This window comes from Dendropsophus ebraccatus, chromosome 5 (genome assembly GCF_027789765.1).
Source record: "Dendropsophus ebraccatus isolate aDenEbr1 chromosome 5, aDenEbr1.pat, whole genome shotgun sequence".
Lineage (NCBI taxonomy): Eukaryota > Metazoa > Chordata > Amphibia > Anura > Hylidae > Dendropsophus > Dendropsophus ebraccatus.
The window spans coordinates 148956966-149077773 of NC_091458.1; the positions used below are offsets into that span (position 1 = coordinate 148956966).

Genomic DNA, 120808 nt, shown 5'->3' on the forward strand with positions numbered 1-120808 from the left:
CCTTTACATATGTAGCATTGTATTGCACACAGCACAACGGTAGGCCAGCAGCAGAAGCTATTTTGCCATACCTTATGAATAGTGTATCCGTAAAAGTGCCCCACTTTTATTTCTACTACAGGAACCTGCCCCTCCTGATCCCTAGGAACAACCAACACTAAATTATTATTACAACATATGCGTTTGATTGGATACCCACATCATGGTAAAAGAAATTGTGCCAAAATGTTGTCTGGTAACCAAAGCTTTGGGCTTGCCACCACAGGCTGTTACCGCCTGCAATCTCAAGAATATGACTCTTAAAGAGACTCTGTCAGTAGCTTTATGGTGTCCTATCTAAGGGCCAGTTTACACAGAGTAAAACTGGCGGAATTCCGTGGCAGAACTCTCCACTAGCCTCCATTTCATACAGGCAGGCTATGCGAGGGCTGGCGCGCCCCCTATAGGCTGCCTGTATGACGACATGGAGGCTGGCAGGATTCCACGGTGAAGAGTTCTGCCGCGGAATTCAGCCAGTTTTGTTCCGCCGATTTGTGAACTGGCCCCAAAGGTAGCATGAAATAGTGACAGAGAAACCTAACATAATTATGTATTACTTACACTAAGAATCCTATTCTCTGCATATAAGGAGAATAGCTGAACAGAATGATGGAAGTAATACACCAATCTGTTCTGCATTTCGATCACTAGTTTATACTGCCCTCATTTAAGGCAGCATAAACCTAGTGACAGATTCCCTTTAAATTCCCTGACTAGAGCAGTAGTGTGTACTCTTAACTGCTGCTCCATTCATGGTGTATAAAAGTGACAAAGTCAAGTATAGCGCTCCAAATGTTTGGTTCTAGAGATGAGCAAATTTTACAGCACAAAGAAAGCAAGTTGCTTCATTAGCTCGGCAATCTGCTTATCAATCAGCTGCCTCTAAAATCCTTGCCGCTCCCCCCCAGGTGCTTGGAAAAGCTAAGTCCAGTCCTAGGAGGAGTTTCCAAGGACTGGATACAGCTTTTCCAGGCACCCGGGGTGGAGCAGCATGGACTTCAAAAGCAGCAGGCTGATAAGCAGATTGCCGAGCTAACTAATTATACAGCCTGTTTTAATCAGTTTCAAATGTAACATAGGAGTCGTCACGTCAGGTGGTTTACTAAAAGGCTCAATTTTATGGAAGCATCCAGAAAGTTATATGATACAGTTGCTGCTTACTTCTTTTGTTTAAGCGAATGTAGCAAAAAATGCATTCATTACCTTGTTGGTGCCACGGTCCATTTTTTTAAACCACTGACGGGTTTCTGCCGTCTGCACTAGTTTCCAATATAGAAATGGTGCCACTATGCACTGGAGGTGGGCCCGGCCCCCCCCCCAGTGTACCGATATACCCTTCCCTCTGTGACACAGAGACTTGATTCTGATAGAGGTGCATCACCGAGGGGAGGGGATAATGGTACACCAGCTCCGCCTCCAGTACATAGAGCGGCCTGTTTTGCATCAGCACCGACAAGGACATTTTTTTAATAATCTAAGTGGTATCTAAGTGCCTTAAAAAATGCTGAAAAAGTTTTTACTGTGTATGCATCTATGGATAATGTATATATTCTTACTTCAATATAAGCATATTTTTTTTATTAAGGTTTACAGATTACAGTATTAATATATTTTTATGTATTATTAAAAGCTATTTTGTGGAATTATAATTGTGCCATGGATGGCAACCGAAGTGTCTAAGCTGCCTGAAGCCTTAGTGCTTTATCATATTTCTATACTTTTTCTTTCAAATTAAACTAAAATAGTAATTGCTTGTTGGTTGTTTATATACAGTAACTTCCATATTATATACAGTAACTTCCATATGATCTAACAGTCAGCCCCATACTTAACATGCCGCCACTAAATTAGACTAGGTTCACACCAGCGTTTCACCCTCCACCACAATTCCGTTTTGGTAACAGAGAAACAGAACCTAAGAAATCTGTCAAACTGCCCATTAATTTCAATAGGTTTATATTGTGCTCAAAGTGTTCCATTTTTGGACCGATATAAAATTTGTTCATGCACAAATTTTTGTCAGTCCAAAAAAATAGAAAATAAAAATGGATGAGCGCTGTGTTAAGTGTGTCGATATTTTTTACATTGTAGTCAAAAAGATGATGGATCTAAATGGAAGGTATTTGTGAGTTAGGGTATGTTCACGCTGTGTTTTACTGTGCTTAAAGGATCTGTTTTTAAATGGCTTAAAACGTACAAAAAAACCTCAAATTTTTTCGCGCTAAAAAAATAAAAAAACATCCATTTCAAACCATTTTTTTTTTTTTAAATAGGTAGGTCAATGAAACAACTGATCCTCACATTAGCATCAAGATAGAGATATATATATATATATATATATATATATATATATATATATATATATATATATACATATACATATACACACACACACACACAAACTTTTTTTTTTTTTTACGAAAAGAAAAAATAAGCGTGGTTGACCACGCTTTTCTGTATGTTGAAAGTAACCATTGAAAATGAATGTGTTAAATAGACTTTAAAAAACGAAGCCTGAACCTGGCCTCATCCATCATAATCAGTTTTGTTTTCACAGAGCTTGCACAAAACTGAGAAACCAGGAAGGAAAATAAACTGATATGCAAACGGATGCCAACTAAAGCAAAAGCATGTACAAAAAGTTTTGAAGGGGTTATTCACCCCATTTCAACTAGTGCCAGTGATTTAAAATTTTCTTCTATTAAAAAATCTCAAGTCTTCCAGTACTTATCAGCTGGCGTATTCTTTCCAAACTGACACAGTGCTCTCTGCTGCCACCTTTGTCCATATCAGGAACTGTCCAGAGCAGTAGCAAATCCCTATAAAAAAACATTTCCTGCCCTCCAGACTGGAAAGAATACACCACTTCCTGCAGAGCATACAGCAGCTAATAAGTACTGGAAGATTTGAGAATTTTTGATAGAAGTAAAATACAAATCTCTGGCACTTTTTAGCACCAGTTGATTTGAAAGAAAATAATTTTTGGTGAACTACCCCTTTAAAGCCAAAATGCAAGCAGACCATTATTAAAAACAAAACCAAAAACATTATTTTGCAATCAGTTTGTGATTATTCGTTCATTTAATATGGACTGAGCCATTTATGAATTAATAAAATACACAGGTGTGACCCCCACTATACCTGTAAGACACTGTAGCAGAGATGAGCATGTCACAATGAGGACTGATACCCTCATGCCTCTCTTAGCACAACAATTACAGATACAACGGTTCATATTTTCCACAATAAACCAGAAATAAAAACATTAAATCCACACACTGGTCTCTTATAGTTTAATACCAAGTACGAAATTTTTATTCCTGCACTTGATAAAAAGAAAATCTATACTTTTGACCGCAATTGCAACATCAAATAATGTTAGTCTCTTTCCACTCCAAAGAGGTTTCGTGTTCTTTGTTGGCCATAAAATATGAGATGTAAAAACAAGACAGGAGAAAAATACGGAGAGAAGAGAAAAACGTTTTAATAAGTTACCAACTTCCAAGATATAATAACGGGAGTCTTTTCCATCTCCCTCATCGAGGTATTTTTATAAACTTTTTCCAGAATGGTTATCGAGAAGGCAGCAATAAAGACCAGTCATTATGACTTGTGCTGCTGCTAAAAATCCCAGATCATTGTACATTGCCCCTGGTCTTCAGATTAGGGACACTGACAAATTTAGTCTGATGCAGACAGTATCCATCCCATAGTGTTAAAGGTTTGGGATTTCATTTGACATCAGGATGAAATACAGAGTAAGTCAGGATTCACTGCTACATTTCACGGCTCATCAGATATTAACCAAAAGTCTGCTCCCTGTGTACTCAAATCTTACTTTTTTGAAGGCAGACGTGTATTATTTTACAAGAGAATGCCCTTACTGTGGTGACAACACCGAAACTAAGCTTGAAGAGGTAGGTGGCATTTAACTATTAGGAAACTGAAGAAATAGTCTGTCACTCAAGAGGTAGGCGACGCGAGAGACAGCTGGACGTTCCGAATACTGAAGGACAGCTGTGAATGGTTCCATGGAGGCCAAAACGTAAGGGCTTCTTACTCTTGCAGGAGGATGGGAGGTGAACTGGTGTTTCATAGGTTAAATGTAGTTCTGTTTCATTCCAGCAGACTTGATAGCTTTTATAACAGTCCATGCTTTTTTTCAATACCTCACAAAAAGTCCAGCTCCAGAGCCTGATGTAGAGAGATGAGGTCATTGTGGTTTGTGATCCTCCAGAAGGGCATGTTGTGCTTTTCAAAGAGGGGAAACAAAAAAGAAAGCTGCTTTAGTACAACCTAACATCAATGCAAGAAAATGGACTCATTTCATATACAAAGTGAAAGGGAAACTAAGAGCAGATTAGAAGACTCTAACCTGCTGTTATGTTCACACATAGGGCACAGAATGTGGAGGATAAAGGGCATTTTCTTATCGTCAGCATATTTATTTAGTAACTCTTCAAAAATGGGCAGTTTGGTTCACTGGTGGCAGGAATACTGCCCTCAGAACACTGATCTGCCCTGCCCCTTGTATATTTATCCCCCGCTCTGCAGTGATGTCAGAGCACTGCCTTATTTATGAGGAGGGGTTGCCAGTCAGGGCCAGCAGGCGGAAGTGCCGGGGCTAACAGCACCTCTAGGGGCCCACCAGTGGCAGATTATAATTTGGACGGTTCATGTCGGCGATTAGAGCTTGAGGCACCTGGGGTACCTGCCGCAGTCCAAACCACCCACACCTGATCTTACAACAGCTGCACATCACTTGAGTGTCCACTGGACAATTCATGGTCCCCAAGTGATGTGCAGCTGCAATAATACTGAGCACAGTAAACAGTTCACCTTCCATACACACTCCTTCCCCAGCTGCCATTCTCCCGATGCTTCTTATCTGTTCTCTTGTTCAGCACAGGCAGTGTGATACAGACGCTGCCTGCGCTGGAAGTCCCAGCCACCTGTCAGGAGCAGCCAGGACTTCTGGGGCTGGTAGAGTCTCTAACAAACACCGCCTCTGCCGGAAGAGAGAACGGGATAGAAACGACAGGGGAGCGCATTTTGGTATCGGCATACATTGGTTTCAACAGGCAATGATTGATTGTCCTGGAACCAATCAATCTCTTATGTTGAGGGATCACTGGATATGAATGCACTGAGAGGGCCTAACTACTATATGGGGGCACAGAGGATGCCTATACTGTATGAGAGAAGCCTAAAAGCTTGTCTGGATGATTCTACGAGTTGTGGCCAGGAGATGTCCAGAGCAGTAGCAAATTCCCATAGAAAACCACTATTGCTCTGGACAGTTCCTGACATGGACAGAAGTGGCAGCAGAGAGCACTGTGTCACACTGGAAAAAATACACCACTTCGAGCTGGACATAGCAGCTGAGAAGTACAGGAAGACTGGAGATTTTTAAATTGAGGTAATTTAGAAATCTGTATAATTTTTGAAGGTTTTCCCATTTAAAAATCAAGAGAGGCCCTATGACAGGCTTATGAGGCATTATAGGAGGCTGAGCAACATATTAATTAACAAATAGGAACACTAAGTGATGAGGCAAAGGGGTGCAGCTTCAAATGGAGCAGGTAAGAAACCCAAACCCCCTTAGTTCTGCTTTCCTGAAGACCTGACACAGAGGGGGAAAACACATGCCTAACCATTACAAAGCTTCCAGCATGGACTAAGGATATTTAGAAATAAAGAATTGCAGAAACTTAACCCCTTCCCCCAATATGACGTCCAGGGACGTCATGAAAAGCAGTGGCAGAATGCATCATGACGTCCCTGGACGTCATGCTTTCCCTGCCTCCCCCCTCTGTCCCTAGGTGAGATCGGGCAGCAGGAGGAGGCTGTGTCACACAGCATCCTCCTGCTGCCACTGCCCGGAAGGGAGCCGCGCTCCCCCCCGGGCAGTTAACCCCATAAACGCCGCGGTCAATGCGACCGCAGCGTCTATGGGGAGATTCAGTGTCCCCCGCCGATCGGGCGGCGGGGGGAGGCTGCAGAACGCTGCCTCCCCCCACCGCCACTCAGTCTGTGTCCCCCGGCCCCCTCCCCTCGTCCTCCGATACCGGCGGATCGCCGCTACTACCGTTTTAGCGGCGATCCGCCGGTACCGGGCATTACCGGCGCCGCCGATAGTTTTCATCTCCCCCCACCGTGAATCCACGGTGGGGGGGAGATGAAAAATGTCCCCTCAGACCCCAGATCAGCCCCCCGATCACCCTACCCGGGCGGCCATCAGATCCAAGATGGCCACCCCCATCCCTGCGAACAAACGATGTTTGTTCGCAGGGATGGAAATGAATTAGTGATCAAAGCCCCATGCTCTCCGCCACCGGAGGTAGCGGAGAGCATGGGGCAGTGATCGGGGACCCCCCCGTGTGGTCCCGGAGCAGGCGATCAGCGGTATATACTATATACCGCCGATCGCCTGTTCCCAGTGATCAGCACTTTTTATCCCCTGTCACCATAAATCATTGGTGACAGGGGATAAAAAGTGTCACCGTGCCCCCCCCCCCCCCCAAGTCGCCCCCCACCCCCCCAGTCACCCCCGTCCCCCAGTTACCCCCCCTTCCCCACATACGTTACCTGATCCACGGAGCTCCGTCCTCCTCGACGTCCAGGCTGATTCTGAAGTGCGCATGCGCTCCAGAATCAGTTATCTCAGAAAATTTAAAGTGACAGAGACCAATTTGGTCTCTGTCACTGAACTATGATTACTGTGATAGAAAATATCACAGTAATCATAGTAATACAGTGATAATTAATGTATAAAGTACAAAAAGTGAAAAACATACAAAAAAATAAAACACACACTTTTTATTATAGTAATAATTGCACTTTACTCCCAGATTACCCCTAGCCCCCCCAAAGTACCCGTAACCACCGCAGGTTGCCCATATCCGCCCCAGATTGCCCGTATCCGCCCCAGATTGCACGTAACCACCGCACGTTGCCACTAACCACCGCACGTTGCCACTAACCACCGCACGTTGCCACTAACCACCGCACGTTGCCACTAACCACCGCACGTTGCCACTAACCACCGCACGTTGCCACTAACCACCGCACGTTGCCCATAACCACCGCACGCTGCCCATAACCACCGCACGCTGCCCATAACCACCGCACGCTGCCCATAACCACCGCACGCTGCCCATAACCACCGCACGCTGCCCATAACCACCGCACGCTGCCCATAACCACCGCACGCTGCCCATAACCACCGCACGTTGCCCATAACCACCGCACGTTGCCCATAACCACCGCACGTTGCCCATAACCACCGCACGTTGCCCATAACCACCGCACGTTGCCCATAACCACCCCAAATTGCCAGTGAGCCCCTCCAGATGGTCCGTAATCAGCCCCGATTGCCCGTAACCCCCCCATATTGCACGTAACCACTGCACGTTGCCTCTAACTCACACACGTTGCCAGTGACCCCCTCCAGATTGCCCGTAACCACACCAGATTGCCGTAACCACCCAAAATTACATGTACCCACCCCTGATTACCTATCAGCACTTCAGTTTATCCGTAACCACCCCAGATTGTCTGTAACCACCCCATGTTGCCCGTAACCATCGCAGATTGTCTGTAACCACCCCATGTTGCCCCTAATCACATGTAATTCCCCCCAGATTGCCCCCGACCACCGCACGTTGCCGACCACCGCACGTTGCCCCCGACCACCGCACGTTACAGGTTCCCATCCCAGATTACCTATAAGCACTTCAGTTTATCCGTATTCACAAAAAACACACAAAGTAATGACCAAATTTTGCCACTAATATAAAGTGCCATATGTGACGAAAAAACAATCTCAGAATCGCTAGCATACTTTAAAGCATCACTGAGCTATAAGCGCATAAAGTGAGACAGGTCAGATTTTGAAAAATGAGCCTGGTCATTAAGGCCAAAACAGGCTGCGGAGGCAAGGGGTTAATATAAAAAAAAAAAAAAAAAAAAAAAAAAAAAAAAACACAACAATAATATTATTATTATTATTAATTATATATATATATATATATATATATATATATATATATATATATATATATATATATATATATATATATATATAACTTTTTAAAAGCAGTGGATTTAAAATTAGTACTTATCCCCAGAATAACCTTAAAGGGGTTATCCAGCAAAAATCTTTTTCTTGCAAATAAACTGATATCAGAAAGTTATATAGATTTGTAATTTACTTCTATTAAAAAAATCTCAAGTCTTCCCATACTTATTAGCTGCAGTTTGTCATGCAGGAAAGGTTGTTTGATTTTCAGTCTGACACAGTGCTCTCTGCTGCCACCTCTGGCGGAGACCGGAACTCTGTCTCTGTTTTATATGAATCCCCATAGAAACCCTCTCCTGCTCTACACAGTTCCTGTATCGGCCAGAGATGTCAGCAGAGAGCACTGTGTCAGACTGAAAATAAAACATTTCCTGCGTGAAATTGGTAGCTTATAAGTATGGGAAGACTGGAGAATTTTTTAGTAGAAGTAAATTACAAATCTGACATGAGTTGATTTGAAAGAAAAAGATTTTCCCTGGATAATTCCTTTAAATTTCCAACAATGATTTGAGAATCCATTACTTCCTTATTTATAATGGATCTCTGCCAGATTCGTGACAGAATGTGATGTAAAGCTCAGAACAAAAAGGCAAAATCTGCACTGTAACACCTTATGTAATAGTGATTAGATAATAAGTACTGAGTAATCTTAAATAAATAGTACATTAGCAGTGTTCAAACACCTTCAATAGTTGGTAGCTGAAAAATAGAAACAGCATGGCCGAACAATTACGTGTTCTAAATATTTTAAACATGTCCCCTACGTTTCTTTAAAAGTATTTTTTACGGGCAAAATGTACTGATGAACTGTCCAAAGGACGGCTCATCAATCACTTCTGCAGGGTACAGACACCCGGCACCAGCACAGATAAGTTGTTCAGCTCTGCACTACATGGTAAACATATTTTGTCTATTGTGTAGCGGTGGCGAACTGTAACTGCAGCTCAGCTCCTATTTACTTGAATGGAACCTGATCTGCAGTAGAACATCCCACCGCTACACAAACAGAGACACACCTTTCCTCAGGCTGTCTGTGGTACTGCACTTCAGCTTCATTCACTTTAATGGAACTGATCTGCAAAACCCAATCTGTGGATAAGAGTATCTATGTTTTTGTAAGCCTGGATATGTAAGCCTGGATAACCCTTTTAAATGCATACTGAAAACAGAAAAATCTCTACCTGAAACAGTAGAAGAAAATTATTTATCTGTGGTACCTGTTTGGCAGCCATTTCTTCATCCCGGCCGTCTCCAATAACCACATAAGTAACCTTCTTACCAAATCTTGTCACTATTCTTTCAAAGCAACTCTCCTTCCCTGAAAGAAAGGGCAAACATTTATATAGCTATAGTCATAGATGTGAAGAGCAAAATAATGATGGGTCATTTGATTAGCGGTGGCTGCTGAAGTTGGATAAAGCCCTAAGGCTATGTGGAAATCATGGATATAGTCATTGGCTGTATCCATGTTTTCCAGACAACCTTAGAGCTTTATCCAAGTTCAGCAGCCCCCGCTAATCAAATGCCGAACGTTTGGGTTCGGATGGACTCGAACCCGAACCTGGTTCGCTCATCTCTAGTCATATGTCAAATGTTAAAGGCAAACTGTCAGCTATAAAAGACACATAAGTCACAAACTGTTAACATGTATACATAGCTATGTAAGTGACGAGACTATCCATAACTTTAAGGATAGCATATGCTGATCGTTCAGCATTTGAATAACGGTGGCTGACAAAGTTGGATGCAGCCCTAGGGAGTCTGGGAAAACATGGAAACAGCCATTGGCTAATGGCTATATGCATGTTTTCCTGGACTCCCTAGGGCTGCATCAAACTTGTTCAGCCACCAGTATGCAAATGCCCAATGATCGGACTTGAGCATGCTTTGGTTGCACTCTACTTCACATACCCCTTTCTGCCAAAATTATTTGGTATATACATGTATGGTACTATGTGAATCTCCCTCTGTATGAGGTTATCGAGAGAAGCCCACTTATTGCTTATTCTTATTATATTAAAAACAAAACCTTTAAAAAAATAAAAATAAAAAAAACTTTCAATCGGTGTACTTTTGGCTTGGGAGTCATAGTTTACAATCCACTAGGTATTGTATACTACAAATTGAAAAAAAAAAACAAAAAAAAAAAAAACCATCAGAAGCCAATGAAAATCTATGACCTCTCATACAGGAGACATATTGAGATCATATAATGGTAACCACAGTTTTGTATATGAATATAATGTTACTACATCAGTTCAAAGCTAACCAGAATGAATAGCTAGAAAAGCCAATGTTGCCCCCGATTGATCAGCGTTACAAATAGGACATGCTGAGTAAGGATGCAGACACCATATCAATGTTACCTATTTTTGTAGCGCTGTATATATTTTCAATTGGAAATATTTCCCCCAAGCCGTAGAGTAGAACTTTAGCGAGAGCTGGTACTAGTTGTGTGGTCGTGATCAACACATTAACACAGTTCTTTCTGAAAAGACAAAACAATGTTACCACAGCTCTTGGTAAGTGACCAGAAAAAACCATAATAAGACTGACACATAGTAATATATATTATTATAGGGGGAAAGCAGAGTTACTAAAATGCTCACATGGTAATCACATTTGATTTTCGGTATTCTGGTACAATGACATAACTCATATGTCGGCTCCCGCTTGCTGTGCCTTTACACGGCACAATTAATCAGTGATAGGAACAAACTGGAAAGCTGATCAGAAGAGCCAGCTGTGTCCTTGGAAGCCCCCTGAAACCAGTGCAGGTGGTGGGGGAGAGAAGGATTTTGTCAGCGGTCAGCTCCATGCTGGAGAAGGACTCCCATCCCATGCACGAGATCGTGATAGCACAGTCAGTGACCGACTAAGTCACCCAAAGTGCCAGAAGGAGCGCTATAGAAAGTCATTCCTTCCTGCTGCGGTTAGCCTAAACACCGACCTAAGTAGAGATCACTCCATACAGAGAAGTGAAATATTCTAATGTTTTTATTGTATCTTTTTACCTTTTCTTTTCTGTATCTACTATAACTGTATTGCCTTTACTTTACCTTCAGTCTTTTTGTATGTGTAATATCTATGCTGCTGTAACACACTGAATTTCCCCATGGTGGGACTATAAAAGGATTATCTTATCTTAATCGAGTGCCCTGGCCGCACAAACTATCCCTGTATAGCTTGAGCAGCCATTTGATAAGTTAAACTGACAGCAAGGTGATCTAAAGATATGGTGGCTGCCAGAGAGCAGGACAGAAGCTCTCAGTGTCACAGACCCGCCTCTGTGACACTGTCAGCCCAGGATAGAGAAGGAGGAAGTGGAGATGCTGGATCACACAGCAGCTGCTGATGAGAAGAATGCACTCCTTGTGTGTTTGGCATCTAAAAACTGTCAGCAGAGATATGCTTAGCTCTTATGCTACAGAACGCACATCACCTGTTCACGCAGACATGTGCTGCCGACAGCAATATATTGCCAAAAGTTGTCATATAAGTGGTGATATGTGTCCAAAAGTTGTGATCAGCTGAGGGTCAGGTGTTTTCCTGCTCTTCAGCTGATTGCTGTCACTGTTACAAGGGTCTATATGAGAGATGCAGAGATACCCATTCCTGTCTACTCCTGCACCTCGAAATAAATCTGATGGTCTGAATTGCAACAGATGGTGAGTGCCCTGCGTTTTCTTCTTTAGCTAGTTACTGTTACAAGGGTCGCTTGTCAGCCAAAGGAGTGTTTCTGGCAACTCTCCTGGACAAAAATCGGCCCGTGTAAAAAGGCCTTAAGGAGACCTCCATCAATTGAGGCCGGTGGGGTGAGCAGAAGACTTAAAGCCTCATTCCTAATCGCTATAAAACTAGGATTCCTCCAAAACACCACATTGTTTCAAAGTGTATAAAAACACGATTCTATAGAGAACCTGTCAAAGTTTTATGCTACGCATGGCTTGCATGACACTGGCAACAGGTTTCTTTAAAATACATTCTCTACATCAGCAACATTTATCAGTACTTACCTTGACTGAATAAGTAGTAAACACTTTAATGCCGTTCCTAACCAGCCATCTGTTAAAGTCTCTATATCCGATCTCAGCCGCTGAAGGGAATCGCGGCGCTGTGGACCGAGTAGCGCTGTAAGTGACCAAAAGAAAGAAATAATTTCATGCCAGGCTTCTGAAGTGAATTGTACAGCTATTCTGCCCGAGCGGCCAACTTGTTATATACCAAGACCAAAAAACACCCTTGAGAAAATTCCAGTCTCTGCATATTGGATTATTTTGTTTAAGGGTAGCTTCACATGTACCGCATTCGCAGTGGATTTCACGCTGCGAGTTTGAAGTGAAATCCGCTGCGAATCCAAGTAGTCTGAAGCTCAATGGGGTTACATACCCGCAGTGGAATTTTCATTCCACTGCGAGTATGTAACCCGGCCCTTTTAACCCCCTGCAGCCCGCAGCATACATTACCTGCTTGGTGACACGTCTGCATGTGAGGCTCCCGTCAGTCCCCATCAGCCAATCAGTGCAGGGACTGATGGGGACAGACGGAGCACAATATGGATTTTGTGGATTGCGGAGAAAATGCTGATCACAAATTGAAAGTATCCTGACATGTGGATGTAGACTAAGAAATCAAGTCATAAGGTCTTAGTCATATTACTCACCACTAACATTGTTCTTGTATTTCTCATACACCTCAACAACCTTACGATAGCGAAATGCCAGCTTTCTCATCCAGTCCATCCCACCTTGTACCCCAGTGGTGGCGGGATGATTCCTGTTTACTGCAGAACCATTAAATCCATCTGTGGTAAAGCTGTAGTTACTGGAATTCAAGGAAAGCCATTTTATTCATTTTATATCTGCAGTCATTTTTCACTGCACCCATCCCTAGATCCATCCTTTTAATCAATGGTTAAAGGGGCTGTCCAGCTAAAATCTTTTTCAAATTAACTGGTTTTAGAAAGTTATACAGATTTGTAATGGTGCGTTTACACAGACAGATTTATCTGACAGATTTTTGAAGCCAAAGCCAGGAATGGATTTTAGAAGAGGAGAAATCCCAGTCTTTCCTTTATGACCTGTTCTGTTTATAGTCTGTTCCTGGCTTTGGCTTAAAAAATCTGTCAGATAAATCTCTGTGTGTAAACACACCATAATTGACTTCAATTTAAAATCCCAAGTCTTCCCATACTTATCAGCTGCTGTATGTCTTGCAGAAAGTGATGAATTCTTTCCAGTCTGACATAATGCTCTCTGCTGCCACTTCTGTCCATGTGAGGAACTTTCCAAAGCAGAAGAGGTTTTCTGTGGGGATTTGCTACTGCTCTGGACAGTTCCTGACATGGACAGAGGTGGCAGCAGAGAGCACTGTGTCAGACTGGAAAAAATACACCATTTCCTGCAGTACATACAGCAGCCGACTTGAGATTTTTGAATAGAAATAAATTACAAATCTATATAAAACTTTCTGAAACCAGCTGATATGGAAAAAAATATTTTTGCTGGATAACCCCTTTAAGGCTCATATTTTGTGTTAAAACAGTCATCGCGCTTCCATTTTTCACCTACAGACCCACAAGCCCTTATTGTGCTTTGCAATGACAGACTTAATCTTTTCATAAATTATTCCGGCGAAAATCGAGAAAAAAAATGTGCGCTGCAAAACTGGAAAAAAGAAAATTCAGCAGTTTGTGTCCTGTTGCTTCCTGTTCTAACGGTAAAATTGCTTCCCCTCGAAATAAGGCAAGAGCTGGACTACTTTATTTACCTGTATTTACCAAAGCTTATATTTTCTACACAATAAGTAAATCTAATATTTTTCCAAAGTATGGATGGAAAACATAGCGAAATGGACGATTAAAAAAAAAAAATGCCCACCTTAAATCTTGACCATTATCATCGGATGCCACATCTTCCACATGAACCTGATCACACTCCTAGTGATACACAATTATTCAATGAGGTTATAAAGTGCAATTCCTTAGTAATATCTCACATGAACAGTGACAAAATGTAGAGGATTACAGAACCACCTTGACAGCTTTCAGACTTGAAGAGGATGCTGTACCCCCATGTGGGCAGATAGATCGGGTATTCCTGTTTTCGGCATTTATGTACAATCCATGGAACCCACATTCTCCCATTAGATGAGGGTCCTAGAAGGACTTCAACCTAGCCACAATTTATAGTGTATTCTGTCAATATAAAAGCTGAATAACTTACCTCCAAATCATTGAAAAATAAGTGTGTGTCTGCCACTTCAAAGATCATTTCTTCCATGGCCAAGCCTGAGCCTACCACCAGTGTGGGGTCCTAAAGAAGAAGAAAACGGAACATGGATATTTAATACTATAGCTCCACATCATGTGCATGTATAAATACATACTTTACAACAAGCAGCCCCAACATATTTCTTTAAAAGGAACGACCTATTGAGTATCGTAAACGACTTAAGAGTATCACTTATAATAAACACACCGTAAGAATTTTGGGTGATAACATTAGCTACTAATGAGGCCACAGAACATGCTTACAAATGTGTCCTATACAAAAAGAATAGGGTCTAGAGATGTTCATTGTGTCTATGTCCAGGAGACTTGCCATAAATCATATCATATACCCACAAGCATATCTATGTGCCAAACGCATGAAAACGAGCAGGACAAGTAAAAACCATAAACAAAAAAGTACAGTATATGATATAAATGCTTTATTACTTGAAGTGACACTGTCACCCGCTATTTGCATTTTGACTGCTCACCACAGGTGTAAAGGGTAAATGTTACAGCTTTCATTACTTATTTTATATCACACCTCATGGTGCTTGTTCTGGTAAAAAGTAGTATTTATCACCTGTGGATTGGTATATGTGGGCGGCGCCTCGCGGCCTATGCGCCACATCGCTCCGTCCCAAGCGCCACTTAGCCCTGCCCCATTCGTGATGGCATCTCCGCATAGGCCCCACCCCCTCAGCGGCCATTGGTGTAGGACAATCTAGGGGGGGTGGGGCCTAGAGCTTTAGGCTGGCCCTTCCAATTTCAGGGCCTATGCGGTGATGACGTCATGGATGGGGGTGGGGCTAAGTGGCGCTAGGGACGGAGCGATGTGGCACATAGGCCGCGAGGCCCCGTCCACATATACCAATCCACAGGTGATAAAATCGTATTTTTACCAGAACAAGCACCATGAGGTGTGATATAAAATAAGTAATGAAAGCTGTAACATTTACCCTTTACACCTGTGGAGAGCAGTCAAAATGCAAATAGGGGGTGACCGTGTCACTTTAATAATACAAACCATTGACACATTAAAAAGGGGTCAAAGCACCAAAAGAAAGGATTTAGGCCCCGTTCCCACTGAGCAAAAGTAGCGGAATTCCGCGACGGACAATTCAGTCGTGGAATTCCGCTACTTTTGCTCAGTGGGAACAGGGCCTAAGATGGAAGTTCTAATAAATTGTAACAGAATTACAAAAAAAAAAATAAATGACACAGTGGATCGTGTCAAAAGTAACTTCAAAAACCAAAACAAAGCTGCACATAAAACAAAAAGAGCTGAAAAAAATAAATAAAGAGAAGTGCGGCCAAACTGTAACCATTAATCAAGAACTATGTTTGAATAATCCCATATTTTCTTTTAGATCCTCAAAGCAATACCATTCTGTATAAGGGTATGTTCACACTAAGCAAACAGGTGGAATCCCGTCCGTCACACAGTGTCTCTATGGGATGGCTGTCGCGCCTCCGCTCAAATAATTGACATGTCAATTCTTAGAGCGGTGAGGGATGGAAGTGGAGAGCCATACCATAGAGCTCCGCCGTGAAATTCCACCTGTTTTGCTTAGTATGAACGGGCCCAAACTGAAGTGTGACATGAGAACTTGTCTCTTAGATACCTGCACACCCCTTTTAATAAAAGCTCTCAAATTTATAAATAAATGGCTTGGTTTGAGTCTCCAAGCTTTGTCAGGGTGTATTGTATCCACTTCCAACAAATGGCTATATGATCTCCAGTATCTCAGGCACCATCAGTTTCATCCATTGACAGGATAAAGTATTTCAATGTTATTAGTAAAGCTAGATGTACACCCTTACATGTGGGTGAAGTGGGGTTGTTCAGAAACTTTTGCATACAATGAAAATGTCCTTCTTATGAAAGATTAAGATGAGAGAACCGGTGACTGCTGAAGTTCAATGCAGCCCAAAGGGCCCTATTACACCAACAGATATGTGACAGCCAAAGCCAAGAACGGACTATAAACAGAGAACAGGTCATAAAGAAAAGACTGAGATTTCTCCTCTTTTTCAAAACCATTCCTGGGTTTGGCTGTAAAAAAATGTCAGATATCTATTGTTATAATAGGGCCCTTAGGAGTCCTGGAAAACATGGATGCAGCCTATGGCCATAAGAGAGTGAGTAAACGCTAAAGCAGCTTTGTGAAATATTGTGAAGTGCACTTCCCTCAGTTTTTCATTTGGCATAGCATGTTGTAAACATTGTAAAACAAATCTTTTTCCCAACTTCATCTAATACAGTGGTCCAGAAATTAAACAGATCTTTCCTGATGAAAATCAAGAAAAAAAAAAAAACCACAACCTCTCCTAATGCTTTGTTGCACACTTGGCAACAATGATCGCCTCCATACCTCCTCTGTGAGCTTCACGAACCTGTCAGAGAGAACTGTAGTGGAAGAAACTACCAGCAATCTCGAGTGATTGCAGGGTTCCTATTCCCAGTAGATTTCAGCTCTAAAGAATTTCAACTGGATGGAGATCATGGCTCACTTCTGCCTAGTTTAGAACAGTCGACTTTTTTTTTTTAAATGGACACCAACATCCCACATAACTTTTGGTCATTTAAAGAGGTCCAGTGAAAATATTTAAGTATTGTATTGCCCCCCAAAAGTTATACACTTATTACTGGAAATGCACATAAAATGCTTTTTCCCTGCACTTACTACTGCATCAAGGCTTCACTTCCTGGATAACATGGTGATGTCACTTCCTGGATAACATGGTGATGTCACTTCCTGGATAACATGGTGATGTCACTTCCTGGATAACATGGTGATATCAATGACCAGACTCCCAGAGCTGTGCAGACTGTGGCTGCTGGAGAGGATGATGGCAGGGGGACACTGAGGGACACAGGGCACTGGGGGGACACTGAGCATCCCTCTGCCATCATCCTCTCCAGCAGCCACAGCCCGCACAGCTCTAGGAGTCGGGTCGTGACATCACCATATCCAGAAGGGACATCACTATGTTATCCAGGAAGTGACATCACCATTTCATCCAGGAAGTGAAGCCTTGATGCAGTAGTAAGTGCAGGGAAAAAAAAACACTTTATAAGCATTTCCTCTAATAAGTGTATATTTGTAATTTGTATAACTTTTGGGGGACAATACAATACTTTAATAAAAAAATTTGCCTACATGTAGGCACAGAGAAGATCTCCTATACTATATGGAGGCACAGAGCGGGAGCTGCCGGGTATGGAGCAGGCCTAGCTCCTGAGCCAGAAGGATTGTAGTTCATAACTTAAAGCAGAACAAAGGAAGGGGTCTGACAATCTCGGAGTCCCTGCAATTCCAAAACCTTTGTTCTTCTGACAATTTGAAATACAGAACTTTCCCTTGGCCATACAGCTGTAAAAACGTTTTGTTTCTATACAAATTTATAGCATCTTTTGTTATAAGGTTTTTCCCCCCTAGATAAAAATGCCCTTTTAACAAACGTGAATTCTTAATGACAGACAGGGTTACATAAGCGATTACATTGAATAATGGATCCTGAAGTCTGTACCTTTCCATACTTTTGTGCATATGAACCGGTAAGCAGGGAGTGAAAGATGATAATGGTCTCATCCAAGTCCCACAAAAACACACGCTGAGGAAACAAAGAGAAATATATGCAACACAAGCTTTGTAGTGTCTGAGAACAGTCATACTGGTAAAAATAAAACCATGGGAAGAAAAGCAGCAGAGGCAAATAGATGACCAGCGACAGGCGGCGTAGTGTGCAAAATGACCTCAGCGTGAGCGCAAACTCAAAGTTAAAAAAATAAATAAAAAAACAATGCTTAAAACCATCTAAAATTACAATATTCGGCCATAACCTTAAACCACTTGTCTAACAACGTCCCTTGTCAAGGTGGCTCAGGCATTACCAACATCAATTTTAAGAAATTACTTCACTTTCTGCATAATATATCTCACCTCCTGACAGGTGCCATTGGTTTTTATGGCTAACTGGTGTATACACACACACACACACACACACACACACACACAATATAGTAATACAACTGACAGACATTAACATGATGAAAGTAACACAACAATAAAATAAACTAGCCCAACCTGCTAACACAGCTCCGAACACACTTTGCAAACATTTAGGCATTGCTGAGTCCCTGCCTGCAAAGCACGGTCTGCAAATTCTGTTTATCTAGACATCGGGGCAGTTTCTGGGGCTGTAATCACACCTCTCTGGTGCTGTACCCGCCCAGGCCCACCTATGTGTGATGGAAGGAGGATACAGGGCTGTGACTAACTTTGGCTCCAGGACACGCCCCGATGTCTAGTGGAACAGAGTTTGCATACAGCGTGGAAGAAAATCATATTACTTTTGTCAGGCTTAGCAGGCAGGGACTCACAGGCCACACACATATTTTTGTTAAGGGTGTTAGGAGTGGTGTTAGCATGGTTCATTTGGTTTATAGTGAATGTTATGCTGATTGGTCCCCTTTAAGATGAAACAATGAGTAGTGTATGGATATAATATTAAATTATGTCAACTGGTGTTGCCTGTAAGCTCGGATGACAACCGTAGCTCATCACAGAAATATACGGCAATCTAGTGTTCCATAATACCATGGGCACCTAAAATTGCATGTCTTCGTGAGTGGATAATAAGAATTTTGGCATAGTTGTCGAACTTTTTGAACCATTGTGAGATCAAACGTTGCTTCAATGGCTTGGCCTAAAACAGTTAAAGCGATATCCACCAACCCATCCCCCCCAAAATGCTGGTACAGTCCTTGTGTCGAGAGTAAATCCTTACCGGTCAAGTCTTTTAAAATGCAACTGATGTTTTGGTTAGAGCAAAGAATAATCTTTTAGGCCATGTTCACACAACGTATAACACCGGCCGTTCTTTGACCCGGCCAGGGCCCAGAACGGCCAGTGTTACTGAAGATTATCCTAGCCAGTACTGCAGTACCGGCCGGATTATCTTCACTTTCGCTGAATTCTCTGCTGCACACAATGGAGAGTGCAGCCGCACGCTCCATTGTGTGCACCAACAGGTTCTCTGCAGCCGCTGTTAAATCAATAGTGGCTGGAGAAAACTGATATGTCAGTTTTTTGCGGGGCCACTAGCGATCCTTGCCGGAGCGTATACTATGTGTATACACTCCGGTCGGGATTCCCTCTAGCTGCAGACCAATGTAGGTCAAGTATTAAAAGGACAACTCCTGCGCTAAGGAAAAAAAACAAAAACCAATCAGAAACATAGCTTTTATACTTATCATCCCTCCTGAGCTGTCACTGTTTGAATTTCCCACTGTCTGTGTACCTTCTGATTTCTAGTCTTGTTCTTCATTTCTTCCTTGCTTCCTGGTTTCAGCTTCCCATGATGCACTTTTGCTGCTGTGACACTGCAAGTGTCTGCCCCTCCATTCACTACAACTCCCATCATACACTAAACATGACCCCCTCTCTCGCTCTCTTCAGTCAGGCTGCTATATACACACACTGAAGCTGCACACACATACTTTCACTTCACTGTAGTGTTCATTCTGCAGGATCGCTGTCCCTAATTAGGTCAGGGCAGCAGGGGAGAGATAAGATGTCTGTGTAGCTGACATGCCGGGAGTCAGGAGAAAGATAAGCAAGTGACATGACTCACTCACGCAGCAGGAGGGAGTATGGGGGAGGGGGTCCTGTAGCTGGTTATGTGTCGGGAGTCAGTCATGAGTCATTATTGAGTTGCAGAATGTCAGATGGCTTACAGTTGCTCAGCCAATGGGAGCTGAGCAAGCTGAGTCACCTGACCAGGCAGGGGAGGGGGAGGCTGGTGTAACAGGAGCTAGAGCAGCCCTCCTGCTGATGACACATCGTTACTAGAAGGAGCTGATAGAGGAGCCTGGTGACGACAGTAATTAGATATGAAGGAGTTTCTTACACTTCCTGGTGGGGGGTTGAGGGGGGAAAAGATAGGGAAGGAGGACAGACAGGTGATTGAAGCACATTACAAAGTTGTATAACACTGTAATATACTTCAATTACTGGGAAAAAGTTTTTCATGGGAGTTGTCCTTTAATCACAGCCGTGTGGCAAATCGGCAACAACGGCCATGATTAATACTTTACTTATGTTGTGTGAACATGGCCTTAATCTGCCAAGTCAATGAAGCGTGGCCTACCTAGGCGAGAGATGCCTCTCCTTTCCCAAGGCAGGATTTTTCCTATTCATCGCTTGTCCAAACAGGGTAAAGGTGCCTTAGCGATCCAAAGGGGCACAGGTGCACTTTTTAGACAAGCAATGAATAGAAATCCTTCTTGGGGTTGTTCCTAATAAGGTCACAGTAGGGCGGGGGGGCCTAAGGGACAGACACTCTAGGCCACATCTCATTTACTTGGCTGCTACTGATTAAAAGATCATTTTTTTTTGCTCTAACCAAGTCACTGCATACATTTTAAAAGACAAGACCAGTAAGGATTTACTCTCTAACAGACGGCATCAGCAGTTTGAAGTACTTTGGAGAAGTACCAATTTGGGACCAATTTGTATATGTATATATTCTGAGGGTCTTTTACATGGGCCAATTATTGGGCAGAAGTGTTGCTAGAAATGCTCCTGCACTCGATAAACTGACCTGTGTAAGAGGAGCAGCAATCAGCCGAAGCCTGATTATTGGCTGATCACATCTTTTGCGCCTGCTCAAAAATGTATCTTTAGATAAAGAGAAATTGAGAGCACAGATATGTAAATATTGGGGTCTGGGATAGGTATATATCCATGCTGTCAGTTTTCAGATCACAAGCAGCAGTGTATACTTACCAGCCAACCTGCTTATGATCCGGCATCTGGTTCTCTGGTTGTATCTCCAGGCGACTGCCTTCTCTGCAATGATTGCTAGTAGGTAAAGATGGGGCCTGAAGATACAGCAGACGCGAGGACTGAAGAACCAGATGCCCGATCACAAGCAGCGTGGCTGGTAAGTATACACTGTTTGTAATCTGGAAACTGACAGCATGGATATATACATATCCCAGACCCCAATGTTTACATATATGTTCTGTCAGTTTCCAGGGCTGCATGAGGAATACAAGGATTGTTCATGCAGCCAGGTAGCTCGATTTCTTGTGCCGTGTAGAGGAACCGCAAACGAGCAGTCGAGAAATCTCTTGGTCCAAAAGGACCCCAAGTCTTAAGTATATTTTAAGAAGACCCATCATTACATGAATGGAAGGAAACCAGGAGGCTCGCCTATCTGCCGCTGCCTTCTGGTTTTCAGCAATGCTTGTCACCCCCATTCCCAAGATCAGGTGCCTGCACCTGATATGCAAATAGATGCTGAGCTATGCGATCAGGAAACCAGCCTGTGATGCAGATTGGTGTTAACCCGGTCTACAGCGAATCAGTGGCGTTCACAACCCTAGCCAGCAGTTTGTTTGCATATCGGTGCGGGCACCCAGAGACAGAGCGACAGGGGGGCTACGACTGTAGGACAAACATTTAATATAGCTAATTTCCTTAAATATGTAAAATGAGTTGTTCAGTCAGGAAAGCCCCTAACCATATACCCAATTGCTACGTGTGACCTATAGAAGGGGTCTTCACTTGAGGCCTCCCCTCTATTAGCCATTTGCAGACCGTATTTACTTGAACTTTGTAGACAACAGTAACATTTACTAACCTCAAGATCGCTGTGCTGTGGTGATGAGGCATCGGCTTTCTTACCCTTCCCTCTACTCTTTACTGTAACATTCTTCTTTGTCTGTTCTTCTGTTTCTTTGCTGCTCATTGCTCTCATCATTGCCTGGCCTGATGTGGGATCTCCTATAAAGCAGCATACCAAACATTTCTAAAAGATGCATTTAAAGGGGTATTCTGCCCAATCACTGACTGAGACGGAAAAGCAACCTATTAAAAGTTTATTTTTGATATGTGGCTGTCCAATCTCAGTCAGCGATTGGGACCCGAAGATGCTATAAGACGACACTGGGGAAGTGCGTAACGATATGTTCTCCCCATGGGCAGCAAATTATTAAAAGTTTGCTTTGGGCAGAATACCCCTTTAAATAGTAAATAGTATCTCTACCAGTGATAAAAGTATTTGAGCGGAGTGCGTTGTTAAAAAAAAAAAATAATAATATTAGATAACAGAACATAAACCATGAGGAGAACAAGATCAGACAAGCATACATCCAATACATTAGATCCTAGTTTCAGATGCAATGCTCCCAAACACACATTACACTGTAGGCACAAATGGCTGACAAAGGGGCTTACTGACAACCAAACCAATTTTCGAATGTCTAAGGCTTGGACCACACTGTGTTTTTGCAACCGTTTAACTGTTTATTTCAATACGTTTAATAAAAAAAACAAAAAAACAAAAAACACCTTTTTAATCTTTTTTAACCCTTTCACTTCAGCCATACAAATTTGTTTTTATCTCCATATTAAAATGAAAAAAAAAAAGTGATTACAAACCCGAAACTGATCTCTGAGTAGTCTGCGTTGGCGACGTGGAACCGGTTTTATTCTCTTGAAAATCTGGTGTCACCATGTTGTTCTCTGCAGTGCCAGCAGGTGTCGCTGATGGAAAGTTCTGATTTGGATAACATTGTTGAAACTGATTCTGTCCAAGGATTGTATAAGTGGGATATTCCTTGAAGAAACAAACAGCTAAGGGTCATTCAGACTGCAGAAACCGAAGGATTTATTTATTAAATTTGTGACTTTAAAGGAATGCAAAGTAATGTCTGGTAAAAAAATTTAAATGACAGTGAAACTTTAACTTTGCACTACTTTCTACGACTTATGCTTCCTATATAAGCCCATAGAGGTTTATCTTCCTATTTCCCACTTCTGCTCAGTAAATACATAGGAGGAAGAATCATCAAGCAGTCTTAGGTTCACACTATGTAAAAAAAAAAAACGTATTTCACAATAGCCATTGTTATGAAATATGACCGTTGTTTTTACATAGTGTGAACCTAGCCCTCCAGTAAGAATGTACTTTGTTGGCCAAAGCGACCAATCACAGCTAAAAATACTTAATAAATCTCCCCAATAGTTTCTTGCCAGCGCCTATAAACCTTCTGCTCTTCATGCTACAATATCATGGGTTTGTTTGTTTACTTCACTGACGACACAAATTCTAAACTTTCAGACCTATATTTTACCTACATGGCATATGTCCTAGATATTAGGCCCTCCAGAATCTCATTTTGAGAGTTTCTCGAGAACTATGCAGCATGCCTTAAAGGAAGCATCTAACCTTCTGATATTTCCCTATAACACACGCGGTGCTGAAGATGAAGGTAATTTTCTTCCCTTGATCCTCTGCGCTGGAACTTTGAAGTTTACAGTATGTGTATATGCGGCAGTTTGGCGCACTGGGGGCACCAGCCAAGGAGAGTGTACAGGCAAGCTTGCGCTGGAACCACATATCTACTAAACACACACACATACTGTATATTATATATTACACATTTTACCAATTTTACACAGTAATCAGTATGGTTGATTGATTCGATAGTTTGGCATATCAATGGGTTTTCCTATTTGAGGAAATTACGGAAAACTTATAATCAGAGAGACAGAAAAGGGTAGTTTTGTACTAAATGAGCTTACCTGGTTTGAGAGGGTGGCAACTGCTGGCACCATAATATTTGCTACAGGAGATGTGCTGGAAATTACATTTGCATTTGTAGAGGTGGCTGAAAACACAGAACACAAAGTGTAAGTATTTGCTAAATTATTATGTCCATTACAGACAACAGGTATAATTAGTCCATAAAGAAAAAAAAATGTTGGCCTCCATTTCTTAAAGGGGTATTCTGATTTACTCAATACCAAACATTGGTGCCCTGTGCTCTTCACGGATGGGAGCAGGTTCACAGTGAGTAAATGTGACTGAAGATGCCATAGAGAACATTCTGCCGCCTGCAACAGCCTCCACCATGACCAGTTTTGGCAGTGGGTCAGTAATGATGTGGGGAGGCCCTCCATGTTGTACCCTGGTGCCCTGATTGCCAATAGACATTAGGCAGTGGGCCCTGGGATCCATTCCCCAGACCTGAATCCAATCCAGCGCATCTGGAACATCATGTCTTGTTCCACCCAACACCACCATATTTCACAACAGACTGTCCAGGAGTTGACTGATCCTTCACTCCAGGTCAGGAGAACATCCGCCGCCTCATCAGGAGCATGCCTGGGTATTGTACAGAGGTCAGATGTACCTGGAGGCCAGACACAATACTGAGCCTCATTTCCTTGTCTTGGGGCATTTCTATAGTAACATAGTAACATAGTTAATAAGGTTGAGGGGAAAAAAAAAAAAGGAGACCAGAGTTCATCAAGTTACAGAAACCCTACGCTGTGTTGATCCAGAGGAAGGCAAAAACCCTTATGAGGCAGATAAGACCATTGTGCTTGCATTATTTCACCCACAGACCCACATGATCCCTTATTTTTCGGGGCACCAATTGTACTTTGCAATGACAGACCCGATTTAAAAAAAAAATATGCTGCAAAACTGGCAAAAAAATTTGCACAGTGAAATTGAAAGAAAAAAAAAAAAAAAAGCAAATTTTTCTATTTCAGAGGGTTTTGTGTTTATGCTGTGTCAGTATGAATACAATGATACGTAACTTGTATAACTTATATTAGAATACTTTTTTTATATATATATATTTTTTTTTTTAAAAAAGGTTTTCATCCTTATAATGCCTTTATTGTTTGGTCTTTCAGGCTGTGTGAGGTGATCTGTACTTCCTATTGGTAGCTTGCGTATATATAACTTTTTGGTCACTTAATTTTTCCGGATTTGATGACCAGAAATCGTCAATTATGCACTCTTGGCGCTTACGCCGTTTATCATACAAAATCAGGAATGCAACAATTTAATAGTTTGGGTGATTCCGCATACAGCGATATAAAATATGTTTATTTAAAACCAGACACTGTACGTGTCTAATTGGACTCATGGAACCTTGCGGTTCCCCTTCATCCTTAGGGCTCAGAATTTCTTTCACACTTTGCTTGCATTACATTGTGAGTAAGATTAGTACTGTACTTGTTCATGTATGTAATTTGTAAAACTTTTTAAAAACTCTAATAAAAATAAGTTTATATTGGGGCAGTTAACAAAAGTAGTCGCTGGTGTGTATACTAACCACAGGTGATCGGTGTCCTGCGGTGCGGCTTCGGCCCGGTCAAATCCGGCGCACACTCACGTCATCTTCTCCTGTGATTGAAGGCTGGAAGTCACACTTTTTAAAGCATTTTCTATGGGAGAGTGTGACTTCTGGCCTTCAATCACAGGAGACAGGAGAGAGTCACAGGAGCAGACAACATACGCGCCCGCTGGATTTGAACAGCATCACCGGACCAGAACGAACCCGCATCGGGGGACAGCCATCACCTGTGGTGAGTATACGCACCAACACCTAGCAGGCGGAGGGGTGGGGCCGGTGCCCCAACGGGACAGCTCCCTGCGCCGTACATGGAGCCCACTATGCATATATGAATATGCACAGTGGGCGAGTGGGAAGGGGCGGGCTCGGTGGTGCCCTAAATACTCTTAAGCAAGTAATTTGCAATAAGCGATTTAATAAACAGTGCGGGGTAGCTGAGAAACGTAATTATCAGCAATCTGCTACTGACCTCCTCTGCTACTGCGGCAGAAGAACCTGCTGGTCGTGCCGCTTTAAGCACAATAATTCCTACCATATAAAGTGCGTTTTCCAAGGACAAACATTTTACAAACACACATGTACATATGGTATACATACACTACTACTATTGTTTTTTTTTTACATGGTGTTCCTATGTAGGACTATATTTTACCTTGGGCAGGATAGGAATATAATACAGGGCTGGTCTGGCTACTTGTCACTGCTGATGAACAGGTTAGGACTGTAGTAGGATTTGGACTCTGGACTAAACCACTTTCTGACTTGATACCTGGCCATAGAGCACCTGAAAATGTAAGTTAGAAAGATTAACACACTAAAACTAGATACAGCAATTTTAAAAGTGTGTGTGTGTGTAAAATATATCTATCTAATATATATATCTATATCTATTATATATAGTTAGTTTCACACCAAGCTAGTGATTATTGAGCAGTCTAATAGGCAGATGGGTGTTGTTCTGCTAGAATCTAATAGTTCTTTAACAAAAATGTATGACTGATTAACAAACTGGGTGTTACTAATCCACAGTGTATCCCTACACTGGGACAGTATTCAGTCAGGGCTGACAGTGCCAGACTGTGTAGGGACATTATTCGATTTGGTAACATCTAGTTGGTTATTGAGTCATATGCATATTACTATTGGAGGAAAGGTAACTTTGATCTTAAGCTTTAAAGGAGAAGTCCGGCCAAAATTTTTTATCAAAGTATTGTAGGAAGTGACCTCACCATGTTATCCGGGAAGTGAAGCCTTGATGCAGTAGTAAGTGCAGGGAAAGAAGCACTTTATAAGCATTTCCCATTATAAGTGTATACTGGTAATGTGTACAACTTTTGTGGGACAATACAATACTTTAATAAAAATTTTCGCCAGACTTCTCCTTTGATGTCATCTTTAAATGACATCTATAAGCCCTAGGACGGAATACAGAAAGGAGGCGCTGCCATGAGACAGCCCCTTTAACAGAGGAAAATAAAAAAAATCTGCCAGGTGGAAAGAGTGTTCCTCAAACTGGAAGATAAAGGAGAAAGATACCAAAATTTTTAGTTGACATACGAAAGAGTACTTGGAAACTTACCAAAGGGAGGTAGACCATACGTTTGAGATGCTTGAGGGTACGCAGTGTATGGTTGAGATGGCTGCAATGACTGATATTGAGTCTGCCTACTGTAAGTTGACAATGATTCTGCTACAGGTACAGACAGAATGTGTGCATATGGTCTAGAGGAAATTGAAAAGTTCAATGTAGAATAAAATCATGTCTTTTCGGTTTTCTCATACAACATTAGGAATCCATGAATCACTCATATTAGATGTAAAGTTAACAAAATGTAGGAGGAAGGTAAATGACCTTTTCCCATAGACAAAGCAAACAGACAGATTTATTAAAGTAGTTTATGCCAGTATAGATTGCAATTAAGTTCTATCGTTCACATTACATAACATCTTGGGGAGCACTGGTGTTAGGGGGCTGACCGTACATTTCTGCAAACTCACGTTTTACGACAGATGGCCAGTTACTGGATAGAATAGAAGCGCTCGTGAACTAAGACCATCTAGCTGCTTTAAAGGTGCTAGATGATGGTATGTCCCTGGTGGCTGCTTTAGTGAATGCAGCATTTTTTACAGGATGACCTTTCAGGGAATGAGTAATCAGAAAATGACTTTTTGTATAAATAATGTTTTTATGTTAAACATATTAAACAATTTTTGGCAACTTTTCTAATTTTCCATTTATCTCTCTCTATATTATATGATAATCCTGAGTTCTTGCAGTTTTCATTCTCACTACAGGGGCTAAACTAAGCTGAGACTTGCTGTTGTGTCTGTAGTGATAAGAGGAGGCTGCTGTAAAGTGATCTGTACAGCATTTCAGCATTTTTTCCAGTCTTAAATTTCCTCAGACAAAAAAAAAAAAAAAAAAAAGAATCTCACAGTTACATCTTATAAATCTCGGACAAAACTAACGTACACATTTATCTATCTTTACAATATCATGTCCTCATGACCCAAAAGATTTTAACCCTCCCACCAGCTGGTGTACACAGTTCAAGGTTATGTTCACATTGAGTAATATAGGTGGATTTCCTCTGCTCCTGAGCACGCTTTATAGTGGGATATGCACTCTAGACGTACTTGTACGCCCAGGGTCGGCTGGTGACAGGGAGCCAGGGTGTACAGGTACGCCCAGGGTTGTCTAGGGGTTAAAATAACGTCCATTATTTGTCATTAAACATACAATTCAATTAAAAACAGCTGTGATTCTGACATAGCCTATCATCCGACAGAAGTCTTGCAGCACTGCAGTATTTGTGATTCAAGCTGTGTTTATTAAATAGTTATGGCATACGTGCGACATTTCGATGTTTCAATGACGCCTTTTTCAAGCATGTCAGTATTACAGTGTATAGACAAGGACATCATTAATATATCACTTGCACTATATTCATTATCAGTAGGTGAGTAAGGGGTCTTTCATTAACCCATTCTGTGGCATGTTGAAATTGCGTAATTGTACATAATGTACAAGGACATAACGTGTTGCTGTGTACAGAACACTTGATACACCAGTGTAAACAGTGACGGTCCATCTATAAAGTATCAAATACGGGGTAAATACCATGCCTATTAGCTATAGTCTAGATGGGGCGCATGTATCAGCTGCACAATTTTTGCACTTGTCCACTTTTTACACGATTTGCAAAAATCTCAGGTCCTTGTGCAAAATGTATCATTAGGAGCACAGGCATTGATAAATCTTACCCAATTTGTTCACTTTTTTTTTTTACTAACAGCCTGTCACAAAAAACTATGCAAGTTCTGACTAACTTACTGCTGCATGGTGGTGGTGGTGGGGGGGGGGGGGGGTCTGACCTGCAGATCAGCCTCTAGCAAATTTGTTATGAATACAGGAGAACACATAGATCCGCGTGTCACATGCAGTACCCGCAGCTGTATTCAAAACAAAGGATGCGGGCGCCAATCTGGAGATCGCCAGGGAGTACGGACATTTTTAGAAAGTGCCCCCCCCCCCCATTTTAATGAGATTGTTAAGTGGTTTAGAGGCGTTTGCATTTTATTTGCTAAAGTAAAAACACTGTTTGCTGTAATCTGTGACCTGCGCTGTAAACTAAGCGCTGTAAAATATGACAGAAGCAGTTCCCATTACAGAGACATGACGCAAAAGTCACACTTGCTGCTTACTTTGAGGGATACAACTGGCTTGTATAGTCACCAGGGTTACGGGATATGTAGTCCGAACAGGGGAGGACTGCTGGAAGGGGAAAAAGTTGAAAATGCATTTGAAGACATGATACATAGGCTGCAGGATCAATATAAACGATAAACACAATAGGTGACTTGAAGTCAAAGTTTGATACATAAAGTGTCAAAAAAACAAAAACAAAACTAAACTGTCATTTTTAAACACTATATAGGCCATGTTCACACAGTATTTTTTAAGACACTAACTGCCGCTGTTGGCAATTAAAACAACTTGTCTTAAAATAAACTGTATTGAACTTTTTGGGGACAACAGTCGCTGTTCACACGCAATGGCCGTTGTTCAGTGTGGCAGCAGAAATAAATTGACGACAATTATTTCCGGCCGCTAGAGTGTGGACAACAGCCGTTCTGCTCTGTTCACACAATGTATGGCTGTTTTGAGCTGCTATGAGTTCAACAGTGATTTGGATTGCAGGCACACACAAATTTGCCAGCAATCCAAATAAAATAAAAATGTTCCTGTGGTTGATATGGTAGTATTGGCCAAAATAACATGTCAAACAGCGGCCTTTTTTTTTGTTGTTTTATTTTATTTTTTTCTAAAAATGGAGCTCCCACTTCTAAATTGTGTTTGAAGACATCGTACAATTTAGAAAATAAAACCAAATATTAACTAAAATACAACGACTTTTACAATGACAATTAGGGTAAGTTCACACGTGCAAATCTGCTGCCAAACATTGTGCAGCGTTTACTAAAACAAATCAGCGTATTTAAAACCAATTGCTGACCTGCTGCTTAAATTGTGCACAACTGAACATACCTCTTGGGCCCATTCACAAGTACCGCATCACAGTGGATTTCATGCCACGAGTCTCCCGTACTGAAATCTGCTGCAATACTGATTACTATCAAAGTCTCTGGCACTCTATTCTCACAGTGGATTTTCATTCCAGCGCGAGTATATAGTACCAGAGCCTTGTAAAGCTTTATTACAGGAGCTAAATAGTTGAAGTGTCACTGTCATTTAAATTTTTTTTGCAGAAATAAATAAAACAGACGATTTTAAGAAACTTTGTAATTGGGTTTATTAGTTGAAAAATGCATTTTTATCATGAAAAAGTAGTATGAAGCTCTCCCCCCTCACTTCATGGTTCTCTTATGGAGAGGGGAGGGGTGGAGGGAGATGAGGCACTAAAACAAAACAACAAAAAGTTAATTTTACAGCTACATCACCAGGCTCTCTCCTCTGAAGTCAGCAATGACCTCTGAATACAGTCTTTCACATAGGTCCCACTGTGTAATCCTTTGTTCTCTGCTGGTGACTAATCTCACTCCTCCCCCCCTCCATAGGTTAGACAGGGCTCGACTGATGTAAGAGTCGAGATTTCCTGATAATGAGCAGTGGATGAGAGAGGGGGGGGACCTGGGTAAAGTCTTTCTGAATGCAGATAATGGCATATTTGCCTAATAAACCCAATTACAAAGTTTCTAGAAAAGTCGCCTGGAACGCTTAATGCACAAAACAAACAAAAAAAACAAACTGTGACACTAAGTGCTTAGGCACTATATGCCGTATTTTCCGGCGTATAAGACAACTTTTTAACCCCCGAAAAATCTTCTTAGAAGTTGGGGGTTGTCTTATACGCAGGTTATGGTCGCTCCATACCCTGTGCGAGCTCAATTGGGTGGATCCCCTCCGTATCAACTTACCTTTGACCCGTTCCGAGCATCCACGCATCTCCAGTCCCATTCCCGGCGCAGGTAGTGTGACGCATACTGCCTGCGCCGGAGGTCCCCAAAGCTCTTCCAGGCAGCCGAGTGGAGAGCTTCTGTGACTTTAAGCGCAGGCAGTGTGTTTCACACTGCCTGCGCCAGGAGCGGGACAGGAGATGCATGGCTGCTGGGAACGGGTCACAGGTGAGTTGACTTTTTTTTTTTTTTTTATCTTTAGCTGCAGTTAACCCCAGTTAAGCCTAACCGCAGCAGGGCTCCAGCTAATAAACCCTGCTGCGGTCAGGCAGGGTTTAACATTTTCTGGCACATAATGTGGTTCGTTGAAAATCTTCTTAAACGTCAGGGGTCGTTTTATACGCTAGAAAATACAGTACTCTGAGTGGAATGAAAATCCACTAATCAGTATCCACTGTGATACAGCACATGTGAACCGGTAAAATCACATTCAGAAGTGTGCTTATACTATACCCTCTGCTATGAGGGTTTTGCTACAGAATGTAATCTCTTCATGCACTAGTTTAAAGCGAGCCTTTTCCTATCCGCTTCATTGTAAAAAATACAAAAACACAAAAATAAACTTAGATTTCATTTCTTTCCTACAATAATAAAATTCTATACTCACTTTCATTGGACATTGGAAGATTAGAAGACAGTTCAGCTTTCTGAGTGCCGCTATCACTATTAGATACTTGCCTTATAAATAAAGAAGGGAAAGAGATCAAAAAGAGAAGTAATTGAAAAATTTAGTTAAACTGTAAAGTGTTTAAAACTATGACATAAAAACATAAGCCAAAAAAAAAAAGCCGATCTTTTCACCGAAGAACAGCACCGACAGTCATGAAAAAGGAAAACTTAATTAAAAATAAAAACTTTATATATTTTTTTTTTACCATATTTACTAACCTTCCTGTCTCCTCTGCGGCATCCTGCATCTTGGCTTTTTTAGCCTGGAATTAAAAATATTAGTTTAGACTATTAAACCCCAGGCTAAAATAAAGATTATATACAACATTTTCACACAAATCTAATGGTCCCATTTTAGCACGGCAATAAGATTTGCCTTTTCAAAGAACCTACAATGAAGTACCAAAGAGTCGTCCTTTTCCACAGAAGGCAATGTGTGTCTCTAGCTGAAAACCGATGGTTGGGGCTTAAGTAGTGTAGATGGAGAGAAATTTGAGAACGATTATCAGTTAATCCACACAAATCTCAGTGGAAAAGATGGACAGTATTTTTTTATATAATTTCAGTCTGGCTTTTACTTTTACCTGAGGTTATCTATAATAACATCTTAAATCGATATCCGTTACATAGGTACATTGGTTGTCTCAAAGCAAAGGTTCTTCAATTGACACTCAACTGGCTAGATCAACTTTATTGAAAATAAAAAACTGGTCGAAACTTCACAAATTTGAGGGGGTTGTTTGGTGGCAAAAAAAATGGTGTTTTTGTTATGTTCTACCATGTTTAAAAAAAGAAATGAACAAAAAACTTTACCAAAAAATTGCATTGAACCACCATATTTTGAGCCCTATGACCTATGTTACATTTACAGAGCTGTTTAGGGGCTTATTCTGAGGAGTATTCGTTATCAATTGTACAGTTTCTGATCACTTTTCTTATGTAAAAAAAAAAAAAAAAAAAAAAAAAAGTTAGTTTTTTTTAACATTCACTGTGCAGGATCAATAACATTTTAAAAAGTTAGACAATTCTGTATGCAGATTATATATATATATATATATATTTTTTTTTTTTAATTTTTTTTTGTTAATGTTTACATTTTTTATATGAAAAACAGAAAATTGCGGTAGTTTGAACTATCAGTTTTCAAATATATTTTTTAAAATCATTTTTCAATGTTTTTGCATACAATTTTTCAAGTCCCCCAAGGTACCTTTCTAAACCAATTATTAGATTGCTAATACTGCTCCATGCAATGCTGTGATGTATAGATCAGCTGAGCCAGATTCCACTAGCACAGACACTTCAGCAGCTACAGAGGGAAGTAAATCTCGAAAACCAATTGGCCCCGCCGATGGATTGACCAAACAGCCAGTTGGTGACTGCAGCACTGTCTCACCCCCAGTCACTGATTTGCTGAGCAGGCAGTCCCTGAGCCGGGTATGTAACTTTGCAGGAGATTGGTAAGGCAGTACTATGGGGGCACGGGAATGGGCAAGTAAACTTTTTTTTATATTTTCGCACCTCCTGCCTGCAAGAGATTTTCTTCTTTAGGGTGCACCCTCTAATCTCAGTGTGCATATGGGATCCACAACTCAAACCCATGACATCTGGACCTAAGACTGTGCTCACTCATAACATTTTTTTATTTGTACAGCGCCAACAGATAGATTTTTATTTTTTTATTTAGGCAGTAAGTGCTCGATTTTCTGATGGTCCAGCCATTGTGCATAGAATCAGAAAGTGCCTTATTCTTTTATCCTTATTTTAAGCAATTTATATAACATCAATTAATAAGGAACTGAATAAAAGCAATAACTGAGAAGACGCTAAGCACATGTAATGACTTCATTGTCAGACACCCAATATACCTTTCTTTTGGAACTGCATTATGCCAAGTCTACCTGACTGGCTTTACTCTTCCGTAACCAACTATCTATAACATCACTTACAGATTTTTCATTAAAATGTACACGTTTTTGTGCAAGCGATACACTTGAAGATTTATGGTATAATGCCACAGGTGCGGAGCGGATCAAGGCTGTATAATTAATTGACTGCATGCCTTGTGTATACAAAAAACAGGCAGCAAATACACAACACACATTGACTACATTTAACCACTTTATAACTTTATAAAGTTAGAATAAGATGCAAAAAGAAAAGAAAAAAAGTGCCCTCATACTAGTGGAACTGTATAACCAGAGGGCTTATGGGAGATATCACTACACCAGTAATGCCTGCAGCATCAGAAAGGGGATCAGCACTGAGGAATAACATATGTATACGTTACCTAGTGTTATTAAGCTGCTATTCCAGGAGGATTAAAACAGAGGACCCAATAGGTATTTAATAAAAATAAAAATAATATAAATATATTATATTATATATATATATACATACATACATACACACACACATATACATATATACACACACACTTTTACAAAACATGTTTATGATCGACAATTTTCTAAAAATGTGTAAACCTGCAGTCACCATGTAGGTTAAATTATGTGATAAAAATTTATTGTGTCATTTATATTGAGTCATTACGTATATATTATTTTTTATTTCTTTAAACAATTACACTCTATTTTACAGTCTCACCATGGAGACTTCACTGCCTGATAGCCTGCTGACAGGCATAATACATTGCAGGGCTGATCTGCACTGCATCATATTGTGCCTGTCATAGTCACTGCTGATCCGGGCAGCCTTAGAGTAGACTCTGATCAGCTTGCTATGACACTGGAGGCCTCACGGGTACCATCTAAGTTATACCACTGCTTTGCAGAGCCCCAATGGTGAACAGAGAAAGAACTCTCTCTCTGTTCTCACTATATATCTAGCAGGTCCAAGTTTGGGGACTGGGGGGTGTAATGGTCCTGCTGGTTAAGTTTATCTGCAGGAAGGGGTTTAAAGGGGTATTTCCCCCAAGAGCTAAAAAAATAAAATGCTCCCAAAACCTAGCTGGCCTTACTCACCAATGCATCTAGATAACAGCAAAACTACGCAGAATCCATAACAACTTTGTATTGGAAAGATGGAAAGCTACAAAAAATATTTTTATTTATTTTTTGGTTGGGGGGGGGGGGGGGGGGGAATACCCTTTAAATATAGAAACAGAAAAAAATTATAATAATTTTGCTCCCCAAACATTGCACCTAGCTATGGTTCCCCGAGTATTTAAAAAGCTAGCATTCTGGATGAATAATTACAGAACCAATCTGTCAAAATATCATTAACTCTTAAAGTGACTGTACCACCAGGCCCAGGCTGAAGCACAGGAGGTGGGCCGACCCACCCCCAGTGGAAAGAAACCCCAGGCCCTCCATGACATGACTCCATTAGAATCAATGGAACCCTATCATAGAGGTGCTAGGGTTTCCTCCCACTAAGAATGGGTCGGCCTGCCTCCAGTGCTTCAGCCTGGGCCTGGTGGTACAGTCACTTTAAGAGAATGCTGAAGCCAGATTGCATAAAGGTTTATCTGAGTAGGACTGCACATGACTGGTCATATACAGATGTTATGACAGCTATTTGAGCGTATAAATGCTAATGCAGACAAGAGCAAGTAAAAGTAGTAGGTGCGTGTAATGCAATAGCGTGTGCAAGGGTTAAATAGAATTTTTAAAAAATTATTTATGATTTATGTTCTTTGTTGCATGTCTGATGGAGCAATAATTGTCCAAGAATGCTTTATACTTTTATGCTGTCACGTTTAAAAACCTTAACTTTTACTAAACTCATATTTATAAAAAGATTAAAATTAAAATTGCTCTATTCCCACCTTATAACACTTATTTTTGGTCTATGAGACTATTTGACGTGTCCTTTTTTGCGCCATAATCTGTACCTTCTTTCAATACCTTGCTTGCATATATGCGACTTTTTGATCACTTTTTATTACAATTTTTCTGGATTTGATGCGACCAAAACCCAGCAATCTCTCAATTTGGTGGTTTTCCACACTTATGCAGTTTACCATGTGAGATCAGGAATGCAATGATTTAATATTTTAAGTGACTCTGCATGTGGCGGTAGGATTTTTTTTTTACTATTTTAAAATAGAGGGGGGAGGGGATTTAAACTTTTATTTATATATTCATTTTTATTATAAATTTATAAAAACATTTTTTTTTTTTTTTTTACAAACAATTAGCCGAAGGAACATCCGATTGTCTTCTATGCGTACAGATAGTATAGCTGTAGAGGGGGGGTGATTTAAATAATTATAGAATTTTTTTTTTTTACTGTAACTTGAATAACTCTTTGATGACTGCACTGATCTCTCAGATCAATGCAGTACACATATATACTGCATTGATCTCTGAGATCAGTGCTCAATTATTATGAGCCCATAGTAAATGATATTATATTAACAATAAAGTAGAAAATTAGTTACCGGTTGTTCTGGCAATTCCTGCCCATTCTCCATGGCTGTAGTCTTCCTTAAGTCAATGATGTCCTCTATGATAAAACAAAATAAAAACTTTTAGAAGCTTTCTATAGGGTAGGAGGGACACTAGCTTTACCATATATTTAAAAAATGTTTTGATGTATATAATATAGATAACCAGAAGGCTATACAGCAGGGATCCATATCCCACAACCCTAATAATGCGGTGTCCTCACATGCTCCTCCATGCTCAGCCATCTCATGGACAGAAATCACTACATATCAGGGCAGCACAGCCTGCATGAGGAAGTCTGGTTTAGCTCTATGCCTCATAGGGAGCTGCTGTCATTAAGTGCACAGAACAATTTTCCCATAAAATGGCAAACCCTTTAAAGCATGCCTAAAACTATATTCTACGGTAAAAATTAAGAAGCAATTAAAGGGGTAATTCCCATGACCTATTTTTTTCCTGTATATTTGTTAGCTCGTTGCCTAGGTTGCCAACCATCACTCTTCACTCTGTGAACGGTGGTCAGGAGTGGTAAGTATAGTTTTCTCTCCTTCTCCCAGTGAGCTTACATATTTCCAGTGCTTGGATAGTCCCTGAAGACATGTGTAACCTCAGTGAGACATAGTAGTGCCAGTACTGCTGTATCCTCAACTCCTTAGGCACCATTTGTAGGTTAAGAGGAACTCATTCGAAAATGTTTTTCTTTCAAATCAACTGGCATCATAAACTTCGAGATTTGTAATTTACTACAATTTTAAAATCTCCTGTCTTCCAGTACTTATCAGCTGCTGTATGTCCTGCAGGAAATCGTGCCAGACTGGAAAGAATACACCGTGTTCTCTGCTGCCACCTCTGTCCATGTCAGGAACTGTCCAGAGCAGTAGAGGTTTTCTATGTGGATTTGCTACTGCTTTGGCACTGTGTAAGGGTGGGTTCACACTACGGAATCCGCACTGATATGTTTTCTGGCGGATTCTGTCGCTCATACCCGCTCACAACGGTAGACATATTTGCCCTTGCCATAGACACCATTCTATGGCTGGGCTGTCATGTCATACTACGGAATCCACCGGAATTTATTCATGCGGATTTCGTAGTGTGAACCCACCCTTAGACTGGAAAGAATACTCCACTTCCTGCAAGACATACAGCAACTGATAAGTATTAGGAGACTGGAGATTTTTAAATTGAAAATAATATAGATGTGTAATTAAGTTCTGACACCAGTTGATTTGAAAGAATACATTTTCACTGTGGTTCCCCTCTAAACACACACAAAAGGTAGCGATTGGTTCCTTTTAAGCTGCTCCATTCTCTGTACGGCAGCTGGAAGGTTAACATGAGCAAACAGTGTTTACATGCATCTTTTCCGACAGACGTCGGCCCTGGAAAGTACAAGGCAAACATTGAGTTTACTGTGTCTGGTGGCTGTAGTGGTTGAAGAACATGTGCCCCATCCTGAGTAGAGGCTATATGGCTGTCCCAATTCTGTGTGGATACACTTTGGTTGCCTCATTCTTTCCAAACACAAACATCTCTTTATTCATCAATTGCCACTGTCACTTTAAAAAAAACTTTTGAAATGTTATAAAGACATCAAAATGCAAAAGGATCCAACAGCATCCAATATCAGTAGTAGTCTTCAAGAGAACTTTATTTCATATTCCAGACAAGTAGCAGCTGCAGTAAAGTTCTCTTGAAGACTACTACTCCTGTTGGATCCTTTGCATTTTGATGTTACTTTGCTGAAAAAATTGGGAGTAGAGATGAGCGAACCTGGAGCATGCTCGAGTCGATCCGAACTCGAACGTTCGGTATTTGATTAGCGGTGGCTGCTGAACTTGGATAAAGCCCTAAGGCTATGTGGAAATCATGGATATAGTCATTGGCTGTATCCATGTTTTCCAGACAACCTTAGAGCTTTATCCAAGTTCAGCAGCCCCGGCTAATCTAATAGCGAACGTTCGGGTTTGGATCGACTCGAACCCGGTTCGCTCATCTCTAATTGGGAGTATCAGCTTTTCAGTGTGCATTCTCCCCTCTCTTTACTGGCAAACAGACCTGATTCTTGGGTGCTGTTGCACCTTTCACTTTTGTTATGTCAGAGATATGTCAAAAAATTTGATTGGTCCGGGTCTGTGTGTTCAGACCCGTAACAATCAGGAGAACAAGCGGAGAGAAGATGAGCTCCAGATGAGCTGCGTTTGTTCTACCGATCAGTACGGGTCCCAGACCCGGAACAATCAAAACTTTTAATTAGAGAAAATGAGACCCTAGGACAAAAACAAAACTGAAAATATCTAAAAATTAAGCTTAAAATGACACTGTCCCCACACCTTTTTGCATTCTGACATCTCTACACAAGTGTAATGGGTAAATTTAGCAGTTTTCATACCTTATTTTATGTCATACGTCATGGTGCTTGTGTGAAAAAGTGATGTTTTATCATCTGCAGATTGTGCTAAGTGGGCAGGGCTTCATGGCAACTGGGCCACTTAGTCCCGCCCACAGCCCCATGTTAGGCCCCCGACTCTGCGTAACGTCACTCGCACATAGGCCCCGCCCCCTTGCTGACCATTGGAACAGGATGTGCTAAAGGTCTAGGCCCCACCCCCTCTAGGTCAGCCCATACCAATGGGCATCAAGGGGTTGGGGCCTATGTGCCGACGACATCACGGAGGGGCGGGATCTACTGTGACGCTGTAGGCGGGGCTAAGTGGTGCAGATGCTGAAAAGCCCCGCCCACTTAGTACAATCTGCAGATGATAAAAAGATCACTTTTTACTTGAACAAGCACCATGACATATGATGTAAAATAAGGTATGAAAACTGGAAAATTTACCTTTTATACCTGTGTAGAGAAGTCAGAATGCAAAGAGGGGGTGACAGTGTCACTTTAAGGATGCCTTCACACATACGGGATTGCAGCAGATTTCACGCTTAGGAGTTCTCCTGCGACTCCTGGTTCAGTCATTTTCTATGTGTTTACATGCTTGCAGCAGATATTTCATTCCCCTGCAAGTATATTAAGCCCTGTTCCCGCTCAGGCCTGCAGCAGGTAGCACTCATAGGCTGAGCGGGACGTCGGAGCATTGAGAGCCACAGAAGCAGACCGGGGCATGGATGGGTAATGAATTAACTGGGCAGCAGTGGGTTAAGGGGGACGGGGCTTTACATACGCACAGTGGAATGAAAACGGCAGCAGCGGGACCACAGCTTTTCGCTGTGGAACTGCCGTTGTGAAATCCCCTGTGATACGGTATGAATGAAGGTACCCCAACAGTGAATATACAGTAAAAACTGTATATGTAGCAATAAGACTTGGTCAATATAGGAAACTGAACGTGGCTCTAACAAGAACTGCTTTGCTATATCAAGGCTGCTAGATAATCTGACCCAGCTTAAAAAAAAAAAAAAAACTTGCCCTTATATAACCACCATAAAAAAGGCATAATCTCTAGTGTAATGTAGGCCATTTACTTCTGTAGTCACCTAGAAAGTAGTTTTTGGGTAACGTGATAGCATAATATAAGATAACAGATTGGCCGAGGTTCTTCAATTTCCTGGAACAGTCTAGTCAAACCCTCTCCTCAAGGCAGCCATCCCTGGTAATGTTCACTGACTGACCTAAATAGAGGGATAAGCGAAAATGGATTGTAAGAGTGATATAGAGAAGGCATCTTATGACACTTATAACCCTAGTCACCCTGAGGTCAGAAATTTACTTAATGATTAGCTACCGAGAGGGCCACAAATATTGATTATAGAGGTATCAAAAGGGTTCTCAGATTTTTTTTTTTCTTTCAAATCAACTGGTGTCAGAAAGTTATATAGATTTGTAACTTATTTCTATTTAACCATAGCGGCTATGGGCATACTGGTGCCCCTGCCTGCCTGTCACCAGGCGACACAGGACGTACCCGTACGCCCTGAGTTGCTAATGTGCTACAAAGTGTGCTTAGGAACAGAGCACGATTCGGAGCATTGTAGATGCATGACAGGCTCTGCACAGATAATGCTGCAGCCTGTCATTAACCCCTTAAATTAGCAACTCACTTTCCGTTCTGACATCACCTCCCAGCCCCAAAGCCCCATAGATCCCATCTTCTCTTCACTCTCTGCTTTTGATCCAGTGACAGAGGAAGAAGTCGCCAAGCTCCTCTCCTCCCGCTACCTGCCCTATTGACCCTATTCCCTCTCACCTCCTACAGTCCCTATCTCTCGCTGTCACTACTCACCTCAATAAACTATTCAACCTCTCCCTCTCCTCTGGTTTCTTTCCCTCCACATTCGAACACTCTATAATAACCCCATTACTGAAAAAAACATCTCTAGACCCATCCTGTGCAGCCAGCTATCGAGCAGTCTCCAATCTCCCCTTTATCTTTAAACTCCTAGAACGTCTTGTCTACTCTCGCCTAACCCGCTATCTCTCCGATAACTCTTCACGACCCTCTACAGTCCGGCTTCCGTTTCCTTCACTCAACTGAAACTGCTCTCACCAAGGTATCAAATGACCTCCTGAAGGCCAAGTCACAAGGAAACTACTCCTTGCTGATTCTCCTGGATCTCTCAGCAGCGTTTGACACCGTGGACCACCAGCTCCTCCTCTCCATGCTCCACTCCCTTGGTCTTAAGGACTCTGTTCTCTCTTGGTTCTCTTCCTACCTCTTTGACCGTTCCTTCAGTGTATCCTTCTCGGGCTCTACTTCTTCTCCCTTACCTCTCTTTGTTGGGGTTCCCAAGGGATCAGTTCTGTGTTCCCTCCTCTTCTCCCTCTATACAGCCCCCATCCGACAGACCATCAGCAGGTTTGGTCTTAAATACCATCTCTTCTCCGATGACACCCAGTTATACACTTCTTCCTGTGACATCAGCCCTGCATTCCTGCAAAATACTAGCGACTGTCTATCTGCTCTCTCGAACACTATGGCCTCTCTGTTTCTCAAACCCAATCTCTCTAAAACTGAACTTCATGTTTTCCCTCCCTCTAACCAACCCAAACCCGACATCTCACTCTCAAGTCTGTGGTACTAGCATCACTCCTGTGTATCAAGCTCGATGTCTGGGGGTTTTGCTAGACTCTGATCTATCCTTCACTCCCTATATTGAAGCTCTTGAACGCTCCTGTCATCTTCATCTCAAAAACATCTCTAGAATCCATCCATTTGTCACCACTGACACCGCTCAGACTCTGACTTTCACCCTGATCCACTCCCGTCTTAACTATTGTAAATCCCTACTAATCGGTGTTCCTTCCTCTAAGTTCTCCCCTCTTCAGTCTATCCTGAACGTAGCAGCTAGGCTCATCTTTCTCTCCAGCAGTTATACTGATGTCTCCCACCTGTGCCAGTCACTGCACTAGTTACCCATTAAATACAGAATACAGTTCAAACTCCTCTCCCATAAAGCTCTCCACAACTCTGCCCCTCCATACATCTCCTCCACCAATGTCCTTCATGTGCTCTGCGTTCCGCTAACGACCTTACACTAACCTCTTCTATAATCAGAACCTCTCACTCCCGCCTCCAAGACTTATCTCGTGCTGCACCAGTTCTCTGGAATGCCCTACTGAAAGAGCTCAGACTCATACCTAATACTCAGTTTCAAGCGTGCCCTGAAGACTCATCCTCTCTATAACCTCTTAGGTGCCATCTACATTGTACTTGTTACCCGAGCTCAGAAAATGGGGTGTGACTGGCTCGCTCAATCAGCTATAGGCACTTTGAGACTTTATTTACAATGACTGGAACAAATAAAGCATGACCCTTATAGCATCTCCCTTAGGAGATTGCAGGAAAGGAAAAAAGAAAAAATTGCCAGACTCCTTGGAAACACCAGCGCTGTCTTCACAAAGTCATGGGACCAAAGTTTTAGGTAAAAGAAACAAAAAGGGTTTATTTCAGATTGCACAAATATAACGCGTTTCCAGAGCCTAAGCTCTCTTCATCAGATACAGTGCATGGAGATGCTTTAGGGCTTTAGTTATAAGGGTATAACAGTGACAGACCAAGGGGTAGATCAGGGTAGGGGTCGCCTTCTTAGGGCGAGTGCTCCATAGACCCTGAGCGAGTAGGGGTAGTTTACACACAACTATATAGGGTTTGACTATGGTTTTTCACTGTGCCCTGTTTGATTTCTTTTTCAGTGGTGATTTCACTACCCTACATATGCCAGAAGACAGCCGCATCAGAGGGGTAAGACCTTTTGATATCATTACTATATGCGGTAAACCTTGTGTATAAATAGAAGGATACCTGTTTGTGCATGTTGGCTCCTGTAGGTTATGTTTTGATGTTTGTGGGGACTTTTTTAAGCTTATACATTAAAAGTGATGTTTTAAAGTGTTTATATACCCCTCTTATGATGGTTAGCGGCAACGTGGTGTGGTGCTGTAGGCAGGAATCTGTATGCAGCTAAATGTGTGATGTAGGGTGCTCAGAGTATGAGAAATACATTTGGGTTGTCAGCTGCTGTATGTCCTGTAGGAAATGTCACACTGGAAGGAATACAACACTTCCTACAGGACGTACAAAAGCTGATAAGGACTGGAAGACATGAGATTTAAAAAAAAGACTAACTACCTAAAAAAAAATCTAGCTAAACTTAGATGCTTCAAGCTTATAATTTATTAAAAGGAACCAGTTTCCTTACCAGAAAGAGGGTTGAGTAGAACCCTTTTCCCCGACCTGGAATTGGGACCCTTTTTTTTTCCCCTCTTCAGGACCTGGTGCTTTTCTGGATCTGCACAAAAATCTGTACCAACAAATCTTTGACCTGGGGAGACAACATTTTTATTTTAACCCATGCTTTATTAATTAAATAACCCAATCACTTGCAAAGGAAAAAAAAAAAAAAAGTCCTGTGTAGGAAACTATAAATAACCAGCACCAATAATAAACACAAAAAATCTGCTCAAAAACTTTAATTTTAATTTGGTAAAGAAATGCTACCACAAAGACTGTCACGGGTGATAGTAAAAACGAACCCGGCGGCTTGCGTTTCACATCGGCGGCGCGCTGACATCATCCGCGCACAGCGCAGACGTCTTCTGTGGTCCGCGCATGCGCAGTACGGCGGGACAAGACGCCGATGTACTGCGCATGCGCGGACTCCGGAAGATGACGGCACTGCGTGCGGACGATGTCAGCGCGCCGCCGACGTGAAACGCAAGCCTCTGGGTAACGTGGATGGAAGGCAGACCTCTCAATCACACCCCTCTGGGCGTGATTAGGCTAGGTTCACACTGCGTTTTCAGCATCCGTTTAACGCATCCGTTTTTTGAAAAAAACGCATAAAAAACGGATTGCAAAAAACGGATTAATTTGTGTGCATCCGTTTTTCCATTGACTTTCATTATAAAAAAAAACGGATCCGTTTTTTTTGACGGACCAAAACGGACAAAAAAACGTTGCTGACCCTATTTTTCTGGACGTTAAAAAAAACGGATCCGTTAAACGGATGCTGAAAACGCAGTGTGAACCTAGCCTTACAGCCATTACATACGCCCAGGACCTGTGACTGATTCTGCCCACCTTGACTAAATCCGCCCACCGTGACTACTTGCCAGAAATGTACATACAGCGCGGGACTTCTTCAAAGTAAGATTACTGACTGATGGAGGGGGGGCACGGAGGTTACAGGGGGATGTTTAGAAAACGTGCTGGGTGATGTGCCACCACGTTTCCTTATCTTAAGATTGATTTTTGGCGTGATTGGTTCCCTTTAAAAAGTACTAAAGCGTATATGACACACCTTTTAGCCTGTAGTTATGCACAGTGATGGTTTTATAGGACAGATAAGAATGTTACCCTGAGATATATGTTAACATGATGATGATGATGATAATACTACATAATCTGTCATATCGTATTTGTTCAAGATTTGTAGGTCCACTGTTTTAGGGTGCACACTGAGGAAAAGGTGAGGAATTGAAGAGGAATCCACTCTCATTTCAGCTTGAAATTCCTCCCAGCAGCATCAAATCTGCACCATCCCAACAGCATCAAATCTGCACCATCCCAACAGCATCAAATCTGCTGCAGATCCGGTTTGTGTGAAGGCACCGGAGAATTTCAGGCAGGACACTTTCTCTCTCCCCCCCCCCCCCCCCCCCAATATGCCTGGGTAGGGGGTGGGTGAAAATAATACCACCACTTAATTCCCCCAGCTCCAGCGCTGATGCCCACAGTCCGCCGCACTGTCCGTAGGACACTGCTACAGCTGCTGAATGACTGGCCTGCCATGTCACATCTCAGCCCTGCCTCTCATCTGCTGGGAGTTCTCCTTTAAAGGGGCAGGGGGGAATTTGATCAGGAGTAGGAACTTACCTCTCCCCGTGCCAGCATTAAGAGGTGGGGCTGGGCACTCCAGCGTTGACATGTCACAACCCGGCTGATGGACTGGCCGCTCAGTCAGTGAGTGACTGGGGCAGGATGCCGCTCCAGTCACCAATCGGCTGAGCAGCTAGTCCATCAGCTAGGACAGGCATCCCCCACCCCTGAGTTGACACATTATCACAACTTGGGGGAAAATGCCTTCCGGCAGGGTACTTGAGGTCCCTGGGCTTCAGTGGTTAAACATCTACTAAATAGCAACAATTAAATCAATTACCCCTACCAAAAATAAGGGTTACATGGAACCCATCCTGCAGCATTTATTACAAAGCTAGCTGAAAGCTGGAGAGATGCACAACAGTCTGCTCAGGTAATACTGTTATCATAAAAATGGTCAAATCTATTACCATAATTGCTTTTGTGCTAATTAAATAAATGGCTCCTCGGAACAGACTTAATACAATGTGATGAACATCAGAAATGAAAATCCTTGTTACCTTCAGTCTTGTATCCCAGCAAGATTCTTTATCTTCAAAGTTTATCTTCCCATTAAGTTAAATGAAATATTCTACTCTGAAGGGTATATTTTTTTACACTTTATTAAAGAAAGATTTATATATATATATATATATATATATATATATATATATATATAAATTTTAAGAAGTAAGAAGTGACAAGAGTCTCTAGGCTGCCAATAATGTTCGTGTTGAGAATTAAAGGGGTGTCAAAGACCTGGTCCCCACATCCCACCTCTCTGATCCAGTGCTGCTGTTGAAACAGAGCACTAACCTCCACCCCACAACGTATATTCCTATTAGAATACACGGTATATGAGGTGTCTGTATCACTTTAGTATCACTATTAGCATCAACGTTCTAATACACCTAGGAAGAAGAGATGAACGCAACTACAGCATGCTCAAATTCGATCATTCAGCATTCTAATACCGGTGGCTGAAGTTGGATGCACCCATGTAGGCTTTATCCATGTTTTCCTGGACTTCCTGGGGCTGCATCCAAATCGTTCAGCCACCGGTATTCCAATGCCAAACAATCTGACTTAAAGTGTTACTCCAGCGAAAAGCTTTCCCCCATATATTAAAACATTTTACAAAGTTACATAACTTCGTAATATGCTTCAATCACCTATTAGCCACCCTTTCCTATCTTTTCCTGGTTCGGTAATAGATTGCTTCTGACTGCAGCACCCCCAAGCAATCTATCACTGATCTCATGCATCAGTGTATTACATGTACACTGCAGTGATCTCTACGAGAGTTCACTGCAGTAATAATAAAAGTCCCCCAGGGAAGAAGAAAAAAAGAAGAAAAAGAAGAAGAAGAAGAAAAAAAAAAGAAGAAAAAAAGAAAAAAGAAGGAAGGAAGGAAGAAGGAAGAAGAAAGAAGAATTTGGTATCGTCATATGCGTACTTGCCCTAACTATTAAATTATCATGTTCCTGATCTCGCACGGTAAACAGCGTAAGCGCAAAAGTTATTGGGATCGTTTTTAAGATTGCTTAAGCCCATCTTTTACATAGGGTAAATCGGTGAAAGACTGTTTACACGAAGCGATCTGCGAATTTTCAGCGAACAACGATTTAAGAACATGTTGAAAGATCAAAATGAACGATTTCTCGCTCATTGTTTGATCGTTTGCTGTGTTTACAAGGAACAATTATCGCTCAAACCAGATCTATTATGCGAAAAATTCAAACGATAATCGTTCCGTGTAAACGCAGCACTAGACTGATCAAACAATCTTCGTGAATACTAATTTCTGATTTTTTTTTTGTTAACTGGGGGGGGGGGGTGAAACACTCCAACTAGAAGAAAACAAAAACAAAACTTCCTACAGCCTGCTTATTTTAAAATATGACTTTTTCCAGATAAGCATTTTTGCCTGTTTTGGGGTTTTAGCTCTCAAGTTAATTAATTTTACTTATCATTTGGAGTTCTCCAGTTGTGAGCCTGTTATCTCAAGGTGCTGCAGTTATATGAATCGCCTACGGCTCACATACATTTATCTAGCCAATTTAATACCTGGCCCATTTCACCTAATTCCTTCCATTAACACCAACCAGGTGTGGCTCAATGCATGCCTGCCAAGGACGGTGCTGGTCAATTTGTGACTTAGCAACCAAAAGGTTTTCCAAAGTAACCCCGCAAAGATTAGTTTTCTTTAAACAACTAAAAATACATTACTTAAAAGGAGATAAACAGAATTTAATTTAAAGAGGAACCATGGCCTTTCCTGACCTGCCTGTTTTATTAACCCCTTAATGACTGAGGCAATTAAAAATTTTTGCCAAAGCGCTTGCATGTTTTCAACTACAGACCCACATGATCCCTTTTTTTGCAACACTGATTGTGCTTTGCAATAACACACTTAAAGGGGTATTACAGGGGAGAAGCATGAACTCCAGGGGCTCCTTTGTTTTGAATATGGCAAATATATGTGAATGTAAACTAAGGGCCAGTTCACACTGAGCAAGGTCGGAATCCCGCCGCGCTCAGTGTGCTGCTGTAAGTGAATGGAGAGGGCGCATGCTCGTCCGCTCCCTCTCCTCCCAAAGAACTAACATGTTCATTCATTGAGCGGAGAGCAAGTGGACGAGAGCACGCTCTCCCATTCGCTCAAAGCAGGACACTGAGCACAGAGGGATTCCATGGCGGATTTGCGCCCTAAGGGGACATTTACACATCTTGCAAATATGGTACATGCATGGAAGATGTGCTCTGGACCAGATTTACAGAACTCCCAGCATCAAGTACCAACTGTATCAGTACAGTAGCACAAACATTTACATTGTTTCGGAGCTCCCAGCATCTTATAGCATTATGATGCTGGGAGCTCCGAAACAATTTAAGTGTTCGCGCTACTGTACTGATACAGTCGTAATGGTACTATGCGTTTCTAGTACGTAGCACATCTTCCATAATGGATCATAATCATGTAACATGAATTTACACACCCAAAATTGCCCCATTCACTTATGAATAGGTATGTGCTACTACAGAGAGTTACGGATGTGGTTGTACATCCGTACTGCCGTCCATTATTGTGGGTCTTAGGACACGGACAGTACTACAGATGTGTGAATGAAAGACAATTGTAATTGATAGCCTTCTCCGCAGGTTCACATAGAACTGCAGGTGTGCATTCATACCTGTCCGCATTTGAATGGACCCCTTAATTTACAATAGGTGATCTGTGTCGCAATTAAAAAAAACTAAATAAATAAACAATAAGGAATCTGCAACAGACAATGTAAGCAAAGCTGAAGCATTTATTGTATGCAAATAAAAGTTATGGTCACCTTTGCAATCATTTCAAGAGAATCTAGAAAATCCTAACCTGCCGATATAGGGAATGTTAAACAGATGGAGTTACTATCAATAGATCTTTTTTGTCTGTAAAATGCCATTTAAAAAAAATATATGCAAAATTAGGCCGTTTAGCGCACATAGATGCACCAATAACTACACCTACTCTATCAATATTGATCCACCCCTCTGCAGCGACCCCATAGGTTAAGTCTCTGCAGAAGGCTGAATTAAAGGGGTTATCCAGCGCTACAAAAACACGGCCACTTTCCTCAAGGCTGAAAGAAACAACATGCTCTCACCTCTCCGGCTGCTCCCTGGTTAGAGAGGAGGACTGGGTAGTGATGCGTCAGGCCCACTCAGTGTGTCAGCAGCCAAGGCGGGACCCAGTTACGGCCAGTGACTGGCTAAGCGGCCCTGACACGTCACAACTCAGGTTGCCTTCCCTATACCAGGAAGCGGCAGGAAATCCAGGAGACCGAAACAGAGGTAAGTGGCATCATCGCTGGAGGCGGGGAAGTTAGAACACGTTATTTCATTCAGCCTCCCTGACACTTTTATAAGAATGAAGTACGGAGTTGTCCCTTTAAGGGATACTCCCCATGGGAGCCTTTCTAATATATTTGCCTGAGGATAGGTCATTTGAAAAAAATAAAAGTGCACTTACCTCCCGGGCTCCAGCCACCACAGGTATTTTACAGATCTGCCAAGATGGGACAGCGCTGTGATCAGCAATTGGCCGAGTGGCCTGTCACCCTCAGAATAAGTAGTCACTGCGTAGGATGCATGGGGAGTCTTATCAGTCGCGGCAGCCACTGTCACGGAAGAAGAGGAATCCATCCTGCCCAATTCAGACCTCATCAGACGGACGACCCGCTCTTCTTATATGCATACCAGCCATTTCCAATTCGGCGCCCGGAAGCTTTACTTACCTGGGGACATACTGACGTCACACGCCGGAACGTGAGGACGTCACTGTGACCCCCCCCCCCGCCTCACTTCCGGTGAACGCCGCGTGGCCGGAAGAAGGTCAAACACCATGCGGCAGCACCGAAACCCGGAGGACCCGTGGCTTCTACTTGGCGGCGGGTGATTTGGTCCGCGTGCGCCCGGGCGGACCGCTCACACCAGGATGGAACGGACCAGACCATCCCGAACCCCCGGATCTCCGATCCATAGCCGCTCCCAGGGAGGAAGGGGGACGAACCCCGATCGACTCGGCTAGGGGGGTAAGCTTGATTACGTTTCTTCGGGGGATCTCTTCTTCACAACGGATCCCCACCTCTCGTGCCTTCCCGAAGGGACAAGAAAAGCACTGGTGATTGTGGGAAGGGGAGGGGCTTTTAACCTCTCGTGTTTGTGCTTTTCCTGTCCCTAGGGATTGAGTTAACTCCTGTGGTGCCGTCATGAAGATGAGGAGAGAAACAATATCGCTCAGCCGAGGACCTTAATGTGCCGCAAAAGGACACCGGGAGAGCGACAAAAGGTGCGAATATACTGTTTGTTATGTTCTCCCCATGGGCTGATACATAAAGTTATTTTTGAGCAGATTATCAAAGCAGATACATAAAGTTATTTTTGAGCAGATTATTAGCATCGGTGTGTGTGTGTGGGGGGGGGGGGGGGGGGGGGTTAAGGCTCGGTAATTAACCCCTTCTGGACCGGGCTAATTTTCGTTTTTTCCTCCTTGTGCTTAAAAGGCCATAGCAGTTGCATTTTACACCTACAGACCCACATGAGCCCTTATTTTTTGCATCACTAATTTTTCTTTGCAATGACAGGCTGAATTTTTGAATAAAATATGCTGCGAATCCAGAAAAAAAATTATATGTGCTGTGAAATTGAAAAAAAAAAAAAAACCATTCTTTTTCTTTGGGGGGGGGGGGGGGGGGGGGGGGGCTTTGTTTTTACGCCGTGTGTCCTATGGAATAACTGACATGTTATATATGTTCCTCAAGTCGGTCTGATTAAAACGATATGCAACTTGCATAACTTTTAATTTTATTTGATGGCTTGTAAAAAATTCAAACCATTGTTAACAAATATATGTTCCTTAAAATCGCTCCATTCCCAGGCTTATAGCGCTTTTATCCTTTGGTCTATGGGGCTGTGTGAGGTGTCATTTTTTTGCGCCATGATGTGTTCTTTCTATCAGTACCTTGATTGCGCATATATGACTTTTTGATCGCTTTTTATTACAATTTTGCCTGATTTGATGCGACCAAAAATGCGCAATTTTGCAGGTTGGGATTTTTTGGGGGACGATCTCCCCACTAAACACCAGGGATGAGGCTGCAGTAAGTCTTCAGATGCAGCTGTCAACTTTGACAGCTGTATCTGAAGACTTAATTAGCGGGCACGGCGATCGGACCGTACCCGCTAATAGCCGCGGTCCCGAGCTACATGCCGCACCCAGGACCGCGGCGGTTAAGAGCGGGGTCGCCGTGCGGCCCCGCTTTGAACTCCCACACCCACGCGAGGACGTACAGTTACGCCCTTGCGTGAAAAGGTATTAAACGTAAAAAATTTATGCATGGTCCTCCATTATTCTTACGAGGAGGTCACTATATTCATACAGTGGAGGGAAAATCTGCTGTGAGAATGTAGTGATTGCCTTAACTAATAAGTTGCCGTGCTGGTAAAAATAACAAACAGCCTATGCCTACCTGTCCCCACTCCCTCCTCACGTTCCTGTTTGAATCTCTGAATCCCGGCTCAAGGACGGCCAACTCAGCCAATCAGTGCACCGTCCCTTTTCAGCCAGTCAGTCAGAGAGATTCAAACATGAGCATGACGAGGGAGCACAGGCAGGTAAGCATGGAATATTTATGGTCTCCCCTTCCTGTCCTGTGAGCCTAGCTGGACTCCGAGCTACTCAGCAGCAGCTGGCAGTAGTAGGTGTCATCCAGGCTCTGCATGCCGCAGCGTATGGCATAGTGAGATAAGGAGGCACCTGCCGGGGGAGGGGATTGCACGCTCAGCGCAGATGAGGAGGAGACTGTGCCTATTAAGCAGGGGCAGAGGGGGCAAATGTCCATAATAGACTATGGCAGAATATTTCTGTCTAGCCCAATAATAGCCAGAGCCACCCAGAAAGCAGAGACAGTGGGGCTCTGACAGGTGACAGTGCATCCCCCCCCCATTATGTACAGATCATAGCGACAGTGCACCCCAATATATATATATATTATACACACACACAGTCGATTATTAGAATAAGCTTCTCAGCTTTATTGCAATTAACCAAGAAAAATAAACTTCTGCAGTTTGGCATGCCCAAATCGGTGTGACTAGCAAAAAAAAAAGGGTGGCTTATGAAAGAGGTGTAGTAATCGTAATCGAGGTTACAAGTTAAATTAATTGTGATGTTGATTTAGGCCATAATTGCTCAACCCTATGGGTGCCTTCACACGCACTGGATCCGCAGCAGATCCGAAGCAGATTTGATGCTGTGTTCAGTTATTTACATCAAATCAGCTGCAGCAGATCCGCAGCAGAAAATCTGCTGCGATACGGTGTGTGTGAAGCTACCCTATAGGGGAAGGGAGTGTCTTATAACCTGCTGTTAATCATTTATATCCCCATAATGTTACAATATAAGCTGAAAGGGCAACATTACCTGCAGGTGACAGCACTTGCCAGCTCTACCATCCCAGTACAACAGGGCAGGGCCTCATATGAAATCTGTCAGTGTTAGGCTCAGTTCACACTGAGCAAAAACGGCAGAATCCCACCGTGTTTAGTGTTCTGCAGTGAGTGAATAGGAGGGGGCGCACGCCCTCCCATTCACCACGGCCTCCAGGACACTGAGCATGACGGAATTCTGCCGTTTTTGTCTAGTGTGAACCGGGCCTTACCCTGAATACAGGAGCACTCTATAGTATTATATCAACCAGCAAATGCAGTGAAGCTATCTTAAAATGTCACTATCTTTATAAAAACTTTTTTAACATGTCAGAGAGACGGTACGGGTCTGAGTCTGCAGAAGAACGAGAAAAGAAAAGACCGCAATAAGCGCAGTCCTCTCCCTGGTCTGGGTCACGTGACTGCCTGACAGCCTATAAAGCCCGACATTTTTTACACACACAGCGGGGAGCAGACACACAGGAGTATAGTCCTCTCACCACTCGTTCTCCTGATCAGTACAAGTCTGAGCACTCAGACCCAGACCAATCTTAAGTTTTGGAGTGTCTCTCTGATATGTCAAGTTTTTTTTTTTTTTTTTAAAGGACAGTGACACTTAAAGGGAACCCGACCCCCCGTTAGAGCCCCCTATACTCACCTAATGCCGCCAAGTCCCGCTTCTGGAGGTGGTCGGGTGATGAAGATCTCAGCCGCTGCAGCCCGGCGCGCGCGCTGAGAGATGAGTCCAACACCCATAGAGAATGACAGGAGAGTCCAGCGCTCCGTCATTCTCTATGAGCGTTGGACTGAGATCTTCATCCCCCGACCACCTCCAGAAGCGGGACCCGGCGGGATTAGCTGAGTATAGGGGGCTCTAACGGGGGGTCGGGAGCCTGTCACCCCAGCACGGGGGGTGACAGGTTCCCTTTAACTCTTTGGGGACCAAGCTCAAAATAACGCAGTGGACTGTGCAAGTTTTCATTTTTGTTTTGTCCTCCTCCTTTTCTAAGAGCTCTAGCACTTTCATATTTCTATCTACAGGGCAATGTGAGGGCTTGTTTTTTACAGGAGTAGTTGTACTTTTATTCTACCATAACATGTATGATTAAAATTATTATTTATGAAGATATAAATTGGTGTAATCGTAAAATAAGAATGCAATATGGTAACGTTTGGGGGGGTTCCTGTGTCTACGTAATGCACTTAATGGTAAAAGCGACATGATACCATTATTCTATAGGTCAGCACGAACACAACTACATGCAGGTTTACACAGATTTTTTTATTGTTATACTTTTTTTTTTAAATCCTTTTTTCTTGCAAATGATTATTTTATATTAAATTATATTATAGTAAAGTGGCCCTATTATGACTCTTCTAACGGTTTTAGTTTTTTACCTATGGGGCTGTATGGGGTGTAATTTTTTGCACCATGATGTCTAGTTTTGTTTTGTTTTTTAATTCTCAATTTTATTAAGGATTTTCAAATTTTTGTAAAAAAAAAAACAGTGCACACACACTCAAAGAAGAGAATGGTACAACCATGAAAACACTCAGACACACAAACAGCAACAACAGTTGTTTGTGGTACATATACCAAGTGCATTACACAACCCACAACGCGGGGTAACCTTTTAAAGGGTATGAAGAATGAGAAAGAGGACTACCACTCGGACCATGACCGAGGAGTAGTTGTTGAAAGAGATAAAGAACAGGGGAAAGAAAAAGGGGGGGGGGGACAAGCAAAGGTGCAGCAGGAGGGGGAAGAAGGGGGGGGACCCAGGGGCCGCGACTCACTGAGCCAGAAGAGTCCTGTACTCGGTCCTCTCGACTCTAATTTTTATTAATACCATATTTGTGTAGATCGGACATTTTGCTCATTTTTTAATATATAACATAAACAAAAAAACGGTAATCCTGGCCCTTTTTCCCCTCTTTTCGTTTACGCCATTCGCGATGACGATTGTTATATATTAATAGATCGGACAATTACCCACGCTAGGATATTTAATATGTTTATTTCTTTTTATATGTTTTATTTATATAATAGGAAAACGGGGTGATTTTAACTTTTATTGGGGTATTTATAAAAACATTTTTACTACACATTTTAAGTCCCCCTGGGGAACTTTTACCTGCAATCATTAGATTGCAGACACTGTATAATGCTATGCCTTAGGGCCCTTTTACACAGGAAGATTATCTGACAGATTATCTGCCAAAGATTTGAAGCCAAAACCAGGTCATACAGGAAAGCCTGAGATTTCTCCTCTTTTCAAATCCAGTCCTGGCTTTGGCTTCAAATCTTTGGCAGATAATCTGTGTAAAAGGGCCCATAGGCATAGCATTCATCAGTGATACAGGTGTTCTGCTCATTGAGCCTGCCTTTAGCAGACTCAATGAGCAGATGACCGATCGGACCGCACGGAGGAGGGTAAGAGACCTCCGGCGGCCCAATACAGCGATCGATTAGTAAGTGACAGGGGACAACACACGCCGCGATCGTGGCGTTTAAGGGGTTAATGACACGCTGCAGTGCGATCGCTGCAGCCAGTCATTAACAGTGAGGGCCGGGCTGCTCACTGCCCCCACCTCCCCACCGCTCCGGAGCGCGCTTTATAGCACAGGACGTACCAATACGCGCAGGGTCGTCTGGGGACGGTATGTCCTAGGTCACCTGGGGTTAAGAAAAAAAAAAAAAGACCTAGAATATAAATACATCCTTTTTTCCTGATTCGGTTTATTCAGCTAAAAATAACCTTTATTAAAACCAAGATTTGTTAGTTGAAAAAAAATATAGTAATATTTTGAGTAGATGTCCAGTCTTTGGCACTGCTCAACTACGGAATAGGCGCCGAAATTCAAGCGGAGTTTGCACCTTGGACTCCGCTTGAAATTCCGCCTGTCCCATTGATTCAATAGGGATTTCTCATGTGCAAACACAAAAATATTCTTTGGGAGGATGGCAAGAAAAATCCTATTGAATCAATGGGACAGGGAGAATTTCGGCACCTATTTGGTAGTGTGAAGGTACCACAAGTCACCGTCTAGCTGGGTCTACATGGCAGCACTGCACTCACTGTAACTGGGGTAGGGGGCCCCTGGGGGATGGGGGCCCTGGGCAACTGCCCTCTTTGCCCCCCCCTAATGCCGGCCCTGGGCAGCAGGCATCACCCCAGCCATAGATTTGGTAGGGCAGCAAGGGGAGGGGGGTCTGGGCCAGCTCTCCATCCTTATGGGTTCAGTTGCTGTGAATCCATCAACAAGTGATCCCTCTAGACCAGGGATGGGGAACCTTCAGCCCTCCAGCTGTTGCCAAACTACAATTCCCATCATGCCTGGACAGCCAAAGCGAAGCTTTGGCTGTCCAGGCATGATGGGAATTGTAGTTTGGCAACAGCTGGAGGGCCGAAGGTTCCCCATGCCTGCCTATACACTGAGCACCGGGTCTATGAGGCTTCTATCCTCAATCACTGCTCCTCACTATGCAGCATAAGAGCCATAGACTACAGTGTGGATAAGGACCAACAGAGAACAACGGGAATCCTAACAAAGAACGCGAGAAGCACGAGCCCTGCACGGTCCCAGCTTACTGATCCCGACCAGCGGGTCACACACAGCAGAGCAGCGGGACGCTCGTTACCTCAGGCCCGAACTTTGTGCGCTCAGAGGAGGCGGGGCCCGAGCAGCATAAACACAAGCACATGCGGACACCCCACCGCCATTTTCTTTCATTCTATCCCAAGTTACTTGCCTTGTGGAGAAGAGAACGGAAGACCACAGTCCCGGTCACCGGTGTCACCACAAGAACGGCAAGAATTGACTTCCCACCTTACCCCAGGTAACTACCACACAGGTACTTCCGCCAGGAGCGGGAGAGGCGCCTGCTGTTGCGTGATGACGTCAGCGAGCGTAATGCCGTACCCAACCAGGAGAGAGAACGCCTCCCTCTCTGGCGCTGGTTGGTACTGCAGGTTTCCTGCGCTCTGCTTATGTAGTTGGCGGGAAAGTAAAGGTGAGGGGTGTGAGGTGAGGTAATACTAGGCTCCAGCTGGCCGTCTGTTTACACATAGTGTTATAGTGATTCCTTCTAGGGCTATGTTCACATTAATCATTAATTCCGGCTGTAGATAGCGTTAAACAACAGCCCTTGTGTGGACAGTGTGTGAACGTAGCCTCAGGCTATTGCTGCGTTTACACGTAACGATTATCGCGCGAATTTGTGCGATAACGATCGAATTCGAACGATAATCGTACGTGTAAACGCAGCGAACGATCAAACGATCGTTCATTTTGATCTTACAACATGTTCTCAAATCGTCATTCGCAAAGAATTCACAGATCGTTCCGTGTAAACAGTCGTTCGCCGATTTAACCAATGTGTGATACAGGCTTAAGCGATCGCAAAACGATTTTTACGTACGATGTATTGTTCCGTCTAAACGCTGATCGTTATGGAAAAAAAACTGTTGCTCAGACATCGTTAATCGTACGATCGGGCCAATTATCGTTTCGTGAAAACGCAGCATATGTTTCCGCACTATGTTTGGTCACTATTTCTGCAACCAAAACCAGGAGTGGATTGGAAACAGGCTATGTTCACACACTGTTGAAATTTAGTTATTTCAAAACAACGGCCATTATTTGCAGTTAAATGACCGCCATCCGTTAAATTTGTGTGTGAACATAGCCTTCTGTGTTTTCAATCCAATCCTGGTGCAAAATACTGACCAAGCATACTGTGCTGGAATGGATGTTATCGGTCGGTGCAGTCGCATGGGCTGAGGCTGCATTCACACGTTCCGTGTTCCGTCCGGAACGCGGACGTGGAATGCCTGTAACGGACTCTCCACCCGCCCGAGCAGCATCTGTGATAAAGATGCTGGGAGCGGCAGAACTGTACAGATATTCGCCGCGCTGTAATGACAAAGCCTTGCGGCTGATTCATTACAGCTCGGCGCTAGGGATGGTCCGAACCGAGTTCGTACGAACCCGAACCATCCGCAATGATTACCGCTGTCTGCCCGCTCCGTGCAGCGGGCGGATCCAGTGGGAGGAATGCCTGGAAAACTGGGATATAGCCATAGGCTGTATCCCAGTTTTCCAGTCGGTCCTCCCACTGTATCCGCCCGCTGCACGGAGCGGGCAGACAGCGGTAATCCGATGCCGAGCGTTCGGGTTCAGCCGAACCTGAACCTCGGCGGGTTCGGACCATCCCTACTCGGCGCATATCTGTACAGTTCCCCCGCTCCCAGCATCTTATCACAGATGCTGCCCAGGCGGGGTGAGAAGTCTGTTACAGGCATTCCACGTCCGTGTTCCACATGGAACAGGGAATGTGTGAATGCAGCCTTAGGCTACGTTCACGTAGCAAAACTAGCGGAATTCCGACGCGGAATGCCGTTAGCCTCCCTCTCACAATGGGAGTCTATGGGAGGCACGCGCTGCTGTTCTCACAGCGTCTATCCACGCTGAAGAATGAATGAGTTCATTCTTCAGCGCAGGAAGAGCAGCAGCAGACTCCCATTATGAGAGGGAGGCAAGCGGAATTCGGCTAGTTTTGCTACGTGTGAACGTAGCCTAAGGGTGGACTTTCCTAAGGGTTCTTTTACACACAGATATGTGGCCAAAGCCAGGAACAGACTATAAACAGGGAACAGGTCATAAAGGAAAGACTGAGATTTCTCCTCTTTTCACATTCCTGACTTTGGCTTAAAATATCTGTCAGATAAATCTTTCAGTGTAAACGCACCCATAGGGTATGTCCACAAGCTGTAAAAACAACAGCCGTTCCCCGTGAACAGTTATTTAAAGGAGAAGTACAGCATTTTCTACAAGCCTGCAGGGGGGGGAAGAAATTGATTTAAAGCGACTCTGTACCCACAATCTAACCCCCACCAAACCACTTGTACCTTCGGATAGCTGCTTTTAACCCCTAGACGACCCTGGACGTAGGGTTACGTCATGGAAGTCTGTCCCCAGACGACCCATGACGTAACCTTACGTCATGGGTGTTATTCCCGCTATGAAGCGCGCTCCGGAGCGGAGCGCGCTTCATAGGAGGTGGGGGCCGGCTGCAGTGAGCAGCCGGGACCTCCCCGGTAATGACACGCTGCAGCGATCGCGCTGCCGCGTGCCATTAACCCCTTAAACGCCGCGATCGCGGCGCGACCGCAGCGTTTAAGTGTAAGTGACAGGGGGAGTCCCCTGTCACTTACCGATCGGGACCCCCGCAGTGTGACTGCGGGGGTCCCGATCGTTGAAACGGACTGCCGGAGGTCTCTCACCTGCCTCCGTGCGGTCCGATCGGCCATCTGCTACACTGAGCCTGCACAGGCAGGCTCAATGAGCAGAGCGCCGATAACACTGATCAATGCTATGCCTATGGCATAGCATTCATCAGTGTAGAAATCAAAGTAGTGTATGTAGAAGTCCCCCAAAGGGACTTCAAAAGTGTAAAAAAAAAAAAGTTCAAAACACTATTACACTACCCCAAAACCCCTCCCCCAATAAAAGTCTAAATCACCCCCCTTTCCCATTATATAAATAAAACATATAAAAATGAATAAATAGATAAACATATAATATACCATAGCGTGCGTAATTGTCCGATCTATTAAAATATAACAAGCGTCATTGCGACCGGTAAACGGCGTACACGAAAAGAGGGAAAAAAGTGCGCAGATTACCGATTTTATGTTACATTATATATTAAAAAAAATCAATAAAAAGTGATCAAAACGTCCGATCTTCACAAATATGGTATTAATAAAAACTAGAGATCATGGCGGAAAAAATGACACCCCATACAGCCCCATAGGTGAAAAAATAAAACCGTTATAAGCGTCACAATAGGCCCATTTTATTAATATTTAATTGCCAAAAAAAAGGATTTCATAAAAAAATATATATATAACATTAGAGAATCTGTGTAACCTGCATATGGTTGTGTTCGGACTGACCTATAGAATAATAGTGTCATGTCGCTGTTACCATATAGTGCATTACGTAGACACAGGAACCCCCCAAACGTTACCATATTGCATTCTTTCTTACGATTTCACCTATTTATATCTTCATAAATAATATTATTGGAATTCCATCATACATGTTATGGTAAAATGAATGACGCCATTACACAGTACAACTATTCCTGTAACAAACAAGCACTTACATGGCTTGTAGATAGAAAACTGAGAGTGCTGGAGCTCTTAGAAGGGGAGGAGGGAAAAACGAAAGCACTAAGATCAAAATTTGCGCGGTCCACTGGGTCATTTTGGGCCTGGTCCTCAAAGGGTTAATCCAAGATCTGTCCTGGGGTCTATTCGGCAGGTGATGCAGTTATTGTCCTAAATAACAACTTTTAAACTTGCAGCCCTGTGCCCTATGGGAGTATCTGTGCCCTAACTTTGCACCACCCCTCCGTCCCTCCTCCTTACCCTCTTCATCATTGGGAATGCCACTGAAACATTTACTCCTGCCTGAACATTGCACAGGTAATTAACAATCCAGCTCATGTTCAGTATTCACACAGCTGAGGAATAGGAGACAATCTGCCTGGAGCATTCCTAAAGATGAGGAGAGTGGGGAGGAGGGACAGCGAGGTTGTGCCAGCCTAATGCATACACAATCTAGGCCACGCCCGTTGGGCACGGGGCTGCAAGTTTAAAAGTTGTTTTTTAGGACAATGACTGCATCACCTGCCAAATGGACCGCAGGACAGATCGATTAAAAGCAGCTATCCGAAGGTACAAGTAGTTTTAGGGGGTCAGATTGTGAGTACAGAGTCGCTTTAAATTAACAACTTACCTCCCCCCATGCCTGCAGTGAAAGGCCACTGGACCCTGTCAGAAGTAATTTTCCCCCAAGTTGTAATGATGATGCCACGACTCGGGGAAAAATGCCCGTCTAAGCTGATGGGCTTGCTGCTCAGCGTCCCACCCCAGTCACTGACTGGCTGAGCGGCCAGTCAATCAGCCAGGTCGTGACGTGAAGATCCCGGAGCCGGGCGGGCACGGGGAGAGGTAAGTTGTTATGTGAAATCAATTTCCCCCCTCCCCCTGCAGGCTGCCAGACTTCTCCTTTAACATTAGCTACGACCGGAATTAATGATCATGATCCTTTAAGTGAATGTACCATCATGGTTTTCGAACCACTGCCTGGTTCCCGCGCACCTGCATGAAGCACTAAGGACAGGCCTGTCGGCCCTTAATGTGGTGAACTCCCCTCTATGACGCGTCTTCTTTGATTCTAGAACCCAAAGCGATGTTCCTAATGGTACATTTGCTTTAATTCTAGACATAGGTAGTTTTGTTTATACAGCTTGTGAACATAGCCTTCAGGGCAGCGGTGGGCAATTAATTTTACTATGGTGCCACGTGAGAAATTAAAATAGTTTTCGAGGGCCAGACAGGTACGTTGGGACGGCAGTGAGGTGGGGGGGGCAGGTAATGCAGACTCACAAGTGACGTCATCTTTGATCTGAGGTGTCACTTTCCTTTTTCCTCTCCATCTGGCCCAGACGGCCGGTATGATTTCTTCCAGCTACAATTGATCTCTTCAGAACCTGCCAGACAAACATCTTAGGCTCTGCACTTTTCCTTCAACTTCCTTCCCTTTTTCCTACCTATAGGGTCGTATACTGTAGTAATTCTGCTGTTTGGTGTCATGCGCAGTAAAGTGAGTACGTATGTTGGTTGCCCCCCATATGTGAATCCCAAATGTAGCAATAATATCCCCTTCTATGACACCCCCACATAGTAATAATGTCCCCTGCTTTGCCCCCTATATGGTAATAATGCCTTCTGCTGTGCCCTCCATATAGTAATAATGTCTCCTGCTATGCACCCCTGCCTGTCATCCTGCCGAGCACGCTGACAGGCAAAGAGAGGGGACTACACACTGATGGGGAACCGCCCAGATGACTACCTCCCCACCTCTGCCTGTCGCGTGCCCTGGTAATAAAACCTCTTTTTCTTTGGTGTACAGCATTGCTGCAGCTGCTACCGGTACGTGCCACGGGCTGCTCAGGAGCTGTATACAATGCTCCAGGGAACCACATCAGCCCAAATGCAATCACAGGTGCAAAACTCTCTTTCTCTACTCTTCTCTCTTCCTATCATACGACCCTATATAGGTTAGGGATTCTAGGGGCGGAGTTTAGTTCCAGTCAGGAGAGAGAAGACCTGTTTCCCTTGAGAGAGACTGAGACAACCAGTATGCACTGCTAAGCTCTTAGAGGTTGGGTAACCGTGAACTAGGACAACCCTTGTCCACGCCGAGGATCTTCTAAGTCAGGACAGTCCCCACCCCCCCTTAGAGGAGAAGAAGAGGGACTGATCCCCAGTAAGACAGAGTTTCTAAGTGCCAAATTATCTTACTGATAACTTTTGTCCTCTTGGGGGAATCTTCAGTGGGAGCTCTACCTAGAAACAGAGACCTAGGAATCTATGCAAAGTCCATATATGTATGTGAGTACTAGGATTTCTTTTTTCAAGTAGCTACACTACAATCCTGGAAGGGTACTGTACTAATTAGACAAGGGCCTCTACTCTACCCTGTCTACACTCAGTCTTAAAGCGTAACTGTCATTTCAGGGTCATTTGTCTGAAAACAATAAATATCTATAGTACAAGCGATTTTAAGAAACTCTGTTATAGGTTTTATTTACCAAAAGAGTTTCCTTCTGTACTGAAAAAGCAGTTCTCCTAGGTCCTCCCTTACATCAGAAGAAGCAGGATTTCTGTGTCCATTATGCTCTATTGAGAGGGGAGGGCTGAGAGGAGTGAGTGGGCACAGAGGAGAAAAAAAGGAAAAATTGGCAGCATGCTCTGTTCACACTGCAGGTTGCACGCTGCTTGTGGCTTAAGTACAGACATAAAAAAAACAAAAGGTGCAACAGCAACCCACAGGTGCAAGGGCTTATCGTATATACTTCTCCCAGCGTACACACGGTAAACACCTCCTCTGTAGATATTAAAAAGTGAGGATCTTAGCAATCTATTTGATCAAACAGAGTGTACCATGTCGCCATGTTAAGGCGTCCTCGAGACATGGTCCCTACTCTAGTATTTTCACACTAGCAATTGCCTCTCCTGGGCTGAATAAGCCTACAACTGGGCAGATAGGAACCAAATGATCTCTTTTTATAGCACCCTTGAGACATGGGTGAAGTGCAGGCCAACAGGAGGTAGCCACCCCCCCCCCACACATTCAACAGAAAAAAAGGAAAAATTGGCAGTGGCAGTGGCAATTGGTGTGTGTTATTTACTGAATAAATGTTAAACGCTGCACTACCCCTTTAAGTCGCTTATACTACTGATTTCTGCAAAAAATATGTCAGTTACACTTTAACCTTCTCCGCTACACAGCACTAAAAAATCGAGCTTCCGGGCTGCATAAACGATCCCTGTATTCTTTGTACAGCCATGAGAACTGACAACACAGATATGTATATCAAGATCAGAAGCAGTGTATACTTACCTTCCGTGCTGCTTGTGATCCAGCATCCCACTCTACCGGCTCTCCTGTCCTGTATCTTCATGCCCTGCTTCCTCCTGCTGTCAATTATTCTGGAGGGGAGGGGGCTGAAGATACAGCACTGTAGCCTTGCAGCGCTGGAGTCCTAGGTTCAAATCCGACCAAGGGCAACATCTGCAAAGAGTTTGTATGTTCTTTCCGTGTTTGCGTGGGTTTCCTCTCACACCCAAAAACACACAGATAGGTGAAGTGCTGTGGAATCTGTGTGCGCTACATAAATAAATTATGCATTGCTGCTTGTGATCTATTAAACTGATCTTATGCTAGGTCCAGATGCTAATATACCTCCGCTGATCAGCAGTTCTGCACAATCACAGCACCAAGATGTACACAACACACAGAACTGGAGACCTTGGCTAAGGAGATTGTGTAGCAGTGCCTCTGGGTTACTGCAGCACAGCTCCCAGTGAGTAGTAATATTCTTCCTTCTCCAGAGACCTTTATAAACATTGCAGAACCTATAGTAGGTGCCAGCCAATAGATGGCATTCATTCTGTTACCAATTAGGGGCTTCCACATCTTTTATAAGGAATACCTTGTAATTGTTTATTATGTGCATTCTAACCTAAGGGAAGACAGCAGTTCTCTTTTCAGTTTGTGTCGACCATGGTGTTTGTTTGTGGTAGATATATCTCTAGCTTTGCACCTCATTAAAGTGAATCTGTCGGCCCATGTGCATGCTATGATAGTACTACTTTTCTTCCACTGTGTTCAAAAAATGAGGTCCTTCATTTTTAGTTCAAAATAACTTAATAGTAAATACGGTGAAAGAGAACGGTGAGAATACGGTGAAAAAGAAAAAATGTGTGTGAACAACTAAAAATCAACTTTCTTTGTCTGTAAAAGACGTCCACGAATAATTGTCATGGTTAGGCTATGTTCACACTACGTAAAACTACAGCCGTAGTTCTCGCTGCAAAACTACGGCCGTAGTTTTGCGGTTTGTAACATAGCCTTATGTTCAATGGGATCCCAGCCGGAGCGTACAAACATCGTATACGCTCTGGCCGGGATCCCATGCGGTGCTGGAAAAAACTGACAGATCAGTTTTCTGCGGCCGGAATTAAGTGAATTTCGGCCGCAGAAAGACCTGTCAGTGCACACAGTGAAGCAAGCGGCTCCGGCCGCTTGCTTCACTGTGGGCCATGGGAAGCTCTGGTGCGGGCGCGCGCTGATGTGCCCGCATCAGAGCTCCGCGGCCAGAAAGATCACTCGGCCGGAAAGATCGACCCGGGGTCACGGAACGGCCGGATGTTCACAGCGTGTGAACATAGCCTTACAGAGCGAATCAGCTTTGTTTCGCTTCATATGAAGCAAAACTGATCTGCGTATGAATCAAGTTTCCAGGTAGTCCTTGGGCTGTATCCAACCTCTTCGCGGAGCGACCAGCCTGCAGGATTCAACTGCCGATCAATTTTGCTTTGTGTGATCTCCAGTCATGATCATTATTTTGATGTCCGCGTAAAATGCACTGTGTGCATTGGGCGGCCGTGAATCCATTGACATCAATGCATTCTATTGAGGTCAGTTAAAATTTTTTAATGATGGATGTCATTTACAAAAGATAAAGAGGACACCTTTCTTCTTTTTATTACTTAGTATGAACATAGCCTTAAAGAGAAACCATTCCAGCATATTCGCAAATATTCGCAAATCGGCACTTTCCGACGAGTACGCTGGGGGGCGGGGAGGGGGTGTGAAGGGGGCGGAACGGATAAGCCGAAAACCTACTCCAGTCCTCAGCTGGCGTAGGTTTTCGGCGGTGCGCACCAGAGCACACAGGATTTATGTAGAGGCAGTCGGCCTCTACATAAATCCCCGTAGCGCTGGAGATGCGGGGACATTTTTAAGTCCGGCGTAAAAAACGCCGGATTTAATAAATGTCCCCCTATGAGTTTAAATGTAATGAGTATTTGGCAAAATACTGAGTAGGACTTAAGTTTTTGTATGTGTTTTCACTGTAAGGGTATGTTCACACATACCGCATTAGTTTCGCAGTGAAATCTGCTGCAATACCGATTACTTTTAAAGCAGGGGTCTCAAACTCAATTTACTCGGGGGCTGCTGGAGGTAGAGTCTGGGTGAGGCTGGGCTGCATCACTTTTTCCACAAGAAAAGCGCTTACAAAAACATTCCAATGTCATCAAATGTTTTTATCTTTTCATCTGTTAAAACCACATATAGTTGCTGACAGTTCCTTAACATTTAACTTTCTGAACATGAATGGAACACACACACACACACACACACACTGCCTGACCCCCACCCCACACACACACTGCCTGACCCCCACCCCACACACACACTGCCTGACCCCCACCCGACACACACTGCCTGACCCCCACCCCCACACACACTGCCTGACCCCCACCCCACACACACTGCCTGACCCCCACCCGACACACACTGCCTGACCCCCACCCCCCACACACACTGCCTGACCCCCACCCCCCACACACACTGCCTGACCCCCACCCCACACACACTGCCTGACCCCCACCCCACACACACACACTGCCTGACCCCCACCCCACACACACACACACTGCCTGACCCCCCCCCCCCCCACACACACACACACTGCCTGACCCCCACCCCACACACACACACTGCCTGACCCCCACCACCCACACTGCCTGACCCCCCCCCACACACACACACACTGCCTGACCCCCACCCCACACACACTGCCTGACCCCCACCCCCCACACACTGCCTGACCCCCACCCCCCACACACACTGCCTGACCCCCACCCCCCACACACACTGCCTGACCCCCACCCCACACACACTGCCTGACCCCCACCCCACACACACACACTGCCTGACCCCCACCCCACACACACACACACTGCCTGACCCCCCCCCCCCCACACACACACACACACTGCCTGACCCCCACCCCACACACACACACTGCCTGACCCCCACCACACACACTGCCTGACCCCCCCCCCACACACACACACACTGCCTGACCCCCACCACACACACACTGCCTGACCCCCACACACACACTGCCTGACCCCCACCACACACACACATCTTTTGCATTAAAGGGGTACTCCAGGCTGGGGGCCCCCATCCCGGAGTACCCCTCCAAGGAACCAGCAGGCCAAGTGTCTATTCCCCTCCCCCCTGTGGCCTCCCCCATGTCTCCTCTCCGGCCTCCTCCTTCTCCCCACCGCCTCCTTCTTCTCCCCACCGGCATCCCCCTTCTCCCCACCGGCATCCCCCTTCTCCCCTTCGGCATCCTACCTCTCCCCACCGGCCTCCTCCTTCTCCCCACCGGCCTCCACATCCCGGGCGCCGCGGCCTCCTCACCTCAGGTAGCAGCGTCAGCCTCACACACCGCCCACCTGACGTAGCACCCGGACGTCCTTGTCCAATCAAATCAGCGCAAGGAGGGAGCATGGAGCCGCTTCGGCCCAACGCTCCCTCCCTGCGCTGATTTGATTGGACAAGGACATCCGGGCGCTACGACGGGTGGACGGTGTGTGAGGCAGAGGGGCAGCCGTGGCGACCTGCGAGCCTAATGCGTCCATCAAAAGAGCCGTGTCTGGCTCGCAAGATGCCAGGGAAAAAAAGATTCGGGGCGGCAGGCATTTAATCCGGGGCTGGGCCGCACTTACAGTAAAATTACCATTGAGGTGGGGGCCTCAAACTAGTGTCCCGAGGGCCGCAGTTGGCCCGCGGGCCACAAGTTTGAGACCCCTGTTTTAAAGGCCTTATTCCACGGGCCGACACTGAGGAGCAAGCAAGCACTGTCAGCGCTCGTTTGCTCCTCGTTCCCCGCTCGCTGCCACCGCAATTGCATGCAGCGGCAGCGAGCTGGTGAGTACGGGAGGGGCAGTGGGGAGCTGCGGGTGATCGCTCCTATTCCACAGAGTGATGGCAGAAGATCGCTGCTATCACAGTCGTTTGTTTTTCAGCATGGTTGAAAGACAAACGACTGCAACGATCAGCCGACATGAACAATGTCGGCTGATCGTTGCCTTCTATTCCACGGGTCGATTATCGGCCGATAATCATTCCATGGAATAGGGCCTTAACTCTGTAAGGACAAAGCCAATTTCCATTTTTGCACTTTTGTTTTTTCCTACTTATTTTAAAAAAATGGGAAAAATGGGATTTAAATTATTATGGGATGTCATTTTTTATTAATGAAAACTTTTTTTTTTACTGCAACTTTTAGTTCAACTTCAATTATAACTACACTGATCTCTCATAGAGATTATTGCAGTACATCGTAATCGTAAAGCCATTGTAAGCAGAAGCAGGAATTGCCCCTCCGTGATCGCACCACGCGCGGGGGGGGGGGGGTCGATCCTGCCACAAGACACCATGGGAGGCATGTTTATAGCCACCTAAGTGCCACTTTCAGTTTTAACAGCAGCATTTAAATGGCTTATTAGCCAGGTACAGCAATTGCCATGTTGGCTGATAGCAGCTAGGAGCTGCGTGGTCTCTGAACCCATCTAGCGGCGCCATGATGTACCAGGTCCTGTGAGTTTCGCTGTGGAATCCGCTGCAATGTGAATGTAAACCTAAAGGCCCTTTTACCAAGGCCGATTATTGCTAACGAGCTGTCATAGGAACGCTCAGTAATGCTGCGTTTACACGAAGCGACAATTCGGCCAATCGATCGTTTAACGATTTTGAAGCAATGATTTGCTTTTTATAACGATCAGCGTTTAGACGAATAAATCGTTAGAAAAATCGTTATTTGTGATCGTTTTTAAGATCGCTTAAGCCCATAGGGTGAATCTTTGAAAGACGAAGCGATCTGTGAATTTTTAGCGAACAACGAACGACGATTTGAGAACATGTTATAAGATTAAAATGAACGATTTATCGCTCATCGCTTGATCGTTTGCTGTGTTTACACGGAACGATTATCGCTCAAATGCGATCGTTATTGTGAAAATTCAAACGATAATTGTTCCGTGTATACGCAGCATTACTTGATAATCGACCTGTGTAAAAGGGTCAGCGATCAGCCAATGAACGAGCACACACTCACATCTGAATAATCTTTGAAGCACGTGAAATAATTATTATGAGATGTATCGTTCATGCAGCCTGGCCGCTTCATTAGTCGTGCCATGTAAAGGCACTGCAAGCGAATGCTAAGACCACTGATCGCCGCTTGTATGTGGCCATACTTGGCTGCATATTAGCACATGTAAAATAAAATCTCAATACAATGTTAATTTTTAAATGAAAATAAAACAATGTGTGAACAGATAAAAAAGAAAAATGGCCGTATTTTTAAAAAGCAGGTCGTAAATACTGAGCAGGCATTATCTGGAGGGTCTTAATCAGGTACAGCCATTATTCTATACAGTGTGTGCCCTGCTCGCCAATTTTCCACTGACTTCATTAGAGCACGTTATATTAAAAATACAAACACATTTTAACTTAAAAAATCAAAGCAGTATTTTTCTTTTATTTCAAGGTGTGTGAAATACTATAAGCATTCATACTAAACATTTGAAGAAATAACATAATTATAAGAAATATATACAGAACTGTTTCACCATTGCCTCCACATGAATTTTGCAGGTATAAAGGCTTTTAATGCTGCAGTTTATTATCCATCTGAAAGTAGTCTTAAACATAAGACTTTTTAGAGTTCCTTGGTTGTAGCTGAGAAAGGTACTTTCCATAGGATTAATCTGTTTTTGTAGATTTATGAAAAACAAGGAAAGAAACAGGTCCCAACTTTGAATGATACAATGTCCTCATTTGGTCATTTCTAAATGTAGGGCTTGATAAATAGAACAAAACGTTATAAAAAGACCAACGTCATGACCTCCTTCCGGTATCCATAGGTGCTATACTGATTTTCTGGACCTCTTCCATCACTTGGGGCTTATCTCCTCCTGAAGACACAGAAAAATATTGTGTAGGGAAATATATGTATGAAAGAGTTAAAAATAACTATACTTAGCCATTTAATTAAAAAATGTAGTTGTCATTGAAATTAGAATAAGCTTGGAAATGTTATGACCTATATATTATCAATTTGACAGTCAAAAAGCCTTAGCAAACACAAAGATTCATACATTTTGCTTCAGCTTCATTGATTTTTTTTTTTTCAAATGAACTGGTGTTAGAAATTTATATAAATTTATAATTTACTTCTATTTAAAAAATCTTGCAGTACTTATCAGCTGCTTTATGTCGTGCAGGAACTGTCCAGGTTTTCTATAAGGATTACTACTGCTTAGGACAGTTCCTGTCAAAGACAGAGGTAGCAGCAGAGAGCACTGTGTCAGACTGGGAGAAATACATCCCTTACTGTTGGACATACAGCAGCTGATAAGTACTGGAAGACTGGAGATTATTACATAGAAGTAAATTACACATCTATATAACGTTCTGACACAAGTTGATTAAAAGAAACATTTTGCCAGAGTTCCCCTTTAATAACAATATTCTTCATATATTTACCCACTTGTTTGACCACTAAAAACCTAAGATACAGATATAGTTTTTAGGTAAGTCAAAAGTCTGTACCAGACGTACGTGAACTCTTTTTAAACCTTAGACATAATCAAAATACTAGAGGTCAGATGCAGCTGTGTGCTTGTCTTGGAGAGGAAGTGTACCGTCTATGTTTGTTTCAGTGGTATTTCTGGAAAACTTACGACTTCTTTTCATGCTTTGAATGCGTTCAGACAGGTGCTTTCTGAATTTCTTGGTGAGAAAGCAGTAGATGATGGGGTCAAGCATGCAGTTGGTGCTCATGAGGCACAAAGTGATTTGATGAGCGTCATTCAAGGTTTGCCTAAATCTACAGTCTCTCTCATGCCACAGTCTCAAAACTGTCAGGGTCCAGGGTCCATGAACAATGTGATGCGGGACAAAGCATATAACAAAAACACCTAGAACTGTGCCGACCATATACAAAGCACGGCGCTTCATTTCTGCGCTCTTTCTGGGTTGCACAGGTTGCATGACTAAAGTCTTAAAAATCACTAAATTGCACACTAAAATAAAGAGGAATACAAAAAAGAAGGCAGCTATTAAGAAAAAGTTAATGGCGGCCACGGGATCTCTGTTTTCAATATTGTATCCTTCAAAACATTGAGTGTAGTTGTGACCTTCGGCGGTCTGCATCTGGTTGGTACCAGGAAAAATAAGAAAGTACAAAGAGCTACAAAATACAAGTGTCCATACACACGTCGAGATACATATTGCTTTACATCTGGCAGTGGACTGGGCAGTCTCTACAGGTCGTGTAACAGCCTGACATCTGTTATAACTGATGACACCAAGAAAGGCAACAGAGCAGTAAGTGTTAATAAAAAAAAAACATCCTGCCACGTTGCACAGAAAGTCCGGCATGATCCAGTCCCCTCTATAGTTGTAGTATACAATCCAAAGAGGCAGCGTCACCAAAAAAAGGAGGTCAGCGACTGTTAGATTTATCATGAATATTTTAATTTCACTCAGTCGCTTAGATGGATAAACTTTGGCAAAAACCCATAGCACGTAGCTGTTGGCGATGAATCCGATGACAAAAATGATGCTGTATGATACTGTAAAGAGAGAGTATCTGAATTCTGAATCCACGTCGCATGGATCATCGCTGCTGTTGTTCTCTTGTAGAGACATACTTAGTACATTTAAATTTCAAGACTCCTTCAAGGGGACTTCTGTCTCTGTACCTTAAAGAGAAAAGTATATCATAAGTAATGGATAGGGTGTATCCGTTGGATCTGATTGTTAAAGGAGAACAATAAAACAGATACGTTTTTAGTGTTTTCTGTCGAAACAAATAGGAGAAGCTACTAATCTCTCCGATGTCACCATAGAATATTTCTCAACATTGTTTGTACAGTGTTAACAGAAATTTTATTTTAAGCACACAGACGTTGGTCATGGCGATATTGTAAAGAATTATACTAAATCATGTACTCAATCTCTCTAAGTATGCAGAAAATTGTCCGGTACAATAGAACTCTCTCTCCACCATACACTCTCTGAACGACACTGACACAGCCGCAACCTTCTACAATTCCACAATAACCTCAGCCCTCGACTCTGTTGCCCCTCTCACGAAAAAGAAAACACGAAGCACGAACAGACAGCCCTGGCACACCGACCTAACCAAACAACTAAGGCGAGTGTCCAGAGCTGCTGAACGTCGCTGGAAGAAGACTGACTCTGAGGAACACTTCCAAACATACAGGCGAGCACTCCTTGAGTTCAAATCTGCCCTCACCTCTGCTAAACAGGATTACTTTTCTTCCCCCATATCTTCCTTATCTCATAACCCTAGGCAACTGTTTAACACCTTCAACTCTCTTCTCCGCCCCCCACTGCCACCCCCCACATCCCTCATCTCTGCTGAGGACTTCGCCACATTCTTCAAGCAGAAAATCGATGACATCAGAGGAAGCTTCAACTCACAGTCCCCTCAGCCCCCCCTAATGCCTGTCTACTGCCCGTCCCCACTAACTCACCTCTCCACCATCACAGAAGAACATCTCTCCAAACTACTCTCCACATCGCACCTCACCACCTGCGCACTTGACCCTATTCCATCCCACCTTATCCCCAACCTCTCCTCAGCACTTGTCCCAGCACTTACCCATCTCTTCAATCTATCACTAACTTCTGGCATCTTCCCATCTCTATATAAACATGCAACCATCACACCCATCCTCAAAAAGCCATCCCTTGAACCTACCTCCTTATCCAGCTACCGCCCCATCTCGCTTCTCCCCTTTGCCTCAAAACTCCTGGAACAACATGTCTACCATGAACTTTCCTCACATTTTTCATCCAACTCGCTTTTTGACTCCCTGCAATCCGGTTTCCGCTCCCACCACTTCACAGAAACTGCCCTCACCAAAGTGGCTAATGACCTGCTGACTGCCAAAACCTCGCGCCACTACTCTGTGCTCCTTCTCCTTGACCTATCTTCTGCCTTCGACACAGTTGACCATTTTCTCCTCTTACAAATCCTCTCATCCCTTGGTGTCACTAGCCTAGCTCTCTCCTGGATCTCCTCTTAACTCTCCAACCGCACTTTTAGTGTCTCCCACTCCCACACCACCTCCTCTCCTCGTCCCCTTACTGTTGGTGTTCCCCAAGGCTCTGTACTCGGGCCTCTTCTCTTCTCCATCTACACCTCTGGCCTGAGACATATCATAGAATCCCATGGCTTCAGGTACCATCTTTATGCCGATGACACTCAGATCTACCTCTCTGGTCCGGATGTCACCTCTTTGCTATCCAGGATTCCAGAGTGTCTATCGGCCATATCCTCCTTCCGCTTTCTAAAACTCAACATGGACAAAACAGAACTTATCATCTTTCCCCCATCTCGCTCCACCCCGCCTTCTAATCTGTCAATCACTATCAATGGCTGTACTCTGTCCCCTGTCCCCCAAGTCCGCTGCCTTGGCGTCACCTTTGACTCTGCCCTGTCCTTTAAACGACATATTCAGGCCCTGACCACCTCCTGCCGCCTTCACCTCAAAAACATTTCCAGAATCCGCTCTTTCCTCACCCCTGACTCCACCAAACTGCTGGTCCATGCTCTCATTATCTCCCGCTTGGACTACTGTAACATCCTCCTCTCTGGCCTTCCAGCTAACTCCCTTGATCCCCTCCAGTCTATCCTTAACTCTGCTGCCCGACTAATCCACCTTTCCCCTCGCTTTGCCTCAGCCTCTCCCCTCTGCCAATCCCTCCACTGGCTCCCCATTGCCCAACGTATTGACTTTAAATTGTTGACCATGACATACAAGGCAATCCACAACCTGTCCCCTCCGTATATCTCTGACCTGATATCCCGCTACCGTCCCTCACGCAACCTTCGATCCTCCAGTGACCTCCGTCTCCGCTCCCCCCTTGTTCGTACCTCGCACAACCGCCTCCAAGACTTTGCCCGAGCCTCCCCCATACTCTGGAACTCGCTACCCGGACACATCCGTCTCTCATCCACCATCAAGTCCTTCAAAAGTAACCTGAAAACCCATCTCTTCAAACAAGGCTACAACCTACAATAACTCTGCATCACACTTGAATGGCTGCACTTTACCTCCTGTTTCTCTCCCTATACCCCATAGATTGTGAGCCCTCGCGGGCAGGGTCCTTTTCCCCCATGTACCAGTCTGTCTTTTGCCTTCATGTAATGTTTTCTGATCTTGTATTGTTCCTGCCTGTTGCCTATCTATTGTATAGCGCTCTGGAACTAAGGGCGCTTTATAAATAAATAATAATAATAATAAATAACTGTCATTCTGATGAAATTAACTGTGTCTAGTAATGATGGCTGATAAACAAGGCAAATAGCTGGTGATGATATTGTGTACAAGTTATTGGCAGCACTAGAAATTATGGTTCCCTAGTGGCCCCAGGTATGTCATACCATTATATGGTCGATCCATATAAAATCCATATCAATATGCTGTATAATTAATAGAAATTTTACTTTTCAGTTTTGTTTAAAGGGAACCTGTCTCCTTGGGCAGCCAGACCTGGAACCCACCCCACCCCTGGAAAGAGCACGGCAAACATACCCGCTCCTGCGTTTCCCACTCCCAATGTTGGTCCCGCCACAAAGATCTGCCCGCAGCTCATCTGCGTGCTCAAGCTGGGTTCACACACTGTATACTTCAGGCAGTATTTGGTCCTCAAGTCAGGTCCTCATAGCAACCAAAACCAGGAGTGGATTGAAAACACAGAAAGGCTCTGTTCACACAATGTTGAAATTGAGTGGATGGCCGTCATATAACGGTAAATAACTGCCATTATTTCAATATAACAGCCGTTGTTTTAAAATAACAGCAAAAATTTGCCATTAAATGACGGCCATCCACTCAATTTCAATATTGTGTGAACATAGCCTTTCTGTGTTTTCAATCCACTCCTGGTTTTGGTTGCTATACAGCCTCACAAATACAGCCTCAAATATACATAGTGTGAACCCATCAAAGCGCAAATGAGCGGAGATGAGTCCAATGGCCATAGGAAATCACTGCTCCAGGGATTTCCTATGGCCATCGGACTCCTCTCCACTCATTTGCATATTGAGCGTGCAGTTGACCTGTGGCCAGATCTCTGCGGTGGGAACACAGGAACGGGTATGTATGCGCGGCCCTCTCCAGGGGTGGGGTTGGTTTGGTAGGACTGCCTTTAATACAGTCCATCTTAATTGAAAGTAACTCATGGGTGAACACTACTGTGCAGCAAGATGGTCCTGTATGCTTAAATTGACAAAGAGGGGGAAATGTACGAAACTTGGGCCGGTGGCGTACGCCACGGAAAGGGTGTAGATTCTTTGTGGCGTACACCAGCTGCCCACACCAGCCTCTTCCCGCACTCAATTTACTAGCAGGAGTAAATAATGGCAGATAGCTACACCTACTCAGATGCAGATCCCGTCAGATTTACCTAAAAGGTGTGCGCCTCTGGCTAGGGAAAGGGGGAGGGGCTTTAGCTAAGACTGGCGTACAAGTATGCCATTCTTGATAAATGCTCCCCAGAGTTTTCAGTACTAAATGGCTTAATATTTCATAATTGTTATAACATTTAAATATGTTTCATAGAACAACTTAAAGTGACGCTGTCACCGCCTTTTTGCATTATGACTTCTCTACACAAGTGTAAAGGGTAAATTTTGCAGTTTTCGTACCTTATTTTTTATCATACGTCATGGTGCTTGTTCCAGTAAAAAGTAATTGTTTATCACCTGCGGATTGTGCCACCTGGGCGGGGCTTCTCGACTGACGCGCCACTTAGCCCCACCCACAACTGTGCAGTAGACCCTACCCCTCTGACATCTTAGCCATCTAGGCCCGCCCCCTCAATGGCCATTGGAACGGGGCAGCCTAAAGGTCTAGGCCGGCCCATACCAATGGCAGCAAGGGGGTGGGGCCTATGTGCCGATTATGCAAAAAGACGCTGGTTGACCTCAGGGAGATCAACCAAAACACCGCAGAGACACCATCACGTGTCTCAACGTCAGTGTATTCTAGAACATTGCCCCCTGGGAAATCAAATATGCAAAAAAACACTGCAGAAACACCATCACGTGTCTCGACGTCAGTGAACTAGCCGATTATGTGATGTGATCAGGGCTTAGTAGTACTGCGGCCGTGAAGCCCCGCCCAGGTAACACAATTCACAGATGATAAAAGATCACTTTTTACTGGAACAAGCACCATGACCTATGACATAAAATTAAGTATGAAAACTGCAAAATTTAAGGGTTCTTTTTTGTCACTTTGGAATAATGGCCTAAGGCTGGGATATGCCATCAATATCTGTTTGGTTGGGTACTGGCACACTCGTCAATCAGCTGTTTGCCAGACGCTCTGGGCTGAATGAATAGACAGAAGCATATGAATTGACTGAATCAGGTTACTTAACCCCTAATAACCCAGCACAGCCGCTACACAATAAACAAAGCTTTCAGCTTCCGACTCTCCACCAATCAGATAGCGATTGCTTATTTAGAGAATTGGCCATCATTTACAAGAACCCCTTAAAACGTTTCCCACCATTGTTGTCTTGTGATTGTTCAAAGCTAAATCACGTTGATCATGATGTGGTTATAAAAAGGGTTGTGCAATATTGTTGTTTTTTTTTGTTTCTTTCATGAAGGTAACTAACAAGACAAGAATCTAGTTTTTTTCCATGATTGTACAAAACACTGTAGGCATTTGCTAAATAAGCTATTCATACTTAATGAAAATGAGATGTCAATATTGTAAAATAGCTTGGGGTGCCCCGATTACACATCCTGTCCCCGAGGGTGCCCTTACACATTCTTTTTGTTTGGCGTTTTTCATTTAAAAAAAAAATACCAAGCAGTGCGTGGCGTTTCCCATGCATTTGAGTTGTTTTCTAGCGTTTTTATGTGTGAATTATCTTTTTTGTGGTTGAGGTGTTTTTGCATGCTGAACTTTTTTTTTCCCTCTGTCATCATATGACCTAGTTGCTGGACCACAAAAGGTGCCAATCGACATACGCATTGGTGTTTTTTAAACAAATGGAACGATCCCATTGAGGTCTATGGGAGTAAAAATGCCATTGTTTGCAGAAAAAATTTGAAACCCTCATCATGCTGCATTTTGAAAAATGGCAGAAAAGAGAGAACAAACAAAAAAAACGCCATGTGTGTAAGACATAGAGAAAAGTGGAGACAAGCTCCAAATGCCTATATTAACCTTGGGGGTTTTTAAAACTTAACTTTTATTGATTTTACTATGTACAAAAATAGTGCTCAATTATACATTACACCAGTGAAAAAGTGTTTTAAAATATGTGTGAGTCGACTCATAATTTTCCAGATATTGGGCTATATTGGGATTCACAATTGTGCAATCCCTGGGGTTATACTGCAGGAGCCCGTAGTCAGGTCTGGTTTTACCATAGAGGTACTCTGGCCACAAGTACTAGACAGGTATTGCCAAATTTTCAGAACACACTAGATCAGTGATAAAGCTCAAGACACACTGTCCAGAAAGGTAACAGACACTGCTCGCTAGCTAGCGATCTACGGCTAACAGCTACAAAGTCTTAAGGACTCTATCTAGATGCGATTTGGTATACACATCATAACTCCCCCATACTAGCTAGAGTCGCTCTACACATAACTAAAATACTTTCTTTCTGCCATTAGATAGGGTCTTTAGACCAGTGAGCCAGGACTTAAGGAAGCAGACAGGAGCGTGCCAGAGGAACAGTAGCAGGTAAGCATGTTGTCTCTATTATAGAAGTACAGTAGTTAAAGAAAGCTGCCACTACATTTTAACACAGGTATCCGCTATAATAATGCAGTGCGAAATCCGCTCCAAACTCATTACATGTGAACGCACCCTTAAGAAAAATATTTAAATAAATCTTAAGTTACTCCAATCACTGGTGCAGCAATGGAAATTGTTAGGATATTTACTAGCAACATTTACAACTATTAGACCATGTCTATTGTATTTTTGTATGTTTTCTATAATATGAAAAAATTATGAAAATCTATACAATCAATGCAAAAGCAAAGTAGAACAGTGGACCTATTCAAATATAGGGGGAATTCTCTGTGTAAAAAATCTGTGAGAAAAAGATAAATTCAAGTACCACAACTGTACATAAAATTAGTCTATTTCTTTAAAATGAGCTCTAGGAAGCCACTGTTAATACCAGTTAAAGTATTACCTTATCCTTGACTGACTGCAGTTTACTGAAGTTGTTTTGTCCTGTAAGCCTTTGTTTCTACTGTACTGATTTGAGTGATGTCTGTTGTCCTTTTTCTGGTCATTCCGCTGCCATTTATCCTCAAACTACTACTTTGAAAATGTTGAATTGAATGTATTAGGAAATGACATTGAACAGGAAGCCTGCAATGTTGAGTTAAAAAAAAAAAAACAGAAGTGGAGCATTTCATAAATCGGGGGTTTTCACAAGAGTGAAAGAGAGCAAAGCAATCTCACCATGAACAGGTTCTGCAAATATTTGCCCGGAGGGGTTATAGAGTTAAAAGTCATGTTTATAAAAAAAAAAAAAGGAATTGGATGACCGTAAGGGAAGCTGGGACCTGGATGGAATACAGGGACAGACAGTGTAAGCCCAAGTGCTAGACCCCCCCCCTCCCAAGACTGTTACTGCCTACTTGCTAGCCCAACCCTAGGCGGTTGGTGACAACTGGGTGAAGGTCCCTACACTGGGTAAGTGAAACACAGACTGAGACCAGACAGACAAACACAATAAAGAATAGACAGACAGATACAGCTCAAACTAGAGTCAAGAACAGTGTAAAAACAGAGGTAAAAAGGAAAGGCAAAGACGTCAGAATACCAAGTAAATACCAATCCAATACCAAACGCCATCTCAAGGTACTATTACAAGCAATGTACAAGAGAACAAGTGGACTTCTTATGAGATGCAAGAGTTCTGGTCCAGGGTGTGATTGGACCAGCCCTCTGACATCCAGTCCACACAGAACAGACTGACAGGGAAGGGAGATAAGTGGAGAAGGCAACTGTCCATCACTAAACCATCTGCAGCCTGGCTAGGGTTAACAGAAGAAACCAGAGGTGTGGTGGAACCTATCAATCTCCACTTTTGTAAGCTCTATTCAACTTGCTTAGGTTGGTCAATGCTAAATTATTACATAATTAATTGCATCTATGGTCTACTACCACTCTGGCCGCAATGGAAATTGATTATTGACAGGCACCACTTCTGTCACGGACACAGGTAAATGGAACTTTTGTTGCCAGGAGTTTAGACATCAATGGCTGTGTGCTGAGTTATTTTGAAGAAACACCAAATTTACACTGTTACGTAAGCTGTACACAGACTACTTTACATTGTATCAAATTGTTGTATCTTTACTGTTGTTTCATGAAAAGATAAAATAAAATATTTACAAAAATATGAGGGGTGTACTGACTTTTGTGAGATACTGTACGTCATCCCAATAAAATCTTGTTGCATTAAACTGAGTTTTTTCATTAGGGTGCGTGTCATGGATATTTATGGAGGCTCCTAGACATTGGGGAATCATGTGGGCAGTCCGTGGGGGAACTAGGGTGAATTGAATATTCCCTCAGTGCTGTTTTCAAACTCAAGAAATGTAAAATTACAGTAAGCATTTTTTTTACTATAATGTAGATGTAAAGAAAATAAATAAATATATATATATATATATATATATATATATATATATATATATATATATATATACTATCTATCTACACCACTGCTTTTACAACCGAATGGGGGGTGTCAATTGCCAAGACAATGAGTTGCCAATAATGGGAAGGTAAGATCATAAATAAATGTATTTGCAAAAATATTTACCTTGACAAGACATTTAAGTTTAACTTTGTTAGTTGAGGTGGGACTACCCCTTTAAATGTAATATTTGGAGTCTTATTTATGCCAACTATGTGATCCTGGGATCCTTAGCAGAAACTAAGCAATTCTTTGGAAGGTTTAAGTAAAAACTTCTAGAAACTTTTCAAGAAATTAGAAACAGTCAATATGAAACCAGAAATGAGTGGACTAAAAAATCATCTGCCTTCACTTTGGACGTTTGTTTTAAATAAAGACGATGGCAGCCCCTCTAGTCATTGCTGTAAAATAATTATAGGAATTTTTTCTATAAATATGCCCAGACTGCCTAATAAAGGTGGAAAAACTCCTGTCCTTATGTCCCCACTGCTCTGCTGCCCCTGTTACCTCTCTTGGCTGTGCAGTACTTTCTGGTACAAATTAGTTGGCCACACCAATGTACCACCTCTGTAAAAAATTCAAGAAATGAATAAAGCCAGAAGTGAGTGGGGTAAGTTATCTGCTTCCACTTTGGAGTTTTGGAGCTCCAGGGTTCTGTTTGAAGGTAAAATAAATAAATAAGGTGCTTGGAAAGAGTAGACGTCGTAGTAGTGCTTTGTATAGGTAGCGAGAAGAGGAGAGGAGTTTCCTAGAGGAGCCCTACGCCCAATGTAGCACTTGTACTCTGCCGAAACTAGAGTGGATATTTGTAGTGAAGTGATACTTGTACTCTGCCCACTAGTATTGTAGAACCCATCCCAGATAGGTAGCACGAGCCTCAGTTGTTGGTTATCTGGGTGTAGCTAGGTGTCCGAGATTTCCAAGTTACCTGCACGGCCCAGTAGGATACGTAGACCTTTATATACCGGTAGCTTTTTCCTGCTGGGATCAGCTTCTCTCTCTTCAGGAGTCTGTCCTGCACTTACTCCTTCACACATGTGACCTCATGGACCTCCAACCACTAACTCCTCCCACACGGAACTAACTCCTCCTATAGGGTGTGTGCATGTAAGAGAGGACAAACAGGATAGGGCAGAAAGGAAGAGCACCTACTAGTGGTCAGAAAATAAACACATGACATAGAAACTTAACCTGATAACCTTCCATCAGCTGTGCAATAGTAGTAATACATAAAAGAAATACTGACACCCAGTGGGGAAACTACATACTTCACCACTTGTTTAACCTGAGTGAGAATTTTAGGACAGGTGCATAGGAGAAACACTAGTAGTGGGAGACCACAATAACAGCATGAGCTCAGCAGACATATACAGCTGGGGTCCTGTCACAACTGCCAGGATCAGAGATCACTCCGGTCCAGACCATGTAACCCCTTCATGTCTCTGATCTGTCTTTTAACATCAGTGAATGTGAAAGGGAGTATGGAGTAGTTCAGGAGCTCCTTTCTGCTGCTAACGATCAGTGTTAATGCTGATGTAAGTCATTTAACCATTTAAATGTCAGTGTCATTAGTTTTCGGGAAGCCAATCCATTCCCACAGCAGATCAAGGCCTTCTAAAGGCTTCCATGGCTGCCATGATTACTCTGCTTCTACAGTTTGCCATTGACAGGCTGTACTAATGAATCAGAGAAATACATTTAATGCATTTCAATAGCAATCCATTGAACTGAATGAGCAATCGAATGATTACCTTTAGAAGCCCCTTGGGGAAACCTATAAAAACCAGTGCCCTCCTGCAATATTACGGGTGTCCCCTGCTGTCTGCAGCGTCTCCACTTCCAAGGCAAACTCATCTTGGGAGTGACAGCCCGCTCAGCCAATCACTGATTAGGACAGGACAGTGCCGCAGCTAGTGATTGGATGAGGGGGTTGCCACTCCTGAGACAATTTAATTTCGGTTACGGAGGCACTACAGTTAGGGCCGTATTACACAGGACAATTATTGTTCGAAAAATCCTTAGATTGTTCGGATTTAAACGATAATCATTTAAATCAGGCCTATTTTTATCATTTGATCGTTCGCACATCGTTCGGTGTAAGTCATAGCTGAAACGTACGCAATAGCGATGACAAAACGGCAGCAAGAACAATCATAAGTAACAATCATCTTTCCGTGTAATTGGGCGCACCATTTCGGGTCGTTTGAGATCATTTACCGTTAATCGCTAGTCATCAGAAAATCGCTTGGTGTAATAGTACCCTTAGCGGGGGACACCAGAGATGCTGCTGGAGGACACAAGGGGAGCACAGAGAGGTAAGCATAGACTCTTTATTGTTTTCTACATAACAGAAGCAAAATAATAAAATTTGTCTAACGCTCGATAACTTTATTACATTATTTGTTTCTATATCATTCAGTTCTCCATTGGTTATCATTACTTTCTATATGATTCAAGTGATTAGAGTTGTGAGGTGGGCACCTGCTAGTCACCATCATTGGGGGTCCTAGAAGTCTAGACCCCTTCAATGAGAAAGTGATAGCATAACCTAGCAATATTGCATCACTTTTTGTGATAGGAAAACCTCTTTAATAGCATTAACTTCATTGTGCATTGGACTGTTGTCCTTGGAAAATACTTGAGGAACAATGAAAGGAAACAATATTCCATGGGAAAAAATTATTTCAATAATAGTGAACTCTTTTTCATCTACAAGTGTCCAGGCAGCTAAAAATATCACAGCCCTCTTTTTGGTAAATATGTTTTATGAAATATATAATCAGCAGTCTAAATGCAGAGGTAACAATTGATTTCATATAAACAGCGAGGTCATAGAATTTGACTTCATTGCAATAAACACAAAAAGTGCAATCCAGAAAGCGATCTAAAATACATGGGCACAAAACAGCCTGTTGATAAACATAAATCCAAAGTCCTAATTCCCCCTTTTACATTTGGACAGAAGCCTATAGGGCAACTGAGCCCCTTTTGTGGCCCCATATATATCTATTTGGGAGAGATTTTAGTTTCTGTAAAAAGGGTCCTACAGAAACCCTAGAGAGAGTTTTAAAAAATACAACACTAATAGAAGAATATCCACTTTAAAAGCTGCCAGGCGACCGACCACAGAAAGTAAATTCTAGAAAGACTGAAATTGTGTTTATAGATATCATCTTACCTTAAAGAAGGAGTCTGTAAATGATGGAAATGAAGAGATGGAATAATATATACTCATATCAGAAGATAAACTCGGTGCTTTGAGAGTTCATAAAGGTGCAGGTAGGGCAGAGGACACCTCAGTGACTCACGTACAGTACAGGAAATGCAATTGCTTTCTGAATGATGATTGCTTCCAGAAAGTATGCCTAGACATTCGACAGCTGATTCATCGTCTAAAAGAAGGGAACTATGTTGCTAAATATTACCTGAAAATAAAAAATGTAGAGAGAAATAAAATTTTTTGTCAATGGTACAAAAAAGACATTTAGATGGAGAACATCTTGAAATATTGATCATAGATAGAGATGAGCGAACCTGGAGCATGCTCGAGTCAATCCAAACCCGAACTTTCGGCATTTGATTAGCGGTGGCTGCTGAAGCTGGATAAAGCCCTAAGGCTATGTGGAAATCATGGATATAGTCATTGGCTGTATCCATGTTTTCCAGACAACCTTAGAGCTTTATCCAAGTTCAGCAGCCCCAGCTAATCAAATGCCGAACGTTCGGGTTCGGATCAACTCGAACCCGAACCCGGTCCGCTCATCTCTAATCATAGAATAAGCTTCCTACAATCACAGTATACTTTTTAGTTGGCCAAGTTTTAGTTTAGATAAATCAGTATGTGAAGGTCAATGCAGCCTTCGAAATCATTGCTTACCCAATTCAGAACAGATACCAGAAATCCATTCAAAATGGACTTCTGGGTCATCTTAATTAAATGCGTGGAGACAGCACTTAGGTGAAAAACTTACACTAGCGCCATGATACTGGAGCATGGTTTAAGGATATAATATCTTTTATTACATTACATAATTTGCGCACTGTATTCATTTAGCACACTTTGGTATGTAGTTAAGTTTATATATGCCTGGAATTGTTTTTAGCGCATTTAGATGATTTAAACATAACATCTACATGAGTTGGTTTGCCACCGGACTATGATTGTCTAGCATTATGACATAATTTTTACATTTTTTGATAATTAATATTTTGCATAAATTGATAATGATTGTACTGATTACTGTGTAACACATATAAGAGTGTTGATGTGCACAATGTAGAAAAACTTGAAAAAGGCCAAAGTGTCAGCCAAAACGTTGTGGAAGTAGGATGTGAATAAAAGACACTATACTGGAGTATCTTAAAGGGGTAGTGCGGTGTAAGGCATTTATTTACTAAATAAAACACATTAAAAAGTTATACAACTTTTGGGCTACAGAGTAGAATCTTCATTTTTGCAGATGATACTAAAATGGGTAAAGTAATCACCACAGAGCAGGATAATATATTACAGAGGGATTTGGAGAAGCTGGAGGCCTGGGCGGTAAAATGGCAAATTAAGTTTTTAATGTGGATGCCTCAAAAGAGGTATAGATGCTAAGGATGAGAACATAGTTTTGCCTTTTTAAAAATCACTGATCAGACCACATATGGAATACTGTTTACAGGAAGGACACAGCTGAACTGGAGCGGGTGCAGAGGAGGTCGAAAAAGGTCATTAATGGAATGAGATAGTACCAAGACAGGTTATCAAGCTTGGGGTTATTTATGCTAGAAAAAAGACATCTTATGGGCGATCCGATTACAATGTACAAATATATGAATGGACAGTACAGAGATCTTTGTAGTGGTCTTTTTACTCCTACGTCTGTAACCATGACAAGGGGGCATCCTCTACGTCTAGAGAAAAGAAGATTTCACCATCAGCATCGAGCAGGTTCTTTACTGTACGAGCGGTAATACTGTGGAACTCTGCCACATGAGGTTGTCATGGCCGTTTCATTAAATAAGTTCAAGGGAGGCCTGGATGGTTTTCTTGAAAAATATAATATTACAAGTTATGGGCATTAGATTTCCGGTGATACGTTGATCCAGGGATTATTCTGATTGCCAATGGAGCTGGGGGTGGGGGGTTGGGGTGTGTTTCTCCCTGTGGTGGTGTGGTTGTCATCTGCCTCATGGGGGTTTTCGCCTTCCCCTGGATTAACACAGTAGGGTTTCCCTAGGTTGAACCTGATGGTCTCTTGTCTTTTTTCAACCTTATTAACTATCTTACTATGTTACTATGAATTAATTAGATTAATTCTAGCTTTTGAAAATTGCTTTCAAATCAATTCGTAAATTTGATCTTCAAAGAAAAATTCCGCTCTCATCTGCAAGGGAAGCAGTGGTGCTCTGGGCAAGCTGTTCCTCCCACATGTTAGAGCGTCCCCTGCTGAGCTGCCCGCCCGCACCCAGGACATTGCAATCGCCGCCAGCCCCCATGCGAGAATGCTACTCGCTGCTGCCCACCCCCATCCGCTCACCTATGAGACGGCCACCCATGCACACTAGATGCCCCCCGCACCCACGAGAACAGCACCGGGAGCAGCAGCCGGGCAATGAGCAGCTGGGAGTGATTAAGCTTGATAGACCAGGTCTCGGCTGAGGTGCCCACTCCATGCTGTCCCTGGTACTTGCACACTACCCCAGTGTATGTGTCTCCCACTCCTACTGCTCCCACTACTACCCCCACTCTTGATACTGTAGAGTTGGATTCACAAGGGATGTATGGACCATAGATAACCCAGGTATGGAAAGGGCGCAGGTATTCTAAAAGGTAATCCACAACGGAAGAAGTCTACTCCGGGACCTATCCAGGAAGACCCATTCCACGGATGCAAGATTCAAACGAAAATGATTTATTTGGCACGGCATTTCAGCCAGCCAATTACAAGGCAGCCTTTCACAAGCTCATGGATGGCTGTCATTTTAAGGCCAAACACGGCCGTATGTTGGCCTCAAAATGATGAACATCTAAAAATATGCCTAAAAAACGATTTTGTGTGATCCTAGTTTTAACATAACAAATATAAAAATCAGAATAAATCCCTGGACATCCTATGGAGAGAACTCAAGTGCTCATAACCTGGACTTGTTTACTGTGTCAGCTATTAGGGCCCTATTCCACTGAACGATTATCGTTCAGATTATCGTTAAATCGTTCGAATCTAAACAATAATCGTTCGTTTGAAATGCAGTTAACGATTAACGACCGAACGAGAAATCGTTGATCGCTTTATAAGACCTGGACCTATTTTTATCGTTGCTCGTTCGCAAAACGTTCGCAAATCGTTCGCATTGAATAAGACATCGTTCGGTCGTTCGCAATAGATACGAACGCAATAGCGAATAAATAGCGAAGAAAAAACGATCGCAATTACGATCATAAGTAATGATTATCGTTCCATGGAAATGAGTGAACGTTTTCAGGTCTTTCGCAATAGCCCTTACAATAATATGTGGGAAGATGACAACAGCAAAAAGTTAATAAAACAGTCAACCTTTGGCCTGCTGACACATAAAAATTTGATTGACATTTCCAGTAAGCTACTCCTGTTTTGATTCCTGTAAACACTTTCATTGCAAGAGTGCTGTAGGCATGGTGGAAGAAACAGCTGAGGTTAAGCAAAGCATTCTGGGAATTGTAGTAGTTAGTGACTGCTTAACCAGGAAGTACAACTATGATCCTAAGACCCTAAAAACAAATCGGTTTCAGAACTGGGCAGAAAGGTAAGTAATGATTTACGCTTGCAGCATGTTCATTTCTACCCCTTTAGGTTATGTTCACACACAGTACGTTTGGTCAGTATTTTGCAACCAAAACCAGGAGTGGATTGAAAACACAGAAAGGCTATGATTGAGTGGATGGCCATTATTTAACAGCAAATAACCAGCGTTATATTCAAAACAACAGCCATTATTTGCCATTATATGACGGCCATCCACTCGATTTCAACAGTGTGTAAACATAGCCTTTCTGTGTTTTCAATCCACTCCTGGTTTTGGTTGCAAAAATACTGTGTGGGAACATAGCCATAAAGTAAATCTGTCAGCAGCAATTTACGTTCTTTCATATATACAGCTTCACTTCTAGAACGTAGACAGTGCATTAGAGTCTCGTCCACAGATGTGTGGAGGATGCCATTTCAATAATTTCTTGTAGGAATATTTGCTTTGGTTTAAGAGTGTATTTGGATTACTAGCACGGTCCCAGAACTAATTATGCTCGTAATCAAGGACACCACTAACTATATATATATATACAGTGGTGCCTTGGATTATGAGCATAATTCGTTCCGGGACCGCGCTTGTAATCCAAATCCACTCTTAAACCAAAGCAAATTTTCCCATAAGAAATCATAGAAATGCAGACAATTGGTTCCACATCCCAAAAATAATGATTTATTATTCTGAATAACATGTAAAACAGATGAAACAAACATTCAGAAACAACATCTGTGATATTATAAGTTACTGTGCAGTAATGGAGAGGATGGGAAACACAAGGGCGGACAGAGACTGCAGGGGGCAGGAAGGAATGAGCAGGACAGATGAGGGCACAGTATTGCAGCACTCTCTGTCCGGGGAGAGAGGGGTTACAGCTATGGAGAGATTACCTCCACAGTCCTGTCCCCTGATGTAAGCCCCAGCCTCAAGTGGATCTGCTATAATTTGGAAGGTGAGGGAGACTTCCTGGGACAGAGTACAGTGCTGTAGATCCCGCTATACAGACCATGCCCCTCCTCCACTCGCGTTCCCACCCAGTCCTGGGAGCTCTTAAACCAAAGCAATGCTCTTAAACCAAGTCACAATTTTGAAAAACGGTGATCTCTTAAACCAAAACGCTCTTAAACCAAGGTACCACTGTATATATATACACACACACACACACACACACACAGCCCTTGCTGCACGATGCTCGAGCCTTGTAATAGGATCTGGCAGATCGGCGCTTGTTTACATTATTGATCGGGCCGTGTAACAGTCTATGAGTTATTAGCTCTTTACTGCAAAGCAACTATGGGAAATGAATGTTCATGTTTGAACAAGTTATTTTGAAATATCACAAGACAGGAGTTCCCTTCTTTACTAGCTCACAGGAAGTGGGACTTTCCTAACATTTCCTCAGCAACAATCTTTGTGTGTTCTGTTTATTTGTGTACTGAATGTAATGGAATTAGGGATGGTCCGAACCGAGTTCGGACAGGGGTCGTACGAACCTGAACCATCCGCAATGATTACCGTTTTCCAGGCGGTCCTTCCGCTGGATCTGCCTGCTGCACGGAGAGGGCAGACAGCAGGAATCCGATGCCAAGCGTTCGGGTTCAGCCAAACCCGAACCTCGGCGGGTTTGGACTATCCCTAGATGGAATCTTCGTCTTATAAATTATGACCTTACATATTCTATGCTGACATATTACTATGATTCAACCTCTTGACACCTTAGGATTTGTGGCATAACTATAGTTATAACGTTTATTTATTTTTTTTGTATTGAACTTAAAATTTCCTTTTTTATGTTCTTGAAAATAGAACTTGCAGTGCTTTTAATGCTGGCAGTGCCGTATTTTCATCTTATAATTGTCTTGTAATTGTCTAGGGGAAGGAGTAAACATGGCCATTCACTTTTAATACCTATTGGGTGAACTGTCTCGCCTGACCACCCCTTACTAGTGATGAGTAAACTTGATCTGAGTACACTGATTGCTGCAGAGCTATAACACCACCCTGACATACACTGCCTGTGTCTTCCGTGTGCAGAATACATAATGAACTCAGCTTAACATCTGCTTTACTGTGTGTAATAGCTTACAGGGAGAAAAAGAGACAATCTGAAGCTGTATCTAATATATTTGTCTATAGTATATAGTGTAGTCTGATCTGTCATAACATGCACTGAGGACTCCACCCCCCTGTCTCTACACATACAGAGGCATCATGGTAAATGTATGCTGCATTAGAAAACCATATCAGAGGGAAAACAGGTATCGAGATGGTAGGCAACCAATACACGCCACATCAATTAAAATAGGTATACACAAGGCACGCACAAGAGTTTCTACTTGGTCCTATAATAATAGCCTGCACAATGCTATAGTATATAAGCAAAACAAAATAAAAATTCTGGTCTGCTTCTTTAACCTCTTAAGGACGGAGCCAATTTTCGTTTTTGCGGCCGTTTTGAGGCCATAGCACTTGCATTTTTTCACCTATAAACCCATATGAGCCCTTATTTTTTGTGTCACTAATTGTACTTTGCAATGGCAGACTTAATTTTTGCATCAAATATGCTGCAAAACCAGAAAAATATTATATACGCTGTTTGTCCTGTGGAAAAACTGACATGTTATACATGTTCCTCAAGTCGGTGCGATTAAAACGATATGCAACTTGCATAACTTTTATATTATTTGATGGCTTTTAAAAAAATAAAACCTTCTACAGAAAAAAAACGTTCCCTAAAATCGCTCCATTCCCAGGCTTATAACGCTTTTATCCTTTGGTCTATGGGGCTGTGTGAGGTGTCATTTTTTGCGCCATGATGTGATCTTTCTATCGGTACCTTGATTGCATATATGCGACTTTTTGATCGCTTTCCATTACAATGTTTCTGGATTTGATGCAACCATAAATGCGCAATTTTTGCACTTTGGCGGGTCTTTGCGCTTACACCGTTTACCGTGCGAGATCAGGAATGTGATAAATTAATAGTTCGCATGATTACGCATGTGGTAATACCAAACATGTTTGTTTGTTTATTTTATTTATAAAATGGGAAAAAGGGGGTGATTCAGACTTTTATTGGGGGGGGGGATTATTAATAAAAAATTCTTTTTTTTTTCTTTCTTTTTTTAATTATACATTAATTAGAAGTCCACCTAGGGGAATTTTAATACAGCTACACTGATCTCCCATAGAGATAAGTGTAGCTGTATTACACAGCACCGATCCATCAGATCGGTGCTCTATTGCTTTGGTCTCCTACAGACCATTGCAATCGAATACTGAGTTGTGAGGCCCGGCCCGGTAAGACCAAGGGATCCTTCCTCAGCGATTGCATCACGGTGGGGGGGGGGGGGATAACGCCACTAGACACCAGGGATGGGCTGCAAATAACACTGTTAGATGCAGCTGTCATGTTTGACAGCTGCATCTAACGGTGTTAATTATCGGGAGCGGCGATCGGTCCTGTGCTGCAGATAGCCGTCGGGATCGCCGCAGTTCAGAGCGGGGTCGCGGAGCGGCCCACCTCTGAACTCCTTTTGCGAACATATGTCGTAGGGGTACAGCATATGTCCTTAAGAGGTTAAAGCAAATGCATCAGTGCATCGCTTTTTTGTTTTTTACATGAATAGACCAACGGCGGTCTATTACCGAGCACCAGCCGGGCATGAAGCACTGGAGGCGGGCCGGCCGGCTCCCAAGGTGAGGATCAGCCCTATTAGAATCAGTGGTACATTGCGGTAGTACACTTTTTTTTGTACACTTTAATCTCTTAGTAAGGTAGACAAATAGAACTGAATAGTGACAATATGAGATATTTGTCATATGTGAATCTACACAAAATAACAAATAAGGAAAGCTCATAAAGTGTGTAAAGCACATGGCATTCCCAATTAGCATTGCATGTTCCCTGTGACATAATGCAATCAGGTCTGTCTGTGAATTACTCATGAAAGATATGTTACCACCTGTTTATGACATGCCTCATTTAGCAGCTGCCTTTTACTTTCAGTTTGGTAAATTCATGGTGCCATGCCAGTTTTGATGCCGCACTGTGGTACAAAGTTTAGGCTGCTACAAACTTTACAAACATTGTTTCCCCATCGCCATGACAGCTCTCACAGATAGAGGGACTCTGCTCCTATGGACAAGAAAACTTGAGAATAAAAGTAAGGCCCCTCCTCTCCTGCCTCCATCCCTGGGAAGCCCCAAAGGGGGACATTTATGGGAAGATGGGAAGGTGTTAATCATGGGAGTGCTCTCTGCAGGGATGCAGACAGGGCCGTGGGTGAACTGGTAAACAGGGAGGGGGAGGGATCGGGGGTGTAACTCCTCTGAGTGTGTATATATCTCCATTCAGTGTATACAGCAATGTATTATATACTTATCCTCCTCCTGAGTGTGTATATATATCTCCATTCAGTGTATACAGCAGTGTATTATATACTTATCCTCCTCCTGAGTGTGTATATATATCTCCATTCAGTGTATACAGCAGTGTATTATATACTTATCCTCCTGAGTGTATATATATATCTCCATTCAGTGTATACAGCAGTGTATTATATACTTATCCTCCTCCTGAGTGTGTATATATATCTCCATTCAGTGTATACAGCAATGTATTATATACTTATCCTCCTCCTGAGTGTGTATATATATCTCCATTCAGTGTATACAGCAGTGTATTATATACTTATCCTCAGGCTCGGACTGGGCCACCGGGGGGCCGGGGAAACCCCCGGTGGGCCCCGAGCTGGAGTGGGCCCCCTGCTCCTCCCTTTTTAACTGGAAGCGATCGCAACAATCGCTTCCAGTTAAATGTAAGCAGTGTTGTGATTGACAGGGCGGGAAGCCTACGGCTTCCCGCCCTGTCAATCACTCTTGTGACCGCAAGCAGAGATTTGCTTGCGATCACAAGAGTTACGCAAGCTCCGTTGCGAAGTCCCGCCGGCGCCATCACTGACCTCAGTGTGCGCCGCGGCGGCTAGGACTTCCGGTTCATGCAGCGCATACCGGAAGTCCCAGCCACCGCGGCGCACACTGAGGTCAGTGATGGCGCTGGCGGGACTTCGCATCGGAGCTGCTGTCAGAGAAGAGAGAAGAGGAGGCCGGCGACCGACGGGGGAGCGTGTGGTTAGGTGAGTAGTCTTGTGGTTTTTGTTTTTTTTTATCAGAGGGGGTAAGATAAGGGGGGGCTGTATACAGGGGGAGGACAACATAAGGGGGGCTGTATACAGGGGGGGACAACATAAGGGGTTATATACAGGGGGAGGACAACATAAGGTTGGCTGTATACAGGGGGAGAACAACATAAGGGGGGCTGTATACAGGGGGAGGACAACATAAGGGGGGCTGTATACAGGGGGAGGACAACATAAGGGGGTATATACAGGGGCAGGACAACATAAGGGGGGCTGTATACAGGGGGAGGACAACATAAGGGGGGCTGTATACAGGGGGAGAACAACATAAGGGGGGCTGTATACAGGGGGAGGACAACATAAGGGGGGCTGTATACAGGGGGAGGACAACATAAGGGGGTATATACAGGGGCAGGACAACATAAGGGGGGCTGTATACAGGGAGAGGACAACATAAGGGGGGCTGTATACAGGGGGAGGACAACATAAGGGGGGCTGTATACAGGGGGAGGACAACATAAGGATGGTATATACAGGGGCAGGACAACATAAGGGGGGCTGTATACAGGGAAGGAAAACATAAGGGGGGCTGTATACAGGGGGAGGACAACACAAGGGGGGCTGTATACAGGGAAGGACAACATAAGGGGGGCTGTATACAGGGAAGGACAATATAAGGGGGCTGTATACAGGGGGAGAACAACATAAGGGGGGCTGTATACAGGGAAGGACAACATAAGGGGGGCTGTATACAGGGGAGGACAACATAAGGGGGCTATATACAGGAGAAGGACAACATAAGGGGGGCTGTATACAGGGAAGGAAAACATAAGGGGGGCTGTATACAGGGGGAGGACAACACAAGGGGGGCTGTATACAGGGAAGGACAACATAAGGGGGGTATATACAGGGAAGGACAACATAAGGGGCTGTATACAGGGGGAGGACAACATAAGGGGCTATAAACAGGGGGAGGACAACATAAGGGGCTGTATACAGGGGAGGACAACATAAGGGGCTATATACAGGGGGAGGACAACATAAGGGGCTGTATACAGGGGGAGGACAACATAAGGGGGGCTGTATACAGGGGGGAGGACAACATAAGGGGGGCTGTATACAGGGGGAGGACAACATAAGGGGCTGTATACAGGGGAAGGAAAACTTAAGGGGGCTATATGGGGCAAGGACAACATAAGGGGGCTATACGGGGGAATAGACAACATAAGGGGCTATATGGGGGGTAGGGATGGACAACATAAGGGGGCTATCTATATGGGGGGATGGATAACACAAGCGGGCCAGTTATAAGGGGGATAACACAGGGAGCCATCTATAAGGGACACTGGATGGGGGCAATTTATAAGGAGGACAACACTGAGGAGGCATCTATAAAGGGCACTACACAGAGGGGGACAACAATGGGGGGCATCTATAAGGTTAACTATACTGGGTGCGGTGTGTATACAATAGGCTATAGGGGGCATCTACTTTAGTGGACTACACAGAGGGGGCCATATACTATAGGGCAGGAATAGGGAACCTTGGATCTCCAGCTGTTGCAGTTGTTGCAGGCATGAAGGGAGTTGTAGTTTTGCAACAGCTGGAGAGCCAAGGTTCCCTACCCCTGATAATAGGGAATGCACAGAGGTTGTCATCTACTATAAAGGGATTACACAGAGGGGGATCTCTACTATAGTAGAGGGACACAGGGCCATCTATATGGAGGACTGAACAAGGGGCCATCTACAAGGTGTGTGCACAATATATATATATATATATATATATATATATATATATATATATATATGAACACACACACAATAGTCAGGGCTAACCACTGAGAGAAGGTGTAAAGAGGCCAATACAGATGTGCAGTTTGTAGAGAGATGAGGATGGTGACAGAGTAAGGAGCCTAATATATTTCTCTGGCAGATTCTGTGGATTCGTGGCTCGGAGAAGTTTTTATAACGGCCCAGGGCAGATGGAGAAGTAGATGAAAAGGGAAGAACTCCGATCAGAGAAGACGTCCCCTGTGAGTCACTAAATCTATGTGCACCGTAATGTATATGGTGTAGAGCTGGGGCTACCTCTATATGACTGTATGAGGGGATATTGATCTTTGTTCAGAGGATTTTATTCAGTAGCAGCTGTGGTGTTAGTCAGTATGTGGGGGTGTTAGTCAGTAAATGGCGGTGTTAGTCAGTATGTGGGGGTATTATTTGTTACTTGTAATCTGGTGCGGTGTTCATTGGTCTTAGTATACTAGATTTGGTCAGTAACAATATGGTGGTGATGGTTGTGGTGTTGCGGTAATATTTCCCCCTTGTGTACTGGTAATTTTGGTTTCAGTATACAGGATTTGGTCAGTAACAGTATAGCGGTAATATGTATGGTGATACTATTTCCCTCCTGTATACTGGTTTATTGGTAATATCGGTCTTGATATACAGGATTTGGTCAGTTACTGTATAGCGGTAATATGTGTGGGGATATTTGCTCTTTATATACTGGTGTTATTGGTAGCATACAGTGTTATCATGCAAAGAAAATTGTCTTATAGCGCGATTACACCGGCCAATAATCGGTAACAAGTGCTCCTAGGAAGTCTATTCAGCCGATGATCGGCCCATGTAAAAGTGCCAGAGATTGGCTGACATGCAAGCAAATGCCCCATAGTCGGCTGATTTGATCTTTTGTGCGGCTAAGATCATTGCTGTCGGCTGCACATCACCTGCCCTGCTGATTAGCAATCATTTGCAGCCCTACACTGCCCCATATCACGCCGTGTTAATGGACCTTTATTAATGTTACCATAGATAAGTGCGGTGGCAGAAGGGTGGGCCCCAAGAATGTTTTCCCCTGGTGGGCCAAGGCACTCCAGTCCGACACTGCTTATCCTCCTCCTGAGTGTGTATATATATCTCCATTCAGTGTATACAGCAGTGTATTATATACTTATCCTCCTGAGTGTATATATATATCTCCATTCAGTGTATACAGCAATGTATTATATACTTATCCTCCTCTGAGTGTGTATATATCTCCATTCAGTGTATACAGCCATGTATTATATACTTATCCTCCTCCTGAGTATGTATATATATCTCCATTCAGTGTATACAGCAGTGTATTATATGCTTATCCTCCTCCTGAGTGTGTATATATATCTCCATTCAGTGTATACAGGAATGTATTATATACTTATCCTCCTCCTGAGTGTGTATATATATCTCCATTCAGTGTGTACAGCAGTGTATTATATACTTATCCTCCTCCTGAGTGTGTATATATCCTCCTCCTGAGTGTGTATATATATCTCCATTCAGTGTATACAGCAATGTATTATATACTTATCCTCCTCCTGAGTGTGTATATATATCTCCATTCAGTGTATACAGCAATGTATTATATACTTATCCTCCTCTGAGTGTGTATATATCTCCATTCAGTGTATACAGCCATGTATTATATACTTATCCTCCTCCTGAGTATGTATATATATCTCCATTCAGTGTATACAGCAGTGTATTATATGCTTATCCTCCTCCTGAGTGTGTATATATATCTCCATTCAGTGTATACAGGAATGTATTATATACTTATCCTCCTCCTGAGTGTGTATATATATCTCCATTCAGTGTGTACAGCAGTGTATTATATACTTATCCTCCTCCTGAGTGTGTATATATCCTCCTCCTGAGTGTGTATATATATCTCCATTCAGTGTATACAGCAATGTATTATATACTTATCCTCCTCCTGAGTGTGTATATATATATCTCCATTCAGTGTATACAGCAGTGTATTATATACTTATCCTCCTCCTGAGTGTGTATATATATATCTCCATTCAGTGTATACAGCAATGTATTATATACTTATCCTCCTCCTGAGTGTGTATATATATATCTCCATTCAGTGTATACAGCAGTGTATTATATACTTATCCTCCTCCTGAGTGTGTATATATATATATCTCCATTCAGTGTATACAGCAGTGTATTATATACTTATCCTCCTGAGTGTGTATATATATCTCCATTCAGTGTGTACAGCAGTGTATTATATACTTATCCTCCTCCTGAGTGTGTATATATATCTCCATTCAGTGTATACAGCAGTGTATTATATACTTATCCTCCTGAGTGTGTATATATATCTCCATTCAGTGTATACTGCAGTGTATTATATACTTATCCTCTTCCTGAGTGTGTATATATATCTCCATTCAGTGTATACAGCAGTGTATTATATACTTATCCTTCTCCTGAGTGTGTATATATATATCTCCATTCAGTGTATACAGCAGTGTATTATATACTTATCCTCCTCCTGAGTGTGTGTATATATATCTCCATTCAGTGTATACAGCAGTGTATTATATACTTATCCTTCTCCTGAGTGTGTATATATATATCTCCATTCAGTGTATACAGCAGTGTATTATATACTTATCCTTCACCTATCACTCCATTGTTGTCTCCCTGTATGTATACTGTATAATACAATATACAGGGAAACAACATGGTTCATATATAGAGAAGGGCAAAACAACATGGTTCATATATAATAGTCATGTTGTTGCCCCTCTGTATATATGAGACATGTTGTTTTGCCCTTCTCTATATATGAACCATGTTGTTTCCCTGTATATTGTATTATACAGTATACATACAGGGAAACAACATGGTTCTCATATATAATAGTCATGTTGTTGCCCCTCTGTATATATGACATGTTGTTTTGCCCTTCTCTATATATAAGCCGTGTTGTTTCCCTGTATACTGTATAATACAGTATACACAGACTCCCTGTATTATACAGTATACAGGGAGACAACATGGCGTATATGCAGAGGGACAGCAACATGTCTCATATATAGAGAGGGGCACCAATATATATTAATTAGGTTCAGGGAAGAAACAGAGTGCTGCACCTCACACCTATGGCTGATACTAGTGCCCCTAGGCTAAATAAAAAACACATCAGAATTTTGTGTATGAATTGATCAAGCCATACTGCCCCATGTACCTCGTGCCGGTATCTGATACACATGGGTCCCTACACTAAGTCCACACCGTGCCAGTCAGTGGCCACCAACCCCGCAGGCGTGCACAGCCAGGGAACGGGGGCCATGGGACGACCCTGCGACCCCCATGCCACAGGACCAGACCCAAAAACACCACACCAGAACCCGGCCAGCACCGCCGGCGGAGAAGGTCGCCCCCAAACAGCACAAGTCTGGATAAGGTATTGCGCTCACCATAGCTGCAGCAAACAGAATGGGAAAAAACAGGAGGGATTAAAACCATGTGCACTCAGGTGTCTCCTGCTAATTGCGGTCATGTGGGTCTCACCAGGAGGAGTGCAAAAACACGGAGAAAAGAGAGAAGCAAAATGCGGTTCAGGGAAGAAACAGAGTGCTGCACCTCACACCTATGGCTGATACTAGTGCCCCTAGGCTAAATAAAAAACACATCAGAATTTTGTGTATGAATTGATCTTCCCTGAACCGCATTTTGTTTCTCTCTTTTCTCCGTGTTTTGCACTCCTCCTGGTGAGACCCACATGACCGCAATTAGCAGGAGACACCTGAGTGCACATGGTTTTAATCCCTCCTGTTTTTCCCATTCTGTTTGCTGCAGCTATGGTGAGCGCAATACCTTATCCAGACTTGTGCTGCTTGGGGGCGACCTTCTCCGCCGGCGGTGCTGGCCGGGTTCTGGTGTGGTGTTTTTGGGTCTGGTCCTGTGGCATGGGGGTCGCAGGGCCGTCCCATGGCCCCCGTTCCCTGGCTGTGCACGCCTGCGGGGTTGGTGGCCATTGACTGGCACGGTGTGGACTTAGTGTAGGGACCCATGTGTATCAGATACCGGCATGAGGTACATGGGGCAGTATGGCTTGATCAATTCATACACAAAATTCTGATGTGTTTTTTATTTAGCCAAGCGGCACTAGTATCAGCCATAGGTGTGAGGTGCAGCACTCTGTTTCTTCCCTGAACCGCATTTTGTTTCTCTCTTTTCTCCGTGTTTTGCACTCCTCCTGGTGAGACCCACATGACCGCAATTAGCAGGAGACACCTGAGTGCACATGGTTTTAATCCCTCCTGTTTTTCCCATTCTGTTTGCTGCAGCTATGGTGAGCGCAATACCTTATCCAGACTTGTGCTGCTTGGGGGCGACCTTCTCCGCCGGCGGTGCTGGCCGGGTTCTGGTGTGGTGTTTTTGGGTCTGGTCCTGTGGCATGGGGGTCGCAGGGCCGTCCCATGGCCCCCGTTCCCTGGCTGTGCACGCCTGCGGGGTTGGTGGCCATTGACTGGCACGGTGTGGACTTAGTGTAGGGACCCATGTGTATCAGATACCGGCATGAGGTACATGGGGCAGTATGGCTTGATCAATTCATACACAAAATTCTGATGTGTTTTTTATTTAGCCAAGCGGCACTAGTATCAGCCATAGGTGTGAGGTGCAGCACTCTGTTTCTTCCCTGAACCATATATTAATTAGGCTTTTACCCACCACCTGTATACCCCACATATACCTGTACCCCCCATATATATATATTTGTACACATATATCACTATGATAGGCTATATAACCACCTACCTACTGCTCCACCCTTATACCTGTATCTATATGGTAGATAAATAGGTGGTAAGGTATATTGCCTGTAATAGTGATATACTGTATGTGTGCAACATATATGACAATCACTATTATAGGCAATATACAGTGGTGCCTTGGATTATGAGCATAATTCGTTCCGGGACCGCGCTTGTAATCCAAATCACTCTTAAACCAAAGCAAATTTTCCCATAAAAAATTATACAAATGCAGACAATTGGTTCCACACCCAAAAAATAATGATTTATTATTCTGAATAACATGTAAAACAGATGAAACAAACATATTGTGATATTATAAGTTACTGTACAGTAATGGAGCGGATGGGAAACACAAGGGCTGACAGACTGCAGGGAGCATGAAGGAATGAGCAGGACAGATGGGGGCACATACATGCAGCACTCTCTGTCCGGGGAGAGAGGGGTTACAGCTATGGAGAGATTACCCCCACAGTCCTGTCCCCTGATGTAGGCCCCAGCCTGAAGTGGATCTGCTATGATTTGGCAGGTGAGGGAGACTTCCTGGGTCAGAGTACAGAGCTGTAGACCCCGCTATTCAGACCATGTCCCTCCTCCACCCGCCCTCCCACCCAATACAGGGAGCTCTTAAACCAAAACAATGCTCTTAAACCAAGTCACAGTTTTGAAAAACTGTGAGCTCTTAAACCAAGTTACTCTTAAACCAAGGTACCACTGTACCTTACCAGATAAGAGGGGCGGCGGCCGCTAGGGGGGGGGTTAATTCGCACCTCTGCCCAGGGGCCCATAATGCTGTTAAGACGGCCCTGGTCCCAGGAGGCTTGGCTGGATCCCCCAATCCCCTTAGTGATTCACCATCTCTAGCTGGTTTGAAGCAGGTGTTGCACTGATTTCTCTAATTGTGCAGAAGTGTGCAGTGAAATTAGGGCTGTGTTTACACATGTTGGAGTGTCATTGCAGTACTGCAGCGTGGAAATGAAAAGAAAAAAAATACAAAAAGTTTGTTACTTTATTCCAAAATCAGCGTTAAAGGTAGAGAATACAGTGCTGTGTGGTGTTACAAGAAGAGAATACAGCGTGCTGTGTGGTGTTACAGGAAGAGAATACAGTGTGCTGTGTGGTGTTACAGGTGGAGAATACAGCGTGCTGTGTGGTGTTACAGGTAGAGAATACAGTGTGCTGTGTGGTGTTACAGGTGGAGAATACAGCGTGCTGTGTGGTGTTACAGGTAGAGAATACAGCGTGCTGTGTGGTGTTACAGGTAGAGAATACAGCGTGCTGTGTGGTGTTACAGGTAGAGAATACAGCGTGCTGTGTGGTGTTACAGGAAGAGAATACAGTGTGCTGTGTGGTATTACAGGTAGAGAATACAGTGTGCTGTGTGGTGTTACAGGTAGAGAATAGAGCGTGCTGTGTGGTGTTACAGGTAGAGAATACAGTGCTGTGTGGTGTTACAGGTAGAGAATACAGTGTGCTGTGTGGTGTTACATGTAGAGAATACAGCATGCTGTGTGGTGTTACAGGTAGAGAATACAGTGTGCTGTTACAGGTAGAGAATACAGTGCTGTGTGGTGTTACAGGTAGAGAATACAGTGTGCTGTGTGGTGTTACAGGTAGAGAATACAGCGTGCTGTTTGGTGTTACAGGTAGAGAATACAGTGCTGTGTGGTATTACAGGTAGAGAATACAGTGCTGTGTGGTCTTACAGGTAGAGAATACAGCATGCTGTGTGGTGTTACAGGTAGAGAATACAGCGTGCTGTGTGGTGTAACAGGTAGAGAATACGGCGTGCTGTGTAGTGTTACAGGTAGAGAATACAGTGTGCTGTGTGGTGTTACAGGTAGAGAATACAGTGCTGTGTGGTGTTACAGGTAGAGAATACAGTGCTGTGTGGTGTTACAGGCAGAGAATAGAGTGTGCTCTGTGGTATTACAGGTAGAGAATACAGTGCTGTGTGGTGTTACAGATAGAGAATACAGCGTGCTGTGTGGTGTTACAGGTAGAGAATACAGTGCTGTGTGGTGTTACAGGTAGAGAATACAGTGTGCTGTGTGGTGTTACAGGTAGAGAATACAGTGTGCTGTGTGGTGTTACAGATAGAGAATACAGCGTGCTGTGTGGTGTTACAGGTAGAGAATACAGCGTGCTGTGTGGTGTTACAGGTAGAGAATACAGCGTGCTGTGTGGTGTTACAGGTAGAGAATACAGCGTGCTGTGTGGTATTACAGGTAGAGAATACAGTGCTGTGTGGTATTACAGGTAGAGAATACAGCGTGGTGTGTGGTGTTACAGGTAGAGAATACAGTGTGCTGTGTGGTGTTACAGGTAGAGAATACAGTGTGCTGTGTGGTGTTACAGGTAGAGAATACAGCGTGTTGTGTGGTGTTACAGGTAGAGAATACAGTGCTGTGTGGTGTTACAGGTAGAGAATACAGTGTGCTGTGTGGTGTTACAGGTAGAGAATACAGTGTGCTGTGTGGTGTTACAGGTAGAGAATACAGTGTGCTGTGTGGTGTTACAGGTAGAGAATACAGCGTGCTGTGTGGTGTTACAGGTAGAGAATACAGTGCTGTGTGGTGCTACAGGTAGAGAATACAGCATGCTGTGTGGTGTTACAGGTAGAGAATACAGTGCTGTGTGTTGTTACAGGTAGAGAATACAGTGTGCTGTGTGGTGTTACAGGTAGAGAATACAGTGTGCTGTGTGGTGTTACAGGTAGAGAATACAGCGTGCTGTGTGGTATTACAGGTAGAGAATACAGTGCTGTGTGGTATTACAGGTAGAGAATACAGTGTGCTGTGTGGTGTTACAGGTAGAGAATACAGTGTGCTGTGTGGTGTTACAGGTAGAGAATACAGCGTGTTGTGTGGTGTTACAGGTAGAGAATACAGTGTGCTGTGTGGTGTTACAGGTAGAGAATACAGCGTGCTGTGTGGTGTTACAGGTAGAGAATACAGTGTGCTGTGTGGTGTTACAGGTAGAGAATACAGTGCTGTGTGGTGTTACAGGTAGAGAATACAGTGTGCTGTGTGGTGTTACAGGTAGAGAATACAGTGTGCTGTGTGCAAAGTGAAAGTCTTATAGCCAAGATTCCTCCTTCCTTCCCGCCAGCTGGTTGCCTGGGCATTCTAAAGAAGGCTGATGACAAGAGGATCCTGAAAGTGGTGTATGGCTTTAGCATGTGGATAGGATCCCTCCAGCACTAGGCCTCATAAGGCTGTTCTGTCGGTCAGTCTTCCTCTTCTAAGAGCAGGCCAGCTGATTTTGTATGTAGTTCCCTGGGTAAAGAACTCTATGGGATTAGGATCAGTGAGTGAGGCAAGGGACCTTGGATGGTTCGGGGAAATCTCCATACATACGCTATCCTTCGAAAAATTTCTATGGGCCTGAGTGAATGTATTGGTGGTTATTAGTTCCCAGGATAAACCCAGAAGGGTTTCTAAGAAGACTAAACAAAGAATGTAATATTTACCCCCAAAAAGTAAGAAATGTAACGCTTGTATTAGGAGAGTGATTGCTGCAGAGGTACCATCTCAGAACTCTTACAGAGGATTAGTTAGAAATGGAGATTTTTTTTTGGGGGGGGGGGCTCCTCTTACAAATTCTCTCATCCCTTGGCGTCACTTGCTCAGCCCTCTCCTGGATCTCCTCTTACCTCTCCAGCCGCACTTTTAGTGTCTCCCATTCCCACACCACCTCCTCTCCTCAACTGCTCACAGTTGGTGTTCCCCAAGGCTCTGTACTTGGGCCTCTTCTCTTCTCCATCTATACCTCTGGCCTGGGACATATCATAGAATCCCACGGCTTCAGGTACCACCTCTACGCTGATGACACTCATATCTACCTCTCTGGTCCGGATGTCACCTCCTTGCTATCTAGGATTCTATCTGTCTATCGGCCATATCTTCCTTCTTCTCTTCCCACTTTCTAAAACTCAACATGGACAAGACAGAACTTATCATTCCCCCCCCCCCATCTCGCTCTACCCTGCCGTCTAATCTGACAATCACTATCAATGGCTGCACTCTATGCCGTCCCCCAAGTCCGCTGCCTTGGGGTCACCTTTGATTCAGCCCTGACCACCTCCTACCGCTTTCACCTCAAAAACATTTCCAGAATCCGCTCTTCTCTCACCCCTGACTCCACCAAACTGCTGGTACATGCTCTCATTATTTTCTGCTTGGACTATTGTAACATCCTCCTCTCTGGCCTTCCATCTAACTACCTTACTCCCCTCCAGTCTATCCTTAACTCTGCCGCCCGACTAATCCACTTTTCCTCTCGTTTTGCCTCTGCCTCTCCCTCCACTGGCTCCCCATTGCCCAACGTATTCACTTTAAATTATTGACCATGACGTACAAGGCCGTCCACAACCTGTCCCGACCTGATATTCCGCTACCATCCCTCACACAACCTTCGCTCCTCCAGTGACCTCTGTCTGCGCTCCCCCCTTGTTCGTACCTCACACAACCGCCTCCAAGACTTTGCCCGAGCCTCCCCCATACTCTGGAACTCGCTACCTGGACACATCCGCCCTCATCCACCATCAAGTCCTTCAAAGGTAACCTGAAAACCCATCTCTTCAAACAAGGCTACAACCTACAATAATTCTGTATCACACGGTGACCGGCTGCACTTTACCTCCTGTTTCTCTCCCATTACCTTATAGATTGTAAGCCCTCGCGGGCAGGGTCCTCTTCCCCATGTATCAGTCTGTCATCTGCCTTCATGTAATGTGTTTTGATCTTGTAATGTTCTTGTTTGTTACCCCTGTCGCCTGTATAGCGCTCTGGAATTATGTGCGCTCTATAAATAATAATAATAATTTAGACAAAGTCAGACGGCCAGATAGGGGTCTTTTGAATCCTTCTTCTGATCAGAGGATGAAGCGACTGGGAAACCCTTGTTTTCTGTAATACACCAACTGGTTAAGCTATGAATATACCAGAGAACAAAGAACAGACATCTATCCAGGATATGTTTTCTGAGGAGTCAGGTACAAAGAAGTGAAGGGTCTTCTGGACAGGGTCTATGCAGAAGGAATTGAAAAATCCAGACAGCCAAGCCTTTATTCTCAAAACAGTCAAAAGCAAATGTACTTTAAGAAAAACAGATACAACTTGGGACCGACTGCCAAAAATTGATGCTGCTATAACTAATGTCTTCAGAAAAGGTTCTTTACCAGAGAGGAGTGCAACCTGAACATTCTCAAATTGTGCTCATGTCTATTCTTTACCTTATGAGGACTTGGGACCCAATGGATAAGATAATAATTAGAGATGAACGAACCTGGAGCATGCTCGAGTCGATCCAAACCTGAACTTTCGGCATTTGATTAGCGGTGGCTGCTGAAGTTGGATAAAGCCCTAAGGCTATGTGGAAAACATGGATATAGTCGTTGGCTGTATCCATGTTTTCCAGACAACCTTAGAGCTTTATCCAAGTTCAGCAGCCCCAGCTAATCAAATGCCGAACGTTCGGGTTCGTATGGACTCGAACCCGAACCCGGTTCGCTCATCTCTAATAATAATACTCAGAATAAAGGCCAATAATCGTGGGAAGCGAAGTCTGACCAGTCAGTTCAACGCTCACTTCCCCCTCTATACCCACTCGCTGCCAGTGCTATTACACGAAGCAACGTGCAAAAGACTGTCACTGACATAAGCATGTTGAAAGACCACAACCAGCCGACACTGAGTGTTGGCTGATTGTTGCCTTTGAAGATGCGCTATTACACTTAACGATTATCGGCCTAAATGGCTGGTAATTGGCCAAGTAATGCCGATAATCATTTAGTGTAATAGGGCCTTAAATTTCCTTGTGAGCAGTTGTTCCTCTCCCTGACTATTAAGGCTGTGGCTTTCTTGCATGACTCATCCTCTGATGACCTTTTAGAAAAGTCAGGTCCTTAATGATGGTGTAAATGAGTAGGAGGCAGATTGAATCTTTTTTGCTAGCATGGCAAAAAAAAATATCTGAAATCAGCTGGGTATTGAATAGCTTAAGAGATGGTGTTTGGCTAGAATTTTACAATCTGCCTCCAGCTTATTTTCTCACTCAGGTCCATGAAATTTCTGTACTTAATAGGGTGATTTTCTGTTGATAGGGGAATCAATTTTGAAAGTAGAGAGCTAGCTGACACACACCTTGGATATGGAAACTGGAAAAAAAAAAAATACTCACACTAAGTGTATGTTAACACTGAACAAATGGGGTGGAATCCCACCTGCTTTAGTGTTAGACCACATCTCTATGGGAGAGCTTGCGTGCCTCCGCTCTCCTCCACTCAAAGAATTGACATGTCAATTTTTTGAGCGGAGGCACGCGAGCCCTCCCATAGAGATGTGGTCTGACACTGAAGTAGGCGGGATTCTGCGGTGGAACTTTCTGCCCCATTCGCTCAGTGTGCATTCATGTGTCCGCAAATTTTGTGGACCTACAGACAGTGAATGCCTGTCCTGGACTGTTACCCCGCCCAGCATGATGTATAAACATTGCAGCTTTGTCATTACAGTAAAGGACTTGAAGTGAATAGAATGGGAGGGGGGAGCACTCCAGACAAATCTCATGCACCTGGGCTCTAGGGCGGGTAGACAACTGTATCCAACCCAACTTCTGCAGCCACGGGGAATGAAATGCCAAACGTTCAGGTCTGAAAAAAGGCCGCTGAACCCAGTTTTTTTATTTATTTTTTTTTTTTCTCTAGGTAGGTTCTTTATGCATCTTTTACGGAGGAGAGGTTTCTCTCTGCCCACTAAGCCATTGGTGGAATGCTGCAATGATGGTTAACTTTCTACAAGTACCCCTCCCCCCCCCCACACACACACAAACACAGCACAAATTATGTTTAAAGTGACTCTGTGCCCACAATCTGTCCCCACCACTTGTACCTTCGGATAGCTGTTTTTAATCCAAGATCTGTCCTGGGGTCCGTTCGGCAGGTGATGCAGTTATTGTCCTAAAAAACAGCTTTTAAACTTGCAGCCCTGTGCCAAACTGCCGGGGCTTAGAGTATCTGTGCCCTAACTTTGCACCACCACTCTGTCCCTCCTCCCCACCCTCTTATCATTAGGAATGCCACTAGCAGGATATTTCCTATTCCTGTGCAGTGAACTACACAGGTGCCTTAACGATCCAGCCCATGTGTTGTGCTTACACAGGTGAGGAATAGTAGAAAACCTGCCTGGGGCATTCCTAATGATGAAAAGGGCGGGGAAGAGGGACAGAGAGGTTTTGCCAGCCTAATGCACACACTCTAGGCCATGGCAGTTTGGCACAGGGCTGCAAGTTTAAAAGTTGTTTTTTAGGACAATAACTGCATCACCTGCCGAACGAACCGCAGGACAGAACCTGGATTAAAAGCAGCTATCCGAAGGTACAAGTGGTTTGGGGTGGGCAGATTGTGGGTACAGAGTCACTTTGATGATCCCTCTTTCTAATACCCTTCTCCCCTAATTACTTTTTTTGGTGTGGTAGCCAGCTCTAGGAAGAGTCCTGTTTTTTTCAACCCTTCTGCAATTTATAAATTAAGGAAACCTGTCAATCCTATCTCTGAGCTCTACAGTTCTTTCCTTCTCATGGCTTATGGTATGACCTTATATGAACAGGGCAGGGTCTTTCCAAATCCTGTCTAATCATCTTAATTTACCCCAGATGGACTCCAATCAAGGTGTAAAAATTCCCTCCCCCCCTCAGCTAAATTTCATGCCTTATACAGTGTTTCCCCAAAAATAAGATAGTGTCCCAAAGATGTGATGTGTCTTAGTTTAAGGGGGATGTCTTATTTTTTATGAAGAATTGACACTAATAATTATACACTGTATAGTAGTTGTCATCACAAACCAGCATAACCCTGGAGGCAGTGGCGTCTTACGTTCGGGGGATGCCTTATTTTCAGCTATGCTGTAAATCCTCAACGATGCCTTATTTTCAGAGGAGGTCTTATTTTCAAACAAAAGATCTAAGCACGTATGTCCATGCAAAGTTTTATTTTTTCCTTTTAAAAAATTAGCACCAATGTCTAAAATATTTTCACTTTTTCATTGTGGGGTATCGAGTGCAAATGGTATTCTCAGCTGGTATTATAATGAGGGGGAGGGGGGGGGATTTAAAATGACTCTTTGACAGTCAGCACAGTGTAACTCCATGATTTATTAGAATACACATGTAACAGATCAGTTGCACTTGTAATAACATGGATTCCCAATCCAGTATTTAACAGACTGCAGCTCTTCTCAAGTGAACTAAGGGGCAGAGCTGGAGGTTTATACAGCCAATGACTAGCATTACACCAGTCACACAGGAGCATCTTCATCATCAAGCCAGTAAGAGATGAACTATGTATCACATATAAGACATAGCATTTCCTGAAATCTAATGGCATGCTAGCAAGAAGATACTTGCTTGGACACCACTATATCAATGCTTGCTTATGATCAAGGATTACTCCTCAAATTAACAGAAATTTGGAAGTCTCAGTATTTTACTGGAAGATGCTGCTTGCCCCACGTCTTACCTGCTTTCTGCTTATGTGAACTACATAACCATGTGAAGTTATTCATGTACAAAACATTAAATTATAATATTCTCCAACAGGAACAAAATGAAACGAGTAGAGAAGACTATCCAAAACACAGGATAAGGTACTTATTCCCCAGGCGGATGAATATCTGTCAGTGAAAGATACTAAGTAGATGACAATGCTGTTCATAAAATGAAGTTCATAATGGAGTGATTGGTATCCTCCATGGGGACGTCACTCTCTCTGCTCCATCTTCACTTTTGGTGGTTTTAAAAATGTTCGCGCTTTCTTTTCCTTTTTGCCTTTTTTGTGTGACTGGAAGCTTCTCCAACTGTCCACACGTCCATCGCGGCTTTCCTAAAAATACACATAAGGGGAATTAGAATCCAGGTCTGAATTTGCAAATAGAAACAGACAGAACATCTTACTGTTACACTATTAATTTTATTCAGCCACCTACCTCTGGTAACAAAATGGCTGACAACATGTCAACATTTCCAGTTCCTTAAAGTATTTATTTATTTATTTATTTTTTTTACACATGAGCCAGTCAGTGCCAATGGCGCATTTTTTTTTATTTATTTATTTTTTTTAAACGCCACCTGATCTCTGCACTCAGCACCATTCTTTTGCTGTGCACCGGCTGGCTGTATGCACTGGGGGCAGACCTGCCACCCCCAGTGTGACCATACCCCCTCTTTGACGCAGCTCTGTTTATTCTAATTAAACAGCGTCACAAAGGGGAGGGTATATCGTCATACTGGGGGCGGCGGCCTTACTTACGGCTGGCCAATCCACGGCAAAGGAACGGCACCGAGTGCGGGAACCGGGCAGTGTTTAAAAAGAAAAAAGACCGCGCCACCGGGATCCCCACGCCAGCGCCGATCGTAATATGAACAATTATGAATATGGGTTTTGAGCTTGTAATACCATAATATGGCCATGTGGCTATGCTAGGCTGTAGCTATAGCTTGGTCTCCGCAGCCATGAAGCCTTAGTACAGGCCCATGACAGCAGATTGGTCCTCTGTGATCTTGTCACAGGGAGCCAATCGGCCCATTATATCACCAATGACACACATTTACTACATTTAAATGTCACTGTCAGATTTGGCAGTGGCATTTAAACAATTAATAGCCTGTACAGTGCCATCATTCATTTGCACAGGGTTATAAGCAGGGGTTTAGCCACAGGGCAGGTAGAATTCAGAAACTGCTCCATACACCCCTAACAGCCCTGTGACGTACCAGCACATCATCGTGGCTAGAAGAGGTAAAGAACCAAGATGGTGATGTAGACACAGTGGCCAGTCTGTCCACAATCCAGTCTATGTAAAAACACCAGTATGTTCATAATTTAGTGTAAATGCTTTATTTTAAATGTAATAATGACGATTTTTGGCCTGCAGCCTTGTAACATAAGCAATGGAAAAGAACACATGAAAGACTGGCACCAATATGAATGTACCTCCTCATCAATAACAGCTGGCACTGCTTATAAGACATTCAAACCAAATTGACTAAAAACAACTAAAACCCCAACAGCAGCAATAATAGCGACAGCTAGTAAGTGGTTTAATGTTTTATAATGTACCTCAAAGTTTTTCTGCCATTCCCTCTCGCGTTTAGCCTTTTCCTGAGCTTCTATTTCTTCCTCCCGCTGCCTTTTCCTGAACAGAAAACAATGATCACTACCATCTGTATTCCATAAACCTCCTGAATGAACAGATCACTGAACTATTGATTGAGAAAAAAACAAAAATAAAAAACACACAATCTTGAGTAACGCTTGTTATATAAGCGGTATTAATTTGGTCATAATTTCAGCACAGCGGACAGGTACATTACAACAGACCACCAATACAAAGACTGCAGCATACAGACCTTTCATGCATTTCTTTAGCTTCCCTCTCTTTTCTTTTAATTTCCAGCTCTGCAAAAAGCTTCATGGTCTGTTTGTATACAGCCTGTTTAAACTTAAAAAAAAAAAAAAAAAAAAAAAAAAAAAAAAAAAAAAAAAAAAGTCTTATTAACCAGCAATCCTCTGTATACTACATGTAGGTCAGATGCTAGCCTTCCCAAATACGCCTCAAATTTTACCATCTAGATTGTAAAATAATCCTGAAATCTTGCAGATTTCATTCTCCTCTGAGCGTCCCAAGTTTACAGTGGTTAGCACTGTAGCCCTGCAGTGCTGGTGTCCAGGGTTCAAATCCCATCAAGGGCAACATCTGAAAAGTGCAGCATCTTAGAGCAGCTTGCACATACGAAAACCCCCCCGTGAGAGCCACTATAAGCACCAGCCATCTCGAGGCGGAGGGGTGGTCTGTGAGAGCCGCTCTGAGCGCCATCCAGGGGGCTTACATACATTTCCCCCTAGACACTAGGATTTATGGAGCCCATACAGTTTTTTTTTTCCTATGGGGCCCCATGAATCCTGGTTACGCACCTGACAGGTCAATTTAGATTGTTAGCATTAAAGGGGACAGGGACCAAAAATTGACAAACTATGTAAAATGCCGCGGAATTAGTTGGCGCTATACAAATAAAATTATTATTATCTCAGAGGCCAGAAGTCACTGCTTTATCTGCATCTTTAGGACAGTGCTCTCACAGAGATACACAGAGGACATCAAATTCTGCCCACTTCAAAAGTGCTGTACTCCGTCAGAGGACAGGTCATGTGGGCACCATTGCAATAATGCTGCGCTGTCGGAAGGCGGTCAGCTGAGGCATGTGCGCAAGCCTGCTTGTACCAAGCAGTACAAAAAGAAAATTAGGAAAAAATAGAATTTAGTCCTCTAGACCGCAAGAAGTCCCAACCTTTATATAATAAAGTATATAATAAAAATATATAAAATGAGTGAAAATCTTGGTTTTAAAACATCACGTACATCATATATAAATCGTAAAAGATAGCCGTGGAAGTACGGAATTGGGAAAAATGATAGTTGAAAAGTCAATGTAATACCGCTGGGTACTGGCCACTGAGCATTAGTTCAATGTGTTATTTCAGACCTCAGATCATTTGGATACAGAACGAGGCCGGACAACGGCGCGCGAACGCCAACACCACGAGGACGCGCTGCAAGAGCCTCTCCAGCCCAGACCGAAGTGATCACAACTGGCAGCCTCCGCAGGAGGGAGAGAGCCACGACAGCAGCCATCACCTCCATTGGGACGGGTGAGCGGCGTCACAGACGCCATCCTTCATACAAGTGCATTAAGTGTGATTTAACCTGGCCATTATCGAGTGTCTCGCTGTACCAGGTACCGGGAGCTGTGAGACACACGAACACTAGAAGGACCACAAGTCCAATACTAACTGGGACCTAAAAATCAAAATGATCTGAGGTCTGAAATAACACATTGAACTAATGCTCACTGGCCAGTACCCAGCGGTATTACATTGACTTTTCAACTATCATTTTTCCCAATTCCGTACTTCCATGGCTATCTTTCACGATTTATATATGATGTACATGATGTTTTAAAACCAAGATTTTCACTCATTTTATTTATATATTTTTATTTTATACTTTGATGTTAGCATTATTTATATTGCTATTGCATTTCTTTATTAATTAAAATTGTTATATGTAAAGGTTGGGACTTCTTGCGGTCTAGAGGACTAAATTCTATACGTTTTCCTACTGTATTTTTGGCCCATCTCTAGGTAAGGGCTTTTTTAGCTACACCTCCAACCCATTTAGTTACTGAGACTGTGAGCTGCACCTATACATTTCTTTCTACAAAAAGAAAATTGCAATGACACCAGGTGGTCTACTTAACAGTACTAGTTTTATAACAAGCCAACCTCTCAAAATAACCAAAAGGAAGCCTGGTGGACGTGGGGCAAACATACAAACTTCAGGCCGACGTGGTTTTTGGTCAGATAAGAAACCAGAAGCCCAGTTAGCATTAGTAGCCACTGAGCCATTGTGCTGCTACTTACAACTTCAGGGTCATCTTCTTCAATATCTACTGATTTTCCTTCTTTTTTCAACTGTTTCTTTTTTTCTTTTACCTACATTAAAAAACAATAATAAAAATCACCAGAAATACATGGTAAAAGGTGTTGTGCCATCTAGTCACATAACCATTTAATGTGCCCTAAAGGGATTGTTCAGAGACAGAACTATTACATTTATTTTTTTTTAATTATGCCTGGTGCAGATTAAACATAAATGTCATACTCGCCTACCCCAATCCCCTGCAGGTGCAGTCCCAACAGCTACCTCTGGCTGTTCAGGAATAATGAGAATTGTAGATTTGCAACAGTTGAGGAGCCATAGGTTCCCCACCCCTGACGTAAATTACCTTAGCAATAGGACTAGGGGGCATTAACACTATCCGCGAATAAGGTCCGTGCACGAATGATGTGCTACAGACCGGATTCACAAGCCTACAAAGCACTACTGTACTGACGCTGTATTCACATGTGTGAATGCCCTCTAACTGGTTACTTAGGTATACAGTACTTTATCCACACAACACAATAGGGGAAAGAACATGAGTATTTCGCAGGACTTACAATATGCTCAATGTACTCGTGTCCAGCCTGGATAACATCTAGTGCCCGCTTCTTCTGCTCAGGATCTAACAACTGTTTATATGCCTTGTCTACAGCTGTAAGAAACAAGGGAAAGGGTGAAGAGCTAGATCAAGATGTATACGAGTACAGTGGTCCCTCAATATTAATCTGTTCAGGGGGAACCACTGTATGTTTAAGTAATAAGTCAGAACTCTTTCGATGTTTTTATGCACACGAACAAGAAACCAACAATAAACCTACTTGATGTCTATAAGAAATGAATGAATAGAGTGTTACCTTCAAAGGCTTTCTGGGCTCTATCAGGATCATCCTGATTTTTGTCTGGATGAACAAGAATTGATAACTAGAAAGAGAAAAAAAAGAGTTAAACATCCACAAGATTAGTTAAAAAAAAAAATTAATAAAAAAAATATATAAAAGATTAACACTATAGTACTATATAATACTATGTGGGCACTGATCATGCCTGTTATATCAGACAATAAGGAGGGAGGATATGAAGTAGTCCTGCTACGGAAAAGGTCCGGCGACTATTACCGACATTTTGGATTCATCACAACAAGGGGGAAGGGAGGGGGGCAAAGGATACTGTTGAGGTAGTGAAGCAATGCAATAAAGGAACACAACAAATTATACATCCTGTAGTAAACAGCCCCATCACATGCGACCCTCTGAAACCCTCACTGTCAGTGCCATTAGGCTAATCTCACATAGGAAAAATGGTGTCCACACACCACTCAAAGAATGTAAAACACTCCAATATTTAACCCCTTTGCGTCAGTAACATGTATATATACGTTGCTACTGCACATACATTGTGCAGTAGGAATGTATATATACACATTCCCTGTACTGACAGGGTTATTGATGACATCAGTCTCCGGGCCCGCAGGTAATGAGAGTCAGCTGTGATCCCACAGCCGACTCTCATTAATCCCTCAAATGCCGCGAACGCAGCGTTTAAGGTGCTCAGTGACAGATCAAGCATCTCTGTCACTGAGTGATCCGGGGGTCCCATGCTGCGGGGGTCCGGATCGCATGTGCCGACAGACGGGGGTAAACTCCTTACCTCAGTCTTGTCGGATCCACGATCTATGTGTAGAGTTTGCTTTCAGGCAGGCTCTATACATAGATTGCCGATAACACTGATCTATGCTATGCTATTTCATAGCATAGATCAGTATATGCAATCTAATGATTGCATCTTTTACAGTAAATAAAAGCAAAAAAAAAAATAAAAAAAAAAAAAAAAATAAATATTAAAAAATGTTTTTAAGAGTATAAAAAAAAAACCCTTATAAACCCCCTCCCAATAAAAGTTTAAAAGACCCCCTTGCCCATTATAAAAATATAAATAAACATAACAAATCATAGCGTGCGGAATTGTCCGATTAAAATATAACATTATTGTTCCCGCACGGTGAACGGCGTAAACGGAAACAAAATAAACACACCAGGATTGCTGATTTTATAAAATTATATATCACAAAAAAATTAAAGAGCAATCAAAATTTTTCTGCTACACCAATATGATATTAATAAAAACTAGAGATTATGGCGCAAAAAATGACACCCCAACCAGCCCTGTAGGTGGAAAATAAAAGCGCTATGGCTCTTAGAAGGCGGGGAGGAACAATGCATTAAAAAGAGAAGTCCAGCAAAAAATTTTATTAAAGTATTGTATTGCCCCCCAAAAGTTATACAAATCCCCAATATACACTTATTACGGGAAATGCTTATAAAGTGCTTTTTTTCCCTGCACTTACTACTGCATCAAGGCTTCACTTCCTGGATAACATAGTGATGTCACTTCCTGGATAACATGGTGATATCACGACACGACTCCCAGAGCTGTGCGGGCTGTGGCTGCCGGAGAGGATGATGGCAGGGGGACACTGAGGGACACAGGGCACTGGAGGGACACTGAGCATCCCTCTGCCATCATCCAGCCCGCACCGCTCTGGGAGTCGGGTCGTGACATCACCATGTTATCCAGGAAGTGACATCACCATGTTATCCAGGAAGTGAAGCCTTGATGCAGTAGTAAGTGCAAGGAAAAAAAGCACTTTATAAGCATTTCCCGTAATAAGTGTATATTGTTGATTTGTATAACTTTTGGGGGACAATACTTTAATAAAAATTTTCACCGGACTTCTCCTTTAATTTGACCCGGACTTTTGTGCATCAAAGGGCTCTGTCTTGAAGGGGTTATACGCAAAATACACACAATGGACTTACAGATACAGCCATTCAGCCTTTTGTTAGTATATGTCATATACATATATAGGGCTTACCTGCCTGAATCTCTTCTTAACGTCATCATCTGTCACTTCTGGATCAATCTGTAACACCTATAAAATAAGGGGAACACACACTAATTTTAGGGGGGGAGGAGCAAAGGATTCAGAAAGTGCACAAGTAAAGCTGGCTGACACACTGGTGCCCGCTCCCACAAGCCCAATGGTGTCTGTAATCCAGCATGGTGCTTAGGGGTGATTGCATATATAATGAATCCATATTGGAGAAAGAACACACAGACCACGGCACTCAGCAATCTGGTAATGTGTAAAGTGAAACAGCTGTTGCCTGTAGCGTCTAACGAATTGATCCAATAAACATCTACTGGACTGGCGAGCGCTGCCGTCTGTGTGTTCTTTCTCCGACGTGATTCAGAAATTCAATGATTGCTATGACCACATCCCGGTATGTACCTCTACTGGCTCCACATTGCAATACATGAGCATGCAGCTGTGAATGAAGGTAAAGGGGTTATCCAGCGTAGGAAAAACATGACCACTTTCTTCCAGGGACAGCACCACTCATCTCCAGGTCAGCAGTTAAAGGGGTACTCCAGGCTAGGAATATTTTTCGTGTATGGAAGGAGAGGGGGTGGATATAGACACCGCCGTCCACTTACCTCCCCGATTCCTGGATTGCGCCGCCCCATGACATCTCAAGGCAGGTCAGCCATTCGGCGGTCGTAGCGGGGTCCCGCCTAAGCCACTAGATGGCTGAGCTGCCTTGAGACGTGACGGTGGCGTCTATATCCACCCCCTCCTGTCCATACACTAAAAATACCTCTAGCCCAGAGTGCCCCTTTAAGCTCCATTCAATGGAACTGAGCTGCAAAACCTACACCCAAACTGGAGACAAGAGTTGTGCTGTCTCTGGAATAAAGTAGCCATGTTTTTCTAACCCTGGATAACCCCTTTAATAGGCAGTAGGGATGGTCCGAACCTGCCGAGGTTCGGGTTCGTACGAACCCGAACTCTCGGCAATTATTCCCGCTGTCTGCCCACTCCGTGGAGACGGTGGATACAGCGGGAGGACCGCCTGGAAAACTGGGATACAGCCATAGCCATAATCCTAGTTTTCCAGGGGGTCCTCCCGCTGTATCCACCCTCTCCACAGAGCGGGCAGACAGCGGGAATCTGATGCAGAGCATTCGGGTTCATACGAACCCGAACCTCGGCAGGTTCAGACCATCCTTAATAGACAGCGCTCATTTTCTAAATTCTAGATAAAGCTGCTTGTTCAACTCTGATTCATGACATGATAGTTACCTCAAAAGGATTCAGGTTGAAATATGAGGATCCAGGCCTTGTTAGTCTCTCTATCTGCTGCTTTGGGGTAAGCACAGAGTCACGTTTTTCAATTTGCTTAACCTGTGCATGAAAAAAGAAAAAGCAAAAATAAAGATAACTAAATGATTATCTCATCCAGTCTTAAAATTGTTTGTCCAGGAAAGAAAAAAAATAAATTCCACAGCCTAGGTTGTCAATATTTGATCAGCGGGGTGTCGACTCCCCTGTTGATCTTCTGCTTGGTGCCTGCACTACAGTGAGAACAGAGCTGAAAGCAGTTGGCCCTATTCCTTGTGTAGTGGTGGCAGCGCTGTACTGCAGCCTTAGCTCCTATTCACTTCAACAAGAGCAGAGGCTGCAGTACCCTGGTGTCACTGCTACACAGGGAACAGAGCCAACTTATTCTGGCTCCATCCTCACTGTAGTGTGGACACCAAACAGCTGATCAGCAGGGAATTGCCCCACCAATAAACTTCTGATCAATTGTTTTCTCCCTAACATGAATCCCCCTCCTTTTTTTGTGCACTTCCTAAATGCATAAAATAAATAGCTGGCAACAAAGTTGTATGTTTCAAAATCGTGGTAATTCCAGAGGCCTGGCTGTAAAACCAGGTATCCCTCCTCCTTCCATTTTTGTGCAAACCCCGCTTTTATTTTAGGGCCATTTTTGACTGGCAGCGACAATGCGTAAAAGACGTGTCAGCGGAAGCGCTGAAAAAGAGGACTACAGCAGAGACCAGGAGGGAGGGTAACAGGCAGCAGCTAAGAAGCAGGATGGGAAAGTATACTCTTATTTTCTATGTTGTCCCAGCAAAATATTAAAATATAAATAATGCCAAGACAACCCCTGTAAAGAGGAAGGCCCCTTTAATCAGTGTTCTTTAAGCTATTACACTAAACCTAAACTAACACTCAACGAGGCACTTACACATATACACTGGGCCGATTATGACCCTGTTTGCCTTACCTAAGTAGATCTGCCCCCACTGATGCCCGCTGTATGCTGGCGGGAAGACGATATCCCTTCCATAGAATGGGTACATCACACACCCCTTCATCTGATTCCATTGCATCTGCGCTCGAGCCCAGTGCACCATGCAATTTTTATTTAGGGCTTTCATTTTAAACTCCTCGCATCCCATGTACAGATCCATATGAGGACTTGTTGTGTGCTACCAATGGTACCAATGGAGGCATATTACATTTTACCACCAAATGTACCGAAAAAAATTGTGAGGAGTGAAATTTTCTATTATTTTCTATTGACTATTCTTTTGTTTTTACATTATAGTATGTGCACATCACAGTAAAACTGACCTGTTGTCTGTAGTCCATGGGTCAGTATAACAATACAGTGGTACCTTGCAAGCGCGGTCCCAGAAAAAATTATGCTCGTAATCCAAGGCACCACTGTACACAGATCATATAATTAATGCCGCCAAAAGATGACCGGCTGCTCTAATCAAGGTTTATGTTTTCTATTTTTCCATTTTTCTATCTATATTATCATCCTGAGATCTCGCAGTTTTCATTCTCACCACTGGGGATAAAACTAAGCGGAGACTTCCTGTTCTGTCTATGGTGATAAGAGGAGGCTGCTGTAAAGTAATCTGTAAACAATTAGTTCACATTCACACGTCCGTAAATTTTGCGGACGTTACGGACGGGGATAGCCTTAATGGAGACTTTCCCTGCCCGGCATGATGTATTAATATCGTGCAAGCAGTGGGGAAACTGTTTGAATCTCCATGGCACTAATGACAGAACTGCGCGGTTCTGTCACTACAGTGGTGCAGAGATTCAAAAAGTTTCCCCGCTGCCGGCATGATATTAATACATCATGCCGGGCAGGGAAAGTCTCCATTACAGGGTTTCCCCATCCGTAAGGTCCACAAAATTTACAGATGTGCGAATGTGGCCTTAGTGACAGGTAACATCAGTAACTGAGGAAAACAGATGAAGCTCACAGCTCAGCCTCCCTCTTCCTGTGGACCGTCCTCTCTAAAGCGAATCTGTACCAGCTGGTACTGTTCTGTACACGTCATGCCATGTCTGGTCTCCTGGGGCTGGTATTTTAGCAACAAACAAGTTTTATTCTGGTGGCACAGAGTCAATGAGAGTGGGCCTAGAGAATCTGTGCCCTAGGTCTGCACCCACCCACAAACTACCTGGTACCGGGTTGAACTCCTCATCACAGGGTTGGCCTTTCTCTTGGAGCTGGTACTTTGGCAAAAAGTTTTATTCCGGCAGGGAGTCAATGGGGTGTGGCCTGGAGCATCTGTGCCCTAGTCCTGCAGCACGTCTCTCCCTGCCTCCATCCACCCCAGGATGAGCTGAAAATGAAGAGAGGCCTTGTAAGAGGCCCGCTGCAGGACTAGGGCACTGATGTTCTAGGCCACGCCTCATTGACTCCCTGCCAGAAATCCTTTTCGCCAAAATACCAGCTCCAAGGGAAAGGCCAACCCTGTGATGAGGTGTTCAAGACGGTCATGGGCGGTTTGTGGGTGAGTACTAGCTGGTACAGATTTACTTGAAAAGTCACAGTATATTCAGTAATATTTCCCATTCATGTCAGTGGGACAGGTCTTGTCCATTGTTGCCTTGGGAGTTTGCTGTAATGCATATCCCTAAATGCTGTTAAAAACAGCTCAAGCAAGATAACAGCCCCATAATACTGTACAAGAAAATTACAATCTGAAAACAAACATTTGAAAAAAATAATAAAATCAGTAGCTGGACAGTACCATGTCTGTTTAAAGGAGAACTCAAGGGTCGGACTTTTTTTTTTTTCAAAAGAACCGAGGAGGAGGTTGTTGAACATAATATGCACCTACCTCCCCAGCTCCAGCGCTCCGATTACCTGGCCACTTCCTGGTCTGAGCGGAGACCCAAGTTGCAATGTATAAGGCCCACTAAAAATTGGACTTTTTAAAAGCTTTTTAGTTGAACACTCACCGATTAAATCCCAGTGAATGAAGAAGTTGGATGCAGAACTAGGGAGTCCTTGAAAACATTAATACTGCCATAGGCTGTGTCCATGCTCTCCTGGCAGCCCTAGGGCTGCATCCAACTTCTGCAGCCGTGTTTAGTACTTACAAAGCACTCTTGTAAGACTAAAACCACAATAATGTTAAATAAAAGATGTTGACAAATACTTAAAAAAAAAAATCTACCCAGTAATAAATAAATATTATATATATATATATATATATATATAATAAAAATTACAAATCAAAGCACAAAGAAAAAGCCCTTGCACAGTTACTGGTGTCAGAATCCAGCAATGCACAGCGCCATACAGTGTGTAGTGGCCGAGCTGGGTACTGCAGCTCAGCTCCAATTGAAATGACAAGGGCCTGCAGTATCCTATCACTGTCTCTACACAATGTAAGGGGCTGTTTATTGTGCCAGGTGTCAGACCCCAATCAGATATTGATAGCTTATCCCATATAGCTCATCAATACAAGGGGTCCCGGAAAACCACTTTAAAGTCTACGGCCACAGCACATGACAGGATCCCGGTGCATAGTGACAACATAACCCGGGACATGGAGCCCAAATGACACGATATGAGGAGCCGGGGCCGGATACTTCAGGCTCTCGTTATTATTCAATCATCGGTGGATCCCTGTGTGAACAAGCGGCTATGTCCGGGTAGTGGTGACCGTATACGGCCCCCTTCTCACTATCAGTACTGAAACAATTACATCACCTCCGTATAAAACGTAGAGAACGCTTCTTCCCCCGATCCAGAGGAGCCATCAGCCCCGGGAGCCGCCATTTTACCGCCGACAACAAACTCTCGCGTGATCTCTGCAGGCCCGGAAATTATTCCTGTGCGTGCGAGTAACGCGTACACTTCCGGGTCACTGGGGCAACGTGTTCTTGTTTACTGGATGACGTGCGAGGGGATGGCGGGTGCGATGTGACAGGAAACCAGCCGAGTCTGCCGATGACATTCTGCACCGCTGTCGCCTATAACACTAGATGGCGCTGTAACACAACGTTTGTGCTAAGAATAAGGCTCCGCTTTCACACAGCGGTAGTTTATATCGGTATTTGTAAGCGAAACAACAAAAATGGCGTCTGCCGCAGCAAGTTTTCCACTCTTTTCTCTTCACTCTTGTAGATTGGGCTTATAACTACTGATTCCTATACCTACATTCCGCTGTGTAAATGACTTTTTCTGTAATTTTGAGCGTCACAATATCTGTGGTAAATAGCGTTTTGGGTTTTTTTCTGTTTTTTTTCTCAATGTGTAGACCTGCAATTACAGATAATTTTAGGGCCGTAATCTGCAAAATTTACTGACAAGCTCGATTATGGACCGAAAAACGTTCCCTTAAGCCTCATTCACCTGTTCAGTAATTTTTTAGGCCGGCTTTTTTGTACTTGATCCGTGAAAAATGATTCGTAATTGTGTCTCTGCATCCGCGAAAATATTGAACTGTATTGAAATGTAAGTTTGCTTAGATGTGATCGGCGTTTTTTACGGACGTCACGGATCCCATAGACTTCTATTGGTAATCTGTACCGCAATCACAGTCTGCACTAGGACGGGACTAATTCTTTTGCGGTAGGGATTGGGATCCGCAATAGAACAGACTGTGTGACTAGCCCAATAGAAATCAATGGGCAATAAGCAGATCCGTGATTGCGGATCCTTAGTCACAAGCAACTTTGCCGGACCTGTGAATAAGGCTTTAGAAGTCAATGGTAGCATCAGTAAAGTTTTGCTGATCTATAATATTTTTGAAAATACCATCCGTAAAAAATATTCTCACTTATTTAACTATCATCTTTCCCGCATCTGGCAATGTGAGAACTGCAGAACCGGTCTCTAAAGTGACAGGCCGCCTATCCAATTACTGGCTGCGGTGCTGTCCCGTCTCGGCCAGTTACTTGCTATTACATGTAGCGATGCACAGTCAGCAGCCGATGATTTTAGGTCAGTACCAAAAGACATCATTAGCAGATGATCATTGTCTTTATTACACGGAGCGATAATCGTCCTTATTCTGCAAATTAACATTCTGTGTAATAGGGCCTATTGTAATTAACAGAACGAGTGCCTGTGCAACCCGACCAACCAGTGTGAGCTGTGTGTCAGCACATCGAACTGTGAAGAGCATCTGGGACCTGTCATTGGACTGACCCTTTAATAGTTCAAGTGAAAGAAAGAAGCTTGTAATATATCTTATCAGAGAAAAATGCTTTTTTTTTCTCCCCCTTACTAAATTGTCTTTTACTTTGAAAATCCTCTCAATTCTGTCCTGTGATGGAACCTGCAGAGTATAAATCTGCTGAAAATACCATATACAAGGGATCTAATGGCCAAAGATGATGCTTTTCATATTCTTATCTTGAAATGTTACCTGGAATGAGAGGTTTGCTTCTCTAAAGTCTATAGTAAAATATAAAACACACAAGGTACAAAACTTTGTTGACCGCGGCCCAGATTCATCAACCTGGCTGAGACAAAAATCGGTCAATTTACCTATAAGGTCAGCTTCTATATAATCCAGTAACAGGTGATGTCTGCCAATCACCAGGAAAACATCTTGATGCATCTTTTAACCTTCACTTTGCAGCTATTCCCAGCCTCTACAGCAACATATATAAATTGAGCCCAGAGCCCAGATTTAACAGGCATTTTCAAAGTGTCACTGTCATTTTTTATTTTCTTTTTGCAGAAATCAATAGTACAAATGATTTTAAGAAACTATGTAATAGGTTTTATTACATAGAGTTACATATTACAAAGAGTTTTCTTCTGTACTCAAAAAGCTGTTTTCCTACTCTCCCCCCCCCCCTCACTTCTTATCTGTTTATTGTCAGACAAAACAGTCTACAGAGAAGCAAAGTGAAGATGGGTTCTTCTGTGTCCATTATAACCTATGGAGGGGGGGGGCGGGTGCAGGGGACACGGTAGGCATACGCCACGGAAAAGGGGAGAATCTGCCCTTTTTTCATGGTGTACACCGGGAGCGCACAATGATAAATTCCTTGTTTAGAACATAAGGAAACTTTTTTGCTTAATAAAACCTATTACAGAGTTTCTTAACCCTTTCATGACCATGGGTCCGTGATTCATCAATGCCCAGATTGTTTTTGACTTTAGCTTATGGGATCATAATGATCCCATAAGCTGAAGGCCCTATCTCTGCCTCCTCTCCTCTGTCCCCTGCCGCTTTTAGAAGCTTGTAACAGCGGAAGGATAGAAAGCGGAGGAGGCAGAGATCGCGGCTATGTGTTCAAGCCGGCCTTACCGCCCTCCCTTTCCTGCAGGCCTCCGTAGCCAAGACACTGGAAGCTCGTGGACCATTGTAGAGGTAGACTTCTCTATCTGAAGCCCCATAGATTCTGTGGTCATTGCTGACCATAGTATCTGTAGGGTTAACAGTTGTGGCGGGTCCCCGAGTATCACTGACAGCTTCTTTTTATTTTTAATCAAATCTTTATTTTGCAATTTTTTCAATAGAGAGGACAAGCCAATGTTGAGGTGTTACAAAAGCATAACAACGGGGGATAGGTGGGGGTGTAGCAAGGGAAAGGGGACAAAGAATATCAGCACTAACTATGTTTTCATGTTCTAAACATCCGGACTAGAACTGAAATGCAACTTAGAGTCCAACATGTCCATTGTATCCAGTTGGCCCTTGGGCCTTTTGAGAGTCAAATCACAAAGGTCTAATGCACAAGAGGTCAAGAAACTGATGGTTCAAAAAAGCTAAATAGCATCAATCATGTGGAGCTAGTAGTGGCATTTTGTAAGGTAGGAGAGGACGCCATCTCTTTCCTATGTGACAACCAAATACTCCATGTCTTGAGAAAGGAATCGTGCCTACGGTCTAACCAGCTGGTCAGTTCTTCTAATCTACACAATTGGTCTACTTTATCATGCCACTGAGATTCAGAGGGGGGGGGAGAAGTACTGAGCCACATGAGGGGGATCAGTAGCTTTGCAGCTGCTATCAAACGAGTAGCTACTGTGTTAAGAGGGTTTATATTGGTCTTTTGGGAGGGCCAAGAGAACAATAGAAGGGGTAAGGGTAATTTTAGTGGAACAGACTGCATTCACTGTAGTGTCGACCACCGTCCAAAAAGGGCCTAATGACGGCAGTGCCACCGTATGTGTGATAATGTGGCTGTATCTCTCTGGCAGCGCTACCAGGTTTTTGTGGAGGAGAGCCCTCGGTTGTATAGCAACTCAGGAGTCCTGTACCAGCGGGGAATGAGCTTGTAGTGGTTTTCTTGTAATTTCACACAGCAAGAAAAGCCACGTGAAGATCCAAGAACTGTTTTCCTTTCGGGCGGAGACAGTACTTTTCCCAGCTCAGATTCCCATGAATACAAGAAAAGAGGTGGAGAAGAGTTTGGATAGTAAGGGTGGGTTCACACTACGGAATCCGCACGGATAAATTCCGCCGCTAGTACCTGCTCACAGCCACGTGCCTTTTCACCGACTCCATAGACACCATTCTATGGGCAGCCCGATTCCACTATCCACCAAAAGAATTGACATGAAATTTACCGCCCCCCCCCCCCTTCCAAATGCAGACCCTCCCCATGCCCTTCCCAGGGTTGCTGCTGGCAACAAGGAGAGCTTGCATTTTTTACCTACCATAAATAAATTGGGGCAGAATGATGGTAATTGTTACCTTTAGCAAGCAACCACTGTGGAGCTTCCTTGTTGCAGTTCTTTAGAAATGAATGCTGTTATTGGTTGCTGTGGGCAACATGGAGTTTTGCTTTTGAAGTCTTATAAATGTATAGAAGACACAGAGGAGACTTTTTTTTCATTACTTTGTTTTTAATCTTATTGTAATGTCTAAGCCACGCATGCCCGGGAAGTACTGTATAGCTAGGGTTTAGGTGGATACAGACTACATCAGTAGTAGCACGGTTACAATGCAAAACAGCTGTCATGTTCTTGCCATCAGCTAGGATTCTTATCTTGAATAGAAGTTTTAAAGTTTCGAAAATAAAGTTGTG

The 120808-nt window shown here is 43.3% G+C and overlaps 3 protein-coding genes and 1 long non-coding RNA gene across 6 annotated transcripts; 1 reads left to right on the plus strand and 3 right to left on the minus strand.

The window, feature by feature from the left end:
- Window positions 1-3317: 3317 nt before the first annotated feature.
- On the minus strand, window positions 3318-42855 carry EYA3 (EYA transcriptional coactivator and phosphatase 3). The gene is made up of 19 exons (XM_069971597.1): window positions 42768-42855; window positions 39606-39740; window positions 36110-36174; window positions 31924-31967; window positions 31643-31713; window positions 29263-29332; window positions 27137-27279; window positions 26210-26341; window positions 23990-24075; window positions 22844-23021; window positions 22044-22186; window positions 17925-18008; window positions 14344-14433; window positions 13999-14057; window positions 12783-12943; window positions 12136-12250; window positions 10486-10607; window positions 9337-9437; window positions 3318-4290 (listed from the first exon to the last, which is right to left on the minus strand). The coding sequence occupies exons 3-19, from the start codon at window positions 36140-36142 to the stop codon at window positions 4210-4212; spliced, it is 1713 nt and encodes a 570-aa protein (XP_069827698.1). The 5' UTR covers window positions 36143-36174; window positions 39606-39740; window positions 42768-42855; the 3' UTR covers window positions 3318-4209.
- Window positions 42856-55029: 12174 nt separating this feature from the next.
- LOC138793199 (uncharacterized) lies at window positions 55030-77222 on the plus strand. The gene is made up of 3 exons (XR_011363229.1): window positions 55030-55241; window positions 75588-75657; window positions 77159-77222. It is a non-coding gene; the product is annotated as an uncharacterized lncRNA (long non-coding RNA).
- On the minus strand, window positions 67408-76269 carry PTAFR (platelet activating factor receptor). Of its 3 annotated transcripts, none has more exons than XM_069971596.1 (3): window positions 76118-76269; window positions 68593-69615; window positions 67408-67824 (listed from the first exon to the last, which is right to left on the minus strand). In XM_069971596.1, exons 2-3 carry the CDS (start codon window positions 69560-69562, stop codon window positions 67748-67750), a joined length of 1047 nt encoding a protein of 348 aa, XP_069827697.1. In that variant the 5' UTR covers window positions 69563-69615; window positions 76118-76269; the 3' UTR covers window positions 67408-67747. The 3 variants fall into 3 exon arrangements, with proteins under 3 accessions (XP_069827697.1, XP_069827696.1, XP_069827694.1); XM_069971595.1 differs by having other exon boundaries at window positions 67733-67824; window positions 68471-69615; XM_069971593.1 differs by having other exon boundaries at window positions 67739-69615.
- Window positions 77223-104285: 27063 nt separating the features above from the next.
- On the minus strand, window positions 104286-116647 carry DNAJC8 (DnaJ heat shock protein family (Hsp40) member C8). Its single transcript, XM_069972618.1, has 9 exons — window positions 116526-116647; window positions 112793-112894; window positions 111524-111580; window positions 109506-109572; window positions 109209-109303; window positions 108630-108701; window positions 106559-106650; window positions 106269-106344; window positions 104286-105032 (listed from the first exon to the last, which is right to left on the minus strand). Exons 1-9 carry the CDS (start codon window positions 116592-116594, stop codon window positions 104910-104912), a joined length of 753 nt encoding a protein of 250 aa, XP_069828719.1. The 5' UTR covers window positions 116595-116647; the 3' UTR covers window positions 104286-104909.
- Between the last annotated feature and the right edge of the window lie 4161 nt (window positions 116648-120808).

What these genes read in the sequence shown, in the direction of transcription:
- DNAJC8 (XM_069972618.1), bottom strand. Translation starts at nt 116,594, where the DNA reads ATGGCGGCTCCCGGGGCTGATGGCTCCTCTGGATCGGGGGAAGAAGCG. An exon ending in TCAACCTGAATCCTTTTGAG is followed by an intron (nt 111,581 to 112,792) that starts GTAACTATCATG and finishes CTTATTTTATAG; the next exon opens with GTGTTACAGATTGATCCAGA. An exon ending in TTAAGAAGAGATTCAGGCAG is followed by an intron (nt 109,573 to 111,523) that starts GTAAGCCCTATA and finishes TTCTCTTTCTAG; the next exon opens with TTATCAATTCTTGTTCATCC.
- EYA3 (XM_069971597.1), bottom strand. Translation starts at nt 36,142, where the DNA reads ATGGAGAATGGGCAGGAATTGCCAGAACAACCG. An exon ending in ATATTCCTATCCTGCCCAAG is followed by an intron (nt 24,076 to 26,209) that starts GTAAAATATAGT and finishes CTGTGTTTTCAG; the next exon opens with CCACCTCTACAAATGCAAAT. An exon ending in TATTTTTCAATGATTTGGAG is followed by an intron (nt 14,058 to 14,343) that starts GTAAGTTATTCA and finishes GTGTATCACTAG; the next exon opens with GAGTGTGATCAGGTTCATGT.
- PTAFR (XM_069971595.1), bottom strand. Translation starts at nt 69,562, where the DNA reads ATGTCTCTACAAGAGAACAACAGCAGCGATGATCCATGCGACGTGGAT.